General features: G+C 39.0%; 2 protein-coding genes and 1 non-coding gene across 3 annotated transcripts; 1 reads left to right on the top strand and 2 right to left on the bottom strand.

Annotated features, from left to right (window-relative positions):
- Nucleotides 1-15416: 15416 nt before the first annotated feature.
- MSH2 (mutS homolog 2) lies at nucleotides 15417-90954 on the bottom strand. Its single transcript, XM_065929317.1, has 16 exons — nucleotides 90704-90954; nucleotides 84174-84328; nucleotides 80573-80851; nucleotides 79567-79713; nucleotides 76951-77100; nucleotides 76209-76342; nucleotides 66262-66461; nucleotides 46604-46713; nucleotides 30791-30914; nucleotides 28953-29103; nucleotides 26232-26329; nucleotides 22441-22686; nucleotides 20984-21188; nucleotides 19487-19734; nucleotides 17685-17860; nucleotides 15417-15867 (listed from the first exon to the last, which is right to left on the bottom strand). Exons 1-16 carry the CDS (start codon nucleotides 90912-90914, stop codon nucleotides 15697-15699), a joined length of 2805 nt encoding a protein of 934 aa, XP_065785389.1. The 5' UTR covers nucleotides 90915-90954; the 3' UTR covers nucleotides 15417-15696.
- A 9243-nt stretch (nucleotides 90955-100197) lies between these two features.
- On the bottom strand, nucleotides 100198-112264 carry EPCAM (epithelial cell adhesion molecule). Its single transcript, XM_065929318.1, has 9 exons — nucleotides 111962-112264; nucleotides 109408-109515; nucleotides 108890-109130; nucleotides 107965-108030; nucleotides 106869-106932; nucleotides 105591-105692; nucleotides 104542-104742; nucleotides 102869-102913; nucleotides 100198-102157 (listed from the first exon to the last, which is right to left on the bottom strand). Exons 1-9 carry the CDS (start codon nucleotides 112035-112037, stop codon nucleotides 102116-102118), a joined length of 945 nt encoding a protein of 314 aa, XP_065785390.1. The 5' UTR covers nucleotides 112038-112264; the 3' UTR covers nucleotides 100198-102115.
- A 19823-nt stretch (nucleotides 112265-132087) lies between these two features.
- LOC136165634 (U6 spliceosomal RNA) lies at nucleotides 132088-132194 on the top strand. Its single transcript, XR_010662639.1, has one exon. It is a non-coding gene; the product is annotated as a U6 spliceosomal RNA (small nuclear RNA).
- Nucleotides 132195-144179: the final 11985 nt, after the last annotated feature.

Below are 144179 nucleotides of genomic sequence, written 5' to 3' on the forward strand. Positions count from 1 at the left end.
TCCCACACACAGCAACTAAGAGTCTGAATACTGAAATGAAGATGGAGGACCCCGAGGGCCACAAAGAGGACCCAGCACAGCCAAATAAATAAATACATAAATACTTTTTTAAAATTCCTTCAGACATCGCTGAGTAAATGCTGCCAACGTGGCCAGTGGGCTTGTTTGGTGTTGCAGATTTAAAGACAGAAGACCCCGCTTTGCCACTTGCCAGTCCTGCGAGTTTGAGCAAGGCCCTCCAACTCTCCGAATCTGTATTTACTAGCGGGTAAGTCGCGAAAGCACGGGCGTCACCAACCTCTGTCTGCCGGCTTGCTGGTGGCGGTGCTGTCCTCTCCGTGAGCCGGCTCACGGCCAGGAGACGTGGTGACAACCATCACCTGTGAGCTCAGTGCCTAGACAGCTGACGTCCCTTCCCCAGGCCTCCACTTCCGCGTCTGTGTAGGTTACAGGTTTGCTGCAGTTAAATGAGATGACGTGTGCAGAGTGCGTGGCGCATGCCAGGTGCTCACTGGTCTTCGTTCCCATCCCCCACCCTCGTCTTTGCAGGACACACTCAGCAGGGTCCCCGCGGCCTGGGACAGGAGGCACAGGGCCCCCCAGACACCCAAGCTGAGGTCAACAGAGTAGTTTAGTGCCTTCTCTTAGGCTGACTTCCACTTGGAAACCAAGCCAGGCTCAGTGGCTTCTTGGTCCTCGAAAATGATTTTCTGAAACCTTTCCTCCTTTCATGCTCCATGCAGCATCATTTACCAGACTTGAGAATTGTTTTCCCCAACACTGGCCATCCTGAGTTCAGGGATTTCAGTTCTGTCTCAGCATACAGATCCCCTCCTCCTGAGGCCAAGGCTCACTCACGGGCCTCTGAGGGTACCAGGCACCTCTCTGAGCGGATAGAAGGCCAGACCGGGGTGACTGGTGAAGCCTGCAATGTTGCCCCTTCAGCCACGGGCTGGTCGCCCCCGTGCAGTGCGCAGTCGCCACCTCGCTGTTCCTTCCGCTTTTGCTGCTCTCCCTCCCTCCCCACTCCACGGACACTATGGCAGCAGCTGACTCTTACTGAGGGCTTGCTAGGAGCCAGAGGCTGTGCCGTGTCTTTTTAAACTGGAATATAGTTGTGTTACAATGTTGTGATAGTTTCTCCTGTCTGGCAGTGAATCAGTTGTGTGCACATATATTCCTCCCCTTTTTTTGGATTTCTTTCCTATTTAGGTCACCACAGAGCATTGAGTCCAGTTCCCTAGCTATACAGTCTGTTCTCTCTAGTTATCTACTATATACTTAGGATCAATAATGCATATATGTCAATCCCAATCTCCCATTTCACTCCCCCCACCCTTGCCCCTTTGATGTCCCTACACTGGCTCTCTGTGTCTATTTCTGCTTTGTTAATAAGATTGTCTATACCAATTTTTTCAGATTCCATATACATGAGTTAATATATTTTTCTCTTTCTGACTTACTTCACTTTGTATGATGGTCTCCCGAGCCATGCCTCTTTTGATCACACAAGTCTCCGTAAAGATGTGGACACATGCCACTTTCCTCAGCCCAGCATCCCTTCCTCACTTCCTTGCATCAGGGTACTGCCCCCCCATTTCCTCTAGAAAACCCCTCCTCCGTGTTGCATGGTTCTGGAGGGCTGCCCTGGTAGACTTTGCCTCAATCAAAGTGAGTGGAATCCTTCCTGGGACTTTACATGGGGACCCAAAAGACAGAGGCCCTTGTTACTCTGGACTGAGAGATGCAAGGAGATGGCCCTGTTACTATTTGTTGGTGGCAGGGTCCTCCTGTCACATGAAGGAACCTGAGGACGAAATCAACACCCAAACAGGCAGGGAGGAGGGAGGGAGGGAGGGTGGCCAGCCGGCACTGCTCCAGCTTCTAGTAGCTCCAACCTCAGGTGACTCTTTTTGTATAAGACTTTCTCTTATCTGAAAACAAAAACGTTCTGATTATTAGTAGATAGGTACATTAGCTAAACTCTCTTATTATTATCCTCAATTTACAGGTGTGGAAGGTGAGGTTAAGATTCTGAGGTCCAGAGGCAGAGCAGAGATGTTTGCATGAATACATTTCATTCTAAATAAGTGCCCCGTGTGGCCATGGGCTGGATACTGTGCAAATACAAGAGTGGGGAAACGACTGTTCTCTCAGAAATTACAGCTTGGGAAAGAGGTGCAGTCATGTGTTACTGATCTAACCCCACTTTATTCAAATCCACATATGCAATGCTGTATTTATGTTCTTCAGGATGCTGCAAAACATCTCACGTCAGAGCTGCCTTAAATAGTGGATGCCTGAATAATTCAGAGAAGCACAAGTCTCCTAAGTCTCTTTTGAGGCCCATTAGGAGTTGGTTGTCATGGGTTTTCATTCTGGCTCAGAACGAAATCTGTGCATGAATCACCCAGGGACCGTTTGGTCACAAGCAACAGAAACTGCACTCAAAGTAACTTAGCCAAAGGGAATTGGTCGGCTTGGTGACGTAGAGCCCAAGGGTGGAGCTGGCCTCCAGGGAGGAGGGAGGCCAGGGACGCTGGTAACAACATGGTCAGCCTGGTTTTGCACCTTTCCCCCACCACTCTCTAGGAGCTCTCCTGTTGACTCAAATTTTCCTGCTACTGCTGGGCTCCACGTGATGATGGCTGGGTGGGCACGGGAAGATGAAGGGAGGGGAGGGGCATGCCTGTAAACAGTTCCAGGTGAGCAACACCCCAGTGTAAAATCTTGAAGGAGGGAGAGCTGCTCATGTGTATAAACTCCAGTGAGAAGCTTGGCTCATTCGCCCACCGCTCTGACGAGGACAATGGGCCCTGTGACCTGCAGCCCCTTCAGAAGTGCATGGAGGGGCTTTGCCAAGAAAGATGTGGAGAGGATGGTGAACACGTATCAGGTATCATCTCACCATTGAAGTGGATTAGTCTGCAGAAGACTCAATGGAGGACATACAGTCCAGCCTCCTCCAGCACCCGGGGATGGGGACACACAGGTAGTTTATTAACATGTCCATTCCTGGCAATTCCACTCCATACCACCCGTGTGGCCTTAATTTTCTCAGGTGCTTGAACTTGACAGAGTTGTCTAAAGATCCTCGCAGTCCTGATTATCCAAGGACAGTCCCAGCTACATGAAATGAATTTCTCTTGGCAAAGCAACCCTTCCCAGAGCCTAAGCCTCCATCTGTGCAGGAGTTGGTGAGTAGCTGAAGTGTGGGCTGGCCTCCTCCTGCCCTTGACCCTTCCCCTGCCTTTGGCCAGCCAAGATCAGGAAACAGCGGGGCTTCACAATATTAAATGATCAAGATGCTCGTGGGTAAGGAAGAATTGACATCAGACTGTTGAAAGTGGTGAAGGTACTCCAGGAACTTGGCCCTTAGTCTTCCTGGACTATGGGGGAGAACATGGGGCCAGGATGGCAGGGATCTGGAAGCTCCAGGAAGGAAAAAGAGAGAGTAACAGAGTTCCATGTGTAGAAGAAGCAACTCAGCTGCAGGCCAAGGAGGTTGGGCCTTTTCTTACTTGGCTGTTGTGCTGCCAGGGCCCAGGTAGGTGCATCAATACAAGAGAACATCTTCAACCTAGTAAGAGTCCCCGGGTCTCCTAGGGGATGGTACCCTCTGAGCTGCCACCTGTGACCTCTGGTGACCACAGATTCTAAGCCGGAGTCACCCTGGGACTGGCTCTAGGGGAGATTATGAGGCCTCCATGTCCCTCACTAGGTAGATAGAATTGCTCTCCAACCCCTGAGACTTGGAAAAAGGGTCTCCATTAAACCCTGTGAAGCCAGCTAAGAACAAATGAGTCGAGGATTCATTTGGAGGAAACAAGAGATACCTGTGGATTGATTCCAAGTGATCTGAAAGACAGTGTCACTAAAAGAGCCACAAAATCTACTGTGGGAAGTCTGAAGAAAGCAGAAATGGCCTCAAGACACCCTCAGAGGTGGCCCGGCCCATGACTGCAGGGCCTGAACTGGCCTTGTTGCCCCTGGAACCTGTCCGCCAGTGACTGTCGTTGAAGCACGATCGCTTCCCCAAAGGGAAGAAGGTGGCATTTCCAGCACTGTCCTTCAGAAAGACGACACAGCTCCTAGAAAATTGAAACTATCTTTTTCTCCAGCTCACTTTTCTGGCTTGTCAGTTCTTACACCAAGGGAAAAACTGGGAGAGAGGAGAGAAAAGGTTTGTCTTAGTAAGTATTACAGTCTCTAAAAAGTCTGCAAACAAGGTCCAAGTACAGTAATCACCACTTAGATCTGGTGCTCAAAAATCAGTTCAGGTTCATTATTTCCAATGAGTTAGTCAATCCCAAGAGGAGGGGAGGAGAGAAAAAATTTCTGAATACATAAAAATTTATCATCCATTTCCACTGTATTTACTGACCCTGTGCAAAGTGGCTGTCTGAAAATGTCTGATTGAGAAGCTCTATGTCAGAGGTGCCGGACAGTCAGGAGGCTCACCCTGCAGGCCAGCTCTGCCACCAACCAGCCATGAGGTCAGTGCCCCCCGCCTCCTGTGGAGGATCATCTTGTTCCATCCGTGCCAGTGTTCAAGTGGCCTTCACAATGACGCAGAGAGAAGCAACCACACTTGGCCCCATTATAGTCCCTGCTCCATGGGTCGTGACCCATGTCTCCAGGGAGATCATATTCTGTGCACAAGTCTTTCCTAAGACGATATGCCTGCTGTGCTGAGAACTGTGGGCAAGACAGACAAGGTCCTGAGTTTTTAGCTTAGTTGGATTCAAGTGGAAACAGGATTACAGAACAGAGTGGAGTCCAAAGAAGCTATTACTCAGGAAAGAGAAAGAACAGAAGCCAAGATATGCTTTGAGAATAAATAAATCAAAAATAATAGGAGTGGGTTGCCATGTCCTCCTCCAGAGGATCTTCCTGACCCAGGGATCAAACTTGTGTCTCTTGCATCTCTTGCATTGGCAGGCGGGTTCTTTACCACTAACACCCCCTGGGAAGTCCAGTAGTAGTATTAAATTAACATTTAGACAAGGTGGGGCTTTGAAGATGGTGGGCAGAGGAAATATCATCATCCCAAAGCACTAAATTAAAAATCCCTTGCCATTCCCAAAACACACTTTTCAAAATGAGTTTGGTCCAAGTGCCCTTATGAAGTAGGGAGGACAGCCAAAAGACTCCATTTCCTGGCTTTCTCAGAGAAGTGTGGACACATGACTCAATCTAGCCAAGAAGATGTAAGTGGAAGCAATCTGTATAACAATCCAGGATTCCTTAATAAAGCAAGAAAGAGCATCCTCACACAGTTCTCCTTCCTGCTGACAAATGTGGGTGCATTGACTGAAGCCCCAGCAGTCACTTTGGGCCATGTGGGAGTCTTGGGAAGAGAATTTGAGCACAGTGGAGAGACAAACTTGAAGAATCAGGGTCCCTGATGCTTGTGGAGCCAACTTACCTAGTCTTTCTCCCTCCAGAGTTTCTTTACATGAAAGAAAAATTTGTATCCTAATCTACTCATGTTTGATGATCTTTGGCAAGTCACTTGTCTTCCCTACACCCCAGGTTCCTTGTCTCTAAAATGGAATAATAGTATTTACCTAATACTTTGTTGAGAGTAAACAGGGTAAACTGAGTAAGCCAGACACATAGCTATTATTATGTCTTACTTAAGCTATTATTTTTTAACAGCTTTGAGAAAAAAACATACATACTACATAGCTTGCCTAAAGTATACAATTCAGTGTATTTATAGTGTTTTTATTATCACCATGATCTCATCTTAGAACATTTTTATCATCCCCCAAAGAAACCCTGTGCCCATAATCAGTCACTGCCCATTTTCCCCTCTGCCTCCCCAGGGCTAGGTGTTTTTTTTTTTCAATAGTAAACTCTCTTTAGTCACAATTTTAAGAGTGCTTGAAGGTATTTTATAATATTAGATAGTCCTTGATGTAAGATAAGACATATTTCCCTGTCAACCTTACATTATAAAGCAATTTACTTAGGGCAAAAGTATGAGATTGTGTTTATTGGGTTTTTCTTAAGAAGTCAACATATGAATTGAGTGGTATCGTAATTTAAATACACTTTTAGGCAGTTTTCTTTTTCTGTGTTCATTTTCCTATTGAAGCAATAAATACAGTTTTAAAAAAATCAAACTGTAACATCTTGAGGTTTGTAATAAAAAATGAGAATCCCTCCCCCTCAAAGCTGCCCTGGTCATTTTCAGCTCTCTTAGAAACCTCCAGTATTTATCTCCATGTCTTTGAACATGCTTATTCTGCTATTTCTTTATTTTCCAATTTTAGACATTATCTTACAGATAGAGTGGTCGATTTATTCTCTTAACACCCTTTGTTCCAAACATAGGTTTTTTAAAACAATTTTTCCTTAAATCACTTATTGGTGTTTAACTTATTATAACTAAATGATGTAAATTCACAGTTAAGGTAGGCAGTGTACTGTTATGATAGTTTTAGTATTTCTGGAGTTACCCTTTCTTCTCAATTGTTTTCCTATCATTAATATTAGCTATTATTAATTCGCCCCCACACTCCCTTCATTGCACTCAAACACAACAGGTCCGTTTCTTCCTTGCATCCATCCTTCTGGGGATTCCTGTCCTTGATCTGGTTGCTATCTGGGTTTGGTTCAATCCTGAAAGTTACTTCAGTCATAGTGAATTCTGAAGGAAACAGCCTGCTTTATCTCCTTGACCCCACTCTCCGTAAAACCTAGACTTAAGCTCATGGAGCATGAAAGCTCATGGCTGAAAGTGCCACTTTGGCCTGACTGCCTTGCCTTTCCCTTCTCAGATAACCTGACATCCTCACCCCACTCTCTCTGCTTGGAATTCATTGAGCCTTTTCTCTCCATGTCTGATTCAAGTTAAAGGACCACCAGAAGGTTTCAGGGAAGAGTTATCAATGAATATTCCCAAGCCCCAAGAAACTTGGGTGCTAAGATCATAGCTAATAATACAAAATAAAGCAGAAAAGTGCTCTGTTGCTGATTAGAGGATGAGCTAGATTACTGACATGGCCCTCTGAGGAGAAAGGAGGGCGGGTACCACTTCAGGGTGGCTCTCTGGATGCTGGCTTAGACCAAGTGCAACCAAGGCTTATACCCTTTCACAGCACCTATGAAACAAACTATTCATGTAATCAGGAAACATTAGTGGCCACCCAGAGTGTACCAACTGGCAGTCTGAGGACCAAATCAGACCTGCAGACATTTTCACGGGTTTTAAACTTCTCAATGGTTTTAGGTTGGGGCATTCACCTTAACCCTCCTAGTCTCTGTATTCTGCACCTGCCTGGCCCTCAAGGTGTGGCCTTTGAGACCTGTAGCAACCCAACCCCACTAAATTACTGAAGAGGGGAAATCCAGAGGGGCTGTTTCTAGTCCCACAGCTCAGTGGCAAATCAGGGGCTAATCCAGCGCAAGCAAGCTTTCTGATGATCCCCTGCTGCTCAGTTTAACACACCCAGATCCTGACCTGTGGTCAGCCCTTTACCCACTTACCAGCCCTTCACCCACTAAGCACGAATTCAGAGCTCAGCAACGGAGCAAACTTTCAGGGTTATTCCCCACAAGCTGGATAAAACACTCCTGGTTCAACACAACATATACAACCTCCAAGTCAAGTGATCAAAATATCTTAAGTGTACCAGATTTGGTGTCCTGCTCCAAACCTGCTGACATTTAATTCCACCTCCTCATTTTGCAAGCCTCTGGCTGACTGTTTCTCTTCTCATTTAAACCTAATCCTGTGTCCAAACAGGGTACATTGCAATCCTTTGGGCTGGATGTCAGCATTTGGTGACTGGTGAACTTGTGAAAGAATGCAGTTGCTGAACTGCTGTTTCCTTTGGGTGATCAAGCCCCAGAGAGCAGCCCAGTAAGTTGCCATGAGCCAGATAGACAGCAGTGCGCTGGTGGATGCCTCTTGCTGTGTCCACAGCACCGAGAGAAGTCTCCTGTAGGAGAACCAGCTTCCACTAGAGAACTAGAAATAGTACTTCCTAACATCTATAGCACATTTCCTATATTCCTTAACTCCTGCTATGCTGCCTACATCACTCATTCTGACACTAAATAATATTTTCAGTTCAATTGCTCAGTCGTGTCCAAATCTTTGCAACCCCATGGACTGCAGCACACCAGGCTTCCCTGTCCATCACCGACTCGTGGAGCACCAACTTAATCAAACTCATGTCCATCGAGTCAGTGATGCCATCCAACCATCTCATCCTCTGTCGTCCCCTTCTCCTCCTGCCTTCAATCTCTCCCAGCATCAGGATCTTTTCCAATGAGTCAATTCTTCACATCAGGTGGCCAAAGTACTGGAGCTTCAGCTTCAGCATCAGTCCTTCCAATGAATATTTAGGACTGATTTCGTTTATGATTGACTGGCTTCATCTCCTTGCAGCCCAAGGGACTCTCAAGAGTCTTCTCCAACACTATAGTTCAAAAGCATCACTTTGGTGCTCAATTTTCTTTATGATCCAACTCTCATATCCATACATGACTAGTGGAAAAACCATAGCTTTGACTAATCAGACCTTTGTCTGTGATGTCTCTGCTTTTTAATATGCAGAGTTGATCATAGCTTTTTAATATGCAGGTTGATCATAGCTTTCCTTCCAAGGAGTAAGCGTCTTTTAATTTCATGGCTGCAGTCACCATCTGCAGTGATTTTGGAGCCCAAGAAAATAAAGTCTGTCACTATTTCCACTTTTTCCCCATGAAGCGATGGGATCAGATGCCATGATCTTCATTTTTTGAATTTTGAATGTTGAGTTTTAAGCCAGCTTTTTCACTCTCTTCTTTCACTTTCATCAAGAGGCTCTTTAGTTCCTCTTCACTTTCTGCCATAAGGGTGGTGTCGTCTGCATATCTGAGGTTACTGATATTCCTCCTGGAAATCTTGATTCCAGCTTGTGCTTCATCCAGCCTGGTATTTCGCAAGATGTATTCTGCATATAAGTTAAATAAGCAAGGCGACAATATACAGCCTTGACATATTCCTTTTCCTATTTGGAAGCAGTCTGTTGTTAAATTTATCACATGTGCACATCTCAGATTCCTAACACTATTTTAAGCCTTTAAAGGGAAAGAAAAACAGTACAGATTTTGGAGACAAGCTGCTTAGAGTTCAGATCCCAGTTCTGCCACTGACTGTGTGGCTGGGGCAAGTCACTGAACCTGAGCCTCAGTGTTCTCATCTGTGAAAAGCAGTACCCACCTTTCAGTACTGCTGAAAAGGATGAAATCTTTTGAGGTACCCAGCACCACACTTTGCCTTCTTCAGATGTCCATAAAGTATTTAATATTGCCCAATCACTCACTGATGGAAAGCCCTGGTGGCTGAGTGGTAAAGAATCTGCCTGCAATGCAGAAAACTAAGGTTCGATCCCTGCGTTGGGAAGATTCCTGTAGCAGGAAATGGCAACCCACTCCAGTGTTCTTGCCTGGAAAATCCCAAGGACAGAGGAGCCTGGCAGGTCACAGTTCATGGAGTCACAAAGAGTCAGACACGGCTTAGCGAGTAGACAACATCAATCACTTACCTATTTTGTAATATTAAGGATTCAATGTGAAACTCACTTTCATGGTGGATTTAGCTGAGTCAGACCATGTTTAGCAATAAAATGTTACATTAGAATTGATAATAAAGTCCTGATCATTATGTGAAAAAAAATTGATAAACCACGTCTTGCTAGATAGGCAGTGCACCATAAAATTTCAGATCAGTGGCTGAACTGAAATTAGTTCATTGTCTTAGATTTAACTAAACTTTGTTTGGTTTTAAACTATCTCCATTCAAGATTATTCATAAAATTAAGCTGACTGCTAATTATAACAGATAAGTGTCAATAAAATTCTAGGAAATAAATGCAATAGTAATAGTGTGACAACACAGATGTTAATCCTTATAGTCGGTTTCATTTACTGGTTGATTTTAAACACTGAAAAATTCACTGCCATTGTTCTTTTGTTAGAATAAAAAATCATCCAGACAGAATTATCCTTCTTTCTAAATTTAACACTTCTAGGGAGTTTATCATTTCTCTTTACCTCTTTGAAGTAAAGCAAGGCAGCAGCAGTCTGGCCCTCTATTTACCAAGTCTAGAAATAGGATTGTGATGGTCCAGTGAAAGCCGCCTAACACCTTGTAGTGTTCATGCCTGCTGAGTTGCCCACAAAGCTGGATCAAAGCTGTGCGTGGGCACTTCTATTTGGGCAAACCACACTCTGGAGCAAAAATATGCTAACATACATTGAATTTGGATCATGTTCTGAATGTTGTCTGTCACATGACACGCTGTTGCTTCTAGGACAGCAGGGAAACTGCTGTGTCAAAGGCAAGACGAGGGCTCCCCATTTTCCTCCTCAAAGAACAGGAGGCATTGTTACCTAGTGAGGTGCTCTGCTAGGGACTATTTCCTGTGGATACCCTGGCTCTCTACCAAAATGTTCTCAGACACCTTAACGCTGGCCAAATAGGTAAACTCTAGAGCAGAATATAGGAGAAACCAGCAGCTCTATCAAGGGAAGGGGAGTGGGGAATGAACACATCAGGCAGAAAACTACTGTTTTAGGGACATCCCTGGTGGTCCAGTGGCTAAGACTCTGCACACAATGCAGAAGCCTGGGATTCCATCCCCGGTTGGGGAACTAGATCTTACATGTTGCAATTAAAGATCCCACGTGCTGCAACTAAGACCAGGTGCAGCCAAAGAAATATGTGCAGTATTCTGGGTGCTTTCACCCACTTTCCCTGGCCACACCCTATTCCCTTATCCCAAACACACTGACTCTAGGAAGGTTATAATAGAAATTTTCTTTGTATATGAAAATTCTCTTTACTCATTTGTTCTTCCCCATAAGCTGATTAACATTAATTTATTTCAGACCAGGCACTGGTTTTCCTTCTGACTATTTTGCACACCATCTTAATCAACAGAATATACCAAGCTTAAAGAGCCACTCAGTACTGAATCAGCAGCTCATACCATATGTCGTGGGTAAAAACATACTTCCCAAAAAAGCTAAATGCAGAAAGACCAAGGATAGAATATATATTTAATACTCATGAAGTCTAACAGGATGTGCTTAGTATGTGGAACACTGAGATTTTACAGGGAAAAAGTTAGTCTTTAAATATATCCTAAAACATCTTTCTTCTGTTCTGTTACAGTTTTTGCCCTCAAAAAAGTATTTTAAGGGAAAAAGTCTAATTACAAAAACAATTGCATCTTGGATGGATTCTTAGTGCTAACTTTTTTAAAATGTAAAAAAGCTACGTATTTTCTCAGAAATGTGGTTATGTGGCCAACAGATTTCATGGTAACAGTATGGCTGAGTTCTAAATCTTGGATAATATTTATAGATTCAGCTTTATTCTGGCATTATCCAAGATCGCGCTTGAGTGGAGAAAGAAAACCAAACCACACTGCAATTAGAATTTTAAAATGCAACTGTCTTTTCTCAGGTCAGAAATTAGTTTATCTTTTGCTTTACATCTCCCATTCCAAAAGGAAGGAGACTGGCTGCTTCATTAGCATATTCATGTAATAAGCACAGCTTAAGTCTGAAACATCTTAAACTACAGGTCTATTATGAGCTTTCTCATTTTTCAAAAACATCTTAGAACTAAAACATTAAGTCTCTTTTAGAAAAATCAAAGCACCCTGATTTATCAGAGCTTGAGAGACTACATGTTTTCTTAGAATCAACACCTCACCCCTCGCCCCATTTCCTGTAGCCCTAACTAAAACCACAGACTGATTTCCATTTTATACATGCTATTTTGTACAGCAATCTAAAAACACCTGATCACAGCTTACCAAGGGATGAAATGTTTCACTGGAATTTAAAAACTGCCTTTTGAATTTTATCAAAAAGTCCTCCACTTATAAGTAGCCACAAGATTTTGTAGACCAATAAAAATGTATACATCTGAAGTTTTTCTCTGTAAATCTGCCTTCTCTTCAAGCATTTGATAGCCATAAAAGAAAAACTAATGTAACTCACTCCAAATTATCAATGATGATGAGCAACAGCATGGTAAATTAAGATGAACATTTTAAAGGGCTTATTGATATTAAATTTTCACGTGCTCTCATATCAAACAAAAAGTGCTTAAAACATAATTGCATAGCTTGACAATAATCATAAATCAAGCACCTGCATAACCACCACTCAGGTCAAAAAACAGAATACTGTAGCACCTCAGAAGTCCTCTAAAAGCCCCTTCCCATCGGCACCCCCAACCACTCTCCTGATTTACACAGTCACATTCTTGCTCTTCTTCAGTCTCATCCCCTTAAGTGCACCATTAAATGGTATTCTATTAATAGTTTTCAACTTCATATGATTGGGAGAAAAACTGTATTACTTGTTATCTGTCATTTCTTTTGCTTACTGTTTTAAAGATTCCATTTATTTGGTGTAGCAGCAGTTTGTTTTCACAGCTGGGTCATTTCCAGTTTGGGTCTATCACAAACATTCTTTTATACCTATCACTGCACAATAGGTACAAGCATCTCTTGTACAGAGTAGGCACCGAGGAACAGAACTGCTGGGTCACATGCAAATTTTCTACTTAACTAGATAATCATTCTCACTAGCAGTGCTGTGCCACATCCTTATCAATAATTGGTACTGTCACATTTTAAAGGATTATCAGTCTGGTGAGGAGAGTGGAGTTGAGAGGGTGTAACCTGGAATAGTTTTCATCTTCATTTTTCTGACTAGTGATTGAAGATCTTTTCATGTATAAGATTTCCTCTTGGGTAAAGTGCCAGAACTTCTTTTAAAATGAGTGTTACTGGAGAAAGGGGTTGGTGGGAATGTAAACTGGTGCAGCCATTATGGAAAACAGTATGGATGTTCCTTAAAAAACTAAAAATAGATTTGCCACATGATGCAGCAATCCCACTCCTGGGCATATATCCAGAGAAAACTGTAATTCGAAAACTTACATGCACCCAAATGTTCACCGAAGCACTATTTACAATAACCAAGACATGGAAGCAACCTGCATCCACCAACAGATGAACGAATAAAGAAAATATGGTACATATATATATACAGTGGAATATTACTCAGCCATAAAAAGAATGAAATAATGCCCTTTGCAGCAACATGGATGGACCTAGAGATTATCATACTAAATGAAGTCAAAGATAAATACCATGATATCATTTATATGTAAAATCTAAGATACAATACAAATAAACTTATTTATAAGACAGAAACAGACTCACAGACATAGAAAACAAACATGGTTATCAAAGGAGAAAGGGGATGAGGGAGTGAAAATTACAAGTTACTGCATGTAAAATTGACAAATAAGATCCTACTGTACGTAACAGGGAAGTAAATTAAATATCCCATAATAAGTCATAATGGAAAAGAATATGAAACAGAATCCATATATATGTATAATGAATCACTATACTGTACACTAGGAACAAACACAACATTGTAAATCAACTATACTTCAATACAAAATTTTAAACTTAAAAAAGGTTTTATTGAGATATAATTGACATCATACAATGCACCCATTTAAAGTATATGATTCAATGGTTTTTAGAATATTCACAGATATATGCAACCATTACCATTTAGAACATTTTCATCTCAAAAAGAAACCCCAAATCTTTAAGCTATCACCTCCCTAGCCATCCATTCCCAGCCCCCCAGCTCTATGCTAATCTATATTAATACTTTTCTTTCTATAGCTTTCCCTATTCTGGACTTTCACATGAACTGATTCACTTATTATGTGGGTTCTTGAGACTAGCTTCTTCACTAATGTTTCCAAGGCTTATCCCAGCTTTAGCATGTATCAGTCCTTCATTCCTTTTATAGTCAATTAATAGGTCTATTGTATGGATATCCTACATTTTGTATATCCATTCATTAATCCCTTGATGGACATTTGCGTACTTTCTACTTTTAGCTATTATAAATAACTCTGCTATAAGCATTTGTGTAGAAGTTTTTGTGCAGACATGTTTTTCTTAGATATATACCTAGAAATGGAAATACTGGGTCATCTGGTAACTCCTGTTTAACCGTTAGAGGAAAACTGTTTTCCAAAAGTGACTATCCCATTTTACACTTTCATAGCAGTGCAGGGGAGTTTCAGTCTCCCCACATCCGCATCACTGTTGATCCGGTTGGCTGTAGCTATCCGAGTGGTAGCTCACTGTGGTTTCCGTGTGTGCTCCGCTGATACCATTCTGCATCTTTTCATGTGCTTATTGGCCATTTGCATATCTTCCTTGGAAAACTACCTATTCAGACCTTTGCCTTTTAACTGGGCTGCCTTTTTGTTAATGGGCGGTATTGAGTCACGTCTGTTTAGTGATTTTTATAGTTCTTTATATATTCTGAATACAAATTCTTTGATATTTTATGTGGTACTAATATGTTCTCCATTGTATGACAAAACCCACTGGAAAAAAAAAAAAATAATATGTTCTCCATTATGGATCTATAGCTGACCCTTGAACAACACTGATTTGAACTGTGTGGGTCTGCTTATACTTGGATTTTTTTCAATACGTACTGCAATACCATGATACACCACTGGCTGAATCTATGGAGGCACAACTGTGGATACGGAGGGACTGTAAAGTCTTATGTGGGTTTTTAACTGCACGGGGGCAGGGGGAGGGGCGGAGTCACTGTCCCTAACCCCCACGTTGTTCAATAGTCACCTGTAGTCTTTTCACTTTGTGACATCTTTTAATGAAAATCATTTCCCAATTTCAATATAGCTAAGTGTGTCAAACTTAATGGAACACATTTGACTTAAGAAATCCTTTCCAAAGCAATTTTCATATTTCCCAAATAGTCATAAAAATATTTCCGCATATCATTTTCTATAGAACTACAACATAAAAAACTTGGTCGTGTTTCTATATACATTTAGGTAGAAAATTAACTGAAGTTAATTTTTATATAGGATATGGAATAGAGATCTGATTTCATTTTGTTCCTATATGAATACCCTATCATCCTATCACCATTTATTAAAACGGCTGTCCTTCCTGTGTTCAGCAGGACCAGCAATTAAACTCTTATTAACCTCTCCCTTAAATCAGGGTTCAATCCGAAAGATTTTGTTAAAATCCAGGTTTCTAAGTTTCATCACAGACCGGAGGTGGGAGAATGCCAGATGGGATGGAGGATTACACCAGGACTCTGGATTTATAACTTCCTTAGCTGAGGTGCGAGCAGCCAACCTGGCTCCTGCCAACAGATGGACACTGCAGAACCACTGGAAATGAGTTCCATGAGTTCCTTCCAGCTTTAAGACCCCTTGCTTTTTTACAAGTCTCTAGCCTACTTGTTTCTTACCATTCAGGAATATGGAAAAATGTGTAAAAGTCTTATTACAAAGAAATACAACACATATCAAATTCTAAAAACTAATACATGATTTTATTTATAATATTCAACATATTGCCTACTATTGCCTATGTCCATTTACGTATTCCTCAGTTACAGTTTTCATTTTTCAAAATAAAGATTTTTGAAAATATACTCAGGGAGCGCAAAGTATACTAAATATTTTACTAATTTGATACCCCATGGACATCAATTGCCAACAGCATGGAAAAGGGGTTAATATAAAACAATACAAAAGCATTACAAACAATAGCTTATCAATATTATCTTCATTCCATTTGTGGAATTTACTCACGCAGTTACCTTTATTCGGGAAATGATTTCATTTACAAAACTATTATTCTTTGCAATCACCTCAGCTTTTAGCTGTTTTAACTTTCTTGTGATGCTTTCTTCTGACATTTCAGTAAAGGGCACTTGCTTTACCTTGGATAGAAACTCTTGAATAATTTTTTCACCTTGCTGAAAAAACATGTGAACATTTCATTAGTCTTTTAAAAATGACTTTTCTAAAAGTCACATTAAATAGTCATGATTTGTTTCATTACAATTTCAATCTAAACATACCACCCAATATTTAAACAACATTCATTAAAATGCACACCATTTAGAATTTATAGCAAAGCCCTCAGTTGACTGTATTTCTTCATGGCAAGTCATTAAAAGGATATTTATAACTATATTTTCAGCTGCTAATGACAAAGGGGCTGAATATTTTAGTAGTTTCCAAATCCCTCAGGTTGTGTAATTGATACATAACTTAGCCTTCTGGGGAAAAAAGAACTCAAGGTTTACAAATACTGTGAGGCATAAACAGTCACTGAAAATTTAGTAATCACACACACACACACACACACACACACACATGGGATGTTTCTTCTTTGTTTATTTTACTGCCTAGTCATTGCCATTCTAAAGAACTTGCTCTGTGAACCATGGGCAAATTCCTTAACACATACTCCTCATCCATAAAATAGGGACAATAATATTATGAACACAGGGCTGCTGCGAAAATTAGAGCTAGTATGTGCACGATGCTAAGAACGGTGCCTGGCAAAAGGTATAATGTTTATCACTACGTATGAAATGGAACTAAAGCCTGCTTCTTACCAGGGAGCCAGTTGGCCATATATATCTTAAAGGTGAAAGGTAGATAATCCAAATGAAAAGATAAAGAAGAACTATATCTCTGTTAAATAAAAAGTGCCTTTCCCCCCAGTAAAGTAAAATCTAGACTGAGTAACATTGATAATTCTGTGTTACATGTCTCCATTAGCTTAAGAATTTTAAAAAAATTCATTATAAGTAACGTTATCAAAAGTCTATGATTTCTGTTCTAATTGGAACCAATTACATAAAGGAGTCTACCTAATCCTGGATCATGGATAGCTGTGGGGCTGATACTAAGACCATTTCACAGCCAGGATGGCAATCTTCCCTAGGTAAAACTATTAACAAGTTATAACACATTTCTCCTGCTGTACAGACACAACAGATATAAACCTTATCTTTTAAGTTCAAAAACCATACACACACACACACAAAAAAAAAAACCACACACATCATCTGTTATTGTAACATCTATCCAAATAAGAACAAAAATTTCACTGGGTAAAAGCTAACAATGTGACAAGAAGTTGTCACAACGCATTATCACAGTAAATGCTTCCAGAAATAAATTAAGATTCTCTTATTTTTCTTATTATAGAAAACCATTAAAAATAATCCTTTAATTTTTAAAAAATACACTGGGCAAATAAATGCTTATACCTTTCTGTGTGAACATCTCAATTTCACCCACCACTCAGAAGGTCCAACCTAAGATCCACTTCATCCACAAGAACTGAAAAGCCTGCCCACAGAGAGCTTTCCTGAGTAAACACCTGTCGCATTCTCTATGGCATGTTCACATTGCTACATCCCCAACTAGTTTCTAAACAACTGGAGGGCAGGAACTATGTTTATTTATTATCTTAACTAGTAAGCATTTGAGTAAATATGATCTATTTGTTTATAGGTAATCAAAGATGTATGTGGGCTTCTGTAACTCCTCTGAATTACTTATTTTAAACCTACACTAATATTCCTATCCTCCTACTTTTGAAATTTGGAACTAGAAATGATATTTTTGATTGTGCAGATGTGTGTAGTGGTGAAACCAAAATGATACAGATGTATTCTTTGACATGCAAAGAAATGCAAGTAGAAACCAATAATGAATGATCAATAATTAAATAGAATCATACAGGGGAAAAAACTACAAGAACAATCTGACAAACCTCTCTTTCCAGATAGCACCTCTTTGCTGCTGGTTCCAGTCCATCACATTCCTGTGGTTTCCCAATATTCTGAAACTCCTCCAACTCTAGGGCTTTCTGTTTAGCACACTCTATTACATGCCTGGGGAAATTAGCAAGCTCAGCAACATGAATCCCAAAACTTTGATCACAGACACCTACAAGAAATTTGGGGAGTAGGAAGAGAGGGCAATTTATGTAAATGGAATTTATTTTTCTCACTCTGTCAATCAGGAAACTTAAACTTGCATTATTTCAAATGCATTAGCCAAATGTTTCAGTGTTACTTAAAGGAATTTTATTTAAGCCTCCAATGAAAAGTGATTATGACTCGGCATACAGCACTATATTTTATCCTTGACAAATGGAGTAGGAAAAATTACAAAAACAGAGAAAAGGCTTGATAAATAATCCTCAAAGGTCTAGACAAATAACTGAAACTGAAGAAAAATTAATCAACACAATCTCTCTGAGGTTTTCTTATTTCAAAAGGGAGGAACTAAAGTACTATTTAAAAAAAAAGAGATAAATATAAAGTGTCTCTAATTAGGAGCAACATTTAACTCAAAATATACTTCATATGACAATGAAATTTTTGACCCAAAAGTAGACTAGTGAGTTTACAGACTAGGCATGTTATCTTCACCCCTGTGGGCAGAAAATAACTGACTTAAGAGATTCCTTCCAAATGTTTAATATCAATGAAGCTCACAGGGTTATCATGGAGCTCCCATTTTTGCCTCAACTGTAAATTTTCTTTTGGCCTAGTAGACATCCCAAACATTCTGGAGCTGGATATTTTACACAACTTAGAAAAAAACAAAAATAAAATAGAAGCAAGTGTTTGATAAACATCCACAGTGAAGGACAAACCTGTTCCTATCTTCACCTGATCTTTTTCAATATTTTGAACCCATTTCTTTATCACACAAAACACTTTTTAAAACCCAAACCTCAACTTCATGCTATATGCCAGATCTAACCAAGACTATCTATATTCTCTATCAACAATAATGATGCAAATAGTAACTCAAAAGAATTCCTACAAACATAAGCAACAAAGAATTAAAAATAGTACCTCATTTATGTGCAACCAACAGATAACAGAAAAAACATGTTCATGGAAAATCAAAAAGCAATCTGAAAAAGCTATTCTGATATCTAATGAAATGTTAAAGCAATAAAAACTTTTATTAAAAAAAAAAAAAAACCCTTTTATAGTACGTTCATCTCATCAATGTCAGTCATCTGATTAGCTGCCAGACCCACTAACGACAAACTTTTCTGAAAGGTTGAAATACCAACAAATAAGTCGAAACTACCAACAATTTCAAGACCTCTGGAAACCCCAGCTTTAAGCTGCTTATATAAAAAGGAGTAGGAAATGTCAACCCACTCCAGCATTCTTGCCTGGGAAACCGCTTGGAGAGAGGAGGCTGGTGGGCTACAGGCCATGGGGTTGTAAAAGTTGGACACGACTTAGTGATTAAACCACTACCACAGCTATTTTGACAAGAAAACATGGTGACCTGAGAAGTAGTACAAAATCCCTGATGATGTTCAAGAGTATAGATCATGCTTTTGGTGACTGCTTTAAAATGAATGGTTCTATGATGAGACATAGAAATGTAAATAATGTACCCATGTCCCTGTCCCTACACTGTAAAGAGGTAAATGTGTTCTGTAAAAACATCGATAATTCATCCTACTGTAGAATAAAGCAATTACTAATGACTCCAAGGGTAGGAACACTGAATTTACATACACCAGTGGAACGTGCTCACCTTTCTTCACCTGATAAAGCATAGTTAAAGTCTCTTCAGTAGTTAGCGCTGTGACATGTAGATTATTAACAGTTGGTATCTGATTGGCCAAGGCTGTAAGTTCATGAAAATGGGTTGCAAACATGCAAAAAGCACCGATCTTTGTTGCAATGTACTCTGATATAGCCCACGCTAATCCAAATCCATCATAGGTAGAGGTTCCTCTTCCCAATTCATCTATGATTATTAAGGAATCTTTGGTTGCAGACCTGAAACATATAATTACATGAAAATTTCCCATGACATAGCATGTGGTAATGTAAGAAAAAAAAAATTAAGGCAATACAATGAAAAAAATGTGCCAAAAACGTTAACAAATTATAAAAGGAAACATAGTGAATAAGTGTTTTTTAAATTACCAATCCCACTAGTTCTAATCTAAGAATTTCCAGATAAAGCACTTTTTAACAATCAAATCAGTCAAGATTTAAAAAAAATAATGCCCAGAGAATATGGGACAAGGGCGTGGTGATACTCACATACATGGCTGATGGTCACATAAATCTGTGTGCCTGCTACAGCCCTGCCAACACCATGTATTAACATTTTCTTTTCTTTTTGACCAAATGTAAGGGGAACTTTACCAATTACTATACTGAATGTCTGTACTGCTTTTGTAATTCCCCACAAAGAATAATCAATACATAATTTATTAAGGATCTACTATGTGCAGAGTACTTCAGAAGACTCCAAGAAACAGAAGGCATAGCCTCCCTGTCTTCAAAGAAGCTCCTAAAAATAAAGACAAGAGATTTCATAACCTCTAAAATAAAAAGCTAATAAATTACAGGCATGTCAGAGTATGAAGAAACACTTGTGACCTTAGGCACATGAGACAAAGTCATCAAAGAAGTAGAATTTCTGTTAAGGGCATGTAAAGATTAGAAAAGGACTTGGTAAACAGCAAGGAAGGACCTGTCCAGGCAGTGTGGACAATGTAAGAAAAAGCATGGCAGTGGGGAGACTTATAAGGTGAACAACTACTAGAAACCTAAAGAAGACAACTTTAAAAATCAGATAGGCCTTCCCGGGCGGTCCAGTGGTTAAGACTGTGCTTCCACTGCAGGGGGCATAGGTTCAATCCTGGGCTGGGGAACAAAGATCCTGCATGCCACACGGCACAGTCAAAAAATAAAAAATAATAAATAAAAGAAGCTTTCCACAACCATCTCCCTTTTAAGATAATATAAAGTGGGACTTCCCTGGTTGCCCAGTGGTAAGGAACCCACTTTGCATGAAGGGGATGCAGGTTTGATCCCTCATGTGTGAAGATTCCTCACACCGCAGGGCAACTAAGACCCGACACAGAAAAATAAATAAAGAGTTAAAAAAAAGAAAAAGACAATATAAAGTGCATAAAGCTCACAGGAAAACTATTAAACTAAATAAAAGACTGCAGATGTTTCAAAGGACAGAGACATCCATATCTACTTTCAAGAGCCTGGGAACTGTACTCACCTGAGGATAGAAGCAGTTTCTAACATTTCAGCCATAAACGTGGAGACTCCTTTCAACTGACTGTCACCAGCCCCTACGCGGGCCAAGATGCAGTCCACAATGGACACCTCTGCCCACTCACACGGCACGAAACACCCAATCTGGGCCATGAGAACCACCACCCCAGTCTGGCGAATATATGTTGATTTCCCTCCCATATTGGGACCTATAAAACAAATTATATCAACAAGCAAGATTATTAACTTATTTTTGCTAATAATAATTGACTATTAGTCCTAAGTTGCACATTGATGACTCTCTTGTGATATAACATGAAAAGCAGACCACAGGCTGCCCAAAGGCATGAACAAAGTCCCTGCCTTACACTAGTCCCTGAAACAATGCCATTTTCTGTTCAGGCAAATCTACTCTGTGCCCTTCTTCAAAAGGACCCATGAAAAATATATCTTATCTATAATCTGACTATGGTCTAGGAAGACCACACAGACACTGCCCCTCACAAAGCTGCCTGCACGATAACTTTATGACATTCAGGAAAGCAGTACTGGCCTAATTGATTAATTAACTAAACACTATTAATTCATTAATGATGGATCTATTAGAGAATGAATCAGTATGATCAAATCCTTCGAGTAAACTTCACACTAAAACCCAAGGACATGACCCACTTTTGGAAAATGTGAAATTTACCAGTTAATGGGTTAGATCATAGGTCCCCAACCTCCGGAAACTAAAGCCTGGTGATCTGAGGTGGAGCTGATGTAACAACAGAAATAAAGTGCACCATAAATTTATTGGGCTTGAATCACCCCCAAATCATCCCTTCCCCCACCCTGGTCCGTAGAAAAATCGTCTTCCATGAAACTGGTCCCTGGTGCCAAAAAGGCTGGAGATGATGGGTTAAGTTATATGAACAACTCAAAAATCCAATTAGGGGAATAAAATATAATCATTGACTGTTTCCCAAACATATTTACCCAAAGACTCCTACCACCCCCACACCCTAACACTTTTGTTTTCTAGAATCTGGTTAAGATCTCTCAAAATGATTTAGTCTGAGACATGCTACATTGGTCTACACACAAGTCCACTTTTTTTTAGTTTCACATGAATATAGTATTGTGTCTTTAAAAGAACTGCTATCCTAAGCTGAAGACATTCCAGCAGCTAATTCTGCCTGACCTTCAATGACCTCACTACCGAAAGGTCTGGCCCAAAGGTGCACTTTGAGGATGAAGAGATGTTTATTTTTAAATGCACTGAACCCTTGGAACAGCAGTTTCATTCTTGTTCATTCATATATTCACTCACTCACATATTATTAACTAATAAGAAAAAGCATTGTTTTTCTACCATCAAAGACTAGGATTTTCTACATCAACCTAAAATAAACATCTGCTCCAACATAAACAAGGGGAAACACTATTCCCCAAAAGCCCATAAACAAGGTTTTTTACCAGTAATGATGTGGAACATCTGTTTATCTTTTTCAAAGTGAACATCATTAGGAATAAATGCGACTTCATCTTGAACTTCAACACAAGCATGTCTGGATGCTTTCAGTGTAATTCTCCCTCGTCCTTTTTCCAAAATGACTGGCCGTACATAGGGAACAGGTGCTGCATTGGACACATGAGCAAAGCTGACAACAGCATCCAGCTGAGCTAACACATCGTTGAGGGTCTGCATCGGTTCTACATAGCCTATGTGGAAGATGGAATAAGAAAAAATACAGATAAGCAGGTTTAAGAATAAGTTCAACCTGACTCCATTTGTGAATTCAAAGTCCATTTCCTAATTTATATGTTTCTAAAAAATTAACAGAGGTTTTTGCTATAATAAACATGAAAGGAACACCTAAAATTCAACAAGAGGTTAAAACGTCTTGTCACATTTTTCTCCCTACTATCAACAGATTTCAAAAATCCCTTACCAAAATCCATTAAAATATAAAAGCACATGGCTGCTTATATAAAGAAATGAGGCAGAGGTTTAAAAAAAATAAGAAAAAGTTTTCATGGAAACACTTTCATGATATATTGCAAGTAAGAAAAGCAGGGTGAGGCACACTTCTAAATTTTAAGAGTCTGAAACCAGGATGGGATTTCACAATTGCCTAAGAAACCTGCAAACACCAGGTAATAAGATACAATGTGACTCTCAGGATTGTTACTTGTGTTTTTTCCTGCCTTGCAATTAAATTTTAGCATAAACTTAGATCAATAATTGTCACCTAAAACACTTTGAACAAGATTCCACTCTGCTACAGCGGTAACTTACAACTAAAAGTTATTACATACATTAAACAGTCCCTCACACATGCTAGGCAAAGCATGATTAGCCAATAAAAACGGTCCAAATTTTTAGAACAGATTCTAAAATTTTAATAGGTCAGAGGGGTTGGTATAACAGGCGCCTGGGTCATGTGGAACTATCACATGGATATCAATGTGTCCAGAGCCTTAAGAGACATTCAAGAGAACACCATCTCATTTTAGAAAAATACAACATTATGAGCTTAATCAAATGGCAGGAAATCTGCTTCATCTTTGATTCCCTTATCCCCCATAAAAGTGAGAAAATAAAAAATTCATGTATAAATGGCCAAATACAAATAATTCTTAATGCTTTACTTTAAAATTTATTCCTGTTTTACCTAACATATAAAACAGGGGGGAAGGGGAGAGTTCTCATTACCCTACCATACAGCAATAGGAACTTTTGAGAATTACTTAAATATTAGTGGAGTACTTATATAATTCTCACAAAATTTCTAACATACTAACATGAATAGGTTTATAATAAAAGAAAACAAGCCTCTCAATCAAGAGTCAGTATCTGGTATCTCACATCAACTGGTTCTTACAGCATCACCTTTTCTGGTTTAAGAGTAAGACAGAAAATTAGAAAAATGATCTATTATTTTTATTTACTTATTTATTTTTATAAATTTATTTTTATTTATTTATTTGGCTGTGCCAAGTCTTGGTTGTGGCATGTGAACTCTTAGTTGCAGCATGTGGAATCTAGTTCCCTGACCAGGGATCGAACCCAGGCCCCCCGCATTGGGAGCACAGAGTCCCAGCCACTGGACCACCAGGGAAGTCCCTACTATATTTTTAATAAAGATAGTTTACAATGTATATATTAGACCAAGAAGAGATTTCATTTCAATTCAAGGTGACTCCAAATACAAAACCTTCTTTTCAAATGTTAAAATCTAACAGCTTTAACCTACTAGGTGCTTAATGAATATTAGTTAATATTATTTTTGGGGAAGACTTCCAGTTTGAATTTATGCAGTGTATTTTTAGGGTCCTTACAAGTGTCACCTAGGAAGGAACATAATTCAACTATAAGAAGATAACCATGCTACACGATCTGATTAACACCAAATAAAAATGTAATCTTTACAGATCTCATTCATCTCAACACAAATATAAGGTATAACAAAACCCTTTAAAAGTATTATGCTTCTTTCTGATTCAGTATAAAAATTTATAATAGTAAAACAATTTACAAAATTATACATGCTTATACTTTTTAAATGACCTATTACTCCTAAACAACTCAGTACCCATATCCTGAGAACAAGTAGGAGGACATCCTCCTACTTAATCATAATACATACCCAAGAAGTATGACACCAATACCTTATTATCTTATATTAAACTTTGCCAATTTGTCCCAATGGTGTCCTTATAGCTAGTCCCCAGGTCCAACCCCTAGTCCCAGATTCAATCAAGGATCATCTTCATGTCTTTGACTGTCCTGTCACTTTAAGTCTCCTTTAATCTGGAACACAATCTGCCAATTCCTTCTTTGCTTCCATGAAACTGACATGCTTTTTGTTTGTCATGTTTTGACCAAGCTACATGGCACATGAGATCTTAGTTCCCTGATCAGGGATAGAACCCTTGCCTCCTGCACTGGAAGCATAGAGCCTTAACCACTGGGGAAGTCCTGACACTGACATTTTTAAAGAGTCCAGGCCTTAAAAAGTTTGTCACACGATCTAAATTTATCCAACATTTTTCTTCTTGTTGCTATTCAGATTAAATTTTTTTTTTTTTGGTCAGGAACACTACAGGCCTATCTTGGAGGTATTGCAGGTTCAGTTCCAGATCACGGGTGCAATAAAAGGAATATTACAATAAAGCGAGTCACACAAATGCTTTGGTTTCACAGTGCATATAGAAGTTGTATTTACACTATACATTGCTAAAGAATGCTAACCATCATCTGACAAGGCAGAGTTGCCACACACCTTCAATTTGTAAGACAAGACAAAATAAGACAATACCTGTGAATACAACGGGGTATGCCTGTGCACAAGTGATATCGTATCTTTTCCTCGACATCACATCAGGAAGCACATACATATAAAGTCATTTGTCATTGGTGATGCCAACCTCGATCAGTTGGCTAAGGTAATTCTTCAGTGTGTTTTTTAAGGCACAATAAAGGTTATGCTCAATACACACAAACGATGATAGGCAAAGGCTTCCAGCTTAACACATCACTACCTACCCTGTGCTATATACATTCATTCCATGCTAAGGGCAATATCATAGAGCCAAGTCAGACTGTCCTTTCAATTATATGACAATCATCTTGGGAGCTCCCTGGCAGTTCAGTGGATGGGATTCAGCACTTCTAACTGTTGTGGGCTTGGTTCAATCCCTGTTCAGGGAATTAAGATGCCGCAAGCCACAAAACATGGCCGGGAAAAAAAAAAAGACAATCATTTCTAACAGGTGTCCTCAAGAACAGACTCTGAAAATCTATGAAATGGCATACAGAACTCAAAAAAGCTTGCTTTCTATGTAATTTCTATTTGCTTTTCAGTGATATGTATCTCCATAACCTACAGCATGAGCCCCTAGATCTAAGGTATTAGTGCCTTACAGTCCCTAGTGCTTCTTTTCCTTGTTATAACTACAAGTTTTGTGCTTTTCTGCCTGTCTTTGTTTTACAGAATATTACAGAATATTCCCATTCCTTAGTCTGCACTAGTTCATCTTTCTAAGTATGAGAGCAACTTCCAGTTAATTTTCCTAATGCAGCACAGCATGCATTCCTTCAGAGGAAGCTTAACACAATAGTCACAGTGTGCCGCAGCTTTAAAAAATAACAACAACAACAAAAAACAACAAAAACCCTCTCTTCAAACAGCCCAATATCATTTCTGTTACCAAAATCCAGGTCATTTCCCAAACATCTAATATATCAATTCTAGTAAATTTACCTGAAGAAATATTGACAATTTCTTTAACAATGGCATTCTGGGCTTCCTCATATTCGGTTTTATTTTTGGTATACTCTTCATTGAGAGAAGTCAGTTTACTGCAAATCAAGATAATGGTATTATTAGAAATATTAAAACATCCACTGGAGGTAATGTGCACTACCTCTGAAATATATCCAGAATATTATCCTATAAAGCATCAAAACAATAATTAAAATGGAAACATCAGTAGAAAATGGGCAACTCATTAGGGGTAGATGTGACCGGAATTCAGTGTGTTAACATTTATGTCGTTTGGAATGGCCCACTGGCACAATTCTTGCTATAAAAATTATTCCCTTGAGTAAAATTCTGATCTGTAATCTTTTCTCAAATATTTAAATGGAGTAAGTCTTCATCCCTATTAGGATAGAGGCCATCTTCCCTTTAAAATACATACACAAACTACACTATTTACAACACCCAAGATATGGAAGCAAATCAACTGCTCATCAACATATGAATGGATAAAGATGTGGTATGTGTGTGTATCACTCAGCCATTAAAAATAATGAACCACCTGCAGAAATGTGAATGGATCTCAAGAATATTAGGCTTAGAGAAATAAGTCAGAGGAAGACAAATACTGTATAATATCACTTACATGTGGAACCTAAAAAATAAAACGAATGTAGACAGCAAAACAGAAACAGATTCACAGATAGAGAAAATAAACTACTGATTACAGTGGTGAGAGGGAAGAGGGGAGGGACAAATTAGGGGTGTAGGATTAAGAAATAGAAATTACTATTTTAATAAATAAGGAACAAGGATATATTATACAACACAGGGAATTAGAGCTATTACCTCATAATAACTTGTAATGGAGTACAGAACTATAAAAATGTTGAATCAGCTGTACTGTTGAAACTAATATAATATAGTAAATCAACTATACCCCAATTAAAAAACAACACACACACACTCCACACAGTTTCTCTCATTACTGTAGAAAACTGTCTTTTCATACCAAAAGTTGTCAAAGTAAGGAAAATGTCTTGAAAACAATCTTACTGAGTGGTTTAAAGGGAAATAAAAATTTCAAGTTGAAACAAAAAATGAAGAAAAATGAGAATAGAGAAAAAATATTCACTGGTATCAATGGAAGGGAATTAAGCTAAAAACAAAAAAGGTGAGGGGCTCACAGTAGATTCAAGAAAGAGGCGAAGTTCTTATAAGAAGGAGGAAATTAGTCAATCAAAGCAGTCATTGTGAGCATGATGCAATCAGCCAATGGCATAACACACATATACAGCTCAAGAACAGTAGAGGAGCACTAAAAGACTACTGTGAAACAGGCAAGTGGAAAGAAAGGAAAAAAGAGAGAAGCAAAGACACTATAAAAGTGAGACTGGTGTGTGAAGGGAAGAGCTGCCAGAGAGAAAAGGGGTGGGCAGGGATCAGATTGTATAGGCTAAAGTACAGATTTTAGATTTTTCCTGATGACAGACATCAGAGGTTTCTAATAAGGACAACTGTATGATCACTAAGTCAGACCCACGGCAGCATTCAATCTGCGGACACAAATCAATGAACAAATAAACAAGTGAACTTCTCACAGCTTTTGGAACCACCGCTGCCATTCAGTTCAACTTCTGGTATTTATATTTTGGTTTGGGTAAGACAGAATTTCTTCAAATCACTCACTGGTTAGTTATAACGTATATACATTTCTTGAATCAGGGATACAGTGTGATCAACAACTAGCAACTAATAAATCGAGCAACAGAAGATCTAGGTCTGAGTATCTACGGTTACTAGTTGTCCAGTCCTGGGGAACTGGAGTTTCAGTTTCTCCATCTAAAGGTGAGAACTATAACCTGTCCTATTTATTTCAGAGAGTTGTTATGAGAAACAAACTAAACAGACACACTGTTTTTCATTACTAGGTTGTTTGAACATCTAGAATAATGTCTGCATATAAGAGACACCCAAAAACACTAAATAAATGGGTAAAAGAGGGGCATATATACAAAAGCTAACTGGAAATACTAAGAATACCCAAGAAGGGTGGGAATGAGGCTGGACATAAGTTCTAAAATAATACAGAAGAGAAAGGATAATGACCTTACTCTCCCAGTTACTTTATTTTTAAATAATTCTTTTTCACTTGTAAGTAATTTGCCTCAGGAGCTTCCTAACATCAGCAAGAGAAAACGCATAAAAAACTACTAAGATTTTTTCCAACATTAACATGATTTAAAAAAAAAACAAAACTTATAGTCTAATGAATGGCCTCATTAAAGTTGGTAGCATCTCCCTAAACTAAATGACACATCAATTGATATACCAGAATGACAAAGTTTTCTTAGAAAAAATAAACATGTGAAAATAACTAACAGAGATACGAAGGGAACTAACTCTAACAGATATGGAAACACACAAAAATGTAATATAATCTATTTCATATTGATAAAAGGATAAGAGAAATACATGAAAGGATAATCTTAAAAATAAACCCAAAGTGCCATTTCAGTGAATGAAGAAAAGCTGAATTATTCAACAAGTAGTGTTAGGATGCCTGACCAACCTCTCATTAGGTAAAAAACAAAAAGCTTCAATATTATTTTATGCCTTGTATCAATAAATAAAATAAAACTTCCTTATCATGCAACATTCACATTTCATCAAAGAATAGTTTATGGAACTAGTAAAGATTTAATTTAACATAGGCTTACAAACCTGTTTGTAAATTTAACACCATTCTTCTGGATATCTACGGTACTGAAATTTTTATTATTACGAAGGACTTTTTCTTCCTTGCATGTTACTCGGAAATAATAGCCAAACTGTGTGCTGGAATCCAGTTTAATCTGTTTGCCAGGATCTAAGCCTTCATGATCAGGAAAAAAAGAAAGAGTATGTCATAGATATGTACAGCCATTTTAAATATAAATGTTTAAAATACTTAAACCTAAATAGTGAAAAATATACTTTTATCATTTACATGACTGTATACTGGAAATTATTAATACTATCTGACTGGGAAAGATGCAAATCCTACTTCACTCAAAAAACTACATGAATTAAGGATATCTATAAAATATTTAAATCCCCCCTTTAATGTTAGTCTGTGATGTGGAGCCCGTTCTGGGTAAACCCATCCAAGGATGCAGGGCACCAGCAGTGGGATAGCTCAGTGTTTCAGATGCTGTGGGCACGAGGGTGGGTAAGCTATGGTGGTTACCCTTGAGGAGCTCTGCTGAAGGTTCTTTAGTTAACCAAAGCCTTTCCCTGGAACTAATGTAGAGTATAATTAAAGAAAACAAATACACTTTCCAAAGAAAAATGTGAGACTCTGAGATTGACAACGAAACTCTAGAAAAACACTAGGCCACATACTCTGTTAAGTGTAGGGAGCATCACAAAAAAGGCAATGATCAATCAGCTAGACTATGCACCAAAGATTTTTAAATTTTTACGCTTGTCCTCTCCTCATTCATTCATCAATGTGATCTTCAGACCCCAAACCAGAAGAGAGAGATAGTATCTTAAAACTTAAATAAACTTATTTGCTGAAGCATGACTATGGAGTACTAGAAACATCAACAACTGAAGCCAGATCTCACCTGACCAGGAAGGAGACATAGAGAGACCATGGAGGGATCTATACAATGAGGACGGTACATTTCAATATCCTTCAAGTCAAAGATTAAATCTAGGATCAAGTTCATATATGAACTCTCCATGGAAACTGTTTTTTAAAAATTTTATATATGTTGGTATGGGCATACACAGGGGGCTTCCCAAGTGGCGCAGTGGTAAAGAATCTGCCTGCCAATGCAGGAGACTCAAGAGATGCAGGTTTGATCCCTAGGTCAGGAAGATTCTCTGGAGAAAGAAATGGCAACCCCCTCCATTATTTCTGCCTGGAAAATTCCATGGACTGAGGAGCCTGGTGGACTATAGTCCATGGGGTCGCAAAGAGTCAGACATGACTGAGCACACATGGGCATATACTGGAGTGATACTGCTCTGAGGGGTCTTCTAATATGTATGCTAAGATTTACTCATTTAACATAAAAGTCAAAGATGCTCATTACAAAGAGCTTTATACACTCAGAGCAAGATAGAACAAAACAGTGTGAGACTAATTAGGGAATAAGCTAGGGAATTTAAAACAATTAATTTTTAAAGTTGATACTAATGAAGTGCTTGGGAACCCCAAAGCCAAATCAGTGAACTATTTCTAATAGAATAAGGCTTACAGAGGGAGTGTCATTTAAAACAGGTCTTACTTAAAAGATGTTGCAAGGGCAATATGGGGTGATTCATTTGGCAGGAATGTGGGGTCATCCTGGGATTAGAGACATTGGTTAAGAGATGAATCTGAAGGGGAGGCCAGGCCCCAGATGTAAAGAATCCTGTATGTAAACTTCATGTGACTGTAATTTTAGTCAGTAGAAAACGGGGCTTGCATTTTAAATAAGGAAGTGGCATGATCAACTGTGTCTTCTAGCTTCAGTGTGGATACTATGTAGACAAAAGAAATATTCAGACTTTCAAGGACACATTCTTACCTAGATCTCTGGCTGCACTTATTAATGTTGACTGCATCTTCTTTTCTAAGTCATCCATTATTTCTCTTAATTCACTCAAGTTAGGATCAAATGAAGGTTTTACAAGGAATTCATGGTTTTCCACCTATAAACAGAACAAAGATAGCCAAATTCTATCAGTGATGGATAGATGGAAGTGATGAAGTTCTTTGCTTATTTAAAATTCACTGATGTTTTGAGTTAAATGATTCACTGTAAGTTATTCAGTCACAACTGTAAAGGAGTTTTTATTGATTAACAGATGTAAAGAGTTCTATTTATTAGGAGCTGAGACCTCTAGATACACAAAGAATTATTCTTATGAAACAGCCTAGTGTTAATGATGCTTTTACCACTAACAGTATACATTATTTTTATTTATATTTTTCCCTAAACAATGTTTAAAGACTGTAACAGAATGATTTTTGCCCAAACCAAGGATCTATCTTAGGAATTTCGGAAAGTTAGCTCTTGAAATCCTTTTTTGAAACAAAACAAAATGACTAAAACTTGAACAGACAAAATTATGAAAGACTATTTTTTTAAAAAAAGAATGAAGTCTATCCACACATATAATAAGAACTATTAAAAAGACCTAATTTCATATAAAAATAAGTCAGTTTTCTAAAATAAGGAAATTGCTAAAAAATCAGTATGTGAGACTGATATAAATTCTTAATTACTATCCATTTAATCAGAGCATACCTTCTTCACATACCAAAATTGAACACAAGAATGAGGAAATAAAATATCACAGAAAACTAGCAAAAAAGAGAATAAAACATTTATCAAATAACTTTCTCAATTTAAACCAACAAAAGATTGTATTATATACTAAAATTTTAAATTTCAAACAAAACTAAATTTTTTAAAGGCAAAAGATTTGTTAAAAATAGCTTTGCAAAACATAAAAATGTAAAGGTTGACATTTTCTTTTATAAAAAGGCACTCGTTTGCATGTATGAAAAAAACATCAAGTCATTAACTGGGCAAGTATAAAATATACAACTCACAGATGAGAAAATAAGGAGTAAACTAAAGTCATAGAAAAATGCTAAAGCTCCATAAAAATAAAAGGCATGAATATTTAAGCACCCTTAAGATGTTATTCTACAGCTTTTTTTTTTTTTAAAGAAAAAGAAACCTACTTCCAAATACTAATGAGGCTACAGTGAAATTAGTATACTCATTCGTTTCTGGTGAGAATCTAAATTGCTATAACCTTAAAAAACAAAAAAAGCAATATGCGACAAGACTCAGAGATATCTGTTATACTCTGACATAGCAATTCTACTCCTAGAAATTCAATCTAAGGAAATAATGCAACAGTAGCAAACAACACATGGATGAATAAGATCTCTACAGATTTATCTGTTATAAGGCCTGGAAATAATAGAACTCACAATATTTGCACAATGGTACATCAATAGAATATTATACAGATATTTAAATAGACAAAGGAGATGATTTAGAAACAAGGACCAAGACTTATGATAACTCTAAGGGAAAAATTAATGCTACAATGGTGGATTGATAGTGTTACAGAACTGCCTTCTTCCAACAAAACTTGAGAAGTGATGCTGAGCCAAGCTAAATTCCTATCCTCATTCCAACCTTTCAGAAATCCACTGGTGAGTCAACAAAACCCTGAGAAAGCTCACTTAATAATTCCAATCTGGAGAGAAGACCCAAATGAAGCAAGGGAAAGTAAAGACTGAGTTCTAACTTACTAAACAGTCTTAGGCCACACCCCAGATGGAGTGCCCTTTGGTAATGCTGTACTCCTCCCAAACAATGGATAAGAAAATATACCACCCAACTAAGTGTTCTAACTTAGAACTGAAGTATTCCAACAAACATGACACAATGACTTCTATGAGTTGTTTTCATATCGTCAGCCACTGAGTACCAGAAACACACACAGCTATTATCCTAGACTGTACAACAGGAAATATTAATAGAACAAAATAAACCCAGGCTTAGAACTCCAAAATGGTATAATAAAATCAAGAAAATAAGATTTAAAAAAAAGAAAGGAAAATCAGATCCTAGCAGTATCACTAAAGTAAAAATAAATACAAATAATACACAAATAAATATACAAATAAAAAAAACTGGCTTAAAACTCAACATTCAAAAAATGAAGATCACAGCATGTGGTCCCATCACTTCATGGCAAGAAGGGGGGAAAAGTGGAAACAGTGGCAGATTTTATTTTCTTCGGCTCCAAAATCACTATAGATGGTGACGGCAGCCATGAAATTAAAAGACGTTTGCTCCTTGGAAGAAAAGCTATGACAAACCGAGACAGCATATTAAAAAGCAGAGACAACGCTTTGCTGACAAAGGTCCATAGAGTCAAAAGCTATGGTTTCTCCAGTAGTCATGTATGGAAGTGAGAGTTGGACTATAAAGAAGGCTGAGAGCCAAAGAATTGATGCTTTTGAATTGTGGTGCTGGAGAAGATTTTTGAGAGTCCCTTGGATAGCAAGATCAAACCAGTCAATCCTAAAGGAAATGAACCCTGAATATTCATTGGAAGGACTGATGTTGAAGCTGAAGTTCCAGTACTTTGACCAGTTCCTGATTCGAGGAGCTGACTCAATGGAAAGACCCTGATATTGGGAAAGATTGAGAGCAAGAGGAGAAGGGGGCAAGAGAGAATTAGATAGTTGAATTAGATAGTCTGACAATGTGTGACCAAAAGCCTGCCTTTACTATATGCAGAGTAGGTGAAGTGAAGTTGCTCAGTCATGTCTGACTCTTTGCGACCCCGTGGACTGTAGCCTACCAGGCTCCTCCGTCCATGGATTTGCCAGGCAGTAGGTAACTATTAATAGTAAGAACCTACTGTATACAACACAGGGAGCTCTACTCAATGCTCTGTGATGATCTACATGGGAAAAGAATCTGACAAAGAGTGGATACTTGTATGCAGTGAAGTGAAAGTTGCTCTGTGGGGTCTGACTCTTTGCAACCCCACGGACTATACAGTCCATGGAATTCTCCAGGCCAGAATACTGGAGTGGGTAGCCTTTCCCTTCTTCAGGGGATCTTCCCAACCCAGGAATCGAACTGGGTCTCCCGCATTGCAGAAGGATCCTTTACCAGCTAAGCCACAAGGAAAGCCCAAGAATACTGGGGTGGGTAGCCTATCCCTTTCTCCAGGGGATCTTCCCGACCTAGGAATCAAACCAGGGTCTCCTGCATCGCAGGCGGATTCTTTACCAGCTGAGCCATAGGGAAGCCCAGATATATGTATATGTAGAACTAATTCACTTTGCTGCAGAGCAGAAACTAACACAACACTGTATATCAACTATGCTCCAATTCAAACTAATTTAAATAAGTAAATAAATGCCTTCACTTGGATTGGGATTTCAAATGTCTGCTACTTATCTTAGCAATGCAAAAGGCTGCTGGTTGTGGCCATTTCTATGATCCCCTCCTTCTACAGTGATAGAACTGACAATTTTTCATAAGACATGTTAACTACTAAGAACAAACACTACATTTTCCAGCTTCCCTTGCAGCTGGTGTGAGCGCATAATTAAATTCTGACCAAAAGACCAAAATGGTACACAAAATGATGTGTACCATTTCCAGAATGTGACCTCCTCTTCCCTCTTTGTCCTCTGCCATCGGCTGGAATAAAGATAAGGAAGTAAGTGATCCTGGATCTTGAAGGAGAAGTAAAGGAGAAGACAGGCTACAGAGATAGTGAGCCTGCCCTGCCAACCCTGTGTTGCTATGCCCACACAGTCATGATAGAAAATTAAACCCCTATCCTATTAAAGCCATTGTTATTTATTTGAGGTTTCTTTTTCAGCAGCTAAGTCTTTGTCAGTAGCCTAATCTTTGCCCAAACAAATGTAGAAAGCTCCAGACTGAGAAATTAACTTAAAAGTGTTCCTGGTCTAATTACATTTGTAGGGTATAAAGCAAAAGCAAATTTTATCTGAGGGGATATATGATTTGCCTGTATAACTTGCACAGGAGGAACCCAGATAAATGAGTATTATCTAAACATACATAACAGACAAGGAAACAAGACACCACGAGTAAGAGACTCAAAACAATAACAACAAAAGAGCAGAAAGAAGAAAAGGAGAAGATTTAAACCCAAGAAATTTTAGAGATGGAATATTAAATATATTTAAAACATTTAAAGAATGAGAATAGAACACGTGAGCAAAGAACAAGATATTACTTAAAATGAGAATAGACAGACTTAGAAGTGAACCAAACAACTTTTATAAATGAAAACTATAATGATTATTTTTTTTAAATGGACTGTTAAACTACACACCAGAGTTGACAAATTAGACTATCTGAAGTAATCACAAAGCAAGCAGCACAGACACATGCAGAAAAAGAATATAAGAGGCCAACACATTTCTAGTCATAGCATTAGAAAAAGAGAATGAAGAAATACAGTATTCGAGGAGATAATGACTAATAACTTTTCAGAACTGATAAAAGACAAGAATTTTCTGATTAAGAAAATGCAGCAAATCCAAATAATGCAGAAAAAGAATGTAAGAGGCCAACACATGTCTAATCACAGCATTAGAAAAAGAGAATGAAGAAATACAGTATTTGAGGAGATAATGACTAATAACTTTACAGAACTGATAAAAGACAAGAATTTTCTGATTAAGAAAATGCAGCAAATCCAAACAGGAAAAAAGAAAGAAACCCACTTTTGGACACTATTTTATTGTTTACCCATTTGTTTCCAGATATTGGCTCCTTTAACTACACTGTGTCTAAAACTGGGATCCAACAAACAAAATCTGACTAACAGCCCCCCAGCCAATAAAGGAACGCCTAAAGAATATCCGGGAAGAAGGAATGAACAGCAACGAAAATGATAAGCATACAGGTAAATCTAAACCTAACACTGACTACAAACAGTGGAAATCTAAGGAGCATAAAGATAGAAATAAAATATCAGTCAATAATGAAGAAATGTAAACTGATCTAAGGTATTCTAAGGTCCTGATATTTGAAGGGAGACGTAAGAAGATGCTGACAGGCTTTTCACTTTGATGAACTATGTATACACACTAAAAAAAAAAAAAAAAATTTTGTGAATAACTTCAAACCAGTGCATGTTTGATAGAATGGAGGAGGAGCATGAGAGGAAACAAATGGGAATTTTTAAAATCCAATCAATATAAAAGAAAGAGTGGGGAAAAAAAAAAAAAAAAAGAAAGAGTGGGTAAGGGGAACCAGGAAGAATAGGGATCACAAAATAATTTGGTAGAAATAAATCCAAACTGCCCCTTGAAAAAGAGATCATCAAATTAAACTTTGAAATAAATGCATCTATAACTTTTACCTAAACCAAAAGAACTCACAAAGGATTGAAAAAGATATACTACGTAAAAAAACAAAAAATAAGGACGGGCATTGCTTTATTATCAGACAAAATATATCTAAGGCAAAAAACATTACATAATAATAGGATTACTATTATCAAAGTGTCCCTAAAGATTCAATTCACTGCAGAAAAAAATAACAGCTCTGTGCCTTGAAAACTTAAGAAGCAAAATTTCTTCACATTTCTCTTAGTAACTAGGCAGATTAAAAGTGAGCAAGTATCCAGACAATGTGAACCAAACAACTAAAGTTTTATTTAATGGACATATAGAGAACTCTGCAACCAAATTAGGGAGCATTTATAATCCACGAATACATGGAGAATTTTATGAAATTGACACATACCAAGCTTATAAATTTAAAAACTATTTTTAAGCAAATGACAAATCAAAGAACAAGTGATAATGGGAATAAAAGACTCAAAACTGAGTAAGAAATTATACCTCTCAAAACATATGGGATGCATTCAGCTAAAACAACACATAGAAAAGTATAATCTTAATTGCTTACTAAAAAAGGCTGGAAAAATAGAGCTGAAAGACATCAAAAATAGATGAAATATATATATAAGACTGGAAATTAATGAAAAACAAAACAACCCAAAGGAACAAGGGGGATTTAAAAGTCAAAAGTTGATCCTCTAAAACAAACAGGCTATGCAAAGGATGGAAAATTAGAGGCACAAATTATATTAGAAATAAACAGGAACTCTACCTGCAAATACAGCAGGGCTTTTAAAAATAATAAGCAATAGTTTTGGAAGTTTTGGCCACAGCAATCAGAGCAGAAAAAGAAATAAAAGGAATCCAGATAGGAAAAGAAGAAGTGAAACTCTCGCTGTCTGCAGATGACATGACCCTCTACATAGGAAACCCTAAAGACTCTACCAGAAAATTACTAGACCCAATCAACGAATATAGTAAAGTTGCAGGATATAAAATTAACACACAGAAATCCCTTGCATTCGTATACACTAACAATGAGAAAACAGAAAGAGAAATTAAGGAAACAATACCATTCACCATTGCAGCAAAAAGAATAAAATACTTAGGAGTATATCTACCTAAAGAAACAAAAGACCTATATATAGAAAACTATAAAACACTGATGAAAGAAATCAAAGAGGACACAAATAGATGGACAAATATACCGTGTTCATGGATTGGAAGAATCAATATTGTGAAAATGAGTATACTACCCCAAAGCAATCTATAGATTCAATGCAATCCCTATCAAGCTACCAATGGTATTTTTCACAGAACTAGAACAAATAATTTCACAATTTGTATGGAAATACAAAAAACCTCAAATAGCCAAAGCAACCTTGAGAAAGAAGAAAGGAACTGGAGGAATCAACCTGCCTGACTTCAGGCTCTACTACAAAGCCACAGTCATCAAGACAGTATGGTACTGGCACAAAGACAGAAATATAGATCAATGGAACAAAATAGAAAGCCCAGAGATAAATCCAAGTACCTACGGACACCTTATCTTTGACAAAGGAGGCAAGAATATACAATGGAAAAAAGACAACCTCTTTAACAAGTGGTGCTGGGAAAACTGGTCAACCACTTGTAAAAGAATGAAACTAGAACACTTTCTAACACCATACACAAAAACTCAAAATGGATTAAAGATCTAAATGTAAGACCAGAAACTATAAAACTCCTAGAGGAGAACATAGGCAAAACCCTCTCCGACATAAATCACAGCAGGATCCTCTATGACCCACCTCCCAGAATATTGGAAATAAAAGCAAAAATAAACAAATGGGACCTAATTATACTTAAAAGCTTTTGCACAACAAAAGAAACTATAAGCGAGGTGAAAAGACAACCTTCAGAATGGGAGAAAATAATAGCAAATGAAGAAACAAAGGATTAATCTCAAAAATATACAAGCAACTCCTGCAGTTCAATTCCAGAAAAATAAATGACCCAATCAAAAAATGGGCCAAAGAACTAAACAGACATTTCTCCAAAGAAGACATACAGAAGGCTAACAAACACATGAAAAGATGCTCAACATCACTCATTATCAGAGAAATGCAAATCAAAACCACAATGAGGTACCATTACACTCCAGTCAGGATGGCTGCTATCCAAAAGTCTACAAGCAATAAATGCTGGAGAGGGTGTGGAGAAAAGGGAACCCTCTTACACTGTTGGTGGGAATGCAAACTAGTACAGCCACTATGGAGAACAGTGTGGAGATTTCTTAAAAAACTGGAAATCGAACTACCATATGACCCAGCAATACCACTTCTGGGCATACACACTGAGGAATCCAGATCTGAAAGAGACACGTGCACCCCAATGTTCATCGCAGCACTGTTTATAATAGCCAGGACATGGAAGCAACCTAGGTGCCCATCAGCAGACGAATGGATAAGGAAGCTGTGGTACATATACACCATGGAATATTACTCAGCCATTAAAAAGAATTCATTTGAATCCGTTCTAATGAGATGGATAAAACTGGAGCCCATTATAGAGAGTGAAGTAAGCCAGAAAGATAAAGACCAATACAGTATACTGACGCATATATATGGCATTTAAAAAGATGGTAACGATAACCCTGTATGCAAAACAGAAAAAGAGACACATACGTACAGAACAGACTTTTAGACTCTGTGGGAGAAGGCAAGGGTGGGATGTTCAGAGAGAACAGCATTGAAACAAGTATACTATCAAGGGTGAAACAGATCACCAGCCCAGGATGGATGCATGAGACAAGTGCTCAGGGTTGGTGCACTGGGAAGACCCAGAGAGATGGGATGGAGAGGGAGGTGGGAGGGGGGATCGGGATGGGGAACACATGTAAATCCATGGCTGATTCATGTCAATGTATGGCAAAAACCACTACAATATTGTAAAGCAATTAGCCTCCAGCTAATAAAAATAAATGGAAAAAAAAAAAATAAACCTTCAATCCTGCTCATGCTTGAGAACAAACTAATTTTAGTAACAGTCATTTCTGGGTGCTCGATATGGGGGATATTTCTAACTTCCATCTCTCTACCTTTCTGCATTGTGTGAATGCTTTACATAGGTATAGGTTTTACAAAACCAGTGTTTTATTTTTATTTTTTGGCCATGAGGCATTAGGGATATTAGTTCCCTGACCAGGAATCAAACCTGTGTCCCCAGCATTGGAAACAGGGAGTCTTAACCACTGGACAAAGACGGACATACCCTAGTCCTGTGTTTTTTAAAGTACAACTATAAGGAAAAATGCCAATAGGTTCTGACAGTTAATTATAGGTGGGAGAATAATACTTCCCTTTTTTGTATTTCTTTCTCATTTCCAAGTATAAAAACTTTAAAGTATACTGCATATAAATGCAGTATCTTTATAACTTCTATATACTCTACAATGATATAGCTGTATCAGGACTATTCAACTGTGGCTTATTAAAAATGATTTCAATTTTTTGTCCCAGCATTTTCAATAAAAATTTATCTAAAGTCATTACTTTTCCAACAGTAGATGAGATATCAGTAAGGAGTATATGTGAAAACTAAGATTCAAAGATAAAATGGTCCAAATACATATAGACAGGTTTAAAAATTTCATACATCCCACTCAATCATACATTGTTTACTTGTTGTGAAAAATCATTGTTATTTTTGAATCCTACTTTATAGTAGTTTTGCTCTACATTTACTTCAAAAACAGAAAATCATTTCATAAAATTTATGGAAAGCAGCCACAAAAACAACTGATGCATTTATATAAAAAGCTAAGCCTAGGGAAAGATAAAAAGTAACCCAACCATTCACATAAATGACTACTCCCCTCATCACATGAATTCCTAAGTGCACAGCTAGAAAATGTGAAATCATACATAAAACGACTGATATTCTCTTGAGGTTTTCTCAAAGTGGTTCTGAGTCATGTAATTGAAATGCCTAAACTCATCACAAATATCCACAATGACAGTGAAGGGTTGAAATCACCTTATAACCCAAGCTAAGTTTAAAAGTTTGTAACTGAGAATAAAGAAGATATTATACTAAGTCACCTCCCTAGAGACTCTAGACAGGCTTTAACTACGAATCTGATTTATTTAAAAGACAAGATCATACTATAAAACATGAAAGTCTACAGATACAGGGCAGACTCTTAGGAGACACTCCTGGTGGTCTTACAACAGTAACTCCGCTTCTTCCCTCCTCCCAGCAGAGCTCTTACTTTGTGAACCTCCAGCTAGAGAAATAACGTACCCTTGGTTACCTTAGGCCCATCATCACATTCTGTATCTCTGGCCACACGCACTGCTTAAACAGTCCCATCAAGGCAAACTGTAGGACTCTTTCTTTGAATATGGCATTAACTTCTACTGGTAGGTAGCCATCTTAGAGCCAAAAGAGAAACCAGCCTTAGGTTAAAATTTAAATCATAAAAAAATAGAAAAGATCAAGAAATGAGGTTCTTTGGATGGGCTCACAGAGCTTCTAAATAAAAGCAACTCTATGAGCCAAGATGTACTGAGTTTAGATTACCTGCAAAAAAAAATAGGAGTCCTAACTGATACTAAGTTTAACCTCAAATTATTTACTTAGGAAAAAAAAAAAAAAAGGAAATCCACAACTCACATCTTACTGGCAAAGAACTTAATGTTGAAAGGGTTCACAATATGTCACTGTGGCATAAAAATTATACTAAGACAAAAGTACGAGAGTAGACTTCGTTGCTGAGCCCCATTATTTCCCTAACAGCAGAGCACCCCCAAAGAACTCAATTGTTGTTAAGTCCTCTCTTCAAGAGTTTCACAGCCAGGGAAGTCAAAACTATCATATCTTCCATCTGTTCTCCAAAGAGCTCACTCATCTTCCCTAAAAGCCATTTATTTTCCAGTCAGTGCCCTTTCTCCCTCTCCTCCTTCCCTATTAAGATAGGAAATAAGTCCCAAATCCTAACAGTTTCCTTGATTAATATTTTTCTGTGAACTCAAAATCTGTGCTCTTGCTCATCTGGTATTGCAGTACTTGGATGCAATCTCAAAACCGACAGAATGATCTTGGTTCGCTTCCAAGGCACACCATTCAATATCACAATAATCCAAGTCTATGTCTCAACCACTAATGCTGAAGAAGCTGAAGTTGAATGGTTCTATGAAGACCTACAAGAACTTCTAAAAGTAATACCAAAAAATGATATCCTTTTCATCACAGGGGACTGGACTGCAAAAGTAGGAAGTCAAGAGATACCTGGACAGGCAAGTTTGGCCTTGGAGTACAAAATGAAGTAGGGCATAGGCTAACAGAGTTTTGCCAAGAGAACGCACTGGTCATAGCAAACACCCTCTTCCAACAACACAACAGTCAACTCTACACATGGACATCACCAAATGGTCAATACCGAAATCAGATTGATTCTTTGCAGCTAAAGATTGAGAAGCTCTATACAGTCAGGAAAAACAAGACCGGGAGCTGACTGTGGCTCAGATCATGAGCTCCTTATTGCCAAATTCAGACTTAAATTGAAGAAAGTAGGGAAAACCACCAGACCATTCAGGTATGACCTAAATCTAATCCTTTACAATTGATCATACAGTGGAAATGACAAATAGATTCAAGGGACTAGATCTGATAGACAGAGTGCCTGAAGAATTATGGACAGAGGTTCGTAACACTGTTCAGGAGATGGTGATCAAAACCATCCCCAAAAAAAAGAAATGCAAAAAGGCAAAATGGTTGTCTGAGGAGGGCTTACAAATAGCCAAGAAAAGAAGTGAAAGGCAAAGGAGAAAAGTAAAGATATCCATCTGAATGCAGAGTTCTAAAGAACAGCAAATAGAGATAAGAAAGCCTTTCCAAGTGAACAATGCAAATAAATAGAGGAAAACAATAGAGCGGGAAAGACTAGAGATGCTTCAAGAAAATTAGAGATACCAAGGGAACATTTCATGCAAAGATGGGCTCAAAAAAGGACAGAAACAGTATGGACTTAGAAGCAGAAGATATGAAGAAGAGGCAGCAAGATACACAGGACTACACAAAAAGATCTGAATGACCCAGATAACCACGGTGGTGTGCTCACTCACTTCAGCCAGACATCCTGGAATGCGAAGTCAGGTGGGCCTTAGAAAGAAGCATCACTACAAACAAAGAATTGGGGTAATGAAATTAATTGTAATGAAATTCCAGCTGTTTCAAATGATAAAAGATGATGCTGTTAAAGTGCTTCATTCAATATGACAAAAATCTGGAAAACTCAGCAGTGGCCACAGGACTGGAAAAGGACAGACTTTATTTTGGGGGGCTCCAAGATCACTGCAGATGGTGACTGCAGTCATGAAATTAAAAGACGCTTGTGCCTTAGAAGAAAAGTTATGAGCAACCTAGACAGCATATTAAAAAGCAGAGACATTACCTTGCAGACAAAGGTCCATCTAGCCAAAGCTATGGTTTTTCCAGTAGTCATGTATGGATGTGAGAGTTGGACTATAAAGAAAGCTGAGCACCGAAACATTGACGGTTTTGAACTGTGGTGTTGGAGAAGACTTGGATTGCAAGGAGATCCAACCAGTCCATCCTAAAGGAAATCAGTCCTGAACATTCATTGGAAGGACTGATGCTGAAGCTCCAATACTTTGGCCACCTGATGCAAAAAACTGACTCATTACAAAAGACTCTGATGCTGGGAAAGATTGAAGGCGGGAGGAGAAGGGGATGACAGAGGATGAGATGCTTGGATGGCATCACTGACTCAATGGACATGAGTTTGAGTAAACTCCTGGAGATGGTGATGGACAGGGAGGCCTGGCGTGCTGCAGTCCATGGGGTCGCAAAGAGTAGGACACAACTGAGCGACTGAACTGAACTGAACCAAAAACTTCCAGATGTTTAAGCTTGATTTAGAAAAGGTAGAGGAACCAGAGATGAAATTGCCAATATCCGTTGGATCATAGAAAAAACAATTTCAGATAAACATCTACTTCTGCTTCACTGACTACACTAAAGCCTTTGATGGTGTGGATCACAACAAACTGTGGAAAATTCTGAAAGAGATGGGAATACCAGAGCACCTTATTTACCTCCTGCGAAACCTGTGTGCAGGTCAAGAAGCATCAGATAGAATCAGAAATGGAACAACAGAGTGGTTCAAAATTGGGAAAGGAATATGTCTTCCTTTCCTAAGGCTGCATATTGTCACCTTGCTTATTTAACTTACATGTAGAGTAATCATACAAAATGCCAGGCTGAATGAAGCACAAGCTGGAATCAAGACTGCCAGGAGAAAAATCAATGACTTCAGATATGCAAGTGACACCACCTTTACGGCAGAAAGCGAAGAAGAATTAAAGAGCCTTCTGATGAAAGTGAAAGAGGAGAGTGAAAAAGCTGGTTTAATACTCAACATTCAAAAAACTAAGATCATGGCATCCAGTCCTATCACTTCATGGCAAATAGATGGGGAGACAATGAAAACAATGACAGACTTTATTTTCTTGAGCTCCAAAATCACTGCAGATGGTGATTGCAGCCATGAAATTAAAAGATGCTTGCTCCTTGGAAGAAAAGCTATGACAAACCTAGACAATATATTAAAAAGCAAAGACAATAGTTTGCCAAGGTCCATATAATCAAAGCTATGGTTTTATCAGTAGTCATGTAGGATGTGAGAGTTGGACCATAAAGAAGGCTGAGCGCCAAAGAATTGATACTTTTGAATTTCTGAACTGTAGTGTTGGAGAAGACTCTTAGTTCCTTGGACTGCAAGGAGATCAAACTAGTCAATCCTAAAGGAAATCAATCCTGAATATTCATTGGAAGGACTGATGCTGAGGCTGAAGTTCCAATATTTTGGCCACCTGATGTGAAGAGCCAACTCATCGGAAAAGACCCTGATGCTGGGAAAGATTGAAGGCAGGAGAAGGGGACGACAGAGGACAAGATGGTTGGATGGTATTACCGACTCAATGGACATGAGTTTGAGCAAGCTCTGGGAAATGGTGAAAGACAGAGAAGCCCGGAGTACTGTAGTCCATGGGGTTGCAAAGAGTTGGACAACAACAAACAGTGAACCTAAAAGAAGACAAGTCTTTCTTCTCCTACAAAGTTAACTACTTAATATTCTATCTTCAGATTTAAAAACTGGGCTTGTCATATCTGAAGTGATAGCAATGAAATTAGGACAAATGACCTCTCTTTTTCCAGTCTATACCCAATTATTGCACTGCTTTCCTTTCTGACTCACTCCTTCCAGACATTTATAAAATCTTTAAATGCTCTTCTGGCAGCATCATTCAAGAACTGACACTGACTACTATTTTACAGTCACAGCAAATTCAAGTTTAACAGGTATGTGTCAAGTATTTCAAATCAAAGTAAAAATCCTTAACCCACAATAAGGAAAATATAATGGAGTCAAAGAAAGAACACCAGCTATTAACACTGTTCGTCTGAAAAGAGGGAAGGAGAAAGATCAAAGATGGTAATTTTTGCCTTTGTATTTCCCTGTATCATTTTGTTTCACTTGTTCTAATATTATGTGTTCCATTTACAAGGAGAAAAACATCAAATAAAGAAAAGCACTTTACAAATTTGTATCCTGGTACTTTAAATATCTTTCTGGAAAACTATCCTCAAGAACACTAACCCCCAAATAAATGGAAAAGACTGCCCTGTCACTAAGAAATTATTCCAGAAAAGAAGCATTTATGCCTACACAGACACATATACAAACACACACAGTCTCACACACTCACATGTTCCTAAAATCCTCCTTCTCCCACACACCTAAGGATGTGGCGTCACCTGTGACTGGGGAGAGTTGGATATTTGTAAATATTCCTTTAAATGAAAGAAAGTAAATGTGTAGATCTTGATGATCAACAACACTCTGACTAAAACAGAGCGATGGGAAAGCAAGAATTGAGCCTTTCCGTGTCATTATAGATGTTTCCATACTTGAAAAAACCCTGCGGTCAGGCAAAGCTCTGCTGAAATAATACAGTTGGTTCTGCCCTTTGTGGCCACCTTTATTAGAAACTTCTAAGCCACTACCTCCATGCATTAAAAATATTGTGGGTCTCAAATTTAAGCATGTATCAGAATCACCTGGTGGGCTTGTTAAAGCAGACTGCTAGGCTCCCAATGACCTAAAAATTGTGTACCTAAAATCATTCCACTAAAAGTGATATTACAGAGAAAACAACAACTAAAACACAAGTCTTCTAAACAAAGGATGAAAATGATGCAAGTTTTCTAACTGCTCAACCTACAAGTAAATGGAAAAGATTGCCCTATTACTGACAAAATATTACCAGAAAAGAAGTATTTATACCTATATACACACACACTCCTTCTCCTTAGCTTCTAAAATCTAAAAAGCATAGAGTAAATGTGGTTTAAATATTTTAAATCTCAGTTAATTATCCAATAAAAAATTAAATCAGCATCACATATGTCACATGTTAACTCCAGTTAATCTAATTATTAAGAATACAAAGAATCTATCATTTACTAAGAATAATGTAAGCACATATTCTTTACCAACTGAGCTATTCAATCTCCTTGCAGTTCCTTGGTCTGCAAGGAGATCAAACCAGTCAATCCTAAAGGAAATCAGTCCTGAATATTCATTGGAAGAATTGATTCTGAAGCTCTGATACTTTGGCCATCTGATGTGAAAAACTGACTCATTTGAAAAGACCCTGATGCCGGGATAGATTGAAGGCGGGAGGAGAAGGGGACGACAGAGGATGAGATGGTAGGATGGCACCACCAACTTGATAGATATGAGCTTGAGTAAGCTCCGGGAGTTGGTGATGGACTGGGAAGCCTGGCGTGCTGCCGTCTATGGGGTCGCAAGGAGTCGGACACAACTGAGCGACTGAACTGAACTGAAGCATGTAATCCTTGCATGATCATGTTTAACAGGAAATTCAGTGTAGAAAAATTTCACAGTATTAGTATGCAGAGTCATGGTTAACTTTTCAGTATGTAATGACTACTAGAGATATACTCACTCTAACCTCCTCCCCCAAAGATCTTCCATACATGGAAATAAATAAGAGAAGCTGACATCTCTTATTTTCCATATTTACCTCTATACCCTGTCCCTTTTCAATGACTATAACTTTTCTTCTTTCTTGAAATTAAAACTCAGCTTGCAAATGTGAAATCTTTTATTTATGAAATTTCTTTTAAACAGGGTACTCATGCCCAATATTCACTTCCTTTGTTAACCTTTCTTAATTTTTATCCACTGAAATGATTTTTATTAAGAAAATAAAATTTAAAAACCTTTTCTCATCAATCATTTTTACATCCACTGTCTCAAAAGTGCCCTGCAAGTGCTACAATTCAACACTAATAAGAGAAATCTGGAGACGTTTTCTGATGTGCCTTTGCTTTTCAAAATTATTTTGGTGCCTGTTTTAAAGAGTATACTGCATACCTGATCCATATCTAAAGTTGTTTCTATCATTTCCTGAAACTTGGAGAAGTCAGAACGAAGATCAATAAGAGGAGTCACAAAAACTGCCAGCAACAATGCCTGATGTTTTCCTAAAAGAAAGAAAAAGAAAAGAAAATTAGTAGGTCCTATTTTTAAAAATACAAATCTACATATCATAAAAACCTGATTATGATAATGAGCAGCATTTGATCCCCAAAAGCACAAACTGTGCAGCAGATCTCTCAAGTTAATACTTCGTAGGATACCTTAATTCAAACATGTTTAGGACTTACATGGAAAGGGAGATGGTCTGGCATTCAAAACTCCCTACGAATAAAACAGTGCCTCTCTCACAAGTCTGTGAGTGAGTGAGTCAAAGTCACTCAGTCGTGTCCGACTCTTTGTGACCCCATGGACTATAGAGTCCATGGGATTCTCTAGGCCAGAATACTAGAATGGGAAGCCTTTCCCTTCTCCAGGGGTTCTTCCCAACCCAGGGATCGAACCCAGGTCTCCTGCACTGGAGGCGGATTCTTTACCAGCTGAGCCATAAGGGAAGCCCCCACACGTCTGTAATCTCTTTCATAAGTGGTATTATATACAGAAACGTGACATTAATTACAACCAAATGAACTGTGTTTCCTTGCAGATTTAATAATCCCAAGTCAAAGTTATTAAAATAAAATATCTCTAACTTACCTTATAAATCCTTAATTTCCATTAGTAATACAGTGTTCCACTTGACAGAGGCTAAATCAAGTCACGCGTTTACACTGGAACTTTGCTTGATGTTGTTTAAGAGCACATGTTGGGGGATCATGTGAGGAGGAGTAAGTGAAGCAACAGAATCTACAGCTTGAAAGGCCTGAGTAGAGACCTGGGAGCCAATCCCTGCTCTTATACTTACTGGCTCTGGGATCTGAAGCAGCCTTTTCCTTGTCTATTGCAAAGGAAGTAGTAACAACAGCTACCCAGAAGATGAAAGAGTAAGACAACTATACACAACACTTAGTATATATAGTATTTGAGACTTGATAGAAGCTCAGCAATGGTTATCATATATTATTATTGGTTGTAACACAGAATTTTTTTTTCTAATATCCAATAAATTCCCTTAAAAGAACTCTGCAAGGGATCTCTAGCATACTGCATTTTACTCCAAAGCAGTGGTTATCAGCCTTTACAGAAGTAGGGGAAGCTCTTGGGAAGATGATGAAAAAGCTATGATGGCAGTCAAACAATTATGAGAATTCATTTATTATTATTAATCACAACAGTCTCTAGACATATTTAGAAAATAGTACATATGTGTGAAACATTATTTAGACAGTCTATAAACAACACTTTGCCCACATAATGTCTGTTGTGCTACAATGTCTGGTTCTTTATTCTGAATTAGCTCACATGCGATCGGTTAAAGGGGAATGATGGCAGCAAAACACGGCGGTGGCACGGATTCACAAATGATGTTTCCTCCAGACCACTAATGTTTTGAAGTGATCAAGGCAAGCTTTCCCACAATTAAAGAGTAAGCTTAGCAACACACAACGGCCTCAGAGTAGCTGGCTTAACCATTATACTTTCCACTATGTTAAGATATGTAGAAAGGCTGAATATAGATGAAGAGTACAAAAACATCTGCTGGTGTTTAAAAAAAATTTTTTCCTAACTGAATTGCATATTCCCTAGTACAGATTTTTAACTTTGTTGAAACTGACCTTTATTTGAAGTAAATGCCTCTGAAGGGCATCTCAAAGGAGGAAAACAAGAGTCCCAGACTTAAAAGCTTCAAGTCACTTGATGCTGATATTGGGTACAAATGCAATGGAGATTTTTGTAGGCTACAATTTTTGTTTTAATTAGTTTTTATTGGAGTATAGTTGTTTTACAATAGGCTTCTTTTTTTTTCCATTTTTTTTATTAGTTGGAGGCTAATTAGTTTACAATATAGCTTCTGTTTTTATTAAAGTTTGTTAACACTTTGGTTAGCAATCATTTAAAATTTTTCATATATATTGAGGTCTACCTTATCATTATTTTTTCTGTTAAGTTCTTTTCTACCATATGACTTTGAAGAAGGTTAAGGTTTCCTGAGAAAACACAAGTAGTATCACTGTAGCAACATCTGTACAAACTTCAGAATACGTCCTCTAGTCCCTCACACACAGCACTTGCTGCAGCTCTTCTCAGAGTTAATGTCCCTTCTCTGCGTGCTTGCTCCCTATCCTGCAAGCCTTAACTAGCATCTTTTAAATAAATTAATTGATATCAGAGTCTAATTGCTTCACAATGTTAAGTTGGTTTCTGTTGTACAGCGAAACAAATCAGTTAGACACACGTATGTATCCCCTCTTTTTTGGATTTCCTCCCCATTTAGCTCATCCCAGAGCACTGAGGAGAGTTCCCTGTGCTGTATAATAGATTCTCGTTAGTTATCTGCTTTAAATACAGTTGTGTATATATGTCAGTCCCAACCTACCAGTTCCTCCCGCCCTGCCCTGCTCCTCCTTGCTACGTTTGTGACTCTACTTCTGCTCTGCCATAAGTTCACCAGTGCCACTCTTCCAGATTTCACATGTAAGTGATATTATACAATATTTTTCTTTCTTTCTGACTTACTTCACTCTATATGACAGTCTCTAGGTCCATCATTGCAAGTGGAATTACTTTATTCCTTTTCATGGCTGAGTATTACTCCACCATGTCTAAGTACCACATCTTCTTCTCTGTTGGTTTTTCTATCTATTGGCTGCACCACGTGGCTAGGGAGATATTAGTTCCCTGAGACCAGGGATCAAACCTGGGCCCTCGGCAGCAAAAAGCTCGAACTCCTAACCACTGGACTGCCAAGGAATTCCCTAGCATCTTGAATTCCTTTCCCTACTTGTAATGTGTACTGAACCCTAGTTGCCAATTTCAGCTGGTTCTCCCCCATCAACTGGTTATGGTTTCAATTAAAAAGTAACAGCTCTATTGAGATATGATTCATATACCAAACAATTCTTCATTTTAAAGTATACAATTCAATGGTTTTCAGTATATTCACAGATCTATGCAATCACCACCACAATAAATTTTCAAACTGTCACTGCTCTCAAAAGAAACAAGGAACCCTGTACCCATTAGCAATAACTTAAAATTTTCCTACAACCCCCTGCCACGCCTTCATGCCTAGGCAACCACTACTCCACTCTATGGATTTGCTTCTTCTGATCTTTTCATATAAATGGATATTACACTGTGACTGCCTTTTTTCACTTAGCATAATGCTTTCAAGGTTCATCCATGTTGTATCATGCATCAGTACTTCATTCCTTTTGACTGAGGAACAATATTCCATTGTATGGATATGCCACATCTTATTTATTTATTCATCAACTGATGGGCACCATTGAGTTTTTTTATATACTCCATTTTCAACTAGCTACCACAATCTGAAAAGCTCTACATGATCTATCCTAGGGTCTTAAACAAAGGTCCACAGATCCTTGAATTCAAGGTAGTACATAAACAAAGAGAAATTAATCTCATCTTTATTTTCTATAACCTCTAACTGGAACCGAGCATTTTCTTCCAATGTTAATGTAAGTAATGAATCACAGTAGTATTATCAGTACCTTCCAATGTTAATATAAGTAATAAATCACATAGTATTATTGTCTTTGTAATCAACTAAAATTCCAAACATTTTCAGATCACAGTTTTTGGAAATAACTAGATAGCTTTAAGTAACATTTAAACTCATTAGTTCAAAGTTAAAATAGAACTTCACCCAAATCACGTTTTTTAATACATTAATAAAAAGCACATATTTCTCAAGAATATTTTATATTTTGATAAGTGTGTTTCAGTATAATTGGCTTCCTATTTAACTCTATGTGTTTTATTTTATGCATTTAAAAACATTATTCTGAGAAGTGGTTCACAGGCTTTATTGGAAGTCAAAAGGGTCCAAGCATAAAAAATGTTAAGAACCTCAGAAAGGCCTTACCTCCTAACAGTGCCCTTATTCTCCATCTCTATGGCTGACAACTCTAGCTTCTCTTCACTCCTTTAACAAGTCAAGCTGTAGGCACTTATACTGGCTCCCCACTCCAGTCCCCCTATATCTTAACAGTCGGCTGTCTGTCATCATTTGAGATTTACCTGAGACAGCAATTCCATGGAGAGGCCATCTTCAACCACCATATCTAGCCAAGTTATTCTATCACATGAAAAAATTATGCTTTCTTTGTTGCACTTATTACTGTTTGAAGTTCTTGCTCATTTATTTGTCTGTCTTCACTCTTCCACAATTACAGAACCTCCATAAAGAGAGACTATCTGTCATGTCTGCCGCTGTACTTCCCAGAACACGCCCAGTACAAAGCAGGCAACTGACAACCATCTGCTCAATGAATGACTTTATGAAGGGAGCAAAGGACTGATGAAGCAGTCACTGGTCCTCAGTTCTGATACACACAATACTCATCTAGCAAGGATAACAAAGATCGCACAGGAAAATGATGGTTAGCTTCTTAAATGTATCAAAATGTGGAATGTCTTAAGTAATCAAATTCAATAATGTCTCTTAAGAACTCCAGATTCATTGTCAGCCCCTAAAGATTCATTCATGACTCAAAGATTTCATTTTCAAGAATGCAGCTACATATTCAATGGAGAAAGGACAGCCTTCAATAAACAGTCCTGGGGAGACTGGATATTCACACATAAAAGAATGAAATTAGACCCTTAAGTGCACCACTCACAAAAGTTAACTCAAAATGGATTAAATACTTAAATAGGATATGACCTGAAAACACAAAACTTGTAAAAGAAAACAGAGGGGAACCTCCTTGACGTGGGTCTTGGCAATGATTTTTTTGGATAGAACACCCAAAGCACAAGTAATAAAATTAAAAATAAATAAGAGGGACTACATCAAACCGAAAAGCTTCTGCATAATAAAAGAAACAATCAACATATGAAAAGGCAACCTATGGAAGGAGAGAAAATATCTGCAAACCATTTATGTGATAAGGTGTTAATATCCAAAACAGATAAAGAACACAACTCAATAGCAAAAAGAAAACCCAATTAATCCAATTTAAAAATGGGCAAAAGTCATGAATAGACATTTGACTAAAGTAGATATATGAATGGCCAACAGGTACATGAAGAGAAGCTCAAAATCAGGGAAATGAAAATTAAACCCACAATGAGATAACACTTCAGGCTCATTAGAATGGCCATCTTCAAAAAGACAAGAGATAACAAATAACAAAGGTATGGATGAGAGAAAAGGAAACACTTTGAGCACTCTTGGTGAGATTGTAAATTGGTGCAGCCACTATGTAAAACAATATGGAGGAGGCCTCAAAAATTAAAAACAGAACTACCATGGGACTTCCCTCATGGTCCAGTGGCTAAGACTCTGAGCTCCTAATGCAATGGGACCCAGGTTCGATCCTTGGTCAGGGAACGAGATCCCACATGTCTCAAATAAGACACAGTGCAGCCAAATTTAAAAAAAAAAAAAAAAAAATTGAAAAAAAAAAAAAAAAAGAACTACCATATGATCTAGCAATTTCACTCCTTGGAATATAACCAAAGCAAACAAAAACACTAATTCGAAAAGATATGTGCACCTCCATGTTTGTAGCAGCATTATTCACAATAGCCAAAATGTGGAAACAACCTACGACGTATCTGCCAATGGGTAAAGGGTTAAAGAAAATGTGATTATATACACACACATACAGATACACACATAGAACTATTATTCTACCATTAAAAAAACAAAACAAGGAAATACAGCCATTTGTGACATGAATGGAACTTGAGGGCATTATGCTAAGTGAAATGAGTCAAAAAAGACAAATACTCTGTGATCTCACTTGTCTGTGAAATCTTAAAACAAGAACAACAACAAAAATAATGCATAGATAAAGGGATCAGATTTGTGGCTCGGAGGAGAGGAGAACTGGAGAAAGGAGGTCCAAAGGCACAAACTTGGAGATACAAGATAATTAAACAGTATGAATATAATGTACAGCATGATGACCATAGTTAACACTGCTATATGATATATATGAAAACTATTAAGGAGTAGGTAAATCTTAAGAGTTCTCATCACAAGGTAAATTTTAGAAGAGTGTGGTTGTGTGCCTCAGAAACTGCTGCAATGTTTATTTAGGTCAATAAGCCTAAGTACTTACATTTCTGCAACAACCCAAACAAAGCATAATTTAATCTCTATCAAACATTTCATCACCATTTACTATGATAAAAATTACAACAAATTTCAGGATAGACTGAAAGCTCCTAAATCTATCAAGAGAAAGTGGTTCATTAAGATGTAGTCTGGGAAAAAAAAAAAAAAAAGATGTAGTCTGGAATAATACCCAAGCCAGCTTCTAAATCTAAACCTTAACTGCTGTATTAACACCAGTTCTGGGACTTCTCTCCATCTCGCCTATGTTCATGTCACTAATTAAGAGAAGTACTAAGGAGACAATCCTTAGTGAATTTAGAGAAGTTAATTTTCAGGGGACTTCCCTGGCGCTTCAGTGGTTAGGACTCAGGGCTTTCATTGAACCCAGGGCCTGTGTCAATCCCCGGTCCAGGAACAAGGATCTCATAAGGCAGACGGCATGGCCAAAACAAAAAAAAGTTAATTTTCCACTGGCAAAAACACTAATGAAAACTACTTTGACATGTGCATTGCCCCCAAATAAAATGTTGGTACTTTTCTGATAAACTCATCACAAAGGATGACAAGCATGATAACAATAGGGAAATACAGGAAGGTTCTGGAAACAAAACCAGGACAGGAGTGTACCCAAAGGTAGGAACAAGGTCGGCTTCCCCAAAGAAATGACTGTAAAGGTGAAAATCTAAGAGGAAGAGAACAGGGCTTCCCTGACGGTTCAGTGATAAAAGAACTCACCTTCCAATGCAGAAGATGCCTTTGTGCTGCAACTACTGAGCCTGTGCTCTAGAGCCCAGGGAGCCGAAACCACTGAAGCCCCCTGGTTCTAGAGTCTGTTCTCCACCAGAGAAGCCATGCACCAAAATGAAGAGTAGCCCCCACTGTCACAACTAGAAAAGAAGCCACCACAGCAATGAAGACCTAGCACAGCCAAAAGCAAAAAAATTATTTTTTAAAAAAAGGTTTAAGGTACATTTAAAAAAAAAAGATGAAGAGAACAAAGCCAAGTGAGACAGGAAGGGGAAATGTTTTAATCTAAAGGAATAGCACATACAAAGGCTGATGATTGTGCAGTATATGTGAGGTCCAGAGGATGTTCAAGTTCACTTGAAAGGACAAAAAACAAATACAATTTGTGTTTTCAAACTGCAGACCTTTCTCCAACATAAAATTTAAAAATCTTAGCATTTTTCAAAGGAAAAAAAAAGTCAAAGTACATTGCATTTGTTTCAAATTTTATATATTATTTCAGTTAGTACTATTTACTACATAATAACTTCAGTTTTTATAGACACTGCATACAGTGCCTATGTGTTGTTACAAACAAGACAACGGGCCCTAAATGGAGTTACTTATACTAAGTCCCAGGTCATCAAATCAAGGCTTATCTTAATTATAGTTTCGTCTCTCCTAGAAATGGAATCTTAAGCCAGTCAATCGGGAATCACCTGATCAGCACCAGTTAGACAATGTGCTTGATAGGCCCCTACAATCCCCCCAAAGGAAAGAAACCTTACCATAACCAGCTAGCTGTGTTGCCAAGACTAACTTCCTTGTTTCTACTCCCTTCTGCCTATGAAAGTCTTTCATTTTGTACAGATAGAGGTCTTTTCTATCTCCTGCCCAGTTTCTGAACTGTTGAATAAGGCCAGTAAGATCTTTAAAATCTACTCAGTTGAATTTTGTTTCTTAACAGAGCATAGACACACCCACAGGAGTGCACTGAGTCAAATGAAAATGTATATCTTACTGTGAAAAGTGGAAGTGTTAGGGGCTTAGTCGTGTCCAACTCTGCAACCCCATGAACTGTAGCCCACCAGGCTCCTCTGTCCATGGGGTTTCCCAAGCAAGAATACTGGAGTGGGTTGCCATTTCCTTCTCCCATCTTACTTTGAGTCATAGTCAAAAAGTGTAAGAAACACTGGCAATGAGTGCTAGCAGAGAAAGGAAAGACAGAGATAGGCAGAGGCAGCAACCTATGAGGAGCATTTCAAACCAGCTCATACTCTAATCCTAAAGCCAGTGGAAAATCCCTCAAGGGCTAACGACATTTATATTTTTACATAAAAATATATTTACATATTAAGCAAGACAGCTGGCTGAAGCAGATAATGGATTAGAGAGCGCTAAGACAAAAGACAGCAAAAGCATTAGGAGGCTGACAGTAGTTCAGATGAGAAAGGATTATAGCCTGGACTAGGCAGCTGGCCTCAGTGGGATGGAAAAGTGTCTGAGGTGAAGAACACATACGATGTGATACCAACAGGACTTGGTAACTGAGTGAATGCAACAAGAGAGGGGCAAGAGTCAAGGCTGAGTCCCAAGGCTGAGGCTACTGGGTAGATGACTGGGGCCATTTTACAGAGAGAACATCAAGGAGGCATTTAGAGAGAAGTCACAGTAGACACTGCAACACAGGCCCTTATGGGAAATCCTGTCAGAGCTCCCATTCAGTGACCATCAGTGGTCTAACAGTGGTCACGTCAGTCAGACCACGACTTCCCCAGCTTATCAGCTCACCAGCCCACCATTCTGCACCATTTACCTGTAACCTGCCAGGCCCCTTTAAGCACCTATGCTTGCATTGCCTGATCTCGTCCACCACGGGCAGATGCCAACCTCACCACAGGCCCCCAACTTCCCACCACAAGAAGACGTTCCTAGATCAGTGTGTGGCAAAGTTGAGGCTGCTGGGTAAATTGGCTGCAACTGCACCAAAATTATTGGTAAACATCTTTCTCAAATCATTTACATTTTATTTAATGTAACCAAGAAATAACTGGAAATGGCTGGCAAAATAATTAAGAAAAAGACACTAAGATGCTCTAATCAAGTTAAATGAGTACCACTAAAATCAAAATGAACTATAGGAAAGTTCTGGATAACATGAGGTGCTTCTTTACACATGTCCTGACACTAACTCAGGTCCAAGGCCTGCCACTGGTCATAGTTCTGCTCAGTCAGACTTTCCAAAATAGTTTAAGACCAGAAAAACCAACCTAAAGTCTAAATTAATTATAAAGTTAGTATTAGGGACTTCCCTGGTGGCCCAGTGGATACGAATCTACCTGCCAACACAGGGAACGTGCGTTCAATCCCTGTTCCTGGAAGATCCCACATGCTATGGAGCAACTGGGTCCGTGTGCCATAACTACTGAGCCCACGTGCTACAACTACTGAAGCCTCCACACCTAGAGCCTGTGCTCAGCAACAAGAGAAGCCACTGCATGAGAAGCCCATTGCACGGCAATGAAGAGTAGCCCCCACTCGCAGCAGCTAGAGAAAGCCCGTGTAACAGAAACAAAGATCAGCCAAAAAAAAATTTAATAAATTAAGAAAAATAATAATAAAGTTAGTATTAGCATTCTTGTTTCAGTAAATATTTTGGTATGTGGTAGTAAAAAGACATGAGTTTCAACTAACAAAGATTTAAAAATTTATTCTATGCCCACCTTCCCATGACTAATTTAACGTAACTTTCTTGTGTTTTTAATTCCAGTCTAGAAGTTTTATTAAGTACAATTAAACTTTATTTCACCCTTTAAATATATTTATGAAACGGATTTAAAAATTCATGCAAGTGGAAAAAAAAGGTTGGCAAGATGCTGCTAATTAAAGTTTACAGTATTCACACAAATATGAGGTTGGAGTCAAAATATTACCAAATTAGTAAAGAAAGCAAGAGTTGAAGTGCAGTGAATCATAGTAAAAAAAATAATTCAATCACTCTAAGTAACAGCCTTCAACACAAGGGCATCTCTGTTATTCCTTCACTGCCAGCAGTCACCCTATTAGTTTTTTTAATTTATTTTATGAAGTATAGTTGATTTACAAACCTGTGTTAATATCTGCAGAACAGCAAAGTGATTCAGTCATACATACATATGCTTTTCCTCGTATTCTTTCCCACTGTGGTTTATCACAAGACATTTTTGACCTCTTATCCTCCCTCATCACCCTTGCCCTCTCTTTTCAGATTCTCTGGTCATGTCATCCCCTTTGCTAATCACAGTCTCCTGTCCCCATTCCTTTATTTGCAAGTAACACTTTCTCTGACAACATACCTTGTTTCCCTTTATCACTACTGTCATTTTGACAAAATAGTAATTTTCTTTCCTAAGCCAACTTTCTCTTTTGATTTCACTGATTAGTTAGGAGTATCATTTTACATTGTGCTAGTCTCTGTGAGGTAACAGAAAATATATGCTGGTCTCTGCCCCTGGTTCCTGGTAGAGTTCCTAAACCCTTGTAATTTCCTAGTGAGAAGAGCAATAGGAGCACCTCATATTCTATTAAGGCGACCTGAGGTGGGCTGCTCACCAGAAAGACCAAGCCATGATTAGGAGTTTGGAATGTTTAGCTCTACCCCCACTCCTGTCATCCAAGGAGGGGAGAGCGGCTGGAAATGGAGTTAATAATTGATCATGGCTGCATGAGGAGGCCTCCCAGATCCCAATAGTCGGGGGAAGGGGTCAGAGAACTTTCAGGTGGGCAAACACATCTATACCAGACTGACATGCTCCCACCTCAAAGGACAAGTGCCTATATTTAGGACCCTCCCAGACTTGTCATATCTCTTCATTTGGCTGTTCATCCGCATCCTTTATCAGTAAGTATAACCAAGTGTTCCCCTGAGTTCTGTGAGCTGCTCAAGCAAATTAACCCCCAAGGGAGGGGTGGTCATCAGGACCAGTTGGTCAGAAGCACAGGTGATACCTGAGTTTTAGGCTGGGTGGAGAGGCTGGAGGCACCCGTCTTGTGGGATTGAGCCCTTAACCTGTGGGATCTGATGCTACCTCCAGGGGATAGTGTCAGGAAGTTAAATTGTAATTAATTGTAGTCAGTCAGTGTCATAGAAAGTTGCTTGGTTGTTGGGGGGGGGGGGGGAACCTCCACACATTTGGTGACCAGAGTGTCACTAATGAAGTTTCAGAGTATTGCGTCTTGACCTCTTTTATCTTGTAAACTAGTTTTTATTAAAGTTTTGCGTAGGGATGCATATGTCACATTATAACAAAGCTGGCTGTATGAAGAAGTGCAACAATATACTGGTGGGATAAAAATGTACTAATTGTACACTTAATTAAAAAAATAGTACCAATTTTACAATAGTAAAAATAGTACCAATTAAAAATGTCAGTTGCTATAAGTTAACCTTTCCTATTTGATATGATAATTTTTATTATTTTAAAATCTTTATAATGTATAAATTATATTTAGCTAACATCTATTTTAAAGTTCTAGGAAATTATTATGCATAGGTCTGAGTACCTCTCTGGTGTTTCTGCCCCCCTGGGCTTTTGTTTTTCCATTAGTAAATTCCTGAAACTACTACTTCTCTAGGCTCTGTGTTTTTTTCTTTTAATAAAAGTAATAATGTAAAAATGTCAACTTCCAACTTAACTCTAGAAGAAAGACCTGTTCAATTTTTTTTATCCTTCTAGACTTTTGCCCTCTTGTCTCCATTTGAATGGCAAATAATTATACACTGACAAGTTATTTTTCCAGGAAGGCTTTACTGATTTATAGTTTTGGTCACAAGGTCTACAAGAAAATTTCTCTGCATCCTCACCAAAGTTGTTTGCTTTTTATTATGGTGATTAGTTAGTGTATTTTGGTGACTGGTTAGTGTATTTGGTTCGGAAATGTTTAGTGAGATTTGGGGGCAAGGTCATTTGAATGAAAGAATAGAAATGCAGAGATAACATGAACAGGGACTCAGGAATGTGAAAGCTTTTATTATTGAAGATAAGACTGAAGATAGTCAAGGTCGTGATCTAAGTAGCAATGGGAAGACAAGAAAGAAGATATTTAAATTATACTCTAATAAAAGATGAGGAAATTGCTATAGGAATTGATATGTGAGAGGAAGGAAAAAATAATCTTAAGAGGTTACGACTGTAAAGGAAAACTCAGTTTTCCCCCTGCTTTCCTTCCCATCTGTGAGTCTTCCTCCTCTGTCTCCTTTACACACAATAGTTCATTTCTGGTCACCAACTGTGTGGAGGGTCCCCCCACACCAAGCGATTCTCTGTGACACTAACTGGATATAAGTCAACTATACTTCCAGAAAAAAATAAAGAAAAAATTCATTAAAATTTCTTTTTCTTAATGATAGGAACAATTGTACAATTTTACACAATGTTAAATTAAGTGGATAGGAACTATATAAATATTACAGTAAATAATGCATTTTACCTCACAAAAGACAAAGTTTGCTTGTTGAGATGGACTTCCAAAAGGCAGCAGCTCGTGAGTTATTGTGAAATGGTGAGTCATCTAAAGGGAGTGCAGTTGTAACACCAGACACAAATAAGTGTGGCTCACAACACACATGGTAAACTGAGATCACAGCAGATGTGTGAGGGGTGGGAGTGTGTGTGAGTGTACATTTTATGTATTCCTACATTGGTCAGTTCAGCTGGGTGCAATTTTTTGCATTCACCTAGTGTTTCCCATCGGGGAAGGCAATGGCACCCCACTCCAGTACTTTTGCCTGGAAAATCCCATGGACAGAGGAGCCTGGTAGGCTATAGTCCATGGGGTCGCGAAGAGTCAGACGCGACTGACTGACTTCACTTTCACTCTTCACTTTCATGCACTGGAGAAGGAAATGGCAGCCCACTCCAGTATTCTTGCCTGGAGAATCCCAGGGACGTCGGAGCCTGGTGGGCTGCCGTCTATGGGGTCGCACAGAGTCGGACACGACTAAAGTGACTTAGCAGCAGCAGCAAGTCTTCACTGTCAAAGCAAGTGTTAAACAGAACTTACTTCTATAATTTTGCTTAAAGAATGAAACAACATATACCAAAATATTAATAATGATTACCTCTGGATGGTAGTAGAATAATTACTACAAAGAGTTTACCTTGGTTTTATAAACTGACAAAAACCAAATTTAAAGAAAATATCTCCAAAACACAAAAACCAATCAGATCTTAAACTACAGCTTTATATAAAGCTAAGGTTTAAAAAGTGCTACATTAGTAAACCAGGTTCCTTTTCAGAAATGCCAAATAAATTGCTTTCATATTCTTATCTCCCATTTAGAAGGAAGCTAAACAAGCAGATTAAAAGGAGGGATTATTATTAAACTAACTTACTATGCCCCATGAGAAATCTGTATGCAGGTCAAGAAGCAACAGTTAGAACTGGACATGGAACAAAAAACTGGTTCCAAATTGGGAAAGGATTATGTCAAGGCTATATATCATCACCCTGCTTACTTAACTTATATGCAGAGTACATCATGAGAAATGCTGGGCTGGAGGAAGCACAAGCTGGAATTAAGACTGCTGGGAGAAATAACAATACATTCAGATACGCAGATGACACCATCCTTGTGGCAGAAAGCGAAGAGGAACTAAAGAGCCTGTTGATGAAGGTGAAAGAGGAGAATGAAAAAGTTGGCTTAAAACTCAACATTCAGAAAACTAAGATCATGGAATCCAGTCCCATCACTTCATCACAAATAGATGGGGAAAAAACAAAAACAGTGAGACTTTATTTTCTTGGGCTCCAAAATCACTGCAGATGGTGACTGCAGCCATGAAATTAAAAGACGCTTATTCCTTGGAAGAAGAGTTATGACCAACCTAGACAGCATATTAAAAAGCAGAGACACTACTTTTCCAACAAAGGTTCATCTAGTCAAAGCTATGGTTTTTCCAGTAGTCATGTATGGATATGAAAATTGGACTATAAAGAAAGCTGAGCGCCAAAGAATTGAGGCTTTTGAACTGTGGTGTTGGAGAAGACTCTGGAAGAGTCCCGTGGACAACAAGGAGATCAAACCAGTCAATCCTAAAGGAAATCAGTCCTGAATATTCATTGGAAGGACTGATGCTGAAGCTGAAACTCCAATACTTTGGCCACGTGATGCAAAGAGCTGACTCATTTGAAAAGACACTGATGCTGGGAAAGATTGAAGGCAGGAGGAGAAACAGACAAGAGAGGATGAGATGGTTGGATGGCATCACTGACTCGATGGACATGAGTTTGAGTAAACTCTGGGAGTTGGTGATAGACAGGGAGGCCTGGCATGCTGCAGTCCATGGGGTCTCAAAGAGTTGGACACAACTGAGCAACTGAACTGAACTACGTCATCTAGGGTTAAAAAGCAATGGAGATAAGCAGAAGGCGCTATGGAAACCAGAAAAATGAGGAGGGCAGAAGAAGCTTCATAGAATGAGTGAGGTTTGAGCTCAATCTTAAATATTAAGTGGAGTCCATCACGTAGATAAGGTAGTAAAGTGCGTTAAAGACAAAGTAAAAACGAGCAGAAAAAGCAAATGTAAGCAGAGCAGTCTGGAGAAACAATCTAGTGAGCAGAGCGGTGATGTGAGGGAGGATGAGGGAGCCTGACTGAGCAACAGCAGCCGGCCAGGCATAGGAATGGAGCTACTTCTGGAAGGCTACAGGAAGCAAATTAACGTGTTCAGAACCAAAAGGAAAAGAAATGACACAATCAGACATGCTGAAAAAAGATTACTATGGGTTCACTGAGGAGGATGTACAGACCAAGGAAAGGAAAATAGCACATACAAGGTTTGTAATTTGGACGTGGACAGGGGAAGGGTTACACACCTCAGTATGATAGCTGTTAAAATAAAATTCATCAACAAAGTAATCTTGATACTTACAGTTGTTTTAAGCACTGTCAGAAATTTGTTCCAAATGCAGAATACCACTGTTTTAGGTTGTGCCTCAGCTTTTTAAAAAATTTTATTCAAGTATAATTGATTTACAGTGTTGTGCTAATTTCTGTTGTACAACCAAATGACTCAGTTATACATATTTTTTCACATTCCTTTCCATTATGGTTTACCACAAGACATTGAATATACTTCCGTGTACTGTACAGTAGGATCTTGTTTTTTATCTATTCAATATATAATACTCTGCATCTGCTAAGCCCAAGTGCCTGATCCTTCCCTCACCCTCCCTTCTCTTCCCTCCTGGCAACCACAAGTCTGTTGTCTACGAGTCTATTTCTGTTTCATAGCCATGATCATTTGTGTCGTACTTTAGATTCCATATATAAATGATATCATAAGGTATTTGTCTTTCTCTTCTGACTTTATTTAGTATGATAATCTCTGGATCCATCCATGTTGTAAATGTGTGCCTCAACTTTTTAATTTTAAAAGACATGAGGAATAACGGAGGCCAAGTATACTTTTAAAATAGCCTCTTCTTTTTTAAAGAAGAAGCTTTCATCACTCAATGCAAATCTACTTTCTAAACTGTTGCTGCCCTCTGCTGTCTCTGAGTTTATTTTCATTTTTTCCAGGAATAACATTAAAATAACATTAAACCTAGAGTTAGTCAAAATTAAGACATCACATGATGGCAGAACATACTCAATTTCTAGTAATATACAAATATATCTTTTTAAAACTTTTAATTACTTTTAAAGAGTGCATTTGATTTTTCCTCATAAATTAGCCTGTTTTGGCTTTCTCCGTGAAATCAGTACGCTAACAAGCTATACTGAACTCTGTGAAAAGGCATTCTACTGTGTTTTTTTAAAAACTCAAGAGAGGCACATGAAAAGATGCTCAACACTGCTAATCATCAGAAAAATGCAGATCAAAGCCACAATGAGACATCACCTCACACCTGTCAGAATAGCAATTATCAAAAAGACCACAAATTAAATAAAAAAAAAGAAAGACCACAAATAAGAAATTGTTGGCGAGGCTGTAGAGAAAAGGGAACCCTTGTACTGTGGGAATGCAAACTGGTGTAGCCACTGTGAAAAACAGTATGATCAGAGAACTAAGGACCCAGATGCCACAGAGCAACCTAGCCCACATGATGCAACTACTGAGCCCACGCACTTTGGAGCCCCCAGGCCACAACTGGAGACTCCATGCACTGCATCAAAAGACCCCTCGTGACATAGCAAAGATCCCATATACTGCAACCAAGACTTGATGCAGCCAAATAAACAAATATTTAACAACAACAAAAAAAAGAAGTTAGAGAAAGCCAACTACTGCATGTTATTACTCACATGTAGCATCTAAAAAATAGAACGAATACAACAAAACAGAAACAGACTCACAGATACAGAGAACATTATTCTCTATATGCTGTTGTTCAGTCGCTCAACCACCAGGAGAAAGAACGAGGAGAGGCAATTGAAGGATAGGAAATAAGAGGCACAAACTACAATGGGTAAAATAAGTAAGCTATAAGGATAATTTGTACAGCATAAGCATATAGTCAATATTTTACAATAAATTTAAATGGAGTATAATCTATAAAAATATTGAATCACTATGTTGTACATCTGAAACTAACACAATATTGTAAATCAACTATACTTCAATTAAAATAAACTCAAGACAGGTCAGTTAGTCTCTCAGTGACTAGGATACGCCTCAGTTCTCCAACATTCCATATTACAGAAAAAGAAAAGCATAGCTCTTAGCATCACAAAACTTGGAACCATCTTCCTCCTTTAATACTTTCTATGCTGGGTGATTACAAATATTTTAACTGGACATCAATTAACAAACTGACAATATGAAGCATTAAATTTTCATAATGTTATGATCTCATAACTGCCTTGTTGAAAACCCTCAAGTACATTTTATTGTTGTTGTTCAGTTGCTCAAGGACATTAAGCCACACATATGCAGGAACATTGATAAAGAGAGCCACTTTCAAGTCCAATTTAAAACTTCTGTGCATATACCAAGGAATGAGAAAGAGTCCCCAAATAATGTGCAAATCACATTATTTGCACTTTTTTGGGGGGGAGGAGGTTACATATGCTTTCAAATATCTGATGAAAATTACAGATCCTCCCTCCCCCTCAAAATACATATACACAAAATTTTGCATGAAATATCAAGATACTTTCAAGAATGCATTCAAGAATCCCAGCTTTAAAGTTTCAGGTACTGAGTGAAAAGAGGGTCAAAAATAGAACTGGGCTGGGGGGTGGATACACTTAGGGGGAAGGCAAAAAAATAGAAGGCTTCAGCAATTCCAGTTCTAGGTATATATGTAAAGAAAACAAAATCATTATCTTTAAGAAGCATCTGCCCTCCCATTCACTGAAGCATTATTTACAATAGCCAAGATGTGGTAACAACCTAAGTGTCCACCAATGAAGGAATGGATAAAGAAAATTTGATACATACATACAAGGGAGTAACATTCAACCATAAGGAAAGATATCCTGCCATCTGCAGCAACGTGGACGGAACTTGAGAGCATATGTCAAGTAAAAAGAGACAGGAAAGTTAAATGCTGTATGATCTCATTTATATGTGAAATCTAATAAGACCAAACTCAAAACCAGAACAGACGTCATGGCTGCCAGAGGCAGCTGGGGGAGGAAATGGGTGAAGGTAGTCAAAAGGTACAAATTTCAAGTTGTAAGATTTAAAAGTCCTGGCAATGTAATGTACAGCATGGTGACTGTAGTTAAAAAAAACAAAGCAAAACTGTACTGTATATATGAAAGTTGCCAAGAGATTACATCTTAAAAGTTCTCATCGCAAGAAAAAAAATAACTACATGAGGTGAGGTGACATGTTAACTAAACTTATTGTGGTGATTTACACAGTATATATACATATCAAATCATCATGTTGTAATACTAAACTTATACAATGGTATGTGTCAATTATATCTAAATAAAACTAGGAGGAAAAAAAGACCATCACACACACCAGTGAAACCTGGTTAGGTAAGACTAGACCATGTTCACTGAATTTAGCAACAAGGAAGTTTCAGCAAATGCCATTTCAATACTATGGGTAGGGCTGAAGCCAGTGGAGTCAATGTAAGAAGAAAATGTAGGCTTTCAGAAACTTCACTGAGTACAGGCATAAGAAGAGGACGCAGGGACAGAACGCCTGAGAGGAATGTTTAAAACATCTGATATTAAATGGTAAGAGTGAATTGTTTAGACAGCCTATCTCCATGATCATACCCTGATTACACTCCTAACATTGGTCAATTCCCTGGCACTTCCAGCTGATCCTGCAGAAATAAAGCCAGAGGAGACGCAATCAGGAAATCAAAACAGTAGAAGATATTAATTTACAGGGTGAAGAAACAGAGGCACAAGAAGGGAAATTAAGCCACAATAAGAAATGTGAAACAGAAAAGACCCATCTCCTCTAATTTCCCTTTGGTGGCACTAAATACAAGAGCATTTAAGCCTCACTGGTCTAATGAGAAGCCCTGACTAGAACAGGATTACTTTATATACAGTGGTACTCTGAAAAGACAAGCAGTTAGCTCTTCTTTAACATTCTGCTAGATAAATAAGAGGAAAGGTTATCACAAAATTTAAGTTAAATCTATACTTATTTTGTACTAGTCATCATTGTTCTAAGTCTACCTCCAAAAAAGTTCAACAAGTTTTTACATAATATTGCAAGTTTTTTAAATAGTTCTAAGAGATATTGATTTTTAACTCTGAAACTTAAAATCCTTTTTATATTAGACATATACCTTTGTACTTACTATTCACTGTAGAAACTTATGTTCACTTAAAATTAAAAACTATGCTCATAAGAGCAATCTGATTTTATCCACTAATATATTAACAGTTATATGAGTCTGCTTACTTTATTCTAGTAACTTCCCTCTGACTTCAACTGTTACCACCAAGACCTTCTGTCTTAACTTTCTTTCATAGGTGTACTGGAAAGGTTCATTCCAGCAGGCTTGGAATTAGCCTGCGGTGTTTTCTTAAAGTTCCTACGTGGCAGCCTCCTAGTCGAGGCATGAAACATACTAATTGTGTTATTTTGTAATCACTAGTCCAAGGAGATTCAAGGTGGTTCATTCAGCTTAGTAGCATTGTGATTGATGATTGTACCTGGTCTCAGTGAGGCCCCAAGAGGGCTCTGCTGTGGAAGCTAGTTACAAAATAGGAAACCGTCCACACGATCAGCAAAATATTAAAAAGCCCAACAAAACTGTTTAAAGCTCCCTGGTTTCAGGGTGTTCTCCTTTATATTAGCAGTCCCTGATCTGAGAAGGTGCACCTACCTCATCAAGGACCTTTCCATAGATACCAGAACCTAAGCTCCCTGGCCCCACTGCTCTGACAGCTTTTGGTTCTGACACATTATCATTACTCTAGTGTGGCTGCCAGACTGCATCCTTTCCCTGTAACAAACCAAACATTCATAAGCACTGTCATTTTGGGTCTTGTTAATCGTCTTCATGAATCAAATCCTGTTTAGCCACCCCTGTTAGTGCAAGAGACCTATTAATAAACCTTATAATCCTAATATTCATTTCTAAAAAACAGAAATTCTAAACTAAAAAAAAAAAAATTATAAACTGTCTCACATCTTCTGGCTTCTGCAATGTAGCCATAGGGCAATACAAACCTGTTACTAGAAAAGCTTAAAGATGAGTTACCAGAACCAACTTTAAAAAGGACAGCACATCTGGAGTGAAGGAAAACAAAAGCAAAATAATTTTTTACCTTCATATTTTTCCAAAGCCTGAATAACATTAGGGAGTTGATTTACACCCTGATAGAGTCGGTAACAATCTTGTAAATTTGCTGCTTGTCTTTGAAATTTCTTGGCAAGTCGGTTAAGATCTGGAAATCGACGAAGTAAATCTTCTTGTAAACTCTGCCTCAATTCTGCATCTTCTACAAAAGCTTCTACCAAATTTAATCTAAAATAAATATTAGAATTAATCTTTTAATATTTTGGTTTAGTTTTATATTACTTAATATATTTAATATTTTATTTAATTCTAATAAATTACATTTGAATTAATCTTTAATATTTTAATCTTCAGAATTAATATTTAATATGAAATTAAAATGTCAACTAGGTGCATGTCTCAACTCAAAAACTCTATGTAAGAAGTTTGAATTTATTCTGAAATGCTAGCTTTTTGTAGGTGATGGAAAAGTTCCCTAATACTGTGATGTAAGCAGTTTCTAATCAGTTAATATCCAAATCTCATTATTGGGATTCCATTGATACTGACACATTACTGCACATGTAAACAATGATCTTTAATGAAACAAAATTACAATTCAAGAATGCTGCCAAAACCAGTATTTATCAGATAATCTTATAAATTCAAAATGCACTCTAAAATTACCATATGACAGTACAAAGCCAAAATTTTCTAATTAAAAACTGAACTAAGTTTACTGCTTCCCAAAATCAATAAATTAAATCTTAGTTTCCAGAACTATAAAACATGCAGCTAATATTGCTTCTATAATTAATTGGAGTTAGTGGCTTTCCACTTTTTTCCCAGCAAGAAATATACTTTTACATCATGACCCAGAACACCCATGTACAGATGCTATAGTGGGCAAAGTACACTACTTCAAAACATGCCATGCTAGTGTCTGTAAGGACTACTTTGGTCTTTAAGGACTAGTTTAAGTTAAGAACAACTGAGAAGAAGCAAAAAGAAAGAACGCTCTTTGCTTGTCCTTATATGCCCAAAAGCAGGACATGAATTTACATAGGTGCCCCTCCCCTACACTTCTTCTTTACCAGAAGGACAACAATTAAACTCAAGTTTAGACCCTTATCACCCTGGAGATGGCACCAGAGGAACCTATGTAACCCTACCAACTATCTTTTATTGACCATTAGCTTCCCACACATTTATCTTCCCAGTTTGTAGCCCTAGAAACTCTAAGTCCTTTTCCTTTGTCTTGTCACTTCTTTGAAAATTCATTGTTCCTTTGCTAAGATGCTATATAAGCTCAAGTTCTAGCTAACCCTAGAGTTACTCATCCCTTAGTGCTCACACATGTAAACATAAGCTTCTGTTTGTTTTCTTATTAATCAGTCTTTTGTCAATCTAATTCATAGGGTCACAGCCAAAGAATTAGGACAGTAGGAAACTAGGAAAGAGAATAATTATTTAGGAAGAATTAATTAGGAAGAATTAGGAAAAAGGAATTTTCCTCCCTGACAACATATAATTAAAATAGGTTTCACAAGACAAAACCTACTCTTACTAGATATGGTGCACTCTTTTATTTTGTATTTAACTTTTCAAAAATGCTGGTTATCACCTGTTATACTAATTTCGCAACCTACCAGTGGGTCACAATATGCAGTTTGAAAAACTATATTGTAGATAGTATTGAAGTATTAATAACATCAAAAGGTAGGCCGTGGGCACAGCCAACGATCCTAGGTTTAGAACACTATCAGAGGAACAACCATTTTCCTTTAATCCTCAAATTACACAGAAACAGCAAAAGGAACCAAATGAGTTTTCTAAATTTCTTTTTTCTGATCTCTCCATCAGCATTTACAATTCCTGCATCATCATCATGTTCACCAAGCATGTCATATAAAGGAAAAAATACACTGCTCCTGGAGTAGCCATATAATGACTACAGATATTAAAGCAAGACTTCACAACCTTGGTGATGTTGACATTTAAGCTGGATAACCCCTCTGTTGTGAGGTGTTGTTATTCTGTGCAGTTTAACAGCATCCCTGAATTTTACCCACTACCCTCTTCCCAGACTAGCAATTCAGAAACGTCTCCAGACACTGCTAAATGTCCCAGAGGAGGCAGGGCGGGGGAGGGGGATAGCTCCTAGCTATCAGGAGTCACAGGATTAAAAGATTTTGAAGTGAAAAAAAAAAAAAATCAGCTTTTATAAGATGAAAATAAAGAGAAAAACAACAAACTCTACAGAATGTCAAGATAGTGGCGAGGGAGTTGGTAGTAGATATATTCACTGTAGCAAATGCCAAATTAGTGGGAACATGATTGCTACCAAACTTGTATTGTGAACCAGTCACAGTCTATATGTACAAACAGAATAATTCGGCACTTACTGCTCCAGAAAAGCTTTCTCTGGCTTGTTTGTACTCTAGATTTTAACAAATAAAACAAACAAAACTGAGTAAGGGATGAACCGGATCACACAGTCCAATAAGGCAAACTTGAGCCTACCCCAGCTAGTTCTCTGGCTCTGGCTGGGCTTCTCCAAGTCTGGTCCAAGATCACACACATCAAAATCACTTGGAGGTGGGCCCAAGGTGGGGCCCACCTGTGACACTGCAATGAATGAGTTTCTCAGGTGATTCTTCTGCAGGCAAACTGTGAAAAAAAGCCTGAGTCCTAAAAATCACAAGAAATTTCTGAGTTCTCATGATAAAGCAGGAAGAGAAGTTTAAGGGGGTCAGGAAAAGGATGAAAGCAACCTGATGCTGGATGACCTACCTCATGTTTCTTTTTCTCTTCTCTCTCTAAAACTTGTGTATCCTTAGGCTACTCTCCATAAATAATAAGAATACTCTTGGAGAAAATATTTCCTTTTTTTAATTTTTTTTGCCACACCAAACAGCATGTGGGATCTTACTTCCCCGACTAGGGATCCCCAATCCAAACCCCCTGAAGTGGAAGCATGGAGTTTTAACCCCTAGATTACCAGGGAAGTCCTATATAGAGAAGATATTTCTGATCAAGACTCTCCCTATGATTCTTTCCTGTTCCATGAAATATCTTATCACTGTTTCCTCTAAACCTGATCACAGAATCTTCAGTAACCCACTCTGCTCAAGAGCATAAAACCCCACAGAAGAGAGAGCCCAGAAATAAACCCACACACCTCCGGTAAATTAATCTTCGACAAAGGAAGCAAGAATATACAATGGGAAAAAGAAAGTCTCCTAAGCAAATGGTGCTGGGAAAGTTCGACAGCTGCATGTAAATCAATAAAATTAGAACACACTGTCACACCATATACAAATATAAACTCAAAATAGCTTAAAGACTCAAATATATGCCATGAACCATTAAACTCCTACAGGAGACTGTAAGTAATAACATTCTCTGACATAAATCCTCCAATGTTTTCTTAGGTCAGTCTCCCAAAGCAACAAAAACAAAAACAAACGAATGGGACCTAATCAATCTTACAGACTTTTGCGTGGCAAAGGAAACCATAAACAAAATGAAAAGACAACCACAGACTGGGTGAAAACTTTGCAAACAATGTAACCAACAAGTGCTTAATTTTCAAAATTTACAAACAGCTCATATACAACTAAATAACAAAAAAACCAAACAACCCAATCGAAAAATGAGCAGAAGACCTAAGTATACATTTCTCCAAAGAAGACATATAGACAGATGGCCAACAGGGACATGAAAAGATGCTCAATATCACTAATTATTAGAGAAACGCAAATCAAAACTACAGTGAGGTACTACCTCACACACCAGTCAGAATGTCCGTCACTAAAAAGTCTACAAACACATGCTGGAGAGAAAAGGGACCCTTCTACACCGTTGGTGGGGATATAAGTTGGTGCAGCCACTTGGAAAAAAGTATGGAGGTTCCCCACAAAACAAAAAATAGAATTACCACATGATTCAGCAATCCCATTCCTGGGCACATACCTAGACAGAACTAAATAATTCAAAAAGACCCACGCGCCCTTTTTTTCACAGCAGCGCTATTCTCAATAGCCAAGACATGGAAGCAACCTAAGGTCCATCAACAGATGAATGGACAAAGATGATGTGGTGTGTGCGTACTTGTGTACACACACACACACAATGGAATACTACTCAGGCATTAAAAAAAGAACAAAATAATGCCATTTGCAGCAACATGGATGCAACTAGAAATTAACATACTAAGTCAGTCAGAAAGAGAAAGACAAATACCATATGATATCACTCATATGCAGAGTCTAAAATATGACACAAAAGAACCTATCTACCAAACACAGACTCATGGACATAGAGAACTGACTTGTGGTGGCCTGGGGAAGAGGTGTTAGCAGATGTAAGTTATTACAAATAAAACAAGGTCCTATTGTATAGCAAAGGGAGGTGTATTCACTATCTGATAACAAACCATAATGGAAAAGAATATAAAGAAATATAAAACTGAATCACCTTGCTGTACAATAGAAATGAACACATTAAATCAAGAGTACTGCAATTTAAAAAAAAAAAAAAGGAGCATAAAGTTCCAGTAAGAGTATTAAGAAGTAAAACAGCGAGAATGAAAAAGCTTCTAAAACACATAGCACAAGGCAAGATATATAGTCCCCTTAGTCTTTGGTCTGGGTATCATTAAAAGTCTAATAAATTGCTAGTTTCACAAGTCTATTCAATAAGCCATTTCAGAAATAATTATAGTATTAGTTTATATTCTGGCTAACAGAGGTTTTTTTTAAGAAAGATTGCTCTACTGTTTCCATGACAATGCCATTTTCAAATCACAATTTCAGAAATACCAAAGTTACTGTTGGCAAAACAAGGTATACCTGTCAATCGTACTCAAAATTACTCAGCTGTCTCAATTTGATACATTAATTTTCAAACTAACTAGAATATAAGACCATTTGTTGGGTCAATTCATCTCTAAAATTTCAAAAGAATAAATTATAAAATTAGTTGTGAAATTTTTGATATTTTAAATTCACCATTCTTTCCATTTTTTAAAACCAGCATTTCTGATCTCACTGTAAAGAATAATTGGCTGGAATTTCACAACAGTATATTTATATGGCTAAGAATAAATTTGGTACCTAAAGAACTACAAGATTTTTAGTCTCTTCTTTATCTGTTCTTCACATGGTTTAATGCAGACGGCACCACTCATCTGATACATTAAATAGATAATCTGCGAGGTAGGGTTGAGAAAATTAAAAAAGAAAAAAAAAAGGCCAAACGTGTAAGAGAGGAACATGCTTTCAAAGAACATTCAATCTAGTGAAGAAGGATATGTCTATTCTTACAATTAGTGCTGAATAACAAATGAGATATAAAATGCAACAAAATGTGATACAAGAAAGCAGAGAACTCCCATGGGAGCTGGGGAACCACATTTTGACCTCCACAATCTCCCCGAGTTTGCCCAAACTCATGTCCATTGAGGCATTGAAGCTATCTTATCTCATGCTCTGCTGTCCCCTTCTCCTTTTGCCTTAAATCTTCCCAGCATCAAGGTCTTTTCCAATATTCTGAACAGTTGGGATTTAAAGAGAGAGGATTTTGAGGAAAATACTTGGGAAGGAAAGGTGGAGCAGCAACAGCAGAGACTTGACAGGAGAAGAATATAGGACAGAATAGAAGAAAACTGAAGGAGAGAATAGGGGGAAAAAAACTGGAACCAAAAGCAAAATGGAAATGTCGCCTTTGGAAAGGAAAGAGTACTATTGCCTCTTGTGAGACAGAACCAGGGAATAGAAAACTGAAAACATAGACACATTTTGAGACTGTAAGAATCAAGGAGGAGATCATCTGTTTAAGTGTAGGAGAAGCTGAATGGAAAATGCAAAATGCTGCACTGGTCACTGTAATAAGTCATGTAACAAAAGTAACACCAGGTAGCAGTGAAAGCGATGGCTTGAAAAGTACAGTGGATCCAATCTGCACTGTGTGACCTCTCCAGCAAGTTTTAATAGAAAAAGAGGGGGCAGTTTGACAAAGTGCTAATGGGGCAAGAAATTCTATGTCCCCCATGAAAGCACTGGAAAAAGGGCTGCCTTTGTGGTACAGACTGGATAGGAAGGCAAACAAAATTCAAAGGGACTAGCAGATCAGTCCAGAAACCAGAATAAGGGGTTTCACTAAACTTGATTTGGAAGCAGAGAAAACAATGGTAGGAAAGCAATGGAGTGACAATCCTGTTTGTCCTCTGAGGCCAGAGCAAAGCTTTGCTGTTTTAAAGAAACTGCACTCACTGTATGACCTCCAGACCTCTGTTTCCAAAGAACATTCACTACTAACTAAAGACATCCTTGCACAAAAGGATACTTAACATAACCTGGAAAGAAATGTAGGTCTAAGTCTGAATATAACCCCGGAAGTACACTGCCTCAAGAAGCATGATATACTGTCACATAAGCACCACTATTTCTACATTTATAGGAACTACTTTTACTTGGAGACATATTTCAAATAAAACTACTATTAAATGTCATATAAAAATAATTTTAAACTAGAAAGCAATAAGAATACCAAATTCAACATGTGCAAATGGTATTCATCAGCAACTTCATGAGTGAACTATGTCATATGCTAACATATAGTCAATGTTCTTTAAAGAACTCTAACAACAACAAAAAAGGATAATTCATTAAGGCTTCACATAAATCTGAGGAAAGACAAAAAGCAAAAAAAAGTCCTAAAAAATTAAAACTAATGCTAACAGTCCTAGTGCCATGTGCAAATCTGAGGATTCTTAATAGTAATATGGACAGCATTCTTGTTATAATTCCTAATTTGACTGTTAGGTAAAGCACAAAAGGAAGAAATACCCAGAAACTCACTTCTTAAAGGTAGTAACGATCAATTCTCACTGGAGATTAAAGTACTTAAGCCATTAGCTAGCTATAAAGTATTGCCAGTGCAAACAGGTTTTAATGAATGGAAAAGTGAGTGTTACCACACATAAAGCGATTTCACAGGTATAACTTAAAAGCCAAAATAGTACATTTCATTTCTGATGTTAAAATTCAACTTGGATCAAATTAAACACAACTGACAGAAGAAATACAGTACAAAGATGAAAGGAATGGGCCCTGGAGTCAGGCCAGACAGCAGCCAGTCTCCACCACCTCTCAGCTAATGAATGTGAGATACTTAGCAAAGTGCCAGGCAACCAGTCTTCTCTTCCTCCTAAGAGCCTGACAGTGACTTAAAAGCAATCCTATCTTCATTATTATTCCTGAACCTATCACTGGGCTATAGCTCCGGAATAGATGTATCCACCAAACTCAAAGATCTAGTCACAACTGTTCCTCTGTCCGCTCTAGTAAAAATAGAAAACAGAGAAATCTTTGCTTTCCTTAACAGAATTCCCTGCACAGCCACACACTTGAACTCCTCACTTAGTTTTAAAAGGGTGGAGTAGAGATTTCCACCACCTCTCTGCTAGAAAATCACTGCAAAACAGGGACAGGAAGAACAAAAGCTTGATTCGAGATGCAGCTCTGAAAAATAATCCATCTTAATCTTAAATGCTTACAGAGGAAGACAATGAGAACCCCAGCAAGGCATAAACTAGAAGCATGATGTATCACAGCAGGTGGAACTGAGAAAGGGTATTTAAAAAAAGGAGACTGTCCGAACAGCCCAAAAAAGGTCTGCCTTAAGGAGTGAAACTTTGTCTTCCTGCTCTGTGGAATTTCAGCACTGGGCCTTGAAAACCACAGACCTTCCTAATTGCTGGTTAAAATAAAATTCTCCCCAAGATAGAAAGGAGAAAATATTTCCTCATCCTACAGGTGCAGAAAAGCAGATCATGATCTGACTCAGAAAGCCATTCTCACAAATCGTATTCCCAATTAGTCAGTCTTGTAAGGGTATCAGATTTGGGAAATTATTGCTATGTCCTATGAAAATAACCTTTAATTATAGCCAAAAAATTAATTTTGGTATCTTGCCTTCTAAATAACTTGCTATTCTGATAACAGTAAGTGATGTCTCAAGTTTTTGAAGGGTCCAAATACATGCACGCTCTGTTAAACCAGAAGAGGACCACTGACATGTGCTCTGTTCCTACAAGCCCAACCAATGACCTAGAGCATGAGAATTAAATTACCTATCATTTCTTTTAAGAAACAACAAAAAGATGAGGGAGAATGGATATAAACTTCTACTTGTGCAGGCAGACTTTCCATGGAAGGCAACTCAAGGATCTGATTAAGACCAATTGCTCCCAGGGCAAGTGCTGGCGATTCACACAGAGTACAATAAGAAATGCGCCCTGCTGCTGTGCAGAGGCCCTGAGGAAGGGAGTCCCGGGAAACCGGGAGATGAGAGCAAGAAACTCAGCACTGTATATCCTTCTGTTCTGCTTGACATTTGACTTATGTAAACATAGTTAGTCACAAATAATTAAAATAAAAACCTGTAAACTGCCTTAATTACTTGTAAATATCCAATCTTTCCTATTTCTTATTTTGTTACTAAATCCCACTTGTCTTCTCCAACAAACGTGGCTTCAGGAAGTTACCTTAGCATTTCAATTTCCATATTTTAAATGATATATCAACATACCCACAGTTTGCTGACTTCATGAGTTATTTTTATTGTAAGACCCTTTAGAATCCACAGGATCAATGCTTAGCTTACTAATTATCTGCAGGGTGTCTTATGATACTGATCAACTATTTTATGTTTGCCTGGCATATATATAGTCCCAAATAGTCAAGGGATCATCATGCTTTTTGTATACCATCAGAATTCAGTAGGTATTCAACAATTCTTGAACAATCTGACACTATCAAATCCATAAAAATATTGACTTTTACGTATTCTAGCAATATATCTTAATTTACCAAACTGAAAATGTTAGGTATACAATAAGGTCACTGAAATAACCTAATTATTGAAAAGGGTAGAGTATATCCAGTCAATAAAATATTATGAATTTATTAAAAATGCTGAATACGAACATAAAACAGCAACCCTAAAAAATGTTTATGATAATATAAGCACAAGTGGGAAAAAACCAGGACACAAAACTATATTAGGATTACAACTATGTTTTTAAAAAACTATCAAACATTAAGAGTGAACTATAGAAAAGTATTTTACTTATATGCAGTTCAAAAACAGGTAAAACTAATTAATCTATGAGGCTAGAAGGACAGTTATTACCCTTGAAGTGAGGACAGGCAGTAACTATAACTGAGATGAGTTTTGAGGATGCTAGTAATGTTGTTTCCTGACTTATGTGTTGTTACCAGTGTATTCACTTTGTGAAAATCCATCAAACTGCACCTTTAGGATTTGTGCTTTTATGTGTATTACACTTCATTTAAGTTTTAAAACTTATACCTAAAACAAAAGATAAAAATAAAACATACTTCAATGCTACTCACATTATATGCAGCAGCATTATACAGCTTTTTCTTTTATTTCCTCAATTTTAAAGATTTTCTGAAATATGTTTAGGCTGCCTTAAATTTTTTCTAGAATAATAAAGAGTAAGTACTTCCTTTGTGCCAGACCTTATTCAAAGTACTTTAAACACATTAAATCATCTAATCCTCATAGCAACCCTAAGGAGGTGTGTTATTACTGTCATTTTGAAAGGAAAGAAACTGCCACCCAGAGGTTCAATAATACCCAGTACAACACAGTACCTAAGTGGAAGAGCTCAATACGAACCAAGGTAAACTGGCTCCAAAGCTCAAATGCTCTGAGACCTTATACCTACACCACCTCTCTAATAAAAGTTCACCTTTTTATAGTGAAGGGTAAAGAAACATAATTAAGAAAATAAGTTAATCCATCTAAATCACCACTACTCTACTACTTTATTAACTTTCTGTGCAGTTAGATGCTAAAATATAGGTGCAAAATTGCATGCTGTAATAAGTGGTATAAGCATATGGAGCGACTGGAAGTTACTTAAGAGTTTACAAAAGTGCACACTTTTTTTTATAAATATACCTCTCTTCTATTCTGTTCTTGTCCATAAGAGGCTGCTTAATCCACTGGTTAACCAGTCTTTGTCCTTGAGGGGTTTTGCATTTATTCAGCAATGCAGCGAGAGACTGAGAGCCAGAAGTATCTTCAACAGAACCCTAGTAAACAGAAATAAAATAGGGAAGTGGCAGGCTCATTAGTGACCTTACTATGCCATGAAAAAGGATTACTTAATTTTGGGAACAAGAACACTTAACATTGGGTACTCCCTGGTATCCAGTGGTTAGGAGTTTAAGCTTTCACTGCCAAAGGCCTGGGTTCAATCCTTGCTTGGGGAATTAAAATCCCACAAGGCTCACGGGAAAAAAAAAAAAAACCAACCCATTCAATCTCCAAACTTGTGACAATTGACACAAAACTTAACTTTCTTCAAATATTAAATTGAAATGTACACAAAAGCTCCTTATCTGAAAATCAGACTTTTAATGTATTAATCTGATTTTCTGCTATATACTGTTCCCCAAAACAACACCACTTTGTAATTATTGCAGTTTTAGACATAAAACTTCTTAAAATATAATTTTTAAAAACTGTTGTTAATACACAATTTATTCATAAAGTCAGGACAAATTATACAGTTTGCAATTAGAAAAATATAGTAATTCAAACTATTTAAGTATAATATTTCAAAATATTTAAGCTCCTTATTAAGACTTATATTCTATATATAAAAGGAAATATTTTAAACTGATGTATTTTTTTTTACCTGGAAAAGGTTAAGGGCTCTCACTGCTGCAATATCCAATTTCATGTACTGGCTGAAGTCAAAAGTAGTCAGTTCAAACTGTCCAAAGTTTGAGTCATCTGATAAGAGTTCTAAAAATTTGATTACTGCAGACAAGGAAGAAACTGCAACCTAAGATTAAGAGTATAAAACAAAAGATGGCTATCACTAGAATTCTAGAGATTTTTTTAAAAAAACAAATGGTAATATGAAAATAAGTTTCAAACACTCACTTTTCCTGGCATTTTTTCCCAATTCAAACCAAGAAAATCAGACAGAGTTTAAATAAACCTTTTTAAGACTAGAAAGTGATTTTTAGGAAGTGAAAATTTACTCTAGTAGCAACACTATAATAGCCAAAAGGAGAAATTATGCTATTGTCCACCAAGAGTAAAAAGGGTAAAGTCTGGCACGTTCACACTGCAGAATACTACATACAACAATTAGATATAGGCACAAACAATCCACCAAAACATGTGACAATACAGATTATCTCACAAACATAATACTGAATAAAGGAAATTACAAGAGAATGATCTTTATGAGTCCATTTATAAAAACTACAAAAATAGATCAAACTAATTCATACTGTCAAAGGTACTAATGGAGGTTAACAACTGGAAGAAAACATAAAAAGGGTCTTATGATCCCAGTACTATTCTGTTTCATGGGTGCTGGTTAGGAGGGTACTTACAATTCACAAAAATTTAGCTATACACTTATGATATATATACTTCCTTGTATGCATATTTAAATAAGAAATAACTGCCTATTTTACTACTATAACATAACATAAAAAAGCTAAGGACATTAAACTGATAGCCTGATGAAAATTCTACTTATACTTGGTACCAAATTCATTGTGAATGTGCATGTTTCCTAATTGATAACACAGTCATCTATCTGCCTCTGCCAAATATATAAGAATCTCCTATTATGTTACCATGAGGGACAGATGGTAACAATTTTTATTAGCCCTAAGAGGCTTGTGTGCTTGCTCAATCACTTAGTCATGTCTGACTCTGCAACCCCACGGACTATAGCCCACGAGGCTCCTCTGGCCATGGGATTATCCTGGCAAGAACACTGGAGTGGGTTGCCCTTTCCTCCTCCAGGGGCTCTTCCCAACCCAGGGATCAAACCTGAGTCTCCTGCACTGGCAAATGGATTCTTTACCACTGAGCCACCTGGGAAGCCCTCAGTAGCCCTGGAAGCATCTTCCAATTTTCAACACTAAAGTAATTTTCTCTAATACAGTTTCTCCTTGACTTACGAGGTTACATGCCAATAAGCCTATCATAAATGGAAAATGCATTTAATACAGTTAGCCTACTGAACATCATAGCTTAGCTTCATCTGCCTTAAATATGCTCAGAACACATTAGCCTATAGTTGGGCAAAATCATGTAACACAAAGCCAACTTTATAATATAATTTAATAACTCAGAATTTATTGAACACTGAACTGAAAGCAAAAAACAGAATGGTTCCACAGCTACAGCAAGGTTACTGTACTGGCTATTAAACCCTTGTGGTCCCACGGCTGACTGAGAGCTGCTGCTGCTGCCCAACATCACCAGAAAGCTGCACCAAGTATTACTAGTCCAGGAAAAGGTCAAAATTCAAGTATAGTTTCTACTGAATAAATATCACTTTTGCACCACTGTAAAGTTAAAAAAAAAAATCATTAGTTGAACCGTAAGTCAGGGAATGTCTGTACTGGGATTATTACTCATACACAATGGCTTTTCATTCTGTCACACAAAGAAAGTAAAACAGATAAACTTAGTTGATAAGGATCAAACGATTATGTGCTAAGTAATCTCTGGAAAATCATGACGGTAATAACAGTCTCAGTTTATTCTAGTTTGAAGTCGATTTTGAAAATTACAAGTAGCTATAACTTACTCTTATTTAAATATACAAATTTTTATTTTACTTGTCAGTGATCCACAAATAACCATTCAAAGAGGTTTCTAATATTTTACATAAAAATATAACTCCCAAACCATACTTTCTTCAAAGATTTGAAAAATTGAAAATAAATTTCAACCACTGTTTGCATATTCATGTCTAACACTGAACACAATCAGTGCCAATTTTTGAGCCAAACTGTTTATATGTAGCATTTATTTTGCAATTATTATGCACTGTGTATATTTTCATCCTTATTACTTTCTAATCTCCACAACAATCCTTTAAGACATAATGAAGCTGAAGTAATTTATTAAAAACCTCACAGCTCCTATATTATAAAACTTTAATAGTACCAACTATGCTACCTCACCTACTAAGCTGACAATAATCAGGCTCTTTCTGGTGAAACCAGTAAAACAATAATCTCTTCCTCACCCCAAGGATATATGTTGTGTAAATATAATGAAGTTAAATTTAAGATTCTGTTTGAATTTTTCTAGTCATTCCTTTTCTAGTCATTTTCACAAACTTCATCACAGATTAAAATAAGCTTAAAAATCAGTGATCCATTTTAGGGTTTTTTTTTTCTTTTTCCATTTTAGGCTTTGAGATATAGATGACAGAAGCAGCCTTCTAAAATGTCACTATTTAGGGGTAAATTCACATTTGTAATCCACATACCTGGTTCTCCATTTCTGGCAACACAGCACTATTCATCTGTTCTCCCTTTTTGCCTTTCAACAACCGGTTGAGGTCCTGATAAATATCTTTTGTGGAAAAGTCAGCTCTTTTTCTTTCTGTGATCAAAATTCCTCCTCTCTGAATAACCTATTTTACAGGAAATATTTTAAATTACTAGGAGAAAAGCAATACAGAAAGTTGTGCCACTGACAAATATAAAGTAACAACATTTTAACAAACAGCTTATTAACCCACAATATACTGTCACGCAACAATACATGCAATAAAACATTGGTAATATGTATTAACATGTATTTTAAAAATCGATAAATAAAATTTTTGTGGAAATTTAAAATTAGGCTTACATGAAGTTTTCAAAAAACAGTCTCAGAGGTAAAAACTGAGAATACTACTTGGGGAAAGTTGCCTACATATTATTTACGCTAAAAATGCCCATCACAGATTTGCTAACTCTCAACTAGTTCTTATTGTATTTGCGGCTCATAGGAAGAAAAGAATCCTTAAAAATCTAAAATAAACCAGATACCTATACAAACAACAAAATCAGAACTTTGTTAAAATAAAAGAATCAGAAAAATAAATGAGGCTAAAGTTCTACTCAATCTATTTAAAAAAAATAATCCTGAAGAACTGGATCTTATTTGTTACATCCATGCTAAATACGGGCATAGTTTTTTTATTTTTAAAGGCCCTACATCACTTCTTCCCCACCCTGCATCCCTCAACTGTGAAAGCACTTCTTTTCACCAACTGTGATCCCTTTAAGATGACATTCAGTTCAGAAGGAGAGGAAGCGGGGAGAGGGAAATGATCTGAGTTTAAACAAGTCTTAAAGGAAGAGCTGGAAAGTCCTAATAAAGATACAAAGTTTCTGTCAAAATCCACTGAAATGGTTCTGACTTTTAAAATTTTTCTTAAAACAGTATCATGTTACTTTAGAGGCATTCCAGCCTTGGATTCTCTACCATGGACTCCATTCCCTTACCTGCCTCAGTTTTCCCACGTCTCCAGCAGTCTCCCCTCCTGGCATAACACACTCCTTTGGTCCAATCTGAATCAGGAGAGCCTCCAGATTGGAGAACTGATCATTATCGGGGAACTCACACAGTCCTAGCTTCCTCTGTGTGGAGTCAACATACCCAACTCCGACCTGCCTTTGACCATCGACTGTAGACATTTTAACACCCACAACACCAATGGAAGCGGACATATCGTTGTTACCAAAGAGAATATCTTCAAACTGAGAAAGATTACCTGGAGAGGCCTAAGCAAAAATAAAGAGAAATTTTAAGAAACTGTTCAATGTACTTTAATATTTCACTAGCAAACAAAAATTACCCAACCTAGATGAATTTTATTAACAAAACATTTTCTTATTAAACAATTACTTATAACCATGTATTCCAATTAATATTACCATATTTTCTATTAAGTATCCTCCCTAATTTTCCATAAAAACACTTGGGCACATCTAAAAACAGCAGTATCAACAGTGATTTTCAAAAAAAAGTGATTTTCAGTTCGAAATATGGCAGCTAGGTTTACATGCACTCATTCATCAAGGAACCCAAAGGGATAACCCTCTCAATGGTATGCTTACATTTCTACACTCTGCCAAACTACCTATTGGTTGCACCTATTAGAATTTTCACTGAGTAGTTATATCACATATCACATTATTAGCTTAAATATTAACCTTGGATAGTCATCTCTCTATATCAATATTTGTAAAACACAGATTGTTCTAGATCAATGATTTCCAAATAAAGGGTCCTTGACCTATTTTTCAATATTTCAAAAAGATTAGAAATCTCTTTAAGCACATACAAGGTAGCTAAAGGGTTAAGTTTCTTTGCTTTTGGCTCTACTTGTATAAAGTCGGTGGGCTACAGCAGTTCAACAAGATCAGAAGCTGACAGCTGCCTGCTAACATGAGGCATTTCTGGGGCAACTGACGGACCACGGTATGAAAATTCACATAGTCAGAAAGAGTACAAATGAGCAGTGACAGCCAAACTGAGGCAACCAGTAGCCATCAATAGTTCTTGGATGTCTTTAGCATCATAACAGTATCTTTTCACAATATGGTTCTGAATATACTATAACTCTGTAAGAACTGATTGAAATCTGCATCAAAAATGAAATGGAGGAACTTCCCCAGTAGTCAAGTGGTTAAGACTCTGAGCTTCCACCACAGGGGGCTTGAGTTCAACCCCTAGCCAGGGATCCTGAATGCCTCATAGCTCAGCCCGAAAAAAGAAAATGTTATGGAAAACTGTTATCTGATACTCAAATGTAAAAGGCACTGATTCACTCACAAACATAAACGCCGTATTTTCACATACACGCTTCAGATTTACACACACAGGTATGAAGCATATCTTTAAAAAACCTTCCAAAGTGAACTAGTAGCTAACAAAATTCAGTTTTTGACGGTCCTTGAAAATTCTAAGACTGGTAATCCCTGAACTAGATGGTACTAAGGTGCCTTCCGGCTCTGAACACACTACTGAGAACACGGGAGAAAAAAGTCATTCACAGGGACTTCGCTGATGGTCCGGTGGTGAAGACTCCGAGCTTCTACTGCGGCTGACACCGGTCTGATCCCTAGTCAGGGAAATAAGATCACACATGCCACTTGGTGTGGCCAAAAGTTAAAAAAAAAGAAGTCATAGAAGTCAACTACCCTAAATATCACTAATACTTTACAACAGAATCAATAAGCTAAAAATTAAGATGTATCAACTTTAGCAGCTTGTATATCTGAACTTCGTAAAATGTCAGAATGAAGATACTACGTTTTAACCTCATCAAGATACATAATGTTTTTCCCCCCTGATCTAAAAGCTAGGAGTTAAAAACAATTCATCTAAAAGGATTCTGACACAAAGGAGTTAAGTGTGATGAGCTGATAAAACAGTTAATCACTTAAATTCATGATTCCACAATTCCACATTTTGATGTTGTTACTGAGCTCTGTGAAGAGTGAGATAGAAAAACATCATGTTTTGGTATCCTCAATTTTCTATTAAAATCTTTCAAGATGTAGGATAATACTGTAAGTCCCACTTTTCTCAGTAAAGTAGCAATGAAAATCCTGAGGAAACGCCATCATAATGTGTGTGTGCATCTGTGTGCGCACTCATGCTCAGTCATGTTCAACTCTTGCTGACACTATGGACTGTAGCCCACCAGGCTCCTCATCCATGGCATTTTCCAGGCAAGAATACTGGAGTAGGTTGCAATTTCCTCCTCCAGGGGATCCTCCTGACCCAGGGATCAAACCTGATGCTCCCACATTGGCAGGCAGATTCTTTACTGCTGAGCCATTGGGGATAATACTCTCAGTCCCACTTTTCTCAGTAAAGTATCACTGAAAATTCTGAAGAAACTCTGTAACACAGGATGCTAAATTCTCTCAGATGTAATCTTCAGGAAATGTCTACATTTTCAAAGGCGGGGGTGGGGGGACAGTGGTGGAAGGCAACATGGAAGGGATATTGAAGAATATTATACTTGGGGCAGCACCAACATCATATGTTTAAATATTGCACACACAAAAACTTTCATAGGCCTTTCAGGTCAGAAAACATCTTGAAAACCTTCTCATTTTACATTTATAAAGAAACAGATACAGGAGAACACTGGGAAATTGGCCAAGATCACCCAGAGGGACAGAGGAGAAAAGAAATGAGATGCGCCAACTACAAGCCCAGAGCATTGTCCCCCCACTTACGACGTTTATTCCCTTGCAAGGATAAATCTCAATTCCCCAACATTTTAACCTTTGTCCAGTATTTATGTGCATGTACTGGTTTAGCCTCTAAATTGTGTCCGACTCTTGCAACCTCATGGACGGTAGCCTGCAAGCCTTCTCTGTCCATAAAATTCTCCAGGCAAGAATACTGGAGTGGGTTGCCATTTCCTTCTCCAGGGGATCTTCCTGATCCAGGAATTGAACCAGGGTCTCCTGCCTTGCAGGCAGATTCTTTACTGACTGAGCTACGAGAGAATGTATTGTGTGTGAACAAAAACATGACTTTATAGACTAAAAATACAGTCCTTAAATAAAACAAGCTAGCACAATCATCTCCATGAAGGCATTAGAAGCACATCAACAAGCGCTTCCAGACACACCTAGGAATATGATCAGCATTAAACAAAGTTCCAGACTTTTAAAAAATTACAGTCTAATAAAAGAGAAAGGAATACACAAAGAGCCAAATACATTACAAATGTGTATAAATGAGTTTCCCAGAACATGTTAATTTGTGATAATTCTTCAAAAACAGTAAAAATAAAATTTTCTTTAATGCTGGCATTAGACTTTATGTAAAAGCTATTAATTATTTGAGTTTCAGTGATAGTGACAAAGCTCAGAGTACTCATACTCATAAGGATTTATTGAATTTATGAATTGCTATTAAACTGTGATTTTAAAAACCACATGCGAAAGAATATTAAAGTCTCTCAAAGGATTTTACTATCACAACCTGGCTAAAATATTAAAGCAACACAGAATTCTCTTACATTTTTATTTTTTCTATTCCTAAAAACACAACTAAACTTAAAAGGAAGATAATTACCTTAAATGCCAAATACCAATCATTCTCCTTGGAGGCCTTATTTCCAGCTCTGTTCTTATAAACTTCAACTCTGTACTGACGAACTAGAAGAAGATCTTTTACAAAAGATTCAAAATTCATTTTACTAAGCACAACACTCTCCAGAGACTTTGCTCCTAAAGAAAAATATTAAAAATACAGGTTACAGATTTCAGGATTTAAAGTCATAAGTGTTCAAGACCTAACACAATGCCTCCCCCCAAGCTATGTTGTTTTCCCAGTAATTCATTCACTCAATAAACTATCAAGCACCTATTTCATGTCCCAAGGATTCTAGTAGATGAAGGGTATAATATGGTGGATAAATATAGCCACCTACATATCAAAATAAGAAATTAAGATTTAAAAAATGAATATATATACAGCTGATGCTACTTATCCTTTTTCATCATCTGTTTTTAATAAGTTTGGATAAAAGTCTTATTATATAAGATTACTTATTACAATAGTTATATTTATATAATAACAATAGTATTTATATAATTTTTTCAGAAGGTCCATAAAATAAATTACTAATTATGATAAAGTGTTCTAGGTAACATAGTTCAAAAACTGAAGGTTCAAAAGGTACATCAAAAAGGAGACCTTCCTTTTCACCACTGTCCCCTACACATTCAGTTTACCACCCAAGTGTTACCAGTTTCATAGAATATATTTCCAAACACAGTCTACGCACGCACACACAGGCAAATATAAAGCATTGTTTTTTTTTTCTTTTCTATAACTCCACACTATACATACTGTACTATATCTTTTTTTTTTTTTAACTTTGATATAGTATTCTGAAAGGTTGTTCCACCAGTACATAATCAGATTCTTTCTGTTACAGCTGCAATGTTTCAATGACCCTCAGGAAGTTCTATAATTAATCTCTTAGTGATAGGCATATAGGTTTTTCCAATTTTTGTTATTACAACAGGTTACATGAATAATCTTGCATGTGCTTCATTCTCTAAACATTAGAGTGTAACTCCGAGATAAAGTTCTAAAACTGGACTTTTTCAAAGGATGATACATGTGATTTTTATAAATATTGCCAGACTATCCCCCTTGGTTGGCTGTACCAATTAACACCACCATCTGTAAAGTATTAATGTCATTTATTTTCACTATCCAGTCAACAGAGTTCTAAAACTTACTGGTCTTCATCTCATATCACCGGTTCTCAATTGGGGAAGATCTTGCTCCCCTAGTGGACACGATCACTGTCTGGGGGCATCTAAGTTGTCACAACTGGGACAAGGGAGTAATAATGGAATCTAGTAGGTAGAGGAGGGGATGCTGTTAACCATGAACAGCCTAGCCCCTCACAGCAACAGATTAACTCTTTGGTCAAAAATATCAATAGTGCCAAAGTGAAGTGAAAGTGAAAGCCACTCAGTCGTGTCCGACTCTTTGGGACCCCATGGGCTGCATGCCCATGGAACTCTTCCAGGCCAGAATACTGGAGTGGGTAGTCTTTCCCTTCTCCAGGGGATCTTCCCAACCCAGGGATCAAACCCAGGTCCCCTGCATTGCAGGCGGATTCTTTACCAGCTGAGCCACATATTACCTAATAGTCTTAAATGTATAGTCTTAGATGGACTACAGGGTCTCATCTTAGTTTTGATTCATAAATAACAATTTCTTTACAAAATAAATAAAATCACCCACACCATCAAATGGAATTATAACTCAATTTTCAAATAATACAGATAATATCAATTATTCACTTAAAGGTAATTCAGAATATACTTGTAGGGACTTCCCTGGTGGTCCAGTGGCTAAGACTCCACGTTCCCAATTCAGGGGGCCCAAATTCATTCCCTGGTCAGGTAATTAGATCCCACATGCTACAACTAAAAAACTCTCACATGCTGCAATAAAAATCACCATTAAGACCCAGTGCAGTCAAGTAAATTTCAAAAATAAAACTACAAAATACACGTGCAGATTATTCTGACAAGTCTGGATCTTATGAGACTTAACCTAAATTTAACAATAGATTGTATCAAGCACAAATATTAAATACAAATACAAATTAATTAAATGACATAATACAATTATTTTGTACAGCAAGACACAGCTGATACTTTCAATATCATTTCACTAGTTACATAAGCAGTGGACAAGCACCTCCGCTGTCACGGACACCCTGAAAATGGGCTCAAATCTTGCCTCTCTCAAGTTATTCCCTAGAACATTTCTTATGATCTAATCCAGGACCAGGTACAGGGACCAGGCAGGTATCAAATGAACAGAGAAAGTCAAAGGAAGAACACAACTGACAGATGACAAACGACTTCAAATGTGGGAACCATGACAAAATGAGGAATGTACAAGGTAAAAGAAAAAGCTAGACTCACTAGGTCAGAGAGAGCAGCCACTGGACTCAAGCCACTCCTAATCTGCCCAGTTTCCAACGATGCAGAATTTTCAAAAGAAGCTCAAAATCTGAATGTTTTCATGAAACCACCCAATCTTTAAAGTATAGGCAATTAATTCAAACTTTTAAGAAAACATTATTTAGGTTTCCAGTTTTCAACTCAGCAAGTAAAACGCAGCAACATTTTTACAGACTTGAATAGACTACCTTTCTTTACCTTGCATTTAGAAAGCAAGCTGCGTGAAAATTATGTCCACTCTGAATGTTACTCCTTCAGCAAAGCCTGTACTCACATTCTCAAGAGGCATATGAGAGATCTAAGGTCTATCCAGGCTGCAACAGTCTCACTTCTCCCAGTTAAGACTCACTCAGGACCAGAACCTCAGTGGAATGGTAGGCCCCATTTAAACTATTTCCTGTTTTTGCCTAGCACATAGGGTAACTACCTAATCCCACTTTGCCTAAGACTTTCCAACTTTGAGCACTGAAAGTCCAGCACCCCAGGAGCCCTCTTAGTCCCCATGCAAACCAGAACTATTGAACAACCTATTAGCTCATCCAGCTGAATACATGAGAAACATTATTTATGGACTTCCCTGGTGGCTCAGACGGTAAAGAATCTGCCTGCAAAGCGGGAGACCTGGGTTTGATCCCTGGGTTGGGAAGATCCCCTGGAGAAGGGAAAGGCTACCCACTCCAGTATTCTGGCCTTGAGAATTCCATGGACAGAGAAGCCTGGTGGGTTACAGTCCATGGGGTGGCAAAGAGTGGGACATGACTGAGCAACTAACACTACACTGAATATTATTCATATGATGAAATATTATCATAAAAAAATTTGCTTGTGGAAAGCACTAAACCACAGTCAGTACAAAATTAGAGAGGAATTTCTCCCAGAGATGTTTATAAATGCCACTGCAATTATCGGTCAACAACTTCCAATAAATAGAGCAATGAGCTTCAAAACACTGTTATATCATCCTTTAATTTAGAAGGCAAAACATAAAGTCCAACTCAGCAAAAACAATTCTGCGGAGAGAGGAAAAAAACACTGGTCTGGCACATAATTCAGAAACAATTCTTAAATCAGCCTAGCAGGATGTACCAGCATACTCGTCTAGCCAGCACTGATTTGGAATCTGAATGCTTAGCACACAAGAACAAGCACTCTCAGATCCATAAGCTCCAACACTATTATTTACATCTATTTGCACATCAAAGGTATCTGCCTGGCCAAGGGCGGAGGGATCCAGAGCAATCCTGTCTTTCTATAGACACAATCAACAGGAAAACACATTCACAACAGCACTCTTATTTTGGCTGTACCAAGCAGCATGAGGGATCTTAGCTCCCTGACCAGGGATCAAACCTGTGTCCTCTGCAGTGGAAGCACAGAGTTCTAACCACTGGACCATCAGGAAAGTTCCCAGTGCAGATTTCTTAAAAGTGGTGGGTGAAGAGGCAAATGAGGTGATTCCCCTCCCCCCAAGGCACTTCCTCCATTACTAATCTCCAGATAGGTTAGCAAACAATCTCCAAAGATACTGTTATCCTCCAAAGATACTGTTATCCTCCAAAGATACTATTTCTCTCAAACTGACACGCTGATGTGGCAATGCATGTTGTCTTGTTTACAGATAAGCACCAGATGTATAGTTACTCTATGCTTCTGGTGAAGAGTTTGGCTATATGCTTTAAGTCTGAAAGCCAGGAAGAAAAACTGAAGGGAAGCTGGAAGAGAAAGCTACCCAGCCTCCATCTGGCACAGAAGAAAAAACCTCAGGTTGGTATAAGATTCTCCGCCTCAAGAATAACTTGGAACCCCCATCTTCATTCAGCTGATGATGTGTCTGCTACCCCCTGCAAGGCGGGAGACCTGGGTTCAATCCCTGGGTTGTTAAGATCCCCTGGAGAAGGGAAAGGCTACCCACTCCAGTATTCTGGCTTGGAGAATTCCATGGACTGTATAGTCCATGGGGTTGCAAAGAGTCAGACATGACTGAGCGACTTTCACTCACATGTGAGCACTGTACCAGGGGCTGGGATTCAGAGGCAGAGACTGGTAAGGAGAAGGTCCTAGGGCAGGGAACACCTAAGAGGGGCAGCTAACCAGGCAGCCTTCAGATGGGAGTCAAGAAAGGTTTCCAAGAGGAGATGCCTTCTAAGCTGAGTCCTGACAGCAAAAGAGACAAAGGATAAAGAACTTCATTTTCTAAGGACTCAGATTTCTCATCAATAAATTGAAGCTAAGTACTAACCCAACTAGCAGGGCTTTATTATAATAATGTATCACTAGTTGTTTTAGAGTCAGAGAAAAGCAGCCAAAAGAATATGAAGACAAAATGTCAATAGAATGAACCAGACAAAGAGAAGAAATGATCTACAGAAAGCCATCTGTGAGAAGAGATGGGATCCAGACCACAGCAAAAGGTTCATCTCTTCACTGGCACAATAGGGAAGGAGAGAATGGATCCAGACGGCACTAAAAGTATAGGTTCAGAAAATAATCCAAATATGGATCAACTAACAAATGGATTAAATGCAGTATGGTACATCCATACAACTGGAATATTTGGCAATAAAAAGTAATGAAGGATTGATAACCCCAGATGAAATTTGAAAATGTTAAGTGAAAGAGTCACTCAACACCAATATTTCCAGAGAGAGAGAGCAGATTTGTGGCTGCCTGGGTTTGGGAGGACTGAGGGGAAAGGGAAAGTTCCTGCTGACAGGTACAGGGTTTCTCAAGACTCAAGCGAAATTTAGCCTCTCTTGTAATGCCTCTTCAGCCGGCTACAGTCTTTGGCAGTCCTGTCTCCGCCTCTTCTGCAACTTGCTCTGCAGCATCCTCCACAGGTCTTCAACTGGAATTAGATTTCGGCCTTGCTCTCCTCTAGAGGGGGGCTTCCCTGGTAGCTCAGAGGAATCTGCCTGCAATGAGGGAGACCCGGGTTCGATCCCTGGATTGGGAAGATCCCCTGGAAGGGCATGGCAACCCACTCCAGTTTTCTTGCCTGGACAAACCCCATGGACAGAGGAGACTGGCGGGCTTCAGTCCATGGGGTCGCAAAGAGTCCCCAACACGACTGAGACAAAGCCTAGCACATCCAGAGGCGAAGTACACACACATCCACTAGAGGGAGCTCTGTGAAGGTGGGGATACTGCCTTTTGATCTGTGTGCTCCCAGTGTCCGGAACCCTTCCTAACGAGGTAGCATCCAATAAATGTCTATCTGCTGAATTAAACATCTGTCGTCAGTACCATCCCATCTGCACAAGGCAAAGGCAGGTCTAAAACCTGCAACTCCTTACTCCTCCTAGAAAGTTCATTCACAAAAGAGCCAGGGATAAGAGATTAAAATAAAACAAGATGTTTAGAACATCTAACTCACAAGAGGGTGAGAAGTTTGTAGTAGTTTTCCAGGGAGAGAGAATGCTAGAGAAATGGGGATGAGTTACCGAGGGCGCTGAAAGCCGAGCGGAGTCACAGACATCCGTGACTAACTCAAGGACACACAGCTGGTAAGAGGAGGGGCCAAGACTTGAATCCACGCAATCTGGCTCCAGAGTTCAAGGTCCCGACCACCACCAATACCGCCTAGCAACTGTAGACACTGTAAGTCCCTGCGCTGAACACCGATATAAATCACATTCGGCCAACAGGTAAAAACACGTTGGTGACATAAAACGGTCTCCCTAAATCCCTTCTATTCTAAATTTCAATCCTGGACTGGCATTTGTGATAACGAGGACTGGCAGCGTTTGTGATGAGATCCACAGCGCCAAGGCGGGGGCTGAAAAGCAGACACCCACGCGGACTGCAAAAAAAAAACCAAAAAACAAAACAGAACAATGTGTTCAAACGCCTCGCATGAAGCCAGGCACATAGCGATCGCTATTAGTTCTGATCCTGGGCAACTGCCGAGGGACAGACTTAGGGCGGAGGCAGGGCAGGGGGCGGGTGGCGCCCCTCTCGGCCAGGCAGGGACCGGAGCACGCGCAGCGCCCCCGCGAGACACCAGCGTCCCCGCCCCCGGGCCTCCCGGCCTGACACCCTACCACTTCCTGAGAGGAGCCACTCTGCGGGGTCCCCCCAGCCCCGAGCCCGCGCCGTCCCCGCCCTCACCTGCCGGCCCCATATACTTGACCACCCCCTGGGTCTTGAACACTTCGCGGGCGGCCAGCACCGCGTCCTCCCGGTGCGCGGTGTAGAAGTCACCCCGGTCAAAAAGGCGCACTGTGGTGGTCGGCTTCTCCGGCATGCCTTGGAAGAAGCGCACAAAGCCGACCTCGGCCGCGCTCTCCAGCTGCAGCGTGTCTTTCGGCTGCACCGCCATTTCGAAACCTCTCCGCCAGCCGCCCGAGAGAACTGCACGACCCCGCACCCACTAAGATGTTTCCCGCCTCCCCTCCCTCGCCCTCCAAGCGCGTCCGGCCTCTGCGGAGACACCCAATCATCACCCAGCACTGCGACTCGGTGGGTGGGAGTGCGCCCCGACAGCCAATCATAATCGGACGCGGCCCAGCTTCCCGCGCACGCTGGTGACTCTATCTAAGGCGCATGCGTGAGCCTAGGTCGCGCGCCGACCCTGGCAGACGCCCATCCTTGAAAGAGTTAGGTCTCCGGGTTTTCTGGGCTGCACAGGCGTGGGCACCAGGTGGAGGAATAGCTAGATTAAGAGGTCAGCTGGGAGGTTCCGGTTGGTTTTGAGTTTATTATGTACCCGTAAGCAAGAGAGTGAAATCAAAAAGAAACTTGAAAGGAAGGAAAAACTAGCCTTCCTATCACAGTACTTTTTTTTAACCTACGCCCCTCTCCCTCCAGCTGCCTCCGTTTTCTTTTTTACACAAACTCCATCCTAGCCAAGACTTCACTCCTTGATTGATTCATTCATTCAAAAACAGAAAACTTGCTATGCTCCAGACATAGGATCTGAGGATTAGTAAAGATAAGAGAAAAATCACAGTCTTCGTTGAGTTTACATTCTAATGAATGGATTCAGATAATATACTAAGTAAACACGTAGTAGGGCTTCCCTGGCGGCCCAGTGGTTAAAGAATCCGCCTGGTGATGTAGGAGACGTTGGTTCGATCGGTGGGTGGGGAAGATCCCTTGGAGGAGGAAATGGCAACCCACTCCGGCATTCTTGCTTGGGAAATCCAGTGACAGAGAATCCATGGGGTCTTAGCACACAACTTAGCAACTAAAACAGCAGCAAACTTATAGTAAGTAAACTGTTAGAAGTTAAGTGTTTAGGTATAAAGGACAGGGTGGGGAGGGTTGGATTTTTTTTTTTTTTTTAATATTAAGCAAGGACTTGAAGGAAGGAGGTCAGGATACATCCTGCACAGTTACCTGCCTAACAAAAGGTGTTGCACTCTCCTGTTTGATCACCGTTCCCCCATGAAAACTGCCCCAAACCCTGTTTCAAAGCTGCAGAATTACCCTCGGGGGCCTTTCGAAGGTGTTCCTGGGCCCCACCCCCACCTAATGGATTGGAATTTCTGAAGGTGGGTTATTGGGATCTTTTAAGAAAGCTCCTTGGAAATTCCTGACAATCAGCTCGGTTTAGAAACCACTTACCTACGTGTTAAAATTCAAATAGTTTCAGAAGTAGAGAAAGTTTGAGCTATCAGACTGCTGACTACATCTCCTACTTGGTGCAGTGTTCCCTCCTTTCACACCAGCTCTTCCAGCTGCAGTAATAAACATCCCCTTACCTTTCAATACCTAACACAAACTTGTTCCTCTGCTCTGGAATGGCCCTTCCCTGCCTTTTGTGTAGCAAACTATTGGTCATTCTTCAGTGCCCAGTCTTGAAAGAAGCCCATTCCCTCCAGGTGTAACTAGTTATCTTCTGAAGTATCATCTTATTCATCAGTTCAGTTCAGCCCCTCAGTCTTGTCCGACTATTTGCGACCCAAGGGACTGCAGCACGCCAGGCTTCCCTGTCCATCACCAACTCCCGGAGCTTGCTCAAACTCATGTCCATCCAGTTGGTGATGCCATCCAACCATCTCATCTGCCATCCCCTTCTCCTCCTGCCTTCAATCTTTCCTTTATTCATATTCATATCCATATTATATTTGCTGCATTGTTTTACAAATATCTGTTTACCTGTCTCTCTTACCAAACACCTGGAAAGAACACAGATGAGTATTATATGTATTTATAGTTAATGATAATTGCCAATGTTATCAGCATTTATTAACTTTTATTTTTACATTTTAATTTTTGCAACTCTAAGCATTAAGAACTATTGTTATTCTTATTTTACAATGAGGAAACTGAAACTAGGAAATGTGAAGTAGCTTATCCCAAAATCCAGAACTAATAGTAAGTGATTGAGCTAGAATTCAGTCTCCAGATTCTATAAGTTTAACTATATGTGTGCCAGAGAGTCTGGCACATATGAGGAACACAGGAAATGTCTGTAAATGAATGAACTGTGCATCACAATAACCACTCCTTTTTGATAACCTTAGCCTAAGTGCCATCCATCTCTCCCCATTCCCCATACACATTATAAATAGTGAGTGCAGAGGAAGGCAACACGATAATAATAACAACCTCCAAGGGTGATGTCAGGATTAAATGAGATAATAGTTTTGAAAATATTTTATGTTTTTTTAAAAAGCCTTTATACTATTAATCATCACATTTCCCCCCACCCAGACTATGTCTTTCACTTATTCATTGAGTTATGTATTTGTTTATCAGTTGAGGGCTTCCCTTGTAGCTCAGTCAGTAAAGAATCTGCCTGCAGTGCAGAAGACCGGGGTTCAATCCCTGGGTTGGGAAGATCTCCTGGAGAAGGAAATGGCAACCCATTCCAGTATCCTTGCCTGGAAAATCTCATGGACAGAGGAGCCTGGTGGGCTGCAGTCCATGGGGTCACAAAGAGTCTGGCACACCTGAGCAGCTGACACTTACTTACTTACCTACTGGTTGACTTTAATGGGCATAAAGTCCAGAAATTCATCTACAAGGCTATCAGCCTTGGCAGAGGATGATAATCTTTCACCAGACTTTAAAGATAGCTAATGATTTCAGAGACTGTTTGTATCCAGACTAATAACAATGATCTAGAGGACTTTTTTCCCTCCAAATTGTCTGCAAGAAGAGGGACCTTTAAATTACCCTGCCTAGAGATGAGTTTGAAGTAAAACTTTGAAAAGTGTTTGTAACCAATTTGCCTAATAGGTTGTTTTTTCTGTTTTGGTTTGTTGGGTTTTTTTGGTTTGTTTTTTATGGTCATGCCATGTGGCTTGAAGGATCTCAGTTCCCTGAGCAGGGACTAAACCCCAGGCCATGGCAGTGAAAGCCCAGAATTCTAACCATTAGCCACCAGTAAACTCTCGAAGGGAGAAGGCAATGACACCCCATTCCAGTACTCTTGCCTGGAAAATCCTATGGACCGAGGAGCCTGGTAGGCTGCAGTCCATGGGGTTGCGAAGAATCGGACATGACTGAGCAACTTCACTTTCACTTTTCACTTTTATGCATTGGAGAAGGAAATAGCAACCCACTTCAGTGTTCTTGTCTGGAGAATCCCAGGGATGGGGTCGCACAGAGTCGGACACGACTGAAGTGACTTAGCAGTAGCAGTAGCAAACTCTCTAAGAGGTTGTTTTAACAGTATCTTTTTTTTAAAGCTATGTACACAGATTAAATATTTATGATAATTTTGAAAAGTGAAAGTTGTGTCCGACTCTTTGCAACCCCATGGATTATACAGTCCATGGAATTCTCCAGGCTAGAATACTAGAGTGAGTAGCCTTTCCCTTCTCCAGGGGATCTTCCCAACCCAAGGATCGAACCCAAGTCTCCCGCATTGCAGGCAGATTCTTTACCAGCTGAGCCACAGGGAAGCCCAAGAATACTGGAGTGGGTAGCCTATCCCTTCTCCAGGGAATCTTCCTGACCCAGGAATTGAACTGGGTCTCCTGCATTGCAGGCTGATTCTTTACCAACTGAGCTATGAGGGAAGTTGATAATTTTGAAAGTTATGTGAAATAGTGTATCTTACAGAAATTTTATATATTTTCTAGCCCCACTTAGGAAACTATGAGTTTCTGAAAATGACAGATGAGGGATTTTGCAGAAGTATAACTGGAAATCATATCCTTGATAGGGTGCAGTACTGGTGGCTCGGAGGGTAAAGAATCTGCCTGTAATGCAGGAGACCTGGATTTGATCCCTGGGTCGGGAAGATCCCCTGGAGAAGGAAATGACAACCCACTCCAGTATTTTTGCCTGGAAAATCCCATGGATAGAGGAGCTAGCAAGGTACAGTCCATGGGGTCACAAGTGTCGGACACGACTAAGCAACTAACATACACAATAAAACCATTACCCCAAATGGTTTTTACTTTTCTCATATTTATCAAATTCATAATGACTATTACTTATTTATAATCAGAATAAGTGTTGGGCAAAAATGTACATACACCTAACAAAGAGGCTCTTCAAAGAAGTAGTAAGATTTTTAAACAACCAAAAATAGAGAAATGTTTAGTAAATTTTGATGTGTTTAACTTAATCTTAAAAGTAAATTATTGTCAGTTCAGTTTTCTATAATATGCCCATGAGAAATTCAACACCAATTTTGCCACTGCTCTAGTTTCTAAAATTTTTGTAATTTGGTTGTATTATTCCATTATTGAAAAGAGACAGTAAGTGAAGTGCTGTCAACCATGTCGCTGCAGTTTCAGAGAAAGGAGGATTAAAAAGGGTGCTTGGAGCTGAGTATTAAGACATCTTTTTCTTTTTTAAACAGCTTTATGAAAACATAATTTACATACTGCACAATTCATCCATTTAAAGTATATAACTCAATGAGAAGGTATTAGTCACTCAGTTGCGTTCGACTCTTTGCAACTCCATGGACTGTAGCCCTTGAGTGTCTCTGTCAATGAAATTCTCAAGGCAAGAATACTAGAGTGGGTCGTCATTCCCTTCTCCGGGGGATCATCCTGACCCATGGATCGAACTGGGGTCTCCTGCATTGCAGGCAAATTCTTTACCATCCGAGCCACCATGGAAGCCCTGCCCTGGGGGCTCAATGATTTGTGGTATACTAACAGGGTTGTATAACCATAACTGGACTTCCCAGGTGGTGCTAGTGGTAAAGAATCCGCCTGCCAGTGCAGGAGACACAGGAGATGCGGGTTCAATCCCTGGGTAGGGAAGATCCCCTGGAGGAGGGCATGGCAACCTACTCCAGGATTCTTGCCTGGAGAACTCCATAGACAGAGGAGCCTGATGGGCTATAATCCATAGGGTTACAAAGAGTCGGACACAACTCTAGCAATTTAGCACACAGGCAGGCATAACCATAATTACAATCTAATTTTAGAATATTTTGTCCCTCCAAAAAGGAACTCCATACCAATTAGCAGTCACTCCCTATTGCCCTTCTAGCTCCTGGCGACCACAGATCAACTTTCTGTCTCTGTAATTTTGCCTTTTCTGGGCATTGCATGTAAATGGAATCATACAAGACAGGATGTTTAGTCACTAGCTCCTTTCACTAAGCATAATGTTTGAAGTTCATTTACATCATATGTGTCACTCCTTTTTATTACCAAATAATATATCATTGTATGACTATACCACATTTTTTCTATTTATTCATCAGTCGGTGGACATTTGGATTGTTTCCACGTTTTGGTCATCACAAATAATGCTGCTATGCTATGAATGTTCATTTACAAGTTCTTATGTGAGCATATGTCTGTTTTTATTTCTCTTGGATATATACCTAGAAGTGGGATTACTGGATCACACTTTTTAATGTATGTTTAATTGTAGTCCTCATGGTAAACTATAACCCGTGTGTTTAACCTGCTATGTTTAACATTTTGAGGAATTGCAAAACTATTTTCCAAAATGCCTGAAACATTTTACATTCTCTTCAGCAATGTGTAAGGGTTCTAATTTTACCACATCCTCACCCACACTTGTTCCCGTCTGTCTTTTTTATTCTAGCCATCTTAATGGGTATGAATGGTATCTTATTGTGGATTTGATTTTCATTTCCTTAATGACTAATGATATTGAGCATCTTTTCATGTGCTCTGTATCTTCTTCTGAGAAAACATTTGGAAGTTATATGTATGACAAAGGATTTGTATCCAGAACATATAGCAAAATCTTACATCTCAATAATAGAAAAATAAATCACCCAGTGTAAAAGTAGGCAAAGAATCTGAAGAAGTCTATTTTTCAGAAAGCTCTTTGGTTGGTTGATGTAGGCAACAGAGACTCTGTGGTTTGAAAACACAGTGTACTAGTTCTATTTAAAAAGCTTGATAAAAAAAGGAAAAGAGGAATGGCAGCTTCAGGGTCAGTGGGAATTGTTAGCAGGCGGGGGCATGTTTTAGAATGATTGGAAATAACTGAAATTATGTTGTATCTACAGAATGTGTTGTTTATTGAGGAGGGAAAACTTTCTCTCTACTCTTCAGTTCAGTGACTGGGAGTATGTGAGTCTGAGTTAAACTAACAATAGACAGATTAACAGGGGAAAAGTCACAATTTTTATTAATATATAAATGCACAGCAGTTCACAGAAAAGCAAATATCAAAGAATCGGTTGTATATATATATCCTCAAGGTCTTATATATTCTTTTAACAAAGGCGAGAGGATTTGCCCTTCCAGAGATGATACATTTTCAGGAAGAAACCACGAAATACATGGGAGAACTAATGGAGGATAGCCCGACTCTAGTAGGGTCTGGTTATGCAAACTCATCTCAGTGTCAACTCTCCATCTCTGGTTCAAAGGATGATTCAAGGGGAAGCACCTTCACAAAGGGAAATTTATGCCCTAATTTCAGGCAGATAAGAGGTGGGTGAAGAATTCTTTCTGCATCTGTTGATTGTCATTTGCCTTTGGCAAAAAGAACCCTTATGCCAAAGTGGCATAATTGGGGGTAGCATATCCTAACCCCCTTTGTGTTGAAAGAAGTAGAAAGAGCTGAGGCTAAAGTGTTAAGTAAGCCGTCATGAAAGGGGATCTTAAGCTGGACCTAGACTAAGTAGAGGATACTGCAGATGGAAGAAACAACCTAAGAATATAACCTTTAAAAATTGTGAATCAAAATAAATAAATAAATAAATTGTGAATCACTGTGGTACACCTGAAACTTAGGTAACACTGTACATCAGCTATACCTCAATTTAAAAAAAAAAAGAAAGACCACGAGGTCAGGCAGCCAGCTGTCAGACAGAAACCTTGACTCATCCATTCTTTCATCTGACGCTGATTTGCTGGGTACCTCTAATGGGACAGAGCTGTTAGGAGATTGTGCTAAGTCTCTTCAGTTGTGTTCGACTCTTTGTGACCCCATGGACTGTAGCCCGCCAGTTTCCTCTGTTCATGGGATTCTCCAGGGAAGAATACTGGAGTGGGTTGCCATGCTCTTCTCCATTTAGGGGTTTGGGGTGATAATAACATCTCTGTTGTCCATTTCCAGTAGAACATTGAAAGTACTATTTTTCAGGGAAAATATACAGCCTTGTGGGCAACTCTCTAGAAATCTGTTCTAAACCCTTCCTGCTCAAAGTGTGGTCCGTGAACAGCTACAGCCCCGTCACCTTGGAGCTGGTTAGAAATGCAGGATGCAGGCACAAGTCAGACCTCTGGCTGTTTTTGAAGGGGCTGCCAGGGCTGCTGAAGCAAAATGCCATAGACGGATGGCTTAAAGAATAGAAATGTATTTCCTCACAGTTCTGGAGGCTGGATGTCCTCAGATCAGGGTCCAGCCTAGCAAGGAGAGCCCTCTCCTTGATTTGCAGATGGCAGATTTCTCTCCATGTCTTCATGTGTTAGATAGAGAAAGAATAAGCTCTCTGGTGTAAAAAAAAAGAAAGAAAGAAAGATATGGTCAAGCCCAAGCAAAGTATAAAAGGACCTGGGAACAGGAACATTTGAGGAATGGAAAGAAAAATTTTGCATATAGCAAAGTTGATATATTGCAGTATAATGGGAAATAAAATAGATTTTGACTGTGTTGTTCTGGGGATAATACACAGAAAGACAGAGTGAAGACAGCTTGGTATTAAGTAAAATTACATCTAGGCAAGTGGTAAAGTTGTGGAAAGGAGACAAAGGAGAAACCAAGGGAGGCCAGGCAGAGTGACCGTAGCTAGAGGACTGGATGCCATCCGGGGACCACTCCTCTGTATGCCATTGGTCTCACCCCACCACTGCCCATGAGTTTTCTCAACTGTTCTCCCTTTTTGTCACAAGATTTCAAGTCCTTGGTAGGGATGCCTGTGCCCTGGATGCTCAGGGCAGAGGGAACATCACTGCTCTTAAACTTCTGCAGAGGGAGGTGAAGAACTGGCTCCCACCAATACCATACACAGGAGATTCTCCCCAAATGGAAGAGGGGATGGGATGCTGGGCAGCCAAAAGGGGAAGGAGCGCCCAGTGCAGAGCCAGACTGGAAGAGGAAGGGGTAGAAAAATGCTGTGATCAACTTTAGGCAAATCGTTCTGGGAGCAATGTAGCACTTGGGCTAGAGAGGGAATAGACTGGTGGCAAAGTGAGTGTGTGTTAGTCACTCGGTCATGTCTGACTCTTTGTGACCCCGTGGATTGGGGCCTGTCAGGCTCCTCCATCTTTGGGATTTTCCAGACAAGAATACTGGAGTGGGTTGCCATTCTATTCTCCAGGGGGATATTCCTGACCCAGGGATCAAACCCGGGTCTCCCACATTGCAGGCAGACTCTTTACCATTTGAGTCACTGATCTAGCCTAGAGAGGGAGTAGACTGGTGGCAAAGAGATCAGTGTAAATGTGTTAAGGGAAGGCAGGTTGGAGGCAGACTTATTCCTGAGGGAGAATCTCAGGGACTGATGACCAAAACAATGGAGAAGGTAAGAGAGAAAAAAGAATTTAGGACTTGTTACATGGTGACAATGTCACTAACTGATTCTGAGGATATAAGTGATGGACTGTTTTTGGAGGAAGGTGATGAGGTCATTGGGCGCCTCAAGTGGCACTATTGGAAAAGAATCTGCCTGCCAATGCAGGAGATAGAAGAGACCTGGGATCCATCCCTGAGTTGGGAAGATTCCCTGGAGAAGGAAATGGCAACCCATTCCAGCATTCTTGCCTGGGAAATCCCATGGACAGAGGAGCCTGGTGGGCTACAGTCCATGGGGTTGCAAAAGAGTTAGACACAACTGAGCAACTAAACAAGCTCAATTCGCCCTTTGTGCCTGCTCTTTAGCTTTGTCAGAAGAGGGCACTGGAGGGACACTGCAAGAGCAAAGGGTATTGTTTCCCTTGTGGCACCGGCACTTCCCCCAGTGCCCGGCTGTGGCAGCACCCAGGGGTTCTGCAGCCCTGGGCAGCTGATGGCAGCTTCCCTGAGCACCGCCCCCACACCCCAACTTTAAGGCAGCTTTGTACAGCGCCTTAGGTATCAGATCTTTCCCTTAGCACCCTAGAACAGGGGTCAGCAAACTTTTTCTGTAAAGGACCAGAGTAGTGAGGCTTTACTTCCCATTTCTGTCACAATTAGCTGCCCTGGTAGTGAAAAACAGCCACACTCAACACATGAACAAATGAGTGTAGCAGTGCTCCAGTAAAACTTTATGGACACTGAAACTTTTATTCCATGTAATATTTTACACTATTTTACATATACTGAAATATCCTTTCCATTTTTTTTCAACTGGTTAAAAATGCAACCATTTCTAGTTCCCAGTTTTGAAAACAGGTGGTAGACCAGGCTGCAGGCTGTGGTTTGATGACTCCTGTTCTTGAGAGCAAATTTTTCCAGTAAATTCCAGAAGAGATTTTCGACAAGTTCTGCTAGTGTAGTACCACAGAAACTTCTCTGCTCTTCATCGAGGCACAGGTCTCTTCATCAGCCCTCTCCCAGGTCTGAACTCCAGCCCAGGGTGTATAGGGATTCTTCTCTGGGTGCTGTCTCAGGCCTGGGGTAATGACTGTTCCTCTTATCTGCTATTTTCATATTTGTCTGCTATTTGTCTTTAAAAAGTTCTCATTACTTTCGAGGACTGATTTTTGTTGCTGCATAACAAATTACAACAAATTTAGCATCTTAATAATAAACATTTATCATTTCACTTTCTGAGAAAGGAGTCCAAGCATAGGGTCTTTTCATCAGGGTCTCAAGACTGCAGTGAAAATGTCACTGGGGTGCAATCTCATCAAGAGCTGAAGTCCTCTTCTGAGCCCATCTTTTGAGAATTCATTTCCACCGTTGAGCGACTGAGGCCCTCAGCAACCAGGGTTGCCCAGATATTCTCTGATAGATGACTCTCTCCAAAACATGGCAGTCTGCTTTATAGTTAACGAGAGAGTACATCTATTTCTGCTTTTTGTCTCCTACTTTTAGGCACTCTTTTGTAATCTCCCGTTTGAGTCAAGTGAAGAGGGATCATAACTGCATCTAGAAAATCCCTTCACCTTTGCCATGTAACTGAATCTCAGGGGTTATCACCTTATCATATTCACAGATCCTGCCCACACTCTAAGGGAAGGAATTATATAGAGCATATATATCATGGGTAAGAAAACTTAGGGGCCATCCTAGAATTCTGCCTACTACGAAAGGGATAAAAATCGTAGGTAAATGCTTAAATACAGCTTTTTAAATTTTCTTTAACATTCTTTTCATAGTATTTTTTAAAGTTTCTTATCAAAAGCAAAATATTTCAGGATATTTTAACTTCATATAAAATGTGTTTGTACCATAATTATTCAGTTGAAAAACTGGTGCTTCTAATACAGTCAACCATGGAATTCACATTCCAGAACACTGTCCATCAATTCAGCCTTAAGGTATTAGTCTGCCAATATAGGACACTTTGTCTGAAATAGAATCTTAGATGGATTCAGAATAAAATTGCTTGTTTTTTCTGTGTAGAAGTTATACATTACATTATTAATTTTATATTGAGCATACATGATTATCTGGAGGAGGAAGTGGCAACCCACTTAGCACGCATACATACACACATACATGATTATAAGGACTCATGCAAATTCTATTTGTAGCTAGCATTCAGAGCATTTCTTAACCTATTATCTTACGTGTATACTATGAAATTTGATTCAATGTGATTCAAAAGTTAGGAAACTCATTTTTTAAATGTTTATTTCATAGTTCATAAAAAAGTTTATATGTACAAGACTCAAATAGCAAAGCAGCTATTTAATCACAAATGGACAAGACAGTAGTCATTCAGACTACTGCGGAAGCATATTTAATGCATGCCCTTCAATGTTAGGCATAAATAATTCAAACTATCAGTCCAAATTCTGGATTTTAGATCTGTATCTACAGGACACTTGTAGTCAAATTTTAAGATTGGTAAAGTCAATTTCAAACTGTTTATATTCTGAGTACAGGTTTAACTAGTACAAACATATGATGTTAACTAACAACACAACAGTGATCTTCAAAGATCTTCTCTTTGCCCCATGCGCGTGTTTATAATCTGAGTCTGTTTACTAATTTCCCTTCTTGTAGTCACTCTTCAAATTAGTGTTATGCATTGAGTTCCCTATGCATCTCACCCATCTCCTTTATCTGAAATAGAGGGGAAAAGAGAAAAAAAATTTAAAACAGTTTTTCAATTTCTTGTTCATTCTGGGAATAGCTTAAAAAACAAAAAGCAAGAAAATTCTCTTCCACATTTATGACATTTAATCTTTTAAAAAAGTGTACTACAAGGAAACATACATTGAATACATGATCCAAATTGCTTTTTAGTGATAAGATGGCCAGTGACAGAGAGAAGTAGAAGGTAAGCTAAATATTTAAGGAAGAACCATTTTCTATTATCAGTCTTTTTTATGGGTGAGGGAATTGAAGTTTAAAATTAAATGATTTTTGTCTCAGGTTGCAAAATTAATTGTAGACAGAACCAAAACAAGGCAATGACAACTACTCCAGATGGCAAACATCTTGCTGTGTGGCAAGCATGGGACCGACATTTTACACAGATTACTCTATTTAATCCTTACAAAAGGTCTGTACTATCATCCCCATCTTACAGATTAAAGGAAACATGGAAGCTTAAAGGAAGTTAAACAACTCACCCAGCTATTAAGTGGTCAGAATTTACATTGAATTCTGATTATATTGATCTGGTCTTACTGTAAGACTCTCCCTAAGATCCTAAGGTCTACACTGTAAAGGGACTCAAGTGTAGTTGAGATCCCTTAGTGTCTGGAAGGTATAGTGATTATGAGGAATAAGAGATTAAACAAGGGTCTTTTAACTAAATAACCCACCTACCTCAGCTTTTTCATACTTTGCCATTCTTTTCTTTCTGGAAACAACCTAAGTGGAAGAAAAATGATTACTATTTGAGGACTGCTACCCAAACAAAAAGTTAGTCTAAACTGACATACATACTTTTAATGAACACAATTCTGATCTGAACAAATTTACTTTTAAAATCCATAGCTATATAACATGTATGCAGGTAAGTTTTCGAGGTCTAAAAATGGGATCATGCAATATAATTTCCCTCTTTACATAGCCTATATCCACATCACAGGAATTCTTCCAGATCGAAAAGCTATGGATAGAACTCTTTCTCTTTAGTAGCCATTTTATTCCACAGCATGGATGCCCCAGAGTTTACTTATCCATTCTCCCCTGGATGTACACTCAGGCTGTTTCCAGATTCATCCTTTAGCAACACAACACATGACCTTGACCATGCTTCCTTATTACTTGTGCTTTTATTTCTGTAGGACAATTAGATTTCTTTCTTTCTTTCTTTTTTTGAAGGACAATTAGATTTCTATGATCAACCTTTCATGTATTTATTTGCCGTCTGGAATTCCTTTTCTGTAAATTGTCTACTCACACCTATTACCATTTCTTTCTTTAGTTTCCTCATCAGTTTTTAAGAACTCTTTATATATTATGCATAATAACCTTTTTTTGTTTTATTCATAGTGAATATTTCCCCCAAGCCTATCACTGATATACATATATTTAGTTTTTCACTTTACAGCATCTCTGCCGCACAAAATATTAATTTCAATGAAGTCAACTGTATGACTTCCTTCATGGACTCCAGATTTCCCACTTTAATTGATTTCTTTTACTACAAGGTTGTACAAACATTTCATAATTTTGAGACTTATTTTACTCTTTAACATTTTGAACTATAACCCATTCAGAATTTGTGTTTGCACATGGGTCAACTGGTCCACTCCTTTTGTGCTACTGTGCTTCAGAAGGTGCTATTCACACACAGCTGAGCAATGTGGCCAACTCTGGTGGGGTGAAATAGAAATCCATCTTTTGTTCTCCTCCAGATGGATAGCAAAAAAATGTAAGCTGTCGTATACCCTCAAATCTCTTTATCCTGTCATGTTGGTAAGATTTCCTGATGCTGAAGCATCCTTATGTATCTACAACAAACCCTGCTTCTTCAGGTGATATGGTCTTCTTCTGAAGCACTGCTAAGTTCAATTTACTACTTTTATTTAAACTGTGGTTTCATGTTTATCCCTTTTAACTCTTTTTTATGCTAACATTGTTTCAATGTTAACAAGTGTTCACAATGTGTTCAATGAAATGTAGTTTCATCTCACTGAGTGGTTTGGAAATTCAAATTACTTTGCACTTATCCTGGCAAGAGTGTTGAATTGTACTCTTGTGTGCATTGAGGACAACTAAAGGACAGTGGCTACTCAATGGCAACATAACCAACCTGTGAAGTGCTCAGCTACAAGCTTTTCTCAGATCAGCATCCTTTCTTGCTTCATAAGGCTGACTATTTTACAAAAAGGGGCCAGAAATGAAATAGATTCATTCAGCATAAAGGAGTACAACAAATGAAGATTTTGTTTCATTAACTTATTTTGGAACATGGTAGGGGCTCTTTCATATTATCACCATTTCTTGAAAGAAAAGATCCTTAAATGAAATTTTACTTGTTCCAAACTCACCAAGACAATGATTCCAGCAATAATTGCTACTACCACAACCACGATGACAGCAATTATACCAGCTTGTAGACCCTGCATTGAAAATTCAGGTGGTTTTTCATCAACATAGTAAATTGAAGTTCGACTGGGATCCAGATCCAGTAGTTCGCCATTTACTTTCAGGTCCATCCTTTTGGAATGGAACAAGGATTCATCTTTAACCTGTATTGAGGAAAAAAGCAATTTAACATAGTTAAGAAAAACCTACCACGGCCATGAATTATGTGCCAATTATGTACCAAAAGAACTGCTGCCAAGAATCTTTACGGTTTTAGTGATACCAGTCTCATCCATTGAAATTAAAAAAAAAATTTTATGACAGGAAATTTTCAAACATACATAAAAGTAAAAATTATAGTATAATGAGGTCCATGTCCCTATTACTCAGGTTCAATTATATAAACACATGGCCAATCTTATCTATTCTTCCTTTTCTCCAACCCCCTAGCCTCCCCTTGGCCTGGGTACTTTTTTGGTTTTTTTGGCTACACTGCACAGTTTGTGAGATCTTAGTTCCATGACCATAAATTGAACTTGGGCCCTTGGCAGTGAAAGCACAGAGTCCTAACCACTGGATGGCCAGGTAATTCCCTAACCTGGTTATTTTGAAGTGAATCCCAAATTTCATCAGAAAATAGCTCACTTTAGTATATTAAAGCTTAAACACACATTTTAATCCCACCAGTTAAACGGCAATTTTTACAGAGTCTCTTATTCATGGAAATTATAGTAGGGAAGACTAGACTCACAAGCTAAATAACTGCCAAGGAGGTAACAAGAATCATAAAAGAGAAGATATTCTAGGCATAACAATTTGATAAAGAGGCATAAATATATGAACAAGTAAAAAAGTGTATAAGAAAGGTGCATGTGAATGAAAAGGAGGACAAAGTTAATTGCCACATGAGAACCACTTGGAGAATATTTATTCATAATGGTTGATCTAAAAGTAGAGAAACAGAAGAAAGACATTTCTAAAACAGGAATAAAATAAGAAAGATTATACTCACATCTTTTTCAAAATAATAAGCCACATCAGCAATATCCACATCATTCTGAGTTTTCTGAGAAGAATTTTGTACCAGATCAATAGTGATAACATCGTTCTCATACTGGGGGGGGGGGGGGGGGGGGAGTAAAAAGTACAAATTAATATTACTATAACAAAAACTGTATGAAACATGAAAATATCATTGTTCAACAATCAGAATATTCAGTGTTTGATTGTCTGTAACCTGCATGTGCTGGTGTTTCTTGTCATTAGTGGATAATTTGGTTTATCACTAACAATAACATCAAAATCTTTGGAAGGTTTTAAATCAATCAAGGGATAGAATAAAATAGCAATGCAAATAAAGATAATTATAATTTTTTTTTCAAAAGAGAATTTTCTTTTCCTGAAAAGATTCTGAACAAGATATTAAAGTACCTCATTTACTAAGATGCTAAAGAAATGCAATCCAAAAGCATTTACCATGTTCTGCTTTTAGGAAGGAAAAAAGCATATCCCTACCAAAGTCTTTTAAAAAATGATGTCAATTTTTTGCCTTGCAAGAATTCCATCACACTATTCAAGCATTTTTCAAGCAGAGTTGAAAGAGTTAAGGAAGGGCTAACTGGTTAAAGATTAGCTCCTGAAACCAAAGACAACAGGACCAAGAAGCATCCTAAAGTAAGTAGTCAATCCTAAAGCAACCAGTCACTCCTAAAGGAAATCAACCCTGAATATTCATTGGAAGGACTGATGCTAAAGCTGAAGTTCTAATACTTTGGCCACCTGATGTGAAGAACTGACTCACTGGAAAAGACCCTGATGCTGGGAAAGATTGAGGGCAGGAGGAGGGGGTGACAGAGGATGAGATGGTTGGATGGCATCACCGACTCAACAGACATGAGTGTGAGCAGACTCCAATCGATAATGAAGGACAGGAAAGCCTGGCCTGCTGCGGTCTAAGGGGTCGCAGAGAGTCAGACACAACTGAGCAACTGAATAACAACAAAAGTAAATATTGTCAAAAGCAACCAGAGAGAGAGAGATTTTCCAAGGTAAGAAGACTGGCATGTGCCTGGGAAACTAAGAGACACTATCTTTTCTGTAAGGGTAAACTGAGGTTTTTCAAGAGTATGGAGGGAAAGCAGCAACAGGGGATTCTTTAGATTAAGAGCCCAGGGCTTAAAGTGTTACTCAAATACAGTTCAACCACTATCAAAAATCACACCCAAACCAAACTGTCCAACCAACTCTCTGTTAAAGCCCATCTGCTTCAAAAAAACCCAAAAAATCTTACCAGAATATTTGTGATATATTTTGGATCCAGTTGATAACGACTTGTGATTACCTCCTTGAGTGCACTGTAAATAAAAAAATTACGCCATTTTGCAACTATCATCAAAATAATTCATATTCCAAAAATAATAATATTGATGCACAACTGTTGAGTTCTAGTTTTACTAGAAACAGTACATTTACACAGTATCCAAGTACCTGCCCACAGATTATATTAATTACAAAGAGAGAAATGGTAACTCCACAGTGGAGAAACCTGGTGGACACCACCCTGACCACAGTTAACATCACTAGTGAAGGCACAAGCTGACCTTGTGTGCCTCCCAGTGTGAAGTACTGGGAGGGACACAAGGTCATTGTAAGTAGTTTTTTGGTCAAAAATGCATTACGTGTATTTAATTATGAGGAAACATGAGACCAATCCAAAATTGAAGGACAGTCTATAAAATAATTTGCCCATACTCTTCAAAAATATCAATGTCATGGTTTATAATTTAAATATTAATTAACTTTTTCAATTTTATTGGAAAGACAAAGAGAGGCCAAAGCAGTGTTTCATATTTAAAGAGACTGAACAGTCATAACAACTAAATGCATGATCATAGTCTGGGTTCTAGGTTAGAGGGGAAAAATTTGCCACAGAAAATATTGGGAAAACTGGAACAATGTGGTTTAATGTTGAATTTGATAACTGTACAGTGATTATGTAAGAGAATGCCTTTTTTTTCTAGGAAAAGATACACTATAGTATTTAGGGATCAGGATGCATGTTATCTAGAACTTGCTCTCAAATGGTTTTGCAGAAATAATATTGATACATGCTCAGATAGATAAAGTACACACACACATGCATACTCATATAAAATATGGCAAAATCTTCACTGGTGAATCTGAGCAAAGGTTACTGTATAGGAATCTGTACAATTCTTGTACCTCTATCTTTTAAAGTTAAAAAATATTATTTATCTTATTTTTCAGAAATATGAAAAAGTGATGAGACTTTAATTTATCTAATGGTGTAAGATGGAAGATTTGAGTGCCAACTGTACAAATATAATGCATTTATTTTTTTAAATAATGCATTTAATAGCACTTACGACTGCAAACTTTGAAGATCATAAGGTTTTTCCCTTGTTTTGTGTTTTAGTTCAATGATGATCCAGCTATAAAGTAAAGAGACAGTATTGATTAAACATAACAACTCTACCTTTTATTATTACCTATTATTATTTTCTTAATAAACTAATATCAAAATTCCCACAGGGAATTACAAGGAAATTAACAGAAAAAGGATCTATACTATAGATATGCCTTCCATTTCTTCCTTGGCCCTCAGATATTGTTTATAAAGAACTCAGCCATTCTAACATGGACCTTCTGGCCACTACAGTCAAGATCACATAAAGCCAAGGCTTAGCTGGTCATGCTGGGCCACATTTAAGTGAAAAGACAAAAAGGCACTGAGAGAAAAAGAAAAGTGGCCACAGGCCTCCAGAAGACAGAAGTGGAGAGAGTGGCTGCCATGGCTGTGATAACTTTTTAGTCTCAGTCTCTTCCAATAAAATCTTTTTGGCTTAAACTAGCTGGAGTGTGCTTCCATTCCTCTTCATTACATAACCCCTAAAACAGTATCTCACTTTAAAATACAATAAATAAGCAAATATGTGAGTAGCTTAAATTGCTCATGTACACTGAACAGCAATCTAACTTTAAAATACTGAACAGTGTTAAGTAAAAATATACAAGCAAAAGGAAAAACATTTAAAAATAAGATGTAATATATTGCTAGTAAATTCACAGAAGATCTCTGGAAGGTTATGGCATGTGACATCAATTCTACGGAAGTAAACCAAGCAACTAGGGGGCTGAGACGGAAGAGGACTGAGATGGGATTGTCACTGTCCACTCTTTTCTATCTTTTGAATTCTAAATGACAAAATCATGTTACATATTCAAAAGTACATTTAATTAAATGAACTCAAAAAGCATGAAAACAAGTAATATAGAGGCCGCCCAACTCACTAGGTCCTCACTGGTTCGGAGCAGGAGATTTCACTGTCCTTATCGGTTCTTCGGACCCCAGCTGTGTTCACACACCAGCATGTGGAGGTGCCGTTGCACTGCTTGGCTTTAAAGAGCCCCTTGTCATCACACTCAGGATCATAGAGCCCGTCATTATTCTGGATGGCGCCCTCTGGTTTCCGTCTTCTCCCGGACTTTGAGTGACTCATTTCTGCCTTCATCACCAAGCATTTAGCAGCCACTGAAAGGAAAGTGTCATGCAAACTGAAAAATAACTGCAGTTTTGTGTTTAAGAAAAAAATTTAATTTACTCCAAATTCCCAGGGCCAAAGATTATTACAGATTTTATAAGTTTTCACGTTCACTTTCTAAATCATAAGAAACTTCAAAGATGAGATAATGTTGACAAAATAGCATGATTCAGATTTGAGCCAATTAAACACTTCCAACTCAAGATTTATCAATTAAAGAAGTATAAATCAAATAAAACTTAAAGGCAATGAGGATATTCTACTCACATTTTGTGCAAATGACGGAATGTTGTGTACCGACTGAAATACACTGGCACTGACCATACGCATTCATAGAGCAGTTTGTGGTCAGTTTGTAGTTTTCACACACACATCCTGGTGGGGGGAAAAATCCACTTTAAAAATGAGGATGCAACTATCAACTCTGATGCTGAATCAGCTAAATTATGTTTTGACAATCATCCCCAAGTTACGGGACACACAGCCTTAAACAGCAGTCTTGAATGATCAACTTTGCAGCTACAACTGAAGTGGCTGACACAAGGCTAAACAGGCAGTCTAATTTGCATGCTTTCCTACGTATTCTTTTTTAAACCAAGAATAAACCCTCCAAACACCAGATTCAGCTTTGCCTTCATGATACTCCCGGACTCAGCTTCTTCCCTCCTGTCCTGCTGAACACTCACCTGCCGGTCATGACTGCCTCAAAATCAACAACACGCTACTATGTATAAAATAATCAATAAGGACCTACTGTATAGCACAGGAACTCTACTCAGAATTTTTTAATAACCTATATGGAAAAAGAATCTGAAAAAACGGACATATGTACCTGTATAACTGAACCACTTTGCTATATACCTGAAACTAATATGTTATAAATCAACTAGATCCCAATATAAAATAAAAATTAAGTTAAAAATGCCAATTCTAGGATCTGTGAATAACTCACATTTCTTCCCTCTTCCCACCCTTTAATTAATAAGAGATACTTCTTTTGAGACTTAATGGAAACGTACTCAATCCTTGGACAATTTTGTGTCTTGGAAAAATTATACTTTCAATTGAATTGGGAGGTACCTCTTTCCTAACTAAATTAAATCCTAGTACCTGATTTTGAAAGTGCGATTAAGCAGCCCATCCTGGATATTGATGTCAGTTTAATAGTCATATCTTTGACTATCTCAAAAGTTCATTTTAACTTCAAATTGACAAGTCCATTTAATTTCTTTTATTAGTCTAGATAAGAGTGCAAGCATTATAAACAAACACTAACTTTAACAGGCTGAAGAACTGATATTTTGAAACTTCATATCTCAAGTTGGTTTTAATTTTTCCCTGTTTAAATTATAATCAATATGAAACACCTATATAATCTGTCCATCACTAAACTCAGTATTGGGGTCACAAAAAGTCTAGTGACTGTCCTCAAGGAGCTAAAAATCTTACGCTGCACTATGCTATATATCTGCTCAGAGAACAAAGTTATGCCTAAACATCATGAAATTTAAAAATGACAATCAGGTACACACTTTCTGAACATACTCTTACAGCAGTTATTAATCACTTTAAAGCAATTTGTTTTGGTCCTGCCGCAGGGCATGCGGAATCTTAGTTCCCCAACCAGAGGTCCTACCCAGTGCCTTCTGCAGTGGAAGCACTGAGTCTTAAATCGCTGGACCGCCAGGGAATTCCCACTTTAAAGCAATTTAAAGTTAAATATTTAGCCTCAGACTGAAGTTGAAATAACATGAGTTGATTAAACTGCATTATTTTGAAACCGTAATGAATTAGGCCGAACCCTGTTGGTGAGACTATAAAAATAAAAGCCTTTCCAGAAAGCTGGTTAAACGACACCTCACTGCTAGCCACCACCTTACAAATAAGTCAAGAGATGGTGGCCAAGATGTTTATTCCAGAGTAAGAAAACCTGGAATCAAATTACACGTCCAAGATTAGAATAATGATGCGACTTTCCAGGCTGCAGATTGTTTTATATTATTTAAATCGTGTTTTTCAAGACTAAGGGAAACAGAAAACTGAATACAATGTGGGGGGTGAGGATGGCGGGGATCAAGACCTAAAACAACGTGTTTAGGTTTAGGGTAATGTTTACAGCAAAGTCTGAAAGAAAAATATATCTAATTATTAATTGCAGGCTTCTTTTAAAATGGTGGCATTATTGTTGTTTTTTTAAAACTCTTTACGGTTATCGATATAACTGGGTTTCCTACAATAAACTTGGCATTACTTACATAATCCTTAAAGAGAAAATATCCATACACCGGGTAGTCAAGGACGCCCCGTCCCCTTCCTCCCCCACCCCCCCGCACAGGTGCATAGCGGCCCCAGAGGCCTGGCCGCAGTCACCGGCCCCCGCCAGAGACACATCCGGGGCCCGCCGCAGGTGTCCGGGGAGGGGCGGGGCCGAAGGTCGCCGTCGCAGAGTCCCCTCCCGGCCCGGGCAGGTTTCCGCCTCGACAAAACCTCCAGGGCGCAGGGGCCGGAGGAGGTGGGCGCGCCGAGGCAGGGGCTAAAGCGGCTACTCAGTTCCCTACCGGTCCCACCGCGCCTGCCCTGGGCCATTTTCCCAGAGAGGCGAGCAGAGAGCCAAGCGAGGCCGCTCCCTCCCGCCGAGCGAGTGGGCGCCTTCCCGCCACCTCCCAGCCTCAGGGGGCCTGGGCAGCCCCGCGCCGTCTATCTCCAGGCGGGAAACCGCGGCTCCTTACCCGCAGTCTACATTTAGGGCACAGAGGACCGCCACCACCACCGCCCCCGCCCCGCCCCCCGGTCCTCCTCACCCCAAGACTCCGCTCCTCACCTTGCTGGGCTGCGGCCACCGCCGCCGTCGCCGCGGCGACCAGGAGCCCGAAAGCGAGGGCCTGGCGGAGCGCCATGCTGCGCGCTCCGAGGACTAGGGCGCTAGAGCGCGAGGGCGCCAGGTGGGTCGAGGGCTGGCGCGAGGACGAGCGGACAGAGTAGGTCGTCGCTAGCCCACTGACCGGCCGGACGGTGTGAGGCGTGGGACGCGCAGCTTAGCGTCGAGAGGACTACAGCGAGGTGTTCGGGGATCCGACGACGGTGCCAGCTGGCCGACGGACTGCGCGATTTGGGCGCGGTAGAGCGGAGCAGACCTGCTCGACCTGGCGGCCCCGCCCCCGGCCCCGCCCCGGTCCCTGCCCGCAGCCGCTCACCTCCGCAGGCCGGTTCTCCGCGTCGTCCCCGCCGGGGGCGGGGGCAGGGAACAGGATCCCCTCCCCCACCCGGGTCGCGGCCGTTGGGATACCGCCCTCCTCCCCGATACGCGCCCGGTCCGCCCGGTCCCCGCCGCCTCCAGGTGCCTCCTCCCGCCGCGGCCGGTGAGGTGGGACGGGTGGGACCCTGGAGGAAGTTGGAAAATACTGACCCTTCTTTTTCACCAGTGAGAGCACCACTCTGAAACCTCGAAGAAATGGGGTCTGGAGGAAAGAGTCAGGGGGCAGGGAGGGGGAAGGTGGACGGTGAAATGGAATACAAAAAGAAGTGGGCCAACTGTCCCAACCTCCGTAAAAATAGACCTCTGACTTTACCTGGCGGTTTAATTGTAGGCCTGTGAAACGAAAAAAAGAAAAACAATTCTCCCTAGCTCTCAGGATGACAAACTCGTGTTCCTTATCATTATTCTCAATGTCTTTTCCATTTCTTATAAGACTTTTTTAGCATTTGAAGGTTTAAGAGAAGGTGTTCCCATAGAGGGGAATGCTGGAAACTGAAATTATCTGGGTTGATTTAGAGAACAATGCTGGTAAGTATTGCGAAAATAGAAAAGTAGAAACAAAGAACAATTATTTCAGCGCAAATGAATTCAAATTACAACAGGCTGTTGTTACACTCAAAATAATTGTGACGTGAAACTTTTAATAACTATTTAAGTATTAAGTGTATTTAATGTTATTTTTGTTAGCTGCAATATCATTATGACCTATTTTTAAGTCTTTTTTCTAGTTTAAATTATCGAAGAGTTCAAAAGAGGAAAAGTGAAAAGGCAATTTAAAGATTCAGCTAATTTTGATTAATTTTTAAAATTTTGATTAATTTTTAAAATTTTGATTAATTTTTACAAATATATATAAAACCATGGATTATGCTTTTATTGAGCAATAATTTAAGTGTGTTGTGAGCCTGGTGGGCTACAGTCCTTAGGGTCACAAAAGAGTTGGACAAGGCTTAGGGACTAAACAATAACTCTACTAACACTCCCAATGTAAATAATTACATTGTTGAAGTAAATACCAATATAATGTGAATTTTACTGGGATATTAAGTTATTTAATTATTTGATTATTGACATCTTAAGGAAATCCTATCAGTGTTTTAAATCTGAAAATCTGAACTAGACCTGAGTTCTGGAACTTTGTGATCTTTCAAAAATTTCTTCAAATGAAGACTATTAGTATCAAATCAGGAACAACTGTCAACCAGATTTTTGTTATCTTCTGCATTTGGGATGTTTCAGGAAGTTACACACTGCCAGCCCCCAAACTATACACACACTTTTCCCAAGAATAACTGGTTATTGTGGCTTTGTTTGCAAAATAATCCATTGCCAAGTCTGAATCTGTTATCTACCTAATCCAGAAAAATCAAATCTTTTAATAACTTGACAGCTCTTTATTAAATGTTCATTTCATTAATGTGAATTGAGTAAACATGACTATTAAATAAATGACAAAATACCACAGTAATCTAACTTGTAGTATTTGAGTATACATCCAAGGTATTGTTTCTTTTTATGACTCTTTAACACATTCTCAATTTGTCACTGCTCAAAATTACTCTCATTTTATACTTTTTGAATCTTTGGTAGCTTCAGTGCTGTATTTAAGAACATTTCTTAATAGTTTCATACACAAGTATACTCTTTAAATTGTTCTTAAGTTTTACAGGTGTTGCTTTTTAATTTTCACAGTAGTCAGTTTGATACCTAATATTTGACTAAGAAAAATATGACTATTAAAATTTGTATCTAAACTTTTCTGACAAAACTCACAGCCCATCAGTTAAGAATCCAATTAAAAAACCAAAGTCAAAGACAAAGAATGGATAGAAAAAGAAACTGATTAAGGAAGATATAATGGGTAGTGCAAAATATTGCTATGATAGGGATTTGGGTTGTGACTTTCCCTTAAAATCAAAAAGATAACGTTAAATATAGTTTTGGAGAAAAGTTAGTATCCTGTTCTTTAAAAACAAGGGAAAGAAAATTAAGAAAATTACTCATTTTATAAGAAAATTACTCATTTTATACTTAATATTCTATAGTACAGTTTCTTCACAGATTTTAAAGTGTGTGTGTGTAAAATTTAATGAAACCTAAAATGGGATGAATTTTCCTTGTAGATGGCTAGTGCAGGAGTCCCCAACCTCCAGGATCTCATGCCTGGTGATCTAAGGTGCAGCTGATGTAATAATAATAGAAATAAAGTGCACAATAAATGTAACGCACTTGAATCATCGTGAAACTACACTCCCACCCCTGTCGGTGGGAAAATTGTCTTTCATGAAACCAGTGTCTGGTACCAAAGAGGTTAGGGACTGCTGAGCTAGAGGAAAGTGTAATGTGTAGATATTTGCTATAAAGGGCTATTAATTCTAAAAATTTTAGTTATTTCATGAGCAATACATTAGTAGAAAGCAAAAGTACATGACATAGAATGAAGAATGAAAAAAAAAAAGAATGAAGAATGAAAGCTTTTTCTGACCACTCATCAGCAAATCCCTCCTAGATAATTCTCATTAACAGTCTGGTAGTCATATAACTGAACACAGCAATTCATACAACTGTATTCTTTATACATTACTTCTCACATATACTAAAGAACCTGGTTTCATAGAATGTACTCTGCAGAATAGAGGATATTACTTAGTTTGGTTTAGGTTTATAAAAATAGTCTGTATAATTCAGAGTCCACCTTAATACATATAATTATTTGTGTATAATTTTGATCAAGCGTCATTATATTTGTCATTTAAAAAATTGACTTTGTCGCCAAAGCAGAACACTTGACCCCTAGTCATAAAGCTCTTTCCATGTCTTTCTACCCTTGAAATCATTTTATAAAATATAAAACACTACATGATAAGTACTTAGTACACTATTTAGTGGGCTACCCAGGTGGAGCAGTGGTAAAGAATCTGCCTGCCACTGCAGGAGATGAGGGTTTGATCCTTGGGTCGCAAAGATACCCTGGAGAAGGAAATAGCAACCCTCTCCAGTATTCTTGTCTGGGAAATCCTGTGGACAGAGGAGCCTGGCTGGCTACAGTCCAGGGGATCGCAAAGAGTTGGACGTGACTGAGTATACATGCCTGCTATTGAGTACATTAATATGTAGATGTTTATTAAGTGGTGTGTGACTTCGGCCAGGAATTCACTGGCTGTCCACTGTTTATGACTCCATGCTTCCACTGCAGAGGGCATGGGTTCAGTCCCTGGTCAGAGAACTAAGATTCCACAAGCTGCCTGGCACAGCCAAAATACAATAAAATAAAATTCAATCCCTGCTCCCTCCAAATGAAATCCCAACTCTGACTTTTTCTAGGATAAATTAGTTTGCCTAGTCTAGCACTCAAGGCCAGTTTCCTGGACATGCAACCTGCACAGTCCCATAGGACCCCATGCTTACTTAGAAGGGCCCTAGACTTGGTATAGTGCCCTACCATAACAGTCTTGAAATTCTTAATATTTTAATAAGGTATCCATATTTTCATTTTGTACTGGGCTCTGGAAGTTATATAGTCAACACAACATGAGAAATAGGGTAGTAAAATGAGAGACATGAGGGTTCAAGGAAAGACCTTATAAATGTGAAGGATAATTCAACATGTTTATGTGGTGATGGAAATGATCCAGAAGAAGGGAAGATTGATGAAGCAGAGGAGATGAGAAATTAACTGGAGGAGGGACAACGTTGAGAAAGGGAGAGAAGAGGGAGGATGGCACCCAGAGTGGAGGGTGAGCCCTTGAGACTAGGCAGGGACAGGCTTCCGACCGTAACAGAAGAATAGAGAGTAGAAAGTGCAGTCGCTCAGTCATGACCAACTCTTTGCGACCCCATGGACTGTGGCCTACCAGCCTCCTCCGTCCATGGGATTTTCCAGGCAAGAGTACTGGAGTGGGTTACCATTTCATTCTCCAGGGGATCTTCCCGATCCAGGAATTGAACTTGAGTCTCCCACATTTCAGGCAGACGCTTTACCATCTGCGCCACCAGGGAGGCCCAACAGAAGGACAGAAGCAGATGTTAACGAGGTAGTGGAGAATGAAACATTTCTGACACTTTTATGTTATCAAAGATGTATGAAGTGAGGTCACCATCTGCAAGAAGAGTGTGAGGGTGAGGAAATATGAATTATTTTTTAAATATTTATTTATTTAGCTGGGTCAGGCCTTAGTTGCAGCACAGCAGATCTTTGATCTTCCTTGTGGGAAGAATCAGCATGTGGGATCTAAGTTCTCTGACCAGGGATCCAACTCAAGCCCTCTGCATTGGGAGTGTGGAGTCTCAGCCACTGGGCCACCAGGAAGCTCCCCCAAGGGTTATTATTTTAAATTTTATTCTGAAACTTTAGATTTTACAGAAGAGTTGAATATATGGTATAAAGTTCTTATATGTCCTTTACTCAATATCCTCTAGTGTTAGCATCTGACATAACCATACGAACTTAATGCTGATACAACATATTGACTAAGCTGTTGACTTTACCGGGAATTTCCCAGTTTTCCCACTAGTGATCTTTCACTGTTCCAGGATTCAATCCAAGATTCCGTATTGCATTTAGGCATCATATCTCCTTAGTGTCCGCCAATCTATGATAATTTCTCAGTCTTCTCTATTCACTCATGACCTTGACACTTTTGAAAAGTATTTTGAACAGTATAGTTTTGGTGGAATGTCCCTCAGTTGGGGTTTGTCGGATGTTTTCTTGTGAGTGGACAGAGTTATGCATTTGGGGAGGTAAAATGTCACAGAAGTGTTACACCTTTCTCATTGAATCATGTCAGAGGGTATATGATATCAATATGATTTATCACTTGTATACCTTATTACTTGAATTCGCTGTATCACTTGTATATGGTGGTGTTGCCAGGTTTTCCCACTGTGAAGTTGTTTTATTTCCATTTTCATAATCTTCATTTGAGTCTGTCACTATATTCAGCCAACACTCAAGGGGAGGGAAGTTAAGTATCACCTCTTGAATAATGAAATATAAAAAGAAACTGGGATTTCCCTTGTGGTCCAGTGGTTTACAATCTGCCTGCCAATGCAGGAGACATGATTTGATCCCTGGCCAGGGAAGACCCCACATGCCTCAAAGCAACTAAGCCCATGCACAATGACTGAGCCCATCTTTAGAGCCCATGAGCCACAACTACTGAAGCCCAAGGGCCCTAGAGCCTGTGCTCTACAACAAGTTAAGCCACTGCAGTAAGAAGCCCTCGAACCACTAGAGAGTAACCCCCACTCTTGGCAACTAGAGGAAAGTACAAAGCAGCAAAGACTGAACACAGCCAAAAAATAAGTAAAATTTTTAAAATAAATAAATGAAATTGTGGATATATGTTAAACCCATCAGAATTTTAATAAATATTCTGGGGGATATACTTTGAGGCTATGTAAACATTCTATTTCTCCTTAAATCTTTGCAGATTTTGAGGAGGAAAAAAAAAGAAAAATGGAGGAAGTCATTTTAGAATGGGCAGAAAACTTGACAGTATTTGCTGGGCAATATGCAGTGTTCATTTGAGGTTCAGGATCACCAACTCAAAGTGAAATCCATCAACTGCATTGTGTGATTTACTCCAACAACAACCAGCTGTTTGGGTGCAGGCTGTGAGACGGTAGGAAGTTGGGTTCAACTAGAATGGTTTATTTTAGACCAATATGACAGAAGAGAGAAGGACAAGATTGTTAGGGAAGATATTTGCAAAAGTGGGATGAAAATGCTGGGCCAAGAGACCTAAGCAGGGTTTGGAAGTGAAGACAGGAGAGGAGAAGCAGCTGCTGAGCAAGGTTGAAGAACTGTGATAGTGTGAGTTCTTGAGTAAGGGAGCTGGAAGGACAGAAGGTGATAGGAGGGGCTTCCAGGGAGCTGAATGTTTAGAAGGAGAAAAGGAAAGTGGTTGGAAATGGCAAGCGGCACATAGGCTATCCTGCTGGCTCCTCAGGTGCTCAGGGTGTGAGTGCCTTCTACCTGAGTGGGCTGCTTGGGAGATGGGCTAATCAACGACCGTCAGGTTCATTTAGTGCCATTAGATTGAGCGAACGTTCAAAGGAGAGGTGCCTAGCCGCATGTTTGATGGTGATGGCCTGGAGTTGCAGAGGGCACAGTGGAAGAGTTTGAGGAGAGCAGAGAGTGGTTGGATCAGATTAGGTCATGAACTCAGGAATTCTGGAAAGAGTGTCCAGTGTTTTGTTTTTTTTTTTTTTAATTATTTATTTATTTGGCTTCCCCGGGTCTTAGTTGTAGCACTTGGTATATTTAGTTGTAGTATATGGTATCTGAGTTTCCCTGGTGGCTCAACTGGTAAAGAATCTGCCAGGAGACCTGAGTTTGATCCCTTGGTTGGGAGGATCCCTTGGAGAAGGGCATGGCAACCCACACCAGTATTCTCGCCTGGAGAATCACTACAAACAGAGGAGCCTAGTGAGATACAGTCCCTGGGGTCACAAAGAGTCAGACATGACTGAGCAACTAAGCTCAGAACAGCATGTGGGGTCTAGCCCCCCAACTAGGGATCAAACTGGGGCCCCTTGCATTGAATGAGGAATCTTAGCCACTGAACTACCAGGGAAGTCCCAAGTGTCCTGTGCTGGGTCACTAGAGAGCTTGTTTTTCTGGCAGTGACTGAGGCAAATGAGATATAAAGCATGACAGGATTAGCCTGACAAGCGCTTGGAGGGAGATGGGAAATCAGCCTGAGCTTGTGGATTTTGAATAGTTAGGGGAAGGTCCAGGAGCTTCAGGATGACTGCCCACACCCACAGAGTGTAATGGTGGTGGCAGTCTTGTGGGGGTGGGGTGGCCTTGGTCTCTCTGAGAGGTATGGTAATGTAGGGGCTATGGGGTGGCCATCTTAGCAAAAAGTCACCTGAATGATTGAGTCATGACCATTAATAAATATTGGGCATCTATTTTGTGTATGACTTCCCTGGTGGTTCAGACGGTAAAGCGTCTGCCTGCAGTGCAGAAGACCCGGGTTCAATCCCTGGGTCGGGAAGATCTCCTGGAGAAGAAAATGGTAACCCACTCCAGTATTCTTGCCTGGAAAATCCCATGGACGGAGAAGCCTGGTAGGCTACAGTCCATGGGGTTGCAAAGAATCGGACATGACTGAACATGAGTTAATTCAACAGTGTAAAAAGAATAGTGTTCTTTTTAAAGACAACTGAGAGAGGAATTAGGTGGTTCCAGAAATTGTATTCTGGCCTAGACAGAAGGAAATAAGAGTGTAGCAAACACAGATGGACCTTAACCTTAGCCTTATCGGTATCAGAGAGGGGTGAGGTCTTTATGATGGCTCATTTACCGTGTTGGCAACAGCCCTGATGCAACCTGAGAGCTTTTTTTTCAAACAGTATTCATGTTTAATGGCATCTCTGAAGCAACCAAGTATACATACAGAATTACGAGGAACTTCTTTATCCTGGTAACTGGACAAGGTCCAACAGGACTGTGGCCTTGGGTTCTCATGTGGCTGGTTGCGAACAAATGCACTGGCAGCTTGCAAGGAACAACAAAGGAAAAGAAAAATTCACACTTAGATTTTCTGTCCTTTCTGGAATTATCTTTATGTCCCCATAGGGACTCTTGAGATGTCCCTAGAAAATCAAGATGTGTGATAAGAATGAACTAAATGTCACAAACTTAATTTCATTGGTACTCCTACTCAGGATGAATGAATTATCAAGTGTCATAGTCTAGATGAACTATACACGATACACATCAATACATTGAATACTGACTCAGAATGTACTCGGTTTGATAATGTTCCAGGAAGTCTGGGCTGTCTTGTATCCTAGTGCGAAGGATCAGTAGTCACTGAGGACTGAGTGAGGAAGGGGGGAGAATGATTGTCGTGAATTGGTGGAAGGAAGTGAAAGAAGGAAATAACAAATGTGGATAGAGGAGGAGGGAGGGAGGATATCATGCATCTTTGTTGGTTCCCTGTTTGTAAAAAAAAAAAAAAAAAAAAAGAAGAGGAACTTCCAGGAGTTTGCAGGGAAATTTTGTGATAAAGTAATGACCACATTTCTGTTTCCACACAGGATTTATTAGGTGATCTAGCAGCAGGTTGTAATAGGAGTGGTGGTGATGATGATGATGATGATACAAAGTCCTATAGAGAGCAAATCTATTCTATCTAATAGAATCTATTAGATAGCAAATAGATAGAATCTATTAGAGAGCAAATCTAATCTATCAGCATTTTCCCCCATGGTTAGCAACTGACAGAACCTGCCAGAATATAGCTAGGAGCTAATGTGTGGTGAGTTGAGTCACTTAACACAGTTGGAGCACTGTTAGGGACCAATTTCTATCTCCTCTTTGGTCAAAAAGACAGCCCAGAAAAAAACAGTTTGTGGGTCTAAATGCTGCAAGTTCAAAGAATATCTCAGACTCATGAAGGTTTAGTAAGCCATCTGGACATGAAGGACATCACACTTTGCTTCTATCCTTAGGAAGAGAAGGCTTTGTAGGAGAAAGTTGCAGGTGCGTGGGATGGAGATTGCTAACCAGTGGAATTTCACAAGTATAGATAAGTAGCTCTATTTCACAAGTAGCTCAGTTTGTATGTCACCCCAGCTAGTTCATCCCAATAGAAACAGTCCATCTGAAAGCAGAGGTAAATTCATTCGGGGGCTTAAAATAGAGGCAAAGAAGGTGAAAGTTGACCTATGAGTAAGCCTTAAGAGGATCCAAAATTATGATATTTCAGAATCAATTGGAGGGTAGAGGAGATAAAATGATTCTGTTTTAACCAATAGTCAAACTGTGGGGCTCCATTCTGGTTCTGTGGATACTCAGTTTCAATAAGTCAGAATTCTTAAGGTTCTCAGCCGATGAGCTTCCAGGTTCAGCAGCAAGACAGATACACAGAAACTCTAGCGTGTAGAATTGATAGGATCAGGGTTGGACTGGCCTCTATGCAATTCTACATCATTGTAAATGTTAATGAAACAGGCTGCTTTCTCTTTTTCAGCTTTTTTTTTTTTTTCCTTTTGATTCTTCTTACCCTCAAAGGTTTTCAGAGCCTTATTTGGCTACTGATCAGAAATGTTCCTTAGTGGTTTGTTAATTCAGCTGACCATTTAGAAAGGAAGAGAAGAGAAAATGAACATTTAGTAAGAACTCACAAGGTGCATTCTTCACATTATCTTGTGTAATCTTCACAGAGACTGGATCATTTATTTCCATTTTACAATCAGAGAACTGTTTAAGCAAAGTTGAGTTAACACCCACAATCCCATTAGTGAATGGTGGTGCCAAGTTTTGGCCCTAGGAATATGTGACACAAAAAACTATACTCTTTCCCTGTGGAGCTCCAGTATAGCTTCAGTGCTATCAGCCCTAAAGCTTATTGTCTTAGTTGTCAAAACTTAGAGAAATTAGATGAGCTCTGGCAGTTAATAACTTCGGACTGATTCCTAAAGGAGCTTGTAGTTAGATGCTTATCTTTACAGGGGACCTTCATTCTTTAAAGTGAGATGTCATACTTTCTAACACAGAGACTACACAATATTTTGTACTTTTGCTTACTTCCTGTAAAAACGCCCATGAGAATGAGAGTAATAAAACAGCCAAGCCCTTACAATCATAAGGAACCCTCCCTGTCTTCTTCCTGCTGGGGGTTGGTAGAAGAGAGAGGACCCTGTCTGGTGGCCACTCAGTCTGAAATGCTGCTAACCCTAGCAGCATCACCCTAGCAGACAATTTATAGAAAAAAAAATTGGAATTATATATGCAGAGGCACGTAAGCATAGGTATGTTATGTACACACGACACAGAATTCAGAAGTTATATTGGTTGTGGGTCAAGGGCCTTACCACATCGGTCCATCTCTCCATGATTTTTGAGGCTTTAGGTAATAAAGCCCTCTGATTCCCTCCCAAATTGTTTCTCCTCTCCTCCCCTGGTTTGATTTTCATTGCATTTGCAATGAAATCAGCACTCATTTCTGAAAGTAGAAGAGGTGGCAAAGAACACTGACCTAACAGTTAGTTACCACTCAGACAATGCTCTGAGTATAAACTTGGGCCAGTAATTTGCCCCCCTGGTCAGATGAGAATTCACTCTAATGCTTGGTTCATACCCAGCGTGCTGGGTTAGTTTTCGAAGGCTCTAGGCTATAGCTTATTTCAAGATAAGCCCTCTGACTCAATTAGGCATTCCTAGCCCCACCTCATAGGTGCCCAGCCCAGTGGACTCCTGCTCTATGTTCCACCCCTCATTTGTCACAGCCACAGTTTGGGTGTTCCATGTAATCTGTACCCCAAAGTAGGATGCTAGGTTCTGTGGTTGTTTCCCTGGACACAGTCTTAAACCCAGCTCCCTGCTACGAAACTATTAACAGCAATGTGCTAGTGAGTGACAGCTCCCAGGTTAGAAATTTACGTTACATTAAAAACAATTTTTTTTTTAAAATCACTCTTCAACTTTTTTGCCATGCTGCATGGCAAGTGGGATCTTAGTTCTTAACCAGGAATCAAACCTGTGCCCCCTGCAGAAGTATGGAGGCTTAACCATTGGACCACCAGGGAAATCCCTTGATATTTTCATTTTAATTCAGGCCTTCTGGGGATAATTTGTATCCAGAAGAGGCAAGTGATGGTAGGAATCTTAGCCACAAAAGCATGCCTTTGAGGGAGGTGTTTGAGGTAGCATGGTTTTTCAGTACCTATCAAATCACTGATTAATTTGTTGTAACTTGTTTACCTAATACACATATACTAGGTTCTTAAATTATTTAAGTTATACAACATTGTCCTAAGCGTTACTGGCATCCAGGGAGTAATTAATGGCATCCAGGAACTAAAGGACATAAAGCCTGTTCTCAAGAACCTCCAGACCCGTTGGGAGAGATTTGACACAAATAAAATTAAAAAATGAAGATCTGCATATTAACACCAGGCAATAATACTAGGATACAACATTAAACTTTAAATGGATCATGAGACTGAGTTCTGGGAGTTTGTAAACTAATTCCCAGAAGAATCTCTCAGGGGAAGTTAAGTGCTTTTCTTTCAGGACTCCAAAGTTCAGCCTGGATACTGATCACCTCCTTAACAGCAAAGAGAATGATCATTATTTGAACACATTCATTACAGCCTCTTTGTGGGGAAGATTCTAAGACTTTGGGTCTTTTCAGATGAGGATCCACAAGCAACTCGTTGACGTGCACAGTTCTTCTGAGATTGTTAAGCAGATCACTTCCATTGTATTCAGCCAGGAATCGAGACTGAAAAGCAACATTTTCAATAAATTGATAATCAGATGTCCTTAAAAAATCTGAAACTGAAAAAAAAAATCTGAAATTGATTTATAACTGTAAAATTAACACAAGCTTGGAGAAATATAGAAAAACATAAAGAAACAAATCATATAAAAAGAAAGAAAACCACAATCACCCATAAATCCACATATAACTTATTTATTTTTCTAGAATATTTGTTTGTATTCATATTTAGAATGCTACAGAACATTTGATTTTAAAATATTAGATCACTGGGACTTCCCTGGTGGTCCAGTGGTTGAGAATCTATCTTCCACTGTAGGGAATGTGGTTTTGATCCCTGGTCGGGAAAGTAAGATCCAATATGCAGTGAGGTACAGCCAAGAAAGAAATTTGAATCACATGGTATATAGTTTTATACACTGAATATTTAACATTATATCATATTTTCCATGCCATTAGTTATCCCTGAAAAACATGATTTAAATTTACATGATTTACAATTTACTGCATAAATTTCATTGTATGAATATGCTATAATTAAGCAATAATTTCCTTAATCTTTCCAACATTTAGGTTGTTTCTATTTTTTCAGTGTTACATGAGATGGAAAAAACAACGTGTTTTCTTCATTGGATGAGTTTTTGAAATGGAATTAGTGAGTAAGATGATGAGAGGATTTTTAGCTCCTTTATACTTATTTATAAATTGCTTTCCAGAAAATTACTCTTTTTAAGCTTCTCTCTGTTAGGCATGAGTGTGTGATTCACTGGATCCTCATTTTCACTTACTGTTACTATATTTTAAATCTTTGTCAACCTGCTAACCGCTTTTAATTTGTATTTCTTTGATAACTAATGATGTTAATTTATTAACCATTGCACTTTCTTTTCTTTATATTATATGTAGGTGTCTTTTGAATATTTTCTATTGAAATCTCAGTGGTTTTAAAAATAAATTTTATCAGCACTGGATGGGAAGAGGGGGAATTTGACAAAGGCGATCAAAAGGTACAGACTTCCAGTTATGCAACAGCAGGATCCTGAGGGGTCTTCCTGGGGAAAGACACCCTACTCTGTGTACCTACTTCTCATTTGTAGAAAAACTTTAGTGTCCTAGTCTTTCCCCAAATTCTGAGGAGCAGATATAATCAGAGAAGTGAAAAAAATGAAGAAACAAAGGAAAACAGGCAAGCAAGACAAAATAACAGTTTGGCTATAAAACAAAGTCGAGGGCCTTTAGTTCCTCATCAAGGACCAGGTCCATCTGGCCCCATCACCTCATGGCAAATAGATGGGGAAACAGGGGAAATAGTGTCTGACTTTATTTTGGGGGGCTCCAAGATCACTGCAGATGGTGACTGCATCCATGATATTAAAAAACGCTCGCTGCTTGGAAGAAAAGTTATGACCAACCTAGACAACATACTAAAAAGCAGAGACATCACTTTGCCGACAAAGGTCCGTCTAGTCAAAGACTATGGTTTTTCCAGTAATCATGTATGAATGTGAGAGTTGGACTATAAAGAAAGCTGAGCGTCAAAGAATTGATGCTTTTGAACTGTGGTGTTGGAGAAGACTCTTGAGAGTCCCTTGGAGAGCAAGGAGATCCAACCAGTCCATTCTAAAGGAAATCGGTCCTGAATATTCATTGGAAGGACTGAAGCTGAAACTCCAAGAATTTGGCCACCTGATGTGAAGAACTGACTCATTAGAAAAGACCCTGATGCTGAGAAAGATTGAAGGTGGGAAGAGAAAGGGAGGACAGAGGATGAGATTGTCGGACGGCATCACCGACTCAATGGACATGAGTTTGAGTAAGCTCTGGGAGTTGGTGATGGACAGGGAGGCCTGGTGTACTGCAGTCCATGGGGCTGTAAAGAGTCGGACATGACTGAGCAAACTGAACTGAACCAAACTGAGGGATACATGAACAACATGATTAATATAATTAACACTGCTGTATGTTGTATATGAAGGCTAAGAGAGTTAATTCTAAGATTTATCATCACAAGGAAAATATTTTTTCTTTTTCTTTTATTTTGTATTAAATAAGACAATGGATGTTCATTAAACTTATTGTGGTAATCATTTCATGATATATGTAAGTCAAATCATGCTGTACACATGTATAATGCTGTAGGTCAGTTATATTTCAATAAAACTGGAAGAAAAAATCTATAAACACTTAGGTGAAAACTTTTCATCATACTTATAGACAAGCGTTTTTCCTAGTTTGTTGTTTGACTTGTGATTTTATGATTTTTTTATTTACAGAAGATTTATATTTTCTTTCTTTCTTTTTTTTTTTTTTGCACTCCCACCAAAGGCTTTATCTATTTATTTTTTCTTTTTCTTTTTCTTTCCATTTATTTTTATTAGTTGGAGGCTAATTACTTTACAATATTGTAGTGGTTTTTGTCATATATTGACATGAATCAGCCATGGATTTACATGTGTTCCCCATCCTGTTCCCCTCTCCCACCTCCCTCTCCACCCGATCCCTCTGGGTCTTCCCAGTGCACCAGACCCGAGCACTTGTTTAATGCATCCAACCTGGGCTGATGATCTGTTTCACCCTAGATAATATACATGTTTCGATGCTGTTCTCTTGAAACATCCCACCCTCGCCTTCTCCCACAGAGTCTAAAAGTCTGTTCTGTACATCTGTGTCTCTTTTTCTGTTTTGCATATAAGGTTATCATTACCATCTTTCTAAATTCCACATATATGTGTTAGTATACGGTATTGGTGTTTATCTTTCTGACTTACTTCACTCTGTATAATGGGCTCCAGTTTCATCCATCTCATTAGAACGGATTCAAACGAATTCTTTTTAATGGCTGAGTAATATTCCATAGTGTATATGTACCACAGCTTCCTTATCCATTCGTCTGCTGATGGGCATCTAGGTTGCTTCCATGTCCTGGCTATTATAAACAGTGCTGCGATGAACATTGGGGTACACTTGTCTCTTTCAGATCTGGTTTCCTCGGTGTGTATGCCCAGAAGTGTATTGCTAGATCATATGGCAGTTCGATTTCCAGTTTTTAAAGAAATCTCCACACTGTTCTCCATAGTGGCTGTACTAGTTTGCATTCCCACCAACAGTGTAAAAGGGTTCCCTTTTCTCCACACCCTCTCCAGCATTTATTGCTTGTAGACTTTTGGATAGCAGCCATCCTGACTGGAGTGTAATGGTACCTCATTGTGGTTTTGATTTGCATTTCTCTGATAATGAGTGATGTTGAGCATCTTTTCATGTGTTTGTTAGCCTTCTGTATGTCTTCTTTGGAGAAATGTCTGTTTAGTTCTTTGGCCCATTTTTTGATTGGGTCATTTATTTTTCTGGAATTGAGCTGCAGGAGTTGCTTGTATATTATTGAGATTAATCCTTTGTCTGTTGCTTTGTTTGCTATTATTTTCTCCCAATCTGAAGGTTGTCTTTTCACCTTGCTTATAGTTTCCTTGGTTGTGCAAAAGCTTTTAAGTATAATTAGGTCCCATTTGTTTATTTTTGCTTTTATTTCCAATATTCTGGGAGGTGGGTCATAGAGGATCCTGCTGTGATATATGTCAGAGAGTGTTTTGCCTATGTTCTCCTCTAGGAGTTTTATAGTTTCTGGTCTTACATTTAGATCTTTAATCCATTTTGAGTTTATTTTTGTGTATGGTGTTAGAAAGTGTTCTAGTTTCATTCTTTTACAAGTGGTTGACCAGTTTTCCCAGCACCACTTGTTAAAGAGGTTGTCTTTTTTCCATTGCATATTCTTGCCTCCTCTGTCAAAAATAAGGTGTCTGTAGGTACGTGGATTTATCTCTGGGCTTTCTATTTTGTTCCATTGATCTATATTTCTGTCTTTGTGCCAGTACCATACTGTCTTGATGACTGTGGCTTTGTAGTAGAACCTGAAGTCAGGCAGGTTGATTCCTCCGGTTCCATTCTTCTTTCTCAAGATTACTTTGGCTATTCGAGGTTTTTTGTATTTCCATACAAATTGTGAAATTATTTGTTCTAGTTCTGTGAAAAATACCGTTGGTAGCTTGATAGGGATTGCATTGAATCTATAGATTGCCTTGGGTAGTATACTCATTTTCACAATATTGATTCTTCCAATCCATGAACACAGTATATTTCTCCATCTGTTTGTGTCCTCTTTGATTTCTTTCATCAGTGTTTTATAGTTTTCTATGTATAGGCCTTTTGTTTCTTTAGGTAGTTATACTCCTAAGTGTTTTATTCTTTTTGTTGCAATGGTGAATGGTATTGTTTCCTTAATTTCTCTTTCTGTTTTCTCATTGTTAGTGTATAGGAATGCAAGGGATTTCTGTGTGTTAATTTTATATCCTGCAACTTTACTATATTCATTGATTAGCTCTAGTAATTTTCTGGTAGAGTCTTTAGGGTTTTCCATGTAGAGGATCATGTCACCTGCAAACAGCAAGAGTTTCATTTCTTTTCCTATCTGGATTCCTTTTACTTCTTTTTCTGCTCTGATTGCTGTGGCCAAAACTTCCAAAACTATGTTGAATAGTAGTGGTGAGAGTGGGCACCCTTGTCTTGTTCCTGATTTTAGGGGAAATGCTTTCAATTTTTCACCACTGAGGGTAATGCTTGCTGTGGGTTTGTCATATATAACTTTTATTATGTTGAGGTATGTTCCTTCTATTCCTGCTTTCTGGAGAGTTTTAATCATAAATGGATGTTGAATTTTGTCAAAGGCTTTTTCTGCATCTATTGAGATAATCATATGGTTTTTATCTTTCAATTTGTTAATGTGGTGTATTACATTGATTGATTTGTGGATATTAAAGAATCCTTGCATTCCTGGGATAAAACCCACTTGGTCATGATGTATGATTTTTTTAATATGTTGTTGGATTCTGTTTGCTAGAATTTTGTTAAGGATTTTTGCATCTATGTTCATCAGTGATATTGGCCTGTAGTTTTCTTTTTTTGTGGCATCTTTGTCTGGTTTTGGAATTAGGGTGATGGTGGCCTCATAGATGAGTTTGGAAGTTTACCTTCTGCAATTTTCTGGAAGAGTTTGAGTAAGATAGGTGTTAGCTCTTCTCTAAATTTTTGGTAGAATTCAGCTGTGAAGCCATCTGGGCTTTTGTTTGCTAGAAGATTTCTGATTACAGTTTCAATTTCCATGCTTGTGATGGGTCTGTTAAGATCTTCTATTTCTTCCTGGTTCAGTTTTGGAGAGTTATACTTTTCTAAGAATTTCTCCATTTCTTCCAAGTTGTCCATTTTATTGGCATAGAGTTGCTGGTAGTAGTCTCTTATGATCCTTTGTATTTCAGTGTTGTCTGTTGTGATCTCTCCATTTTCATTTCTAATTTTGTTAATTTGGTTCTTCTCCCTTTGTTTCTTAATGAGTCTTGCTAACAGTTTGTCAATTTTGTTTATTTTTTCAAAAAACCAGCTTCTAGTTTTGTTGATTTTTGCTATGGCCTCTTTAGTTTCTTTTGCATTTATTTCTGCCCTAATTTTTAAGATTTCTTTCCTTCTACTAACCCTGGGGTTCTTCATTTCTTCCTTCTCTAGCTGCTTTAGGTGTAGAGTTAGGTTATTTATTTGACTTTTTTCTTGTTTCTTGAGGTAAGCCTGTAATGCTATGAACCTTCCCCTTAGCACTGCTTTTACAGTGTCCCATAGGTTTTGGGTTCTTGTGTTTTCATTTTCGTTCGTTTCTATGCATATTTTGATTTCTTTTTTGATTCTTCTATGATTTGTTGGTTATTCAGAAGTGTGTTATTTAGCCTCCATATGTTTGACTTTTTAATATTTTTTTTCCTGTAATTGAGATCTAATCTTACTGCACTGTGATCAGAAAAGATGACTAGAATTATTTCAATTTTTTTAAATTTACCAAGCCTAGATTTATGGCCCAGGATGTGATCTATTCTGGAGAAGGTTCTGTGTGCACTTGAGGAAAAGGTGAAGTTGATTGTTTTGGGCTAAAATGTCTTATAGATATCAATTAGGTCTAGCTGGTCCATTGTGTCATTTAAAGTTTGTGTTTCCTTGTTAATTTTCTGTTTAGTTGATCTATCCATAGTTGTGAGTGGGGTATTAAAGCCTCCCACTATTATTGTGTTATTGTTAATTTCCCCTTTCATTCTTGTTAGCATTTGCCTTACATATTGCGGTGCTCCTGTGTTGGGTGCATATATATTTATAATTGTTATATCTTCTTCTTGGATTGATCCTTTGATCATTATGTAGTGTCCTTCTTTGTCTCTTTTCACAGCCTTTATTTGAAAGTCTATTTTATCTGATATGAGTATTGCGACTCCTGCTGTCTTTTGGTCTCCATTTGTGTGAAATATTTTTTTCCAGCCCTGCACTTTCAGTCTGTATGTGTCCCTTTTTTTGAGGTGGGTCTCTTGTAGACAGCATATATAGGGGTCTTGCTTTTGTATCCATTCAGTCAGTCTTCGTCTTTTGGTTGGGGCATTCAACCCATTTATATTTAAGGTAATTATTGATAAGAATGGTCCCGTTGCCATTTACTTTGTTGTTTTGGGTTTGCGTCCATACAACCTTTCTGTGTTTCCTTCTAGAGAAGATCCTTTGGCATTTGTTAAAGAGCTGGTTTGGTGGTGCTGAATTCTCTCAGCTTTTGCTTGTCTGTAAAGCTTTTGAATTCTCCTTCATATCTGAATGAGATCCTTGCTGGGTACAGTAATCTAGGTTGTAGGTTATTCTCTTTCATTACTCTAAGTATGTCCTGCCATTCCCTTCTGGCCTGAAAGGTTTCTATTGATAGATCAGCTGTTATCCTTATGGGAATCCCTTTGTGTGTTATTTGTTGTTTCTTGCTTGCTGCTTTTAATATTTGTTCTTTGTGTTTGATCTTTGTTAATTTGATTAATATATGTCTTGGGGTGTTTCACCTTGGGTTTATCCTGTTTGGGACTCTCTGGGTTTCTTGGACCTGTGTAACTATTTCCTTCCCCATTTTAGGGAAGTTTTCAGCTACTATCTCCTTGAGTATTTTCTCATGGCCTTTCTTTTTGTCTTCTTCTTCTGGGACTCCTATGATTCGAATGTTGGGGCATTTCACATTGTCCCAGAGGTCCCTGAGGTTGTCCTCATTTTTTTTTATTCTTTTTTCTTTTTTCCTCTCTGCTTCATTTATTTCCACCATTTTATCTTCTACCTCATTTATCTTATCTTCTGTCTCTGTTATTCTACTGTTGGTTCCCTCCAGAGTGTTTTTGATCTCATTTATTGCATTATTCATTTTTAATTGACTCTTTTTTATTTCTTCTAGGTCCTTATTAAACACTTCTTGCATCTTCTCAGTCTTTGTCTCCAGGCTATTTATCTGTAATCCATTTTATTTTCAAGATTTTGGATCACTTTTATTATCATTATTCTAAATTCTTTTTCAGGTAGATTCCCTATCTCCTCCTCTTTTGTTTGACTTGGTGGGCATTTTTCATGTTCCTTTACCTGTTGGGTATTTCTCTGCCTTTTCATCTTATTTAGATTGCTGTTTCTGGAGTGGGCTTTCTGTATTCTGGTGGTCTGTGGTTCCTTTTTAAAAAGGCGAAAGATTTATACGATCTGAAGAGAAACCAGAGTATGTGTGGTTCCCTTTTATTGTGGAGGTTTCACCCAGTGGGTGGGGTTGGACGATTGGTTTGCCAAGGTTTCCTGTTTAGGGAAGCTTGTGTCAGTGTTCTGGTGCGTAGAACTGGATTTCTTCTCTCTGGAGTGCAATGGAGTGTCCAGTAATGAGTTTTGAGATGGGTCTATGTGTTAGGTGTGACTTTGGGCAGCCTGTATGTTGACGCTCAGGGCTATGTTCCTGCGTTGCTGGAGAATTTGCGTGGTATGTCTTGCTCTGGAACTTATTGGCTCTTGGGTGGTGGTTGGTTTCAGTGTAGGAATGGAGGCTTTTGGATGGTCTCTTATTACTTAATGTTCCCTGTAGTCAGGAGTTTTCTGGTGTTCTCAGGTTTGGGGCTTAAGTCTCCTGCCTCTGAGTTTCAATTTTATTCTTCCAGTAGTCTCAAGACTTCTCCAACAATACAGCACTGATAATAAAACTTCTAGGTTAATGGTGAAAAGATTCTCCACCGTGAGGGACACCCAAAGAGGTTCACAGAGTTACATGAAGAAGAGGAGAGGGAGGAGGGAGATAGAGCTGAGCAGGAGGAGAAAAAAGGGGGACTCAAGAGGAGAGAGACAGATCTATGCAGTTCTCTATTCCCAAAGTGTTCTCCGTAGCTCAGACACCCACAGAGATTCGCAGAATTGGATTGGGAAGAGAGGGGGGAGGGAGGAAATGGAGGTGTTCTGAGGTAGAAAATGGAGAGTCAAAAGTGGGAGAGTAATCAACACACTCCTGAGTAAAAATGGGTACTAAATATTGGATTCTTAAATGTCCAAAATGGATACCAAATACTGAAAAACAAAGATTAAAAATTTAGAGTAGTGCTCACTTCGGCAGCACATATACTAAAATTGGAACGATACAGAGAAGATTAGCATGGCCCCTGCGCAAGGATGAGACGCAAATTCGTGAAGCGTTCCATATTTAAAAAAAAAAAAAGAAAAGAAAAGAAAAGAAAAACAATGTGGGAGGACACACATTCCTTGATTTCAACATTATCTCAGAGTTATAGTAATCACAACAGTCTGGTACTGTCATAAAGATAAAAAAAAATTTAGAGTAGATGTTAGACTCTTAAAAATACAATAGTAAAAACAAAACCAAAAACACAAAAAATTTTAGAAATATATATGAAGTTCGGTTTAAAAATAGGACTTTTCTCTCTTTTTTTTTTTTTGCAAGGTTATAGTGAAATGAAAATGAAAATTAAGGAGTAATAGAGGAGTAACAGAGGACTTTAAAAGAAAATAAGAGAAAAAAATAAGAAAAAAATTTTTTCCTAATTAAAAAAAATAGTAAAAATATATGAAAATGAAAATGAAAGTTAAGGAGTAATGGAGGAGTAATAGGGAATTTTAAAAGAAAATAAAAGAGAAAAAATAAAAAAGAAAAGAAAAGAAAGAAGTTTTTTTTTTTAATTAAAAAAAAAGTAAAAATATATCTAGGAATTTCTCTGGAGCTGTTGCGGTCATTGTGGGTTCGGTTCAGTTTCAGATAGCTCCTCGTTCCAGTTTACACTCTCGATATCTATAGGCCCCTTCCAATGTAGTCGGTGTTACTTACAGGGATTTTAATCTGTTGCACCCGTCCCTTCTGAAGCGGTTCCCTTTGTTTATTTGGCTTCTGTTTGCCGGTCTCTTCAGTGTCTAATTTCTACCCTGACACAGGCGGGCGGAGGTGGTCTCTTATTTAGGTTCACTGGTTCAGTCCTGCTGCAGGGAGGGAGGGGCGCTGCAGGCAGATATCGCTGTGTGTGGGGAGCACTCACCGTGTTCCGGCCACACTGGGTTTGCCCCCGCTCACAGGTGTGTGCTTTCCCGGTCTACACTGCTCAGGCTCCCAGCTGCTCTATATGGAGCAGGCCCTGTGTTGCATGCGGTTCCAGTTTTCAGGTATTCCACAAAAGCACGAACTCGGTTGGGCCTGCGTTTTGTGCCTTCCTTGGCCCGAACAGCTCAGGCAGCCAGGAGCTTGGCGGGCGCACTCTCCCCGGGTGCGGTGCGCCTTCTCCCCACCGTGGTCCCAGCCTCAGTTTCCACGCGCACTCATACCAGTCGGGTGCATGCGGCTTGTGTCTGTTCTCGGGAGCTGGCTTCTAGCCATGACCCTCCCGGCAGATGTCAACAATCCAGAGCCTCAGGAAGTCTTTGGTTAGAAACTGGAGGCCTGTTTGCAGTGTGGTAGGGGGTGCCATCTCTGGGGCCGAGTTTGCCCCTTTCCCCTCCCCCCTGCCTCCGGTGGTGGATGGGATGGTCCGCTGCCAGCTAGCTCTTCTCTGGAATTGCTCAGTCCCTTTGTTCTGCGAACGGCCGGCAGTGTGTTCAGGCCAGTTAATTTTCTCTCTCTCTCGCTATCCCACAGTTTAAGTTGCTATCTCACGTTAGCTCCCTCCGATTGCCCTCAGGGCATTCGGGCCCAGGCCTTACTCTAAGCAATGCCGCTCGCTCCTCTCCTTTCCGCCCCTACTTGCTGGTGGCAGATGCGGGTGTCTGGGGTACTTTTCTGCTGGGGTTGCTTTTAGGCATGTAATCTGTGAGTTTTATTTATTTTTCCTCCCAGTTAGGTTGCCCTCTGAGATTCGAAAACTTCCCCCAGACCCGCCAGTGAGAGGGTTTCCTGGTGTTTGGAAACTTCCTCCACTTCGACTCCCTTCCTGGGACGGGTCTCCGTCCCCAGCTCTTTTGTCTCTCTTTTTATCTTTTATTTTTGTCCTACTTCCTTTAGAAGACGATGGGCTGCTTTTCTGGGCACCTGATGTCTTCTGCTAGTGGTCAGAAGTTGTTTTGTGAAGTTTGCTGAGCGTTCAAATGTTCGTTCGATGAATTTGTAGGGGAGAAAGTGGTCTCCCCGTCCTATTCCTCTGCCATCTTGGCTCCTCCCCCCGAAGATTTATATTTTCATGTGGTCACATCTGTCAACCTTTTCAGATTTTTTTCTTCTATTACTGTTGTGCTTAGAAAGGGATTTCCCATTCAGTAAACAAAAAACTATATGATGGATTTTTCTCCTAGTTTTAAAAAATGATTATGTTATTTGCAGTAATTCTTTTTAAAATTATTTTCCTCCATAAATATTTTTTTAAAATAAGTTTTCTTTCTTTATTATTGTTGGCCATGCTGGGTCTTCGCTACTGCTCAGGCTTTCCTCTAGTTGAAGAGAGCAGGGCCTACTCTCTAGTTGTGTGCAGGTTTCTCACTGTGGTAGCTCCTCTTGTTCGAGAGCACAGGGTATTCAGGCTTTAGTAGTTGCAGCTCCTGGGCTCTAGATCAGAGGCTCAATCATTTTGGTGCACTGGCTTCTTTGCCTCATGGCATGTATTGGCAGGCAGACTCTTCCACCACTGAGCCACCAGGGAAGCCCTGCAGTAATTCTTTAACTCCTATGGGCTTAATCTTGGGACATGACAAGAAGTCAAGACTTTAATACATTTAAAAATTAACACATTTTCCCAATCTCTTCAATGGATTACCCATTTCATTCTGGTAGACTCATGATTGCTTACTTAGAGTAAGTTCTGGTCCTAGTCAAATGGTGTTTTACAAATTTCTTTTTTTATTGTTGTTTCTGTTTTTTAGATATTTCTTTACTTTTTTATTTAGCTTCATCAGGTCTTAGTTGCATCATGGGAGAACAGCACATTGACTCTATAGTGGTGGAACATGGGCTTAGTTGCTCTGCAGCATGTGGGATCTTCCTAGACCAGGAATCGAACCTTCGTATCCTGCATTGCTAGGTGGATTCTTAACCACTGGACTACCAGGGAAGGCCGCATTTTACTAATTTCTATTCACTTGAATAGTGAATATAACTCTACGTTCCTTTTGTATTTTTATTTATATAGTATCTTTATTTTCCTATTAGTAAAATCTTTCACTAAAGAGGCTATCATTTCACATAATCATCTGTTTCTCCAATCAACATTTACTGGCTAATCCACAATGCTAGGCACTGAGGCTCATAAGATGGACCAGACAGGGTCAACCTGCCCAGGGAATTCATAGCTAGAACTCAGGCAGTTCAAGATAACTACAATAGAGCATAAGTAGTGTCATTTACAAATGTCAGGGTGTCAAGGTGCTATGACAGCACAGAGGAGAAGATGCTCAAACTGTGCTGAGGATGAATAGGAATTTGTCAGGTCAACAAGTGGGGAAAGTGCCTTCAGAATAGAAGAAACAGCTTTACAAAGATCTAAAGATGGGCAAAGTGTGTGACAAGTTTGGGAAGCTAAAAGTAGTTGAATACAGCTGTGATCATAGCATCTGGTCCCATCACTTCATGACAAATAGATGGGGAAACGGTTGCTGACTTTATTTTTGAGGGCTCCAAAATCACTGCAGATGGTGAGTGCAGCCATGAAATTAGAAGACACTTACTCCTTGGAAGGAAAGTTATGACCAACCTAGACAGCATATTAAAAAGCAGAGACATTACTTTGTCAACAAAGGTCTGTCTAGTCAAGGCTATAGTTTTTCAAAAGTAGTCATGAATGGATGTGAGAGTTGGACTATAAAGAAAGCTGAATGCTAAAGAATTGATGCTTTTGAACTGTGGTGTTGGAGAAGACTCTTGAGAGGCCCTTGGACTGCAAGGAGATCCAACCAGTCCATCCTAAAGGAGATCAGTCCTGGGTGTTCATTGGAAGGACTGATGCTGAAGCTGAAACTCCAATACCTTGGCCACCTGATGCAAAGAACTGACTCATTTGAAAAGACCCTGATGCTGGGAAAGATTGAAGGTGGGAGGAGAAGGGAATGACAGAGGATGAGATGGTTAGATGGCATCACCGACTCAATGGGCATGAGTTTGGGGAAACTCTGGGATTTGGTGATGGACAGGGAGGCCTGGCGTGCTGTGGTTCATGGGATCGCAAAGAGTCGGACACGACTGAGTGACTGAACTGAACTGAAGTGAGTAAAGGGTGCACACAGGAAGATGACGGGAGATGGATGAAATAAAGGCCAGGTGTTAAGGAAATTTGATTTTATCTAAGTGATGACTAATCCAGAGAGTGATGAGGTCAGGTGCATGTAAATTCCTTTGGTGGTGATACAGAAGATTGATTGGAGAGACAGAGGACTAAGGTAGGGAGACCATAAAAAGGAGAGTGCAAACAAGGGCTTGAACTGACACTGGTGGGGAGAAAGTCCCAAAGAAGATGGCACAGACCTATGAGGTGCCTGGGAGCTAAAGTCAACAGGATGTAGGAGATGAGAAAAAGAAAGCAATTTAGGATGAGTCTAGTTTCCTAGACTTGTTGACAAGGTTGCAAGGTTGTTATTTGCAGAGACAAGGAGTGAATGGTTGGAAGTAGGTTTGGAGGTGGGTTCTAGGAGAGGCTGAGTTCATATTTGAATCTGAGGTGCTTGTTGTACATCTAGGTACACCTATTTAGAGCACCGTTGACAACACATGTCTGGAGCTAAGAAGAAAGTTTTTGAATGTATATGTGGATGGATATTAGAGTCATCAATATCTAAGGTCAGAATTGAAATTGTACAGTGTATGAATTGTGAGAGTTGGACTATAGAGAAAGCTGAGTGCTGAAGAATTGATGCTTTTGAACTGTGGTGTTGGAGAAGACTCTTGAGAGTCCCTTGGACTGCAGGGAGATCCAACCGGTCCATCCTAAAGGAGATCAGTCCTGGGTGTTCATTGGAAGGACTGGTGTTGAAGCTGAAACTCTAATACTTTGGCCACCTGATACGAAAAGCTGACTCATTTGAAAAGACCCTGATGCTGGGAAAGATTGAGGGCAGGAGCAGAAGGGGATGACAGAGGATGAGATGGTTGGATGGCATCACTGACTCAATGGACATGAGTTTGGGTAAACTCTGGGATTTGGTCATGGACAGGGAGGTCTGGCGTGCTGCAGTTCATGGGGTCGCAAAGAGTCGGTCATGACTGAGAGACTGAACTGAACTGATGAATTTATCAGCCAGGAAGAGAAGAAAAGAAAACTGAGACTGGATCTCTGGGAACGCCAATTTGAGGGACAGATGAAAGAACCAGAGATCTTCAAAAGTAACTGTGAAGAGGGACTTCTCTGATGGTCTAGAGACTAAGACTCCATGCTCTAAATGCAGAGGGATAGGTTTTATGTTGGATGCACTGCCTACATGGATATTGACTTCTAGTTCTTCCTGAATCAGTTAGGATTTGAGCAGAGAAGTTGAAATTTTATGAATGATACAGAATAGAAGATGTATCATAAGGATTATATAGATGTACACAATTGTGGAAATTGGTGGAAGACAGCAAGGCTGTTGCCAGTACACCTAGTGTTTTTCCTTCAGTCTTTATGGGTCACCAGCCTGAGCTTCCCTGGTAGCTCAGCTGGTAAAGAATCTGCTTGCAATGCAGGAGACCCCGATTTGATTCCTGGGTCAGGAAGATCTGCTGGAGAGGGGATAGGCTACCCACTCGAGTATTTTGGGGCTTCCCTGGTGACCCACATGGTAAAGAATCCCTCAATAATATTATGCTAAGCAACAAAAGTCAGATAAAAAGAGGACATGCTACATGATTCCCTTTATGTGGAATTCTAGAACAGGCACAATCTATCTAAAACAACAGAAATCAGAAGGAAGTTGCCTTGGACAGGGGTGGACTTGGGAGGGGAGTGACTGGGAGAGGAAATTTGGGGGGTGGGGTGGGGGAGATAATAAAAAAATATCTTTATTTTGATAAGGGTATGAGTTATACTAGTATATGCATTTTTCAAAATTCTTTGAACCTTACCCCTTAGATGTGTGTATTTTATTGTTTGTAAATTTTATCTCAGTTTCAAAAAAATGGAAAGTAAATGAAAATGGTAGCCTTAGAGCTAATCACGGACTAATAGGCCACTAAGGTACGCAGTGGTAAAGAATCTGCCGCCAATGCAGGAGATGTAGCAGATGGAGGTTCGATCCCTAGGTCGCAAGGTTACCCTGGAGTCGGAAATGATAACCTACTCCAGTATTCTTCCCTTGAAAATTCCATGGACAGAGGAACCTGGGAGGCTACATACAGTCCAAGTCACAAAGAGTTGGCCACCACTAAGCACGCATGCAATAAGCCACCAAAGAAAATATATGACATGTTGTTTTCTTATATCTGCTTACTGGGCAGCTTATGAGAAACCAGTCTCAGCAAGGGACACCCTCACTCTAAGGTTGGAAAAGAATCAGAAGAGCCTGAAACTCCAAGATTCCTCTCCTTCAGCCAGAAGAGAAATCAGAGGGTAAGAGAGCAGGTGGGAGCCCAAGACAGAACAACTAATAAAAATATTAGGCAGATAAATTCAACATTAAACTGGAGAACTAGGATTTTTATTTCTTTTCTCCAAAGTATAAATTCGTCGACTGTTCAGTAGAGATCTGATTTCTCAGTGTGTTGGGGGTAGGGGCTGGGGAAGAAGAGAGTGAGAAGGAGAAACACACAAACCCTCCAAATACTGGGAATCATCACAAATTTGAAACTAGATGACATAATTTCACTGCATCCAGAGGAAACATTCCACAACATGCGGGGAACCTGACTCTCTGTCCGACTTTCCACAGGGGTTCTAGTCTGCCTCATTATCATGATGTTTTCGTTTTTCTAAACAGCATCAAATAACAAAAACAGGTCTCCTTTTCCAGCACTTGGCGGTTTGGTGACACATTTTACGCAGTTTCTCTTTGGTAACGCAGTCAGCCTGTGCACAGGCAACTTTAGGCAAGAACGCTCAGCTGGAGGCAGAGAGAGCTTTGCCCAGAGATGCCGGGCAGCTGGGAGGGAGACCCCGAGGGGAGGAGAGACCTGAAAGGAAGGGCCGGGGGCTTGAGTTTATCAGGAAAGCCTTTCTCCTGTGTTCTCTGGTCACAGCACTGTGGAGACTGGAGGAGCAGGGGCCTGAAAGATCCTCACAGCCTTTACAGACTTAAGTCCTCTTACAGGCTTGGGTTAATTTTTAACTTCCTTGGGGTGAGATCAAAAACAAAGGCAGACGCTCTCACCCCAGGGCTGGTTCTACAGCTCTTTGTCCTGAAGTCTCCTTCCGTCTCCTTTGTCTCCAGGCACCGGGGAGGCTGAGAGAAGGGTCACGTGTGCACAAATGGGGCCCTGCGCCTGGCAGTCCCCTGGGCTCCCTGCAGAGACCAGGCTTCCCAGTCTTCCAGGCGACAGCCTCGTTTTTTCATTTTTTGTTTCTGTTGTCAATGTGGCAGTGTGTCCACAACCTTGGGATTCCCTCATCCTCAAACTCCAGTATCCAATTTCTAAGATTTCAATGTTTTTAAGGTCAGTGGAAATTTTTAAAAAAGAAACTTCAAGCTAATGTATTCTTACTGCAGAAAGGAAGCTTTGTTTTATTTTTCCATAAACCTGACACTCAGTAGGAGTTTTCAGATCTTGAAAGATAGACACACTATTTACCTGTAGAAAATGCACCAGGTAAGGTACTTTTCAAAACAACCAGTCACTCAGGATCCTTCCCTTTCTAGCATGATAGCATTATTTTTAGGAGGCGCTAGTGGTAAAGAACCCACCTGCCAATGCATGAGACTTAAGAGACACAGGTTCGATTCCCAGGTAGGGAAGATCCCCTGAACGGCAACTCATTCCAGTATTCTCGCCTATAAAATCCAATGGACAGAGGAGCCTGGCAGGCTGCAGTCCATGGTGTCATAGACAGTTGGACACGACTGAGCAAATACACACTCATCAAATATCACCCAAATAACTGAAGTATAAAGAATTGTTTCCCTGGGATGTTGTTTTTACAAGGGTGAAATTGCACGGCACGCAATTCATTAACACTTTTTCTCTTTTTCATGACTGAGGTGTCAAATCTTGGAGTCAGCCTGGGCAATATTATATAGGAAAATGGCCCTTTACCACTGTACTTTCCTGTGCTAAGGGGCCTGGTAGATGTCAAATAAATATTTATGAATGAATAAAGAACAGTAGGACAAAAGAGGAAGCTGGTGATACCTAAAATGGGAGGATTCCTCCTAGAATAATCAAGAATTAACTGTGTCAAAGAAAAGGTACACCTTTCCTTTTTGCTTAATTAATTACTGGGGGAGTTTTCAGAGAAAATTGTTACTGGAAGTAGAGGAAGTTTTAGGAACCTGAAAAACCTTTAGACTCCAGAACTTCTGGGATCCCAGGCCTTACAATGCAGACAATGCAGACAAGGATGTGATGTTGAACTTGGTCCATCCAGCTCACAGGCTCAGAATGGACACAGTGACTATTTTATGTTCAGAAGAATTAATTAAGTGGCTGCAGTATTCTCAGTTTAAAATGTTGTCATCAACCTGGGAAAGGGGTCGAGGAGTGTTTAGAATCCAATCAGTTGAGCAAGAGGGAAGACAGAAACATTTGGTAAAATGTTGCCCAAAGCATCTCTCCTAGACTACTGGCTGCTCTGGGGAAATAGTACTGTTGCTCTGTTGATCTCACAGACCTAAGTTCAAATTCTGTCTGTGTCCTGAGGTACGTAGTCTAATAAAAGAAACGTAGATACTGTGAGGCACGGCGTTGAGCTCTAAAGAAAACTCGGCCAGTTAGTTTCAGTCTTGGAGATGCAGTTGAATGATAGCTGCTCCTGTGAAGATGAAAGACAGGGAGAATGTGGGGGTGGTGGCAAAATTGCACAAGAAAGTGGGACCTGTGGTTCAGAACTGGTTGGTCTTAGGGGAGCTTGGCATGGCTAATGGCTGGGCCTCAAGTTCACTTGTTGAGGCTGATACTACAGTCCCAAGTTCACCATCAATTTGTTTTTCTGCTGGTACTGATGCATATTTTTCTGGAAGCAGTCACTCTGGGTCCTTGTTTAGAAGCCCTGACTGCCTGGGACTTTATGCTTTCCTGGTTCAGCATCCTGCAGCAGGCAGGTCTAAGGGCACGTGTTCGAGATGTTAAAATTCACGTATCAAATACTCAGCAGTACTGATATTTGGGGCTGGATCATTGTTCTGGGAAGGCTGTTCTTTGAGTCAATCACTCAGTCACTAGTTGGTCAGTCATGTCCAACTCTTTGCCACCCCATGGACTGCATCCCACCAGGCTCCCCTGTCCATGTAATTCTTCTTGCAAGAATACTGGAGTAGGTTGCCATTGCCTTCTCCAGAGGATCTTCCCAACCCAGAGATGGAATCCTGGTCTCCCATGTTATAGGCAGATTCTTTACAGCCTGAGCCACCAGGAAGCCCAGGATTATAGGGTACTAGGATATTTGCAGCATCCTGGCCTCGTCCAACTGTGACAATCCAAATGTCTCCAGACATCGCCAAATGTCCCTCAATGGCGAAATCGTCCCCAGCTGAGAGCCACTGCCTCGGACAAGTTACCTTCAGTGAAATTCTTCATATAGGCTATTGTGATGACTCATATTAATTCATTCAGTTGCCAGAACAAAACTGAGAAACTTAATGTCAGTTCATGTGGAGTTTACTCACTGCCACTTCTGCCTTAGACTTGAATAAATCTAAGGGTCAGTCAGCTTGGGGGTCCCAGGCTTTAGAGGGTTCTACTCTAGTCATGTCCCACCCCATGGTGGCAGGGATCAAAAGGGCCAAGAGAAGGTGCCCACTGGACCCATTGCTTCCCTTCTGGACCACACTATATCACATCAAAGTTCCTTTCTCTAAAGGGTCACGTCTGCTTTCAAAGCTGACGTAGTCACTTCTCTGGGTCCCTTTTCCAGACCTGTGGGCCATGCCACTAAGAGGTCCAAGTGGGGCCAAGGAATGTCACCACTTATTGACTTGTGGATGGAACTTGGACAAGCACGTTGTATTCTTCACCTGGAAACTTCAAATGTCAGACGAGGGCCTGCCCCCTCCTTCTTACACCACCAGCCCAGAAACAGATTGTAGTTGATAGAGAATCATGAGCAGTTCCACACCCTGCCACCCCACCCCGCACTTTCTCCACACCGTCTGCGCAAAGTGGTGAGGAACAGTGGCTTTAAGTGGAAAATCAAGAGGAAAAAGAAGAGGAGATTCCAAGAGCCCAGAGAACGGCCCGCCTGCTCAAGCTTTATACTCTCCCCTGGGCGGAGAGCACTACCTCATTGTTGGTGACACACGCCCCAGAAAAACACCAGCATTCTTGGCAGAGTTGCTTTCCTCTGTTTGTCTCTCATCAACTCATAAAACGGGTTTCTCCTCTGGGCTGTGGACTCCACAGTCGGGCATTATTTGCTTGCCGGTCTCTCCTCCACCCCCGGCCCCTTCCTCTGAGAAGCAGTCTGGCTGATCCTCCTCTAGGTGGAATGAATCACTCTCTTGATTTTGAGTCCCTACGGCCTGTTAGTCACACCCTGACTAAGCACTCATGTATTCCATTACACCTTGCACTCAGGTGAGTCCTAGTAGAAAGCACTCCTCAAAGACAGAGGACAGCTGACTCCTCCAGCTTTTCCCCAGCGGGCCTTGAGCAGGGCCTCACACGCACCTCTCAGCTGCTCAGGCCCACTCACTGAATCAATTAACTTTAAAAGTCGACCTGCTTGGGATTAAAGTCACTGAGTTTTGTTTTTGCTTTTTTTTTTTAAAGTCACTGAGTTTTATGAGAAAACCAGTCCAACCAGTTTCCTCCTTCATGGCTCTTAGATCCTGAGCCTGGTTTATTTTGCCAACTTAGATCCCTTCTTTCAACATTCACTTCACAACTGGGCCCCCAGAGCTTTTTAACCTTGTAAAGACTGGAGATATCAGGGAAAAGAAAGTTTTAGGGGTTATATTAGCTTCCTAGGACTGCTATACAAAGTACCACAAACTTGGAGCTTAAAATAATAGAAATGCAGAGAAAGACAAATATATCATATCACTGATAGGTGGAATCTAAAAAAAATGATACAAATGAACTTATTTACAAAACAGAAGTAAACTCAGGCATAGAAAACTCCTCTCATAGAAAACTCAGACATAGAAACTCATGGTTCCCAAGGAAAAACGGGGGAGGGAAAATTGGGAATTTGGGATTAGCAGATACTTACTACTATATATAAAATAATCAACAAGGACCTTCTGTACAGCAGAGGGAACTATATTCCATATCTTATAATAACCTGTAATGAAAAAGAATCTGAAAAATAATACATATACAGTATTATAACTGAATCACTTTGTTCTACAACTGAAATAATACAAATCAGCTGTACATCAATTTAAAAAAAGAAAAAAAAATAGAAATGTATTCTCTCATGGTTCTGGAGGTTAGAAGTCCAAAATCAAGGTGTGGGAAGGGCCACGCTCCCTCTGAGGATCACAGTGGATGGTCCTTCCTTCCGTTTTCCAGCTTCTGGTTGTTATGGCAAATCTTACTGTTCCTTGGCTTACAGATGTGATTTCTCCATTCTCTGCCTCCATTATCACATTGGTGTTTTCCCAGTGTGTCTTCTTTTTATGTATTCAAATTTCCCTCTTTTTATAAGGACACTAGTCACTGGATTTATGGCCCACCTAATCCAGTCTGACCTCATTTTAACTTTCAAGTAAGGTCACATTAACAGGTACAGAGGATTAGGACTTGAACCCAAACCCTAATTAAGGGAATATGAAAAGTGAAAGTGAAAGTTGCTCAGTCCTGTCTGACTCTGAGATCCCATGGACCATACAGTCCATGGAATTCTCCAGGCCAGAATACTGGAGTGGGTAGCCTTTCCCTTCTCCACGGGATCTTCCTAACCCAGCGATAGAACCCAATTCTTCCACATTGCAAGTGGATTCTTTACTGTCTGAGAACAGTACTGGGAAGCCTTTAAGATATTGCAATCACACATTTTATTTTACTTTGATGATATATGTTATAAACTTCATAAGACATCGTTATTATTTTTTACTTCAAATAATATCAAACTTGGGAAAATTTTGGTGAATCTTTATTTTAAATTTTGTTTTATACTGGAATATAGTTGATTTACAATGTTGTGTTA

This window comes from Muntiacus reevesi, chromosome 3 (genome assembly GCF_963930625.1).
Source record: "Muntiacus reevesi chromosome 3, mMunRee1.1, whole genome shotgun sequence".
Classification (NCBI taxonomy): Eukaryota; Metazoa; Chordata; class Mammalia; order Artiodactyla; family Cervidae; genus Muntiacus; species Muntiacus reevesi.

Excerpts from the sequence above, each read along its gene's own strand:
- MSH2 (XM_065929317.1), bottom strand. The coding sequence starts at position 90,914 with ATGGCGGTGCAGCCGAAAGACACGCTGCAGCTGGAGAGCGCGGCCGAG. Across the intron at positions 29,104-30,790 it reads AAGTGCAGCCAGAGATCTAG|GCTTAGATCCTGGCAAACAG; the intron begins GTAAGAATGTGT and ends CTGATCATGAAG. Across the intron at positions 22,687-26,231 it reads AATTGTCAATATTTCTTCAG|GCTATGTAGAACCGATGCAG; the intron begins GTAAATTTACTA and ends TCTTCCACATAG.
- EPCAM (XM_065929318.1), bottom strand. The coding sequence starts at position 112,037 with ATGGCGCTCCGCCAGGCCCTCGCTTTCGGGCTCCTGGTCGCCGCGGCG. Across the intron at positions 109,131-109,407 it reads TTCCGTCATTTGCACAAAAT|TGGCTGCTAAATGCTTGGTG; the intron begins GTGAGTAGAATA and ends CTTTCCTTTCAG. Across the intron at positions 104,743-105,590 it reads CTTATTATTTTGAAAAAGAT|GTTAAAGATGAATCCTTGTT; the intron begins GTGAGTATAATC and ends TCCTCAATACAG.